This window comes from Pseudonaja textilis, chromosome 6 (genome assembly GCF_049901715.1).
Source record: "Pseudonaja textilis isolate UNSWEBS1 chromosome 6, rPseTex1.2, whole genome shotgun sequence".
NCBI lineage: Eukaryota > Metazoa > Chordata > Lepidosauria > Squamata > Elapidae > Pseudonaja > Pseudonaja textilis.
Window position 1 is genome coordinate 31974554 of NC_141995.1, and position 144179 is coordinate 32118732.

A 144179-nucleotide genomic window follows, 5' to 3' on the forward strand; every position below is an offset into this window, starting at 1 on the left:
TTTGGCTTTGTTACGGAGATGAGCACTGCCCCCTACAGTCAGGAATGACTAGCATGTATGTGCGAGGGAAAACTTTACCTTTACCTTTAGTCTGGTTATATTTGCAGAAGAAAATGAGGTACATAAACTAGAAACAGAAAATATAATCTCACTTTCCCATCATGGATTTCCCCCGCTATGCAGCCTAGTATCTATTCAATGAAGAAAGCCAGATGACCATATTCATTTTAAGTGTTTTAAACAAGTGTTGATTCGTGCAATGGAGCCTTAGCATTGTTGACAACAATATAAGCTTTCATAGATTCTCAAAGAGTATCACTTACATAATTTTAGCAATATTTAAATCAGATCTGCAATGTTTATGATTTAAATATTATTAAGATAATCTCCATCTTATTCATAAACAGTAGTGAAAAAAATTGGCATCTTTGCAAAGTGCAAAATGTTCCCAGAGTATCATATATCTACTCAGACAAAAGTGCATAGCTTAGCAGGGGGTGGAGAGGGAAAGTATCTGCAGAGACTTGACTCTTCCAAACATTACATTATACATTCAGGCTGTGCTGTGAATTTCTTTACTGGGTTGATTGAATTGTCTGATATTGTTGGCTGCTGGCTGGATGAAAAGAGCACCTGGAAATTTCCTTAATTTCTTTTCTCTGGTAAACAGAAACAAATAGATGGAAAAATTCCCTTATAGCCTGGAAAGAGGGATGTGCAGTAGACTAACACATATTAACTTAAAAGTTAAATTCCTTAGGTTCAGATGAGGCTAAACCTGGGGGCTGAAATAATTGGGTAAGCAAGTAAAATCTGACTCACTATCATTTTGCAGCTTGGGTGGCAGATGAAACTGTAGCTGAATTCATAAAATGCTACGCTATACTACACTTTGTTTTTTGTCTCAATGTGGTATAGTAAATAGCAGCCGTTGCAATTTGTAAGCCATTTCTTACATAATGAATGTTTGAATGAATGAAACATTCAAATATAAATGAATGACTGAACCAACGAGTGTCATTTATTCAGCAAACCATCTTTAAAACACAGCTTGGTTTAACATCCATTCTTTCAAGGGCTGTGTGGGGAGAGGTGAAGAGTGATGTTGCATGTGCCATGACATTATTGTAACTTGTACCAGATGCCTATGCTGGTTAGCATTAATACATTGAAGGCAATGTCTGTATATTATTGTTGCTGTGAATGTTCTATCATAACAAAATCCTTCTTGCCTAAATATCCCTGGGAACAATCACATAAGACTCAGAAGTTAGGTGCTACCATTGGATGTTTCAAAAATATCACAAAGAAAAAAATGCTCTTATTTTATTCAATTTTTCCTGATTATTTGATCAAAATTCCCAGCATGAATAACTGTAATAAAAAAGGTTAATGAAATGCATGAGCATGAAAAATTCATGCTGAATATTTACATATATTGGTCTTTAATCAAATGAAGATTTACAAAGTCACAGGCATGATTGTACATTTTCAAGACAATTTCATAGACAAAGTACATTTTTTTCTTCTTAATATATCTATCATGTCATGAAAAGATTTTAGAAATTAAGCCTTATTATTATAGTGCATTGCACAGTCAAGAGATTTTAGAAATTAAGCCTTATTATTATAGTGCATTGCACAGTCAACCAGATGTTCAAACTTTTTTGGCATTTTTATCCAACTATCAAGTCATTTCCAAGGACCTGGATTAGGCAGATGTATGTTTAATGGTATTAAAGATATCATCCCAGGATGTAAGCTGTTCCAAGTAAAGATACCTTTTACAATTGACCCATGGTGGTTTTGTCAATGCCAATGGTTTCAGGAGATACTTCTGTTGTTTTGCAATTGTACCCAAAGTGCTTATTACTATTTTTACTACCTTTGTTTTCTTTAGCCACAATCATTCTGTTTCTTTTTGTAGATCTTTGTATTTTTTATCTTGTACAATTCTTTGTCTTCTATTCTGCTATGTCCAGGTACTCTATTCAAATTTTCTGTCTTTCTTATCAACAATTGTTAAACCTGAGGTGTTATGCAGCAGGTACCTGTCTGTTTTTTAAAAAAATTTATTGGTTTTTAAAGCAGACATAAACAAACAAAACATAAAAACATCAAGCCATCTTCCATATGTATACATATAGTGTGCTGGTTGGTTTACAAATTGTTTTGTGCTTCCATTTCGTAGTCTTCAATTACAATTACATTGTATATAATCTCGTATTTTCAATCAAAAATTAAATACCTTAGTATCATTATTAATCAATCATTTGACTATGCTTTTATTCATTCATGTTTTACAAGATAATCATAGTTTACTTAGTTTGTTTTATAACAGTTCATATTATCATCCCAAATCTATCCTAAAATCATTTTGTAGATATAATAAGAAAAAAGTACTTCTTTATATATTTATTATTTTCTAAAAGTCTACATATTTCATTACTGTATTTTATTGTCCAACCATTGATAGAATAGATCCCAACTTTTATAAAATTGTTTATCCTCTTGTTCTCTAATTTCAGATGTCAATCTACTCATTTCAGCACATTCCAATATTTTCTTAATGATTTCCTCCTGCGATGGTGTTTTCTCATTTTTCTAATTTTTAACAAATACAATCCTAGCCACTGTTAATACATTTACAATCAGATATTTCAAGTCTTTACTATATATTTCAGGTAAAATTCCCAATAAAAATATCTCTGGTTTCAAGTCTATATGGTTTTTTTTGTCATTTTTTTCCAATTTTGATCCAGTGTTTTTTAGCATCCTCACAAGTCCACCACATATGGTAATATGAGCCAGGTGTCTGATGACATTTCCAACATTTTTTGGATTTATTCTTGCTATTCTTGTAAAACATCTTATACAAATTTTCTTTATATGCTGTTGACATTGTCATTTTATAATTTTGAGACCACAATTTTTGCCATTTCTCTAAATCAATCCCATATCCAAAATTCTTCCCCCAAGCAATCATTTCTTTAACTTGTTCTTCTTCTAATTTAGTTTCTAATAAAAATCCATACAAATTTTTAATCACCTTTTCATCAGTACCTGTCAAAATCTTATCTAAATCAGTCAATTTATCATAGAAACCTTCTATTTTAGAATCTTTATCATACCTTGAATGTATTTCCATGTATGAAAACCGATTCATCTTTATACCTTGTTCCTCTAGTTTTTGTATAGATTTGAGTTCACCCTTTTCATTCAATATTTCACCATATCTAACTGTTCGTTCCTTTTTGTATATTATAGGATAAGAAAATGCTTCAATAGTCAATAGCCAGACTGGAATTTTCAAATAACATTGTCTTTTAATCTTCTCCCAGTTTAACCATAGAGACTCCCGTATATAATGTCTTCTAAAATACCCCTGTGTTTTAGTTCCTTTATACCATAAAAAAGCATGCCACCCCAACAACAAATCATGTCTTTCTTTTCTAATGTCAACAATCTAGTATTTCTTAGTGTTATCCATTCCTTAACCCACATCAGATTCGTAGCTTGATAATACAACTCCCAATTAGGCAAACCAAATCCTCCTCTAATTCTAGCATCTTGCAAAAGTTTTAATTTTATTCTCTCTTTCTTTCCTTGCCATATATATGATAGACAAATTTATTTAAATCTTCAAAGTAATCTTTTCCAAGCCTAATTGGAATTGTTTGAAACAAATATAAAATTCTGGGTAATATATTCATCTTGATTGTTGAAATTCTCTCTATTAGTGACAGTTGTAAATTTTCCCATTTCGCCAGATCTATCGCTATCTGCTGTTTAAGTTTGATATAATCATTCTCTTTTAGTGTACTACATCTTGCTGTCATGTATATCCCCAAGTACTTGATCTTATTCATGACCTGAATTTTCAATAGGTCTGCCAGTTCTTCCTTTTGTCGTGACAGCATATTCTTTGTCAAGATCTTTGTCTTATCTTTATTTATTTTCAAACCAGCCACCTTTCCATATGTCTCTAACTTTTCTATCAATTTTGGTGCTGTTTCTAGAGGGTCTTCTAAGATGAAAACCAGACCATCTGCAAATGCTTGCAGCTTAAATTCTTCCTTTTTTATTTTCATTCCTTTTATATTCTTTTTATCTCTAATATTTCTGTTTAGCACTTCCAAAGTTAACACAAACAACAAAGGTGATAGTGGGCACCCTTGTCTTGTTCCTTTTCTTATATTGATAGAGTCTTTCAGTTCTCCCTCTATCATTACCTTTGCCGTTTGCTTATGATATATAGCTTCTATTGCTTGAATAAATTTTCTAGCAAAGCCCATCTGTTCCAGCAATAATAACATGAATCGCCAATTCACATTATCAAATGCCTTTTGTGCATCTAGAAATACCTGTCTGTTTGAACTTTAGACTTTAGTCCCAGAGCACTTTAGCTTCTTCATTTTCCATAACTTCTTCAATTGTATGGTCCCATTAGTTCCTACTTGCAGGGAAATATTATTTTTTGCAAATCTTACAATATCTTTGTTGCTACATTATCATGCAGTTATTTGTAGTGATGATGATGATCATGATGTTGATGATCACGATGATCATGATCACCATCATCATGATCATGATGATGGTGATCATGATTATGATGTTTGGTTACAGTAATCCAAATTGAAAAAAATCTGAAGTGATGTATCTTTGTCTGATTTTTTTCAAATCTCATAAATCTGGCATTTGAACAGTTGTTTATACTTGCTTTATCTGTGTTTATTTATGTGTGAGTGTGACTCTGTGTGTGTGTGTGTGAATATTTTGCCTTATCCTCATGTCTCTTTTTATACTTCAAATAATTAGGGTTCTTGTTAAATCTAAATGCAGACATTTGATTTAATTATCATGAGCTTATTAGTAGGCTCATTACCTTCTTCAAGCACAGTGTTCCTGGTGAAGGTTATTTATCTTTTTGAATCCAATAAATTTCCATTTTGAGTCAGATTATTATGATAAAATTCTAGCATTTCCAGTAACACTGGAAATTACTGAACCTAAAACTACTTTTGTGTAACTTTTTTAAAATAAATGTTTTAAATCAGCGGTTACATAACCAAATGTTATACAAGCAGTGCACAAAGTGCTCATTTTTTAAAACAACCATTTGAAATGCAAAGTAATCAGGAAGAGAAGCATATTCAGGGGTGGGCTGCTGGGGGTTCACAGGGGTCGAGGAGAGCCACTAGCTAAGATTCTGTGCAGTTCAGAGAACCCACAAATCCCACTCCTGGCTGGCCCAGCCCACCACACCACCTTCCCAGGAGTCCCCATGCGGCCTGTTTTGAATGCAAGTAAGTGCAGGGTGCACACGGAGGCTTGGGGAAGGTGAAAAACGAACCTCCCAGAAGTATAGGAAGGCCAGAAATGGGCCCTTTCCAGCTTCCAGAGAGTCTCCAGAACCCAGGGAGGCCGTTTTCACCCTCCCGGAGGCTCGAGAAAAGCCTCCAGAGCCCCCCCCCCCAGCATGGTGCAGGAGGCTGACTAGGCCATGCCCACATGACCATGCTCACCCAGCAACCAGGCAGAGAATACCTAACCATCATGCATTTTGGTGCAAACAAAAATAACAACATTAATCGTAACTCTTACATTCATCAAACTTATATAATTCTAATATTAATAGCCATATTTGTATTAAATTACAATCCTTCATTATTTAATTATTCAATATTCCAGAACTTTCTTCTAATGCCAATCACCATATTATTTAAACATACATAGTAATTTATTATTCAATTTCTTCTTTTGTTTTTATATTTTTTTAAAAAAACTATCTCTCTTGGCGATCAGGTTTTTACATTTCAATACAAACATGACCATAGTTATATATTCATCTTTCTTGTTCAATTTCATATGACATTATTACTTATTCTATTTTCTTTTAAATATTCTCAAATATTAAATTTATTAAACTTATTTTATCCAATTTCAGTTCATATCTTATTTCATTTTTCTTAAAATATTCTCATATCTTGCTTTACAATATTATCTAAGATTCTTATTTCATTTCTATATTCATTACACAAATTACTTTTATCTGTCACATTTGCAATTTTATCACATACTGTTATTCCATTTATTATTCAATAACTTCATCCTTATTCTATTAGTTCAAAAAATTCTATATCTAGTATAACAATAATCTTTAAAAAGGAAAAAGGAAAGAAAAAAAAAGAAAATATCAGTTCCAATCTTATCTATTTTCAGATCCTTATTTTTATATATCACAACACATTACCTTGCAAAATCTTCTTCCCTATCCTTCTTTTACCCATTGTCTCTCATCCTGCTAACTATGTAATTTCTTTTCATTCTTGTTTGCTTCCTGCTTCTCTTTATTTTCTGGTCTTAACTCCCCTTTTCCCCATTATTATTTCCCTCCATTTCTCATTCCAGTTATATATTTTATTCCCCTCCCTCTCTCAATCTTTCTTCTGTAATTCCCTCTTCTGCTTTTTCCCTTTCCTTTGTTTAATTTTCTGAACCATTCCCCCTTTCATTATCATATCAAACCACAATTTTTTGACTTTAATTCTTTTTTCCCCCTGTTTAAATGGTCATTGTTCCACTTGATCTTCTCTATATTTAATTCCTCCCACTCTGGTTCTCTTTGTTCTTCTTCAATCTGAATAGCCATTTCTAGTTTTTGTAGTATATTGCTGCACATTTCCAAGCTTACTTTCATCCTTTCCTTCATATCTTGTAGATCCAGTCTCATTTCCAGAAATAACTCTCCCATTTTGTATGCTGTTCCTTCCCCCCACCACTTCCTTGATAATTATATCCAATCCAAATGTCCAGTAAGCTGTTTCAACCAGTGTCTTTTATATTTTATTTAAACTATCAATGTCCGTAAGTCTTTGTTTTCAGGTTCCTTCTATTAGTTTCTTTTTCCCAAAGTCACTGGGTGATTCCAAAGCAATTTCTTCAAATATCTTTTCCCTTGTAATATTCTAGAATTTTACTTTTCAGAGTTTTTATTTTATTATGATGGAGTTCCTCTTCTTTTCTTTTAAGTTCCAAGTTCCAATTTTAAAAAGACCAAACACTTTTTAAAGAGTCACTGACATTTTCCCTGTACCATTAGGTGGTGCTCTCAGTTCTATTTTCACATTCCATTCTTTCTTTCACTTTACCCTTTTTAAAAATATTTTTAATTAATTTAAATTCCAATTATTAGCTATTATTTCTTTTCAACACGTTCAATTCCAGCATTTACTTATGCCTATTTAGTGCCAAAAGTCTCATAATTATTCAGGTTAATTTCCAAGCCTTTTGTGATCAAATATTTTCCTCTGAATTTTCACCTCCAAATTAATTTGTTTCAATATTCAAAGCCAGTTTTATAAGTTCCAATTTCCTTCTATCTCTCTCTGATCACCACTTCTACACACTTTCATCTACAATAGTTCTTTGTTTCTCCATTCCAGGGTACCTTAATGTCCATGTATTTTGCCTGATTCACATTTCGCTCACAACTTTACTGCTCCAGCGGTTAGTTTTCTGGGCTGCTTCCCATCTTCGTGGTGGCCATTTTTGACCACTGCTGCAACTTGTCTTTGGAGCGGATTTATCTTGTCAGGGAGAAGAGGCGTGGCTCCCCTCAACCCTCCAAGTGATTCTCCCTTTTCTTCACTACCCCTCCAGGGGGGTTCCAGTCCCAATTGGGACCCTCCAACAAGCGAGCACAAAGTGAAACTATGCACAATCACGGATTCCGCTCTGACACAATGGACAAGCAACCAGAAGATCCGTCCATTGCTAAAATTTTTGAAGCTCACCCCTGAGTATATCCATAGCATTAGTCTTCCATGTTATTCCACATTATTCTCACATATAAATCTTATCCAGTGACTAATGCCCTTCTGATACACAACAGAAACAGCAATAATGGAAATGAATAGAAGTTTCGTATTTCCCCTATTATTATATAATAAAGAAATCTAGGTCAGTTTACATCTTGGTTCAGAACAAGATGGATTCAGATACAGTTTTAAAGGCTTAAGTAATATTGATTCCACTGGAACACTGATGCGCCAGACTTTTCTCTTTCCAACTATACACCCTTTTATTTGGCTGATGTGACTATAAGCTTTGGGACTTTGGTGAGGAAGAGGCAAAACACTTCTCCCCACAATATATTCCAAAGTGTTATTGCCCATAATCTTGTTCAGGAGATCAAAATGAGCATATTGCTGTTAAAATGTTTCAATAGCATACTATCAATAGTTTCAGGTATAGGACTGTAGCCTTGAACATTTATTTGGGTCACTGTTGTGCTGGGAATTATATATAAAGACATTTGAAAGAATACATTATTTAGTTCTAAGGTATTTAGCTCCTCTGAGATAGTTCAGGAATGCGAGATCATGATTTCACTGAGTGAAATAAAACACAAACAAATGAGAATATAAATCCACAGTCTTATTAATGCTAGCTTGCCAAATGGACTCTTATTGATCTGGGATTTTACCTTGACAGAAGACAAGCTTTTTGTCCACCCCTTTATATCCTTTGTGCAGTTTACACAATTTTAGATTTTGTAAAACATACATCCCTTTTATAAACTGAAACAGACTAGCAATGAAAAATATTTTAGAATGCCTTTGTCTAACTCTCACCAGTCTAACTTTCCATTTTTATCCTTTATTCTATTAATTTATCTCTGGTTTGGGATATAAAGTATAGCTATTCAAATAGGATCCTTTTGTTCACAGCAAGAGCTTTAAAAATATAGAGAAAGAAACCACACTGTATTTCAGACTATTGCCTTTCAAATGTTATTATATAATAATGAGTTACTTTCATTTTTTTATCCCATATAAGTTTAAATGAACTGACAAGGACAACACTGTGCCTAAGAAATATTTTGACTATTCTAAAAACAATATAGTTTTTTTTCTTATCTTCCCGGTGGATTACGGTTTTTATCATCTGGTTCATTTTATGTTGTGTAATTTTATATATGTTTTCATTTCTAATGCCTGTCCGTAAAGCAGTATTACAAAAATAATGGTCAGGGGCATGAGTGAGTGACATGATAGATTAATTCAGAAATTTGGAAATAGTTGGCTTAAAATGGCAGAGGTTAAAGGAAAACTATGTGAATGGGGTTTTATGTTTCTTGAATTTGTACACAAAACCAAATTATCATGGGACACAGCATGAAGCCAGGTTAATCTGTCAGCCAAACTTGCATTGTCTTTATACAACTCCTGTGAATTGAGTTCTCCATTTCCTCTGAACAAAATATATTTTGCCTGAAAGCTTCACAGAGTGCAGGAGACATCAGGAAATAATTTGCAGTATGCATAGGTCTGCAACTAAATCTTTAAGCAAAATTCTGAAAGAATATGATTATTTTCTATGAACATTTTTTGTCTTTCTATCCATCCATTCATTCTTCCATATTTTGTCCCAGAATCCAAGGCATTATTACAAGTAAAAAAGCATTTGCTACTGAAAGGCTTCAGATATCAGACACTTAATTGTTCATAATTTCTGAAAATAAGTATTATGCAATCACTCAGCTGGCCAGAGGTTTTCTTTTTTTAAAAGAGGATATTTTTCTTCTTTTTTTTAAAAAAAAATCCCATATATTTACACTTTTCGGGGTAAATAGCAAAATAATGCCTTACTTGTATAAACTACAAGTATTGCAATTCATTATTGAAAGCAACAATAGAACCAAAAAATAAATGTCTCTGGACATTACAGCACCTAGCAATTCTTTCCTTAGCACTCACTTGTTTTCCTTTTCATTTGATGTTTTAAAAAGATGTCTTTGTTTATCCTATTGTGAGAAACAAGCAAACTAAAAAGCAAATAAAGGGCCTATGACAGTACTGACTAACCTTTTTGGGCTCTTGTGCTGAAAATTGCGTGCACACTTGCACCTGCCAGCACCCAGGAGACAATGCCCATGCCCCCCCCCATGCTCCCTGAGCATGTGCATTGGTGGTGGTATTCAGCCATTTTGCACCAGATTGGGCAAACCGGTAGCAAGAATTTGGCGTGGGTTGCCAAACCAGTAGTAAGTTCTGGCTGGCCACAACCCCCCACCCGGTCGCCCTTCTGCCCAATGCTCGCTCACCCCACCCACCTGCCTGACATTCGCCTAAGGTATTTCTTTCTTTTCTTTCCCTCCCAATAATCAGCTGTAGATAAGATCAGCTGTGCCGGGATTCCCCTTGCTGAGGCCCAGGGAGGCAAAAAATGGAGGGAGGAGCTCAGGCCCTCCATTTTTTTGCCTTCCAGAGCCCCAGAGGAGCCTTAGGGGAGCAAAAACCCCCCCCCCCCCGAGGGTTCTCTGAGGCTAGGAAGCTGCCAAACTGGAGCTTGGATGGGTGCTGTGTGCCCTCCCATGCTCTGTTCCTTTTTTCCAGAGCCCCAGAGGAGCCTTAGGGGAGCAAAACGCCTCCCCAAAGGCTCCTCTGTGGCTAAGAAGCTCCCCAAAATGGGTGGGGGCTGCAAAAAAAGCCAAGGCCATGCCTACCAAGCCATGCCCACAGAACTGGTAGTAAAAGTTTTTGAATCCCACTACTGATGCATGTGTGATCCCCCAGCGGCCCCCTTATCTGCACTGCACATGTGTGTGCCTCCCAGCTGATTTTCAGCCCTTTTGAGGCCTTTTTCAATGACTTTTTCACCTTCAACTGCAACAATACAATAGTATAAACTTAATGTATAACACTCCAAACTTTAATGCAGAAAGTACGACTTCAGCAACAGAATGGTCAATACCTGGAACACACTACCTGACTCTGTTGTCACATCCCCAAACCCACACTCCTTTTCCCTCAAACTAACCACTATTGATCACACCCACTTCCTATGAGGTATGTAAGGGATGTTCATAAGCACACAATTGTGCCTACTGTCCCTGTCCTATTGTCCCAATTATTCATACCCATTTCCTGTATTTATACTTATTATCTTGTAAGCTGTTGACAAATAAATAACATAAAAAATATGACTACAGAGTAGCAGCACTGCCTTACTTCAGTCTTTTTAACCTCTTGAAACTGTGGGATTTGTTTTTGTTCACCAAAAAAGGCTATCAGACTTATTAAATTTCCTTACTGTGGAAACGTTTACCCCACTTGCTGCCTTGTCATCAGTTTAATGATAACAGGCATACCAAAAGGAACATTAGATGAGAATTAGAGTTCCAGGGTTCTATTAGGTAAGGATTTGGAATGGTGAAATAGAACAAATTATTCCTGTCCTCCCCATTTGGGAAACATTTTTAATAGCAGCTCTGCCATGAATTCTCTACATCATGTGGGTGTCAGTCATGATTTTTAGAGGAAGGATAAGTTAATAAAAACAAAAATTCCATGCCTTCCAAATAAATAAATAATGTACAATAGTGCTGTGGTGGTTTAGATGTTAAGTCTTTTGTTACCTTTCAAGGTATAAAATGGCATGAAGCCAACGGCTAAGGTTCTAAAATTACTTTCTCCAAAGAAGACATTAAGTTATGCTATATGTTGTTGCTCTTTGACCAGTCTATAAGCTTAATCCCTTTGGGATTCTCAGTTACCTAATTTCTCATTGAGACCAATGGGAACTCATGGTGTTTACCACCTCCCACAACCATTCTCTAAACTTCTATAAATTCACAGGTTTTGCTTCGCTGCACTCCATGTGATTATCATCTCCTGTTTCAACCCATGTGTTGTTGAGATAAACTCTTTGATATAAATGCAGTGAAACATGAACATGGTAAAGTTCTAACATAGAGTCTAGTCAAAGTTCTTGTCCTCTTATTTCTTTTAATTATCCAAGAAATGTGAGCTTCACTGGGGATTTTTAACCTGAAGCTTGCTCCAAGAAGCGGTTTCCCCATTGAGCCAAATCAATACAAAGGATTTTCATAATAGGCACTTGTATTTACCTTTTTATTCCTGTTAAGGTTGCACCATGTAGTAATGTGTTCCCTACCAAGTGTTGAGATAATGCAAAAATTGACCTAGCTCACACATTATTTTCTGAAAAAAAGATCAAACATTTCTCAAAAGTACTGTATATTGTGACAGATCTTCTTTTGGCTTAGAGAAATTGAATGAATGAAAATCATAGGAGCATTTTATTGCAAATAAGGAAACATGAAATAGTTATTATATATTTTAATTTGGATATTTTTAAAATATCTCTTCACATAGTATTTAAATTTCAGAAGTGCAACTCATAAAAAAATCAATGAGCAATACATTAGTATAAAAAGGCAACAATTTTTCAAGTTGTTGCCAAAAGTTTGTTGTGTAGTGAACACTGTTTAAAATGACCCATTTAATTCAGTAATTAATTGAAACACTGTCCCTTTCTAGTGACAATGGTTGTGCCTGATTCAACATTTTAATTTATAATTTATACAAAGAGGTAGAGCAATGTTTAATAAATCTGTAAATTATTGGGTGGGATAGAAATAAAATTCTAAAAACTATTTTGAGTGATAGGAGAGGTGAGCTAAAATTATAATATAAAAGTTGAAATGCACAATTATGCATATAGGAAACCAAAATCCAATGCACAAGTAAAGGATATGGAGATATGGATATAAGCAACATGGTAATGTTGCTTATAAAATAGATCTGAATACAAGCAGTGTGTCATAGCTGCAAAGAAAGTGTATACAATTTTGCATCAGCTTTATTGTAATTTCCAGATCGTGGGAAGTAATAGAAGTAATACTTTATTCTGCATTTTTCTAATTCTGTCTTGTAAATTAAGATTTGTGCATCACACTTTCAAAATAATGTTGGCAATATAGAACAGATTCAGATAAATAACAATCATAATAAAATAAATCAAATGCTATGAAGAGAAGTTGAAGGAACTGACCCTTATCCTTATAACAAGGAATGAGGAAGAAACAAGAAAGTTTAAAAAAAATAGGCCAAATGTTGTAGCTGTGAAATCTGCAATTGTGACAGATAGAATGTACAGTAGCATTCAAAAGTAATGAAAATGGTTGGAGTTTTAAAAACTCCTACTGATTTTCCTACTCTGTCTTTGGTCTTTGGTAATTATCACAGGTTCTTATAATGCACAAAGCAATTAAATAAATAAATAAATAAATAAATAAATAAGCAAGCAAGCAAGCAAAAGTGCATTGTGATCAAAACATTCTCTTCATGGTGGGATTACTAGCAGATGTCTCTGGATATTGCAGTGGAGAAAATATTTGGAACATGTGATGGCAATGTGAAATCATGGATGGATATTCAAGCACTATTGCATAATTTTTTAGCTTATATAGAAAAAGGGTCTCAAGGCAATTCTGGTAAGTAAAATCTAACTTTTCAGAAATGGCAGCTTTCCCAGCTGTGCAGTAAGTCTCAGTTAGACATAAGAATAAGCAGTGGTGCATGGGAAAGAATTTGAAGCTTTTCTCAGTCAAAAAAAAAACTGACTCCAACTGAGCTTTCTGATCCAGCTTTTCTTGAAGGTGACTCTTATTTAAAATGGGATTGACACTTATCTGCTTTCTTCAAGCCAAAAAACAATTATCTTGGGAAAGAGGAAGAGATAAGCAGCAGGAAGAGCTTACAGACACACAGAGGAGACCTACAAATCATCTCTTGAGCTGGAAATTATTATTTATCTCTTAAATCTATTTCTATATTGCTGCAATTAAAATGGTAGATGTCATTTCTTTACAGAGGCCAGAGGTTTGTATTACTGCTATGAATATCCCTGATTGTTAACTTATTAATACTGAGAATTTTGAATGAATTCATTTACTGCATAATTATGCTATAGATTCAAAACTCTTTTATGAGGTTAAAATATATGGGCTGATATCCACACTCACATCATGCTTGTAAGAGTCTGTGGGGGAGGGCATGTGATGAAATACATGTCAAATGTCAAGATGCAAGACCCATAAAATCTCTGTACTTGCGCTTAAAGTTGGGATATAATGACACAATTTTTTATGATGCTGTGATATGCGCATGTTTGTGTATGTGTTTTCCATTATCTTGATTTTTAGGGGATACCTATGGTTGCACTCCAAAGCTAAGTAAAAGGAAGCCTCAATTTCTGTACCTCCTAGAATCTAGATTAATCTAAAGATCTAAAAAGTGTTCCATCTAATTTCATAGCTCTGCAAAACAAAGGACAAAAATAGCTTTAAAAAATAAAATACTTTCAAAAGTTACATTTTGAATTGAGAATGCATATTTTAAAAGAGAAAGAATGCCTATTTGTAATGCATAGTGGAATAAGAATATTTGTGGGAATGGAAATATAAATCAGGACACAATAGACTGAGGTGTAATGAAGGTAGCATAAACTGGAAGGTGGATTATTAATTTATGCCTAGAAATCCGAAAGGTCTCATGTTTTATTAAACATTTTCATAAGAAAGAAATGCTGCTTTTTCCCATTCATGATACATGACTGTGGCTCACAAAATAACTCTAACCAGGAGATGGGCTCTATCAGGGCCCCAGGGCCCAGGCTTTAGCACAGAACCAGTTCTTCAAAGCCTTACAAAAGACTATCAGGAGCCAACTGATTAGCCAGAGAGAAGGTGCACCAGGGAGCAGGCACGACAGCAGAAAAGGCATCATGGTCCTGCCAGCTGACACTCCTTGATTAACATTACCTGCAGCATTGCCATCCTGCTGAAATAGATTGGGTAGGTTAAAAAACAACTAGGGAGTGACAGTCCCATAAGTACCTTGGTTTTGAAGGTAACAACCACCACCTTGAATTGAATCTGGATCACTAATGCCACAGACCTTCTACTTGCATTCAAATGGATGAAAAAGTGATTGCAAATAAGGTTGATATTATATTTTTTCAAGTAAATAATCTTCAAGGAAATGGGGAGAAATTCAAATAAAGACAAGAGATGCCACTCAGATTTTCCTGCAAACATAAAAAGAAAGTGAGGGTTCAGTGGGAAGTGAGTTGAGATGTGATTTTTAAATGTACTTAAACCCCTCCTTACTCTTCCTCCTGGCATTAGAATGCCAACTGCAAAATGTATGCTGTTTAAACATATTCATTAAGATTAAATATAATTATAGAATCCTCGTCATGAGTAATTATTTTGTGTATGCCAATATACAATGAAGAATCATTCCTATTCTAAACACTTAGTGTTATTATTCATATGTAGGAAAAATATATAGCATGAAAAAACGTGCAGAATGGAAACACATTCATTCAAATCTTAGAATATTTGTCTATGTGATTGTGCAAATACGGTATAATGTGCTTATCTATGTGTAACAAAGAAAACACACGAATAAGCAATAATAATTGCAACATACTTTGCATTTTGCATTATCCTGCATTGTGTAGAAATTCATACTTTCATCCCTAGTTGGCATTTACCAGGCAACCAGAAAATTGCTGCAATAGTTCAAAAATGACTGAAATTTGAATGCTTAATCCTCATACAAATACAGCATGCTGTTATAACAGTTTTGTAGTTTTTTTCCATTATGAAGAAAGACATGAATCCTACATCATATTACAATAACACTGTTAAAAATACAGTTAGTTTTTAATGGTCTTCAAAACTGTCCTTTAGGAGATAAAGTAAGCTTCCTAACAGATGTTGAATTTAAAAGCCTGGGGTTAGCAAAATTAACTTTGTTGTCTTTTAAAATGTTTATTTTTATAAAGTTATCTTTTTTCCAATCACACTGTCAGCTAATTGCAAGCAAAGGATATTGTAGTATACTATTGCATGAAAACAGTTTTCAGTGTAATTCAGTGTGAGTACATTGCATATACTTTCTAGTTGGTAGCATGTAAACAATAGTAGGTTGTTTAGCATAGTAATCTTTAGATTAGAGATCCTAGCTCTCTACAGAATACTGGAGACATGCTTTGGATAAATCTGGGTTTTGTAGAACATGTAAGCATAGTATCAAAATATGTAAGGCAGCATAACGTCATCAGAATGCCTGAATTTCCCCTGCAAAACACATTAGTCCTACTTATGCTGTTAGTTCCCAGAATACATTCTCATTTAAATAAATTAGTTTGAAATTACAGGTACAAACATGGCTGAAGCCAAAGAGGTTTCCACAGACCTGGTTTTATATTTTCCTTACCTGCCTACTCAGTATTTTTAACCTTCATTATTTAGAATAAAGAAGTCTGTCTGTCTGTCTGTCTGTCTAGCTAGCTATCATATCTGTCTGTCTGTCTGTCTACCTAGCTACCTACCTTGATCCCCCCCCCAAAAAAATACAGTCTATCCTGAAAGTAAGTTCTAGCTTGATTTTTACACGTGTGCCCATTATAAGCCCTAATTAAGATCCCACCCAGTCCAGAGTGCATGGGTAAAAATTAAGCTAGGTTGGGGATGTGGGGGTTGGCCTACTACTTACCTTTGGACAGTCATAGTCAGGTCTCATACACCCGGACACCTCACCCAAATCTTCTGTAGCCCACAAGGCTGGCAAGGCTGTGGGGATGCTGCAACAGTCATAAGTGTGAAAAATGGTCATAAGTCACTTTTTTCAGTGCCATTGTAACTTTGAACAAGCAAAGTACCAGCAAAGGAGGGGGGGAAATCTCCAGAGATGTTCTTGAGACAGGAAGTGTAGTCGTGCCAAGAATGTAATAAGGGTTAACAGAGAGGCAGTTTCTGTAAGCAACACCAGAATGTTTCCTTCCTGCCTTCCTTACAGGATTAGGCCAGTAATTTCTTCTAACAACCGCTTCTCCGAACTGTTTAGAATGTTAACAACCGGCTCTAGTGAATAGGTGCGAACTGGTAGAATCCCATCCCTGCTTGCCTGCCACAAAAGAAGTTCCTCAAGACCTCTGACAGAAAAAAGGAGGCCAGGGACGATGCACGCAAGTGAGGTTAGTGAGTGGATGACTTCCCCTGAAAATAAGACCTGGTGCCTTTTTGGGTGGCAAAAAAAAAAAAAAGACAGGATCTGGTTTTTGGGGAAACACGGTATCTATCTATCTATCATCTATCTATCTATCTATCTATCTATCTATCTATCTATCTATCTATATCTTGGAGGGGAGGGGATTTCAAGTCAGATTTTTTTCTTCTTGGATTAATTCCTGGTAAGATTATGCTTATCCCAGAGTTGAATATGAGTAACAGTATATACAGCATGCATGCTTTTAAGTCAGTATGGCTCCTGGAGAATGCACAGACAAATACCTGCAGTTCCCTTGACAAGGTTTTTAAGAAGTAGTTAGCATTATCTTCTAGACTTGAGAGAGAATGATTGGGCAAAAGGCCATCCAGTTGGCTTGATGCCTATAGTGGAACTAGAACTGCTGGTTTCCTGTTCAGTGGTTATTTGCATACTCCAAGAAACATCTTTTAGTTGTGCATTTATTCCTTTTTCAATCCAAGAGAAAAAAAGTGTAATAATGTGAAAGTGGGTCATTGAGCATAAATATAACATTTTCCCAGTGCTTGATGAATTAATGAATTTTAAAAATAAGGCACCGTGTTATAATTAAGCACAGCAATGTTGACTTTAATTGATTAAGCTAGTAACATAATTGTTGTGACTCATATGAAGAAAAAAATGCATGTGTTAGAAAATGCTGCCTTAAAATTTAGTACAAACAATTTGTTCTTTTAAACCAGGATAGTGAAATTGCTTTGTCTTCATGCTACTGTGGTCAAATAAAATTTTGGGCATTTGCTGATTCTCATTGCTCACTCTCGCTGGCAAACAGAATAAATGAATAGATTTCTAGGGGAAAAAAATAAACTGTATTATGAATGAACCATTGAAAATAATGATGTGTTCACCAACCATAATTTATAATTCTGTCTTTCAAATAAAAGGAACAGAATAATATCTTTGTATAAACAAAAATGTTTATTACTTGGTACAAAAAATATAGAAAATATTTTTCATCAATATTCTTTGAGGTGTAATTATAAATAAAATATTTAAATGATTTCATGTAGATGTTAAATAAAATGGGATAAAGTCTAGGTCTAGGGATATTGCAAAGACTCAATTTTTCTTCCAAGTGGGACTTCTTAGTTTAGGAACAGAAAACATAAAACAGTGCTCAGTTCAATTCTCAACCTTCAAGAGCAGTCCAGGAGGATTCTATGAATGATTGGGAAGGTTGGTAGAAACAGCTAATAAGAAGTTCAATAGAATGACTGCACTTACCTCGTTCAGGCCTTACTAAGGATATTTCATAAAAGCAACAGCAAAGTTTGTTTTCCATATATATGAAACCTGAATGGCAAAGATTTAGACAACCACTTATTAAAGGATCCCTGAAACTGAATCCCAACCATTTTATTCAATGCTAAAAGGGAAAAGTCTCTGAAATAGAAAGATTGGAGATGAAGTGTAAATTTTGTAGTGCTATCAGAAATTGATTTTTCTTTAAGAGGGGGCCTATTGTCACCTCTTTCAACATAGCCAACCCTATGCTTTCCATCAAAAAACATCCATAAGTTTTCTGGACTGGCGTCTTATTCTCTTCTGAAAATTCATTGTCTTTGTCCGTTTATTCACTGTCCGCAGGATCAAATTAATTTCAGATAACCTTAGAAGATAATAAATAAAATCAAATTCTAATCGAGCCCTAATAAAATCATAAGATCAGCAAAAAAGGCCTAAAGCTCTGGGCAAATATGAGCAGTTTTATTTTGTAAATGTTTCACAAACATGTTAGAACAGCCCATGGTTTTGCCTGCTAATTTTCAAAAATGAAGGTTTTCCACTAACCTTCTTGCTTGCTAATCTTCAGAAGTGAAAAGGTTACCTTACTCAGACTACCAATTGGCATTCCAGACATTCAATAGAGGCAGACAAGTATTAATATTTCACGTCATTAATGTCACTATGTAGACTCATATATAAGCTCATTGCGATTCCTCTGATTAACCAGACTTTGTTCTTGTTTTTCATCATTGACAATCCAGTTTTCTTCTTGCCTCATGTCTAGAAAAACCAAAGAGGATACCTAGATTTGCAGACAGAGAGGTCTTATGTGACAATTGAATCTGAGACAGTACTCTGTAAATTATAGATTCTGAAATGATTTGTTAAGGGGAATCAGATGGCCTCTCTTTGGCCTACCTGGTTCTAGGAAAATCCATATTTAGTCTATGATGGGGTTGTGCTGCCCTGTGTGTAAATTGGAGGTCTTCTTCTCGTACAGATTCTCCTCCTTTTTCTGTGATTGGTTTCAATCCAGAAGACAGATGCCACCACCAAGATGGGACACTTCTTGAGTGCCATCAGATTACATTGTTTAATTGACCAGAAACAAAACTGTATTTCTTTAGATTGCATTCATTATAATGCCCCAGCACAAAATGTAGTTACCAAACCAGTAGTAACACCAGTTGAATCCCATTCCTGCTTGGAAGGGATTTTGTAGGTCATTTAGTCCACCCCCTACCCAAGCAGGAGACCCTACACCATTTCTGACAAATGGCAGTCCAATCAATTCTTGAAAGCCTCCAGTGATGAAGCTCCCACAATTTCTGAGGGCAAACTGTTCCATTGGTTGATTGTTCTCACCGTCAGAAAATTTCTCCTTATTTCTAGGTTGAATATCTCCTTTATCAGTTTCCATCCATTATTCTTTGTCTGGCCTTCAGGTGCTTTGGAAAATAGCTTGACCCCCACCTCTCTGTGGCAGCCCCTCAAACATTGGAACACTGCTGTCATGTCTTCCCTGGTCCTTCTCTTCACTAGACTAGCCATGCTCAGTTTCTGTAACCATTCTTCATATGTCTTAGTCTCCAGTCCTCTACTCAGCCTGGTTGTTCTTCTCTGCACCCTTTCTAGAGTCTCAACATCTTTTTTATGGTGTGGTGACCAAAACTGGATGCAGTATTCTAGGTGTGGTCTTACTAAGGCTTTGTAGAATGGTATTAATACCTCACTTGATCTTGATGGTATTCTTCTGTTAATGCAACTTAAGATTGCATTGGCTTTTTTGACTCCCACTGCACACTGCTAGTTCATATTTAACTTGCTGTCCATGAAGATATTATTGATGTATAGTCATCTAAAGATTAAAAATAAGGAAACAGAATGTGGCAGATACAGAAATTTCTTTACAGTTGATTTAGTGCTACTTTTTCATTTTGTATTTTATTAATATTATTACTATAAAGTTGTTAATAATCGTAAATAATCTTAGACCTACAATTAGACATTTTCACAGCCAAATAAATACTCTGATCTTTGTAATCTTTCAGATTATAACTGTTACTCAGTTTACATTTAACAACCATAGATTTTTTTAAAGCAACCATATGAACATTTAACAATGAAGTTAATTCACCCTTACAAAACAAAAGGCTATTTAAAAACCCTAAAATCTTCAAGCTACTCATGCTGACTATGAGATACATTGCTAAAAAATTGAAGTAATATGGAACTTCTTTACTTCAAGATTGAGACAAGATATTTTAGAATACTGGATAAATGTGCAAAATAGAACATGTGGATCACCTTAAATGGCTTCTCAAATGTTTAGTTGACCTTGGAATACTACAGTAGTTTCAAAGTACAGTGCTGCTTATATAATAGAAGATTTGTCAAATGAAAAGTTTTTCTGCAACTCACACAAAATTAATTGTCTAAATTATATGAACTAAATCTTGATAAGCCTGAAATTTGGGATAAGTATGAGCTTTGAGCTGATAAAGCACATTGTTCAGCAACAGCAACATCACATATGCTTGGAGAAAAAAATGATAGAGCATTGGAACATTGGAGCATCTTGCCAATAGTTAAACAAAGAAATGGTTCTATTATGCTTTGCAACCGCTTAGCAGCTAGTTCACAGGAAATACTGTGTGGGTGGAGGGAAGAATACATTCAGCTGAATATTAACAAACTGCAAAACATTACACAGAGACTGAAGGAAAATTGAACTGAATAGAAGTTGAGTATTTCAACAGACATCAATGCAAAATATATCCTGAGATCAACCATCATGTATCTACAGAGCAGGAAAAACATTTTTGACTGGCCTTAATAGTTGATTATTATTAAAAAAAACTGTTGAGAGGAATATTAAATACAGAGTGTATTGAAGGGGATCTAAGTATATTTTTATATGAGAAGAATTCTGCAAGGAAAGGGAAAGCAGGAATAGAAAACTCTTACAAGGTTATAGGGTGTGCTAGGAAGTATGCTAGTAATTTCTATCAAAGATGGAATTACTGACTCTAAGTGTATTGAAATTTCTCCAGATGCCATATTCACTGTTTTATTGTTTTCAGTCTATTAACAACTGTACAGAAATAATAACCTTGCATTCAGATTTTAAGAAAAAAAAATATTTTCCTTGTAGAGATCAGCTTCAGTTCACTTGTGACTCATTGAAATATATAATTTGTCAGAGACCGTAATCTATAGTAGGCAAATGTATTTTGAACTGAAATGTCATTTACTTTCTGTTTAAATTATTATTTTACACTTTCTTAAATGCAGGACCTTCTCTTTACAAAAGTTCACTTAAATTTATACTAGAATTTTAGGTTTAATTATACGTATATCTCCATTATAGCTAAATCATAAGAATATAAAAAATATATGAGAGCTGCATAAGCTGTATTAAATGAAGAATGATAAGCAACTGCTACATGGCCAAAACTGGAAAGGTGGGTGCAAATCAGAAAGTATCATTTCCAGACTGATTTCATTTTACAAATTAAGTACTGCTGCTTGGGACCAATGATATATTAGAGAATATTTTGTTAGCATATTGGAGCAATTAAATATCAGAAATCTTTTGGCAGTTTCTTGCTTGCATTTCTTTGATGTTTAGTCAAATGTGCATGTAATCACACATCTACTTTTTTATAATTTGGCTCAAGTCACATTTTCCAGACAGAGGTTCATATTTCATGACTACAATTCAAAGAAAGAGATACCTTTGATCGTGTTCATTAGGGAAGGCAAAACACAGCACTTATGAAACTCAAATTAATTTTGATTAATGCAATCAAAGCAATTTAAAAGTGAAACTATGTGCATTTAATAAAATAAAATGTATATGTATTAATTTGAAGCAATTAAATATTAACAGTAGAATCCTTTTGAGAACACCTATACAAAAATAAACATATATAGAGAAAATGTTTTTGCTATCTATATTTTGCTATGTGCATTCCCTCCCAAATACATTTCCACCCAAATACAGCTGGAGCTAATCACAACTGGACTCAATATTAGGACTACTGGGAAGTAATGACCAACTTCACAACAGACCATTCTTACTTTAGTAAACATAAGTACTCTTCTGTGTCCTGCCTTTTGGCTTAAAGGTTGCCGCCCAGACACATATCTTACTTAAAACGTATCTGTGTTTGGTCAAAGACTGTTGAGCCTAGAGCAGAGGAACTTGGTTCTCTGATATTGATTTGACTTATTGGAATCAAGCCAAACAGTTTCTTGCTTAGAAAATTATATATCATTATATAAAAGTAAATATTTAAGGTTTTATGTTACTAACCTATTCTACTGCACCAAAAGGAAACAGAAGTCAATGTCTTATTTCTCCCCACTTCTCCTTTTCCCTCATCTTGTGCCTCAACAAAATACCAAGTGAAGGGTCTGAATACTTATGCCAATATGGTATTTCAATTTTTTTCTTTTTAATAAATTTACAGACATCTTTAAACTTCTGTTTTCACCTTGTCATTATGGGGTACTGAGTGTAGATTCATGAGAAAAAGTGAATTTTAATAACTATAGAATCAGGATGCAGCATAACACAATTGACAAAAGTGAAGCCGCTCTGAATACTTTCTAAATACACTGTATATTGCTAACACTTATCTCCACTCATTCATCCCATACATATATTTGTGTGCATTGGTATTGTGATTTGAAAACAATCTCAGGGGGTAATACAGGTCTGCATAACATGTGTCCCATCAATCACCTTATGTGCCCTGCTGGCAATTTTTGAAAACTCATTATAATCACTACCTCCAAGCTCCAAATAAAACTGCCACCAGGAAGGATTCCTGATGCTGTCCCAAAAGATAGGCAGTTGCGCATTTCCAATACCCCTAGGCCTCACTAACATTGCCAAATTGATTGCTGCCAGCTGTGAGCTGCAAAGCAGCTGATGATTATGCCAGGTATTCCTTTGTGACCCACTGCTTTTATTTATGAATGAGGCCCTTTCTCCTCCACAAGCTGTGTATTATGAGAATTTATGCACAGTAGTATTAATTGTCATAAATAAAAATGATAAAATTGTTCAAAGATTTCCTGACTACTATTCTATTATGTTTTAAAACTGTCTGAAAATGAAGTAATAGCAATTCCCCAATACATTTGCTATGGCAATTAACTGACACAAAGGAACATAAGTTTCAAGCAATACATATAGGAAGATAGATAGTTTAGATCAGGATCTCCATGGGGCAAAGAAGACTAATAGTTGGTTTGAATTCAACAGCCAGCAGCGTGATTCAAAGCCAGCAAAATCTGAAGCGTTGCAACAGGGATTTTTTTAAGTACTAGTTCTGCAGTGGTTTTAAGTTGAAGTTAAGTTAAAGCATCATGGAATGAAATGAGATAGATCCAAATTTGTACCACAAAATATTGACATGGAAATTTTCATTGTAGGACAATAATTCCTATATTTATTTATGCAGATTGTGCCTGAAGGGAAAAGTGTTAGAAACATGGAAATATATGTAAGAGAGGGTATTGACACTTGTAATAGCAGTCTTTCCCAAAGTAAAGTAAACTGGAAAAAAAGCCCTTATCAAGCTCTGGAAGATAAGGAAGGAAATAAAATAGAAATGTTTTCGACAGATGAAACCATAGTTGTTGCTTTTCTAGTATAATCAGAACTGATTCCATGCTATCTGGAATATTATGAACATGAAATGAACATAGTGGAAATCACATGTTTGATCTAACATTAGAACATATATATGAAAAACAGTAGATTCCATTGTAGATGTATAAAGAAACTTATCTAAAAGAACAAAAAGCATTATATAAATCTTGTGAAATCAATTTAAAAATTTCCAATGACTTTCAAGTAACAATAGATATGCAAAGCTATCACGGTAAAATTAAAGAAAATGTTAAGATAAACAAAACAGTTATTATCTAGTTCCAGCAATGTGAACTCATAACTCCCAATTCTTTAATTGGTACACAAGTCCTTCCCAAGAATCTAGGATGTCATAATGCATTGGTGTAATATATGTGTGGATCCAAGCAATGTGGCCTTTTATAATTGACATATGGAAATATCGTCTAAGTGCTGTTTAACATTGTTGATATGGCTCAACAGTATGCTACTAACCACTGAGATGACCATGGCTAGTTTATACCATAATCTTCCATTTCAGATCTTGATACTTTTTCATCTTCTCCAATTCTTTCTCTTACTCTTCTATTTCACTGTCTCTTGGTATTGCCACATCAATTACCCACACTTTCTTCTTTTCAGCGACATTATTTCTGATGTATTATGATCAAGATATTATCAATCTGCATTCAGCATCCTACAATATTTTAAGTTGCTCATTTTAGACTACTTTTTCAATTATATATTCCCACCAATTTTTCATTACAGACACATAATATTTTTTCACGTGTTCAAGTGAATCATTTTGGCAACTATGTTATATCATTGTCTATAATCAGTTTGTGCAATTTTCCTGAACAAGCTGCTGATAGAGAATGACATAACACAGTTTCTGTAAACAAAGCTAATCCATTTGCTTCAATACTAATTGCTTGGCCATAATAGTGGCAATTGTAATTAAAGCAAACTGTAAAGTTTTAAAAAGAAAACCTTTTAGAAAATTCTTTTCCAAAAAGAATTTTTAAAAGAATATATTCAAAGACACATTTCTTTGCAAATTACTTAATATTTGTTGCCTACATAATGTTTAAAGAAAAATTGGTAAGTGTAAATATATTATCCTATAGTTTTGTCAAACAATATAATAGTTTTGTCAAAAACCTTGAACTTAATACCTATTGATAATTTGAAAATACTTTACAGACCAATTGTAGTTAAGAGGACTGAAGCCCTATTTCAAAGCCGAGATAATCCTTTACAAAATTAAATGCATACAATTTCAATTTAAATATTTTATTTTGACTAATTGTTTCTTTTCAATTAGATGCTTATGCAATAATATCACTTTGTTATACTAGCTATACCAAAGCAGTTTTAGGAAAAATAATTGCACTGAAATGAAATAATTCAACCATTTTCTTTATCTTCCTAATAAATTATTGATCACCCAAAAATATATATTCTAAGATTATTTTGAATATATTTCCTCTGTGATAAAAATAATAGAATTATAGACTAAGAAGGAATCATTTAGACCACTAAATGCAGTCTGTCACATAAAAATTGCTTCTTTCGAATAAGGTCTAAAATTATTCTAAAATTATGCTGTTTGGGTGGTAAGAAATGAGATACTACAAAAGAAAGCATGTATCTCTCAATAGTTATTACCAGTTGTATATTCCTTTTCTTCTTTATTTTTTAATTGTAATCCTGAAGGAAATGTAGTACACTACAGAGGTACACTATCATAGAACTGTATCCCTGTGCTCCCTCGGTTACCAAAAAGCTCATTAACTTATTTCTTAAATATAACAACTTGATATTTTCTCTGGTTATCCCATAAAACATGAAGAATCTATTTGATGCTATTGAAACTTAGTCATATTTCAGGTCTGTATGTCTTATTGTTTAGGTTGTGGTCTGCTTATTCTCCACTGAGCCGAAAGGAGAATCCAGGATGGGTAGTCTCTAGTCTCATAGTTCTGCAGACCGAGTTGAAAAAGTGAGGACACACCCCATGGTAACAGTCCCCAATTCTTCACTCGGTCTCAGCGTGTTCAGACCACTCTTTAAGGGCTCTGAATAGTTCAGATTGCAGAAGAATCTTCACCCCCTTGATTGAGGTTTTTTTCTTTCTTTCTTCAAGAGGCTTAGAGCAGGTTTGACAGCTAGCTGGCTTGCTGGTTAGCACTTTTGTTTTTAGCGTTGTTTTTTTTGACTGCCTTTAAAAAAAAATCTTTGCTGGTAGACTGGTTTTTGGAATTGTGATTGTAAATTTGGTTGGAGGTGCCCCTGAGAGCCCGTGTGGCCCGGGCTGGGGAGGGGACGGGAGTCAGTGTCTTATTCAACTCACTTTCTCCCGGTCCGTTCTTATTGATCTATGTTAGCCGCGAAAACCCCAAGGCACTTCTGCCCCTTTTCAGCGTCAGCAGCCATTTCAGATGTTTCAGGACAATTCTGCAGTTCATCTCCATGATTGTCCCTTGCGGGGGTGGGTACTGGCCATCTGGATTGAATCCTGACCCCCTGTCCAGTCACCAGAGCACCATGGCAGCTGTGAGATGCTTGAGACTGCCAAATTGATTGAGGTGCAGCCAGCACTGGCTTGAAAGCCTCTGATCTGTCAGGGCTTGTAGCAATTTGAAAGAGTCAGCCATTTTTAAAAGAATTCTGATTTAAAAGAAACAAAATCTAGGGAGAAAGTCTAGAATTTCTTTTGAGTGTCCAAACTAAGATAAATTTAATTAAGCTTTGTTGGCTAAACATGAAATTATGGATTTGTTTGAGTAATATACAATGTGCAGTCAATTGAAAGATAGCACTGTTTTGAGGAGATCATGGGCCAGAGATGTAGGAGTGGGCTTTGTCCTGCATCACTTCCATCTGGAATGCACTCTTTTGGAAGCTGCATTTGTTTCCTTTGGCCTTGACAAAGGAAGATAAAATAAAAATCTTCAGCTATTATTTAAATATTAACGACCAGTGGTATTTGTGTAAAGGACTGTGCAAAGCATTTGAAAGAGCTGCTTTGCAATGTGGTGGGGTGCAAACAAATTACCTTTCTTCAAATCAATAAAGCAATTTCAGGTAACAGATAGAGTTGGAATGGACCTTGTATGTCATCTAGTCCAACCCCCTGCCCAAGCAGGAGACCCTACACCATTTCTGACAGATGGCAATCCAATCTCTTCTTGAAAGTTTCAACTGATGATGCTTCCACAACTTCCGAGGGCAAGCTGTTCCATTGGTTAATTGTTCTCACAGTCAGAAAGTTTCTCCTTATTTCCAGGTTAAATCTCTAAATAATCTACTTCTGTAAAAATGCTAACATAAACAGGAAAACTATATGATTATTTTGTTTAGTTTTATTAGTAATAACAATAAAAACAATATCATAAAGTTTGTGTTAATTTTTGAGTGAAGTTTCATTTAACACTGTACATATCTCTTCCTTAGAATCACAGAGTAAGAGTTGGAAGTGACTTAGGTGTTCTTCTTGTCCAATACCCTGCTCAAACAGGAAACCTTATACCATTCCAGACAAATAGTTGTCCAATCTCTTCTTGAAAACTCCAGTGATGCATCACCTAACTTCTCCCACTGATTAATTATTCTCACTATCAGTACATTTCTCCTTATTCTAGATTGGATCTCTCTTTAATCATCTTCAATCCCTTACTTCTTTTCCTATTTTTCTATAATAGCCCTTCAAGTATTGGAATCTGCACTAGATTAGACACACCTAGTTCCTTCAATCATTCATCATACTGTTTAGCGTCAAGATTCCCTAATCAGATTTGTTCTTCTCTGCACTTAACATATTTTTTTCTCTTACGGTAACCAGAATTGGATGCAATATTTCAAGGGTAGTCTTACCAGTGCAGTATAAAGAAGTACTATCATTTCATGTGATGTTGATACTATCTCTCTATTGATACAGACTAGGACTGCCTTGGCTTTTTTTGCAAGCTGCAGCTGCTGCTTATACTTAAGTGGTTGTCCACTAGGACATCTAGATCCCCTCACAGTTACTGTTGTTGAGTCAGACGCTACCTATTCTATGTTTTGTTTTTCTGGCCTAAATATAAACACTTACTTTTGAGACCACTGAATTGCATTTTATTTCGATAGAGCCTAATGTACAAGTCTGTCAAGATCCTTCTTGATCTTGAATCTATTTTCTAAAGTGTTGGTTATTCCCACCACTTTAATATATCTGCAAATTTGATTTCCCCTTCTATTCCCTCATCTAAATCATTGATGAAGATATTGAAGAGTATTGGGCCTAAAACAGAATTTTGAGCTACCCCATTGCATGCTTCCTTCCTTGTAGATGCAGTTCCATTGAGGCCTATTTATTGAATGTAGTTGATCAGCCAACTGCAAATCCATCTGGTGGTGGATATTCATATTGTTCTATCTTGTGAAGAAGTAAGGTATGGTCTGCTTTGTCAGATGCCCTACTAAAGTCTAAGTAAACTATGTCCCAAGGCCACTAATTTCCCAGGTCCGCTAATTTAGTCATTTCATCAAAGAATGCAATTAAGTTTTTCTGGCATGATCTGTTTTAACAAACCCATGTTGGCTTTTAGTAATAGCTTTGCTTGTTTGTAGATGTGTGCAAGTTTACTTGACTACCTTTTCCAGAATTTTCTCAGATATTGATGTCAGGCTGATTGGCCTCTAGTTTTCTGGATCCTTTCTTTTCTACTTTTTTGAAGAGTGGATCTACATCAGCTCTTTGTAGTAATCTGGTAGATCCCTGTTGAAATGAGACATCTCGTTGTGGCCATCTCACCACAGACATCTCGCTGCGGCCAACTCACCAATGCACAATTCACTGCAGCCAACTCACAGTAGGACAATTCCACCATTTTTTCTTTGACATTATTTCCATTGACAAAAATGGAAATAATATCGAAGAAATTATGGCAGATAACATTTATTGTGTTTGGATTATCTCACATGTATTGTTCCATGATGAGTTGTATTGCAGCAAGTTGTCCAATGCTGAGTTGGCTGTGTCGAATTGGCCATGGTGAACTGGCCATAGTGAGTTGGTTGAGGCAAGTTGTCCTGGACACTTTCTTGTTGCTCCAGGATTTCGTTCATTGGTTCGGAAACAGAGAAGGCAGCTAGCAAAGTAATACAAATCTCCTTAGCAACTTCCAGGAAGATTAAGAAAGATTGAAATGAATTCCATTATAGATGAAAATTGCTTTCATCTGTAGGTGTGCACATTTACTTCAAGATTTTACAGTTACAGCTTCAGAAAGGTCTCTGTGGGGACTGGGCATCCTTCTACTGACTATAATCTCTGAAACAATAACACTTTAAAGAAAACACATGCTTCTCTATTTCTGGAGTGGCCTAAAAGTAGGATCTTTAACTGGAGAGGGTAAAGTGCATTTCTCTCCCACTATTAAATATAAATAGAAAAATTAAGTGTATAGAAATATTTAATAGTTAAATATTTTTCCACACTTGTCATTACTATTCTGAGCTATCAGTTCTTTGAAAGTGATGGATTACACCTCACTCACCTCACTTAGTGCTCTTTAATGACATAATCTCTCACAACAAGTGACTAAATCTTCTGTATCCCTTGGCTTGACTATATAGATTGCTGGCTATTCAAAGTTTATCCCACTGTGATGTGATCATCTATGGCTGCTCTTATTTTTCCTCCCATCATAGGAAATCTCTCCTTTTCAAATGGCATATAGCTTCCACAGCTATAAATGATTCTATGTGATCAGTAGAAAAGTGCCTCATTAACATCTCTAATACATGCTGCTTGCGGTGTACATTTCATGTAAGAACAAAGGTATATAAAGATTACTTTCCACAAAAATTAATAGGGCAAATTAATCCAGCAAGGGGTCCCTTGTATTCATGACTTTCTATACATCTAAGTATATCCATACTCATAATAACAATGAAGAGACTGATTTCGTTCTTAGAATATCAATGCCATTTAAATAAATTTCAGATATGAACTATTTTTCTATTTAATTGTCTATCCAAAATGATTTGCAGTTATTTTCATCTTAATGAGACCAAAACGTGTAATTTCAAAATCATTTTAGTCTGTCTGTTTCTGTCCCTCCCTCTCTTTCTCTTCCCATTACAGCTCTAGCAGGAAATAGGATAAATTTTGGGTAGAATCCAGAACATATTAGCCTGTCACTTCATGCTGACCTCATGCAATTTTAGTACAGGAGAGAAAGGAGTCCTCTGAAACAAAATTAATTAAGAATGCTATGAAAGAGTCTTTCTGAATGTTATCAGTCATTTAAATGTATTTTTCTAAATTCTGGGATAGATTAATCTCAAGAATTTATGGATAAATCAAACAACATAAAGTGCTGAAACAAATCTGCAAAAAAACACACAAGTTACTACTACGGCTTTGGAGTTCTTCCCAAGTGATGGATCCTGTCCATTGTATTACTTTTGCCTAGCAAGGGACAAAAAAACTCTGGGAGCACATAGGTAGCTATCACCCTGGGTCAAATATCCAATGGCTCATCATGTCAGAATTATGGTACCTATTGATCCTATTAATATAGCATTCATTTGCCTAATACACGCAAATACAAGATAAATCCTGCTTGGTACATAACTTAAGACAAGAAGACCAGTAATCAAATCTTATGACAACACCAATAACAGAGTAATGTTCACCAATATATTGAGAAAATAAGTCCAAAGATTTATTGACTCAGGAGATATTCTGTAATGGATACCACTTTTTTCAATAAATAAAATAATTCAGAGAACCTGCTGTCTGTATTGGCCATTTTACCATTTATCAATTCAGTCAGTCACTCAGACAGTCAATAATATAGGGTATGGTATATTAGAGGGCAAAATTACTGCATTATGCAAAAAGCCAGACAGGGAAGGATAATTGTGAAGGGAAGCTAGAATTATTTTAAGGATGTATTCAATCCAGAGATAAAAAGAAAGATTTTTTAAAGCTATAAAAGTAGCAAAAGACATACGTAAATCAATATTGTTATTAAAAAAATTAAATCCAATTGTATATAAACTAAATGTAATTTCATAGTAGACTGTAAAAAAGTAGATCATGAAATAATTATTGTAGAAATAGATCAGCAGATAAATAAGCACTCTAGCATCATGTTGTTCCATAGCTTGAAAATACATTATAAACACTATATCATGAACTTTCTGTAATTTCCATGAACGCAAAAGGTCAAAACTCATCTTCAAATAGCAAATCTGTCAGAAGAAAGAAAGCAAATTTGTTTTGCTTTCTTTCATGTTATTGTTGATTTGAAACTCAAATAATTTCCATTTCACTTATTAACATATTTGAAATTTTAATAAATTCTCATTTTTAGAAAAAGAATCAAATGAAGTTTTCACCCCTTAGCAAACTGAACTATGGTATGATGTAATTTCAACCTGTGGAATGACCTTGCCTCTATAAATACAGGATCATTTCCCTAGGCAAGAACTACGACAGATTCCCTAGGCAAGAACTATGACAGATAGATCATGGTGCTATTTTTAAAATTAACATTCTCTAGAATAACCATTCATCACAGTATAAATTCACACCTGCTCATCTTCACTTGTGCAAAATAAACGTACTTTATTCTAACTAAATTCCAGATCAGAGCATGAATCTAAATAGTTTAGTAGCTTTCCTATTTTTGTCATTATATATTTACAATATTTTCATATTATATTCTACATAGCCTCATGTCATTATAGCCATATAATGAAATTAAAATTAAATCTATTATAACAATGTTTTGACAATGTAAACAGATTGTTTAATTTATGGTAAGAATTCAAACTGACAACAGTTAATAAAGACTTTTGAAGATAATAATCTGCAAACAAATAATACTAAAATCATACACTTCAGGAAACATAGTTAAAAATAGTTGAAATGTTTGCACTGAATTCAAACATGTTAAATCTAAAGGTCATCAAAAAGTTTTTTCAAAGTATTTTTCCTAATTGTTTTTTAAAGCATTGAGAACATGTATTATCACTATTATCTCAGTTGATTGTATGCAGTGGTGGGATTCTAATTTTTTTTACTACTGCTTCTGTGGGCATGGCTTATTTGGTGAGCATGGCTTGGTGGTCATGTGACTGAGTGGGTGTGGCTTGGTGGTCACGTGACTGGATTGGTGTAGCCAATTAATGTCACTCACATCAAGGGTGCCTCACCTGGCCCCTCCCCTCCCAGCCATTCCTTGTTACACCCAGCCTCAACATATCTATAGTTCTGTAAAAATGTTGTGCACCTTTTTTTGACTTTATTATCTACATACTATAGCTGCACTTTCATGGACCACTGAAAGGACAAAATGGCTCACATGTTTTGCCCAAGAGTGTGATAGTTTGATCCATCTCTCTCCACCCCTCTCTCAGGAGAAACTACAGTACTACTGGCATTAATAGTCTTTCCAAGGACGTGTACAAGAGTCTAAACAGAAAATATAAGCAGGAGCCAGCAAATATTAACATATCACTCAAAAAATCCCTCCTGGAAAATCAGTATTGATTTAATCCCAAATGCAATCCTTTGTAGAGCAAAATGCTCTGGACTATAGACATTGAATGCATGTAAATCACACATACACATACAACACACACTCTCTCTCCCACATACACACCTGGTCTGACTGGAACAAAATAATCCGGTGAGCTCCAGAGCAACAAGCAGTGTGAGAAAGCAAAAGTGAGTGGTGGGTGTGGTGCATGGAGCAAGCGGCCACTGTGACCGCTCACTTTCTTCATTTTGTGGTCCCCTGGGGGAAGGCAGAAATCGGGTGACAGCGGTGGCAACAGCCAACCATACAGCTGCTGTGGCCGCTTGCTTTCTTCCTTTTGCCCCGGGAGAAAGAAGAAAGCGGGCAGTGATGGCAGCAACTGTGGTGGTGTCCAGACCATGCTGCAGCTGCTCCTTCTTCCTTTGGCTCCTCAGGAGGAAAAAAAAGTGAGCGGTGGCAGTCCTGGGGGACGAAAGAAAGAAAATGAACAGTGACGGCAGCAGTATTCTGGAAAGTTGGGGCAGGTGGAGGTACTGGGGCTGCTGCACATGGGCACCTCCGCTGTTCCTCTCAGTCCCTAGGGCCACCCACCCATGCACTGGCCAGGCCAGGTCAGAAGCCGTACACCCCTCAGTAGAAGGAAGAAAGCAAGTGGTGCTGCTGCTCTGGGGACTGGAAGGGCAGGTGGATGTCCCAGGGCTGCACTTGCAGTGCTTCCTTCCTTCTCCCAGGGGACAAAAGGAAGATAGCAAGCGGCCATTGTGCTGCTGCTCTGGGAGCCATGTCCCAGGACTGCTGCAACATGTACAGCCCCTGGACATCCACCCACCCTCCCAGTCCTGCCAGGTGAGCCTGGGGATGGGGGGAGCAGCTAGCTAGGCCACAGCCATTGCCACAACCTGGGATGGGGTGTGCCAACATGAAGCCAGCCAAGCAAGCCCAAGGATGGTGGGCTCTCAGCAAAATTGGGGGACAGTGGGGGAGAGAGTAGCGTGACTTGCAGGCTTATCTGTGAGCAAGCAGATCAAGACTGCTCAGTTGGGACACAGACACCATGTGGGAATGCAGGTTAAAAAGGCAAGCCATGAGGACCCAATGTGGAGTAGGGAGTGACTGGACAAGTGAGCATTGGGCAGGCAGGAAGCAAGCAAGGTGAGACCAGGCAACTGGGTCAGGGACGTGGCCAGCTACCGGTTCAGTGTTTGGTTCTCTAAAAATTGGAACTTGATACAAAGTAAGAGGAACTTTGATACAATAAGATAGAAACCCTGAAAAGTAAAATTAGCATATTATAAAGGAAGAAGAAAGAAGCTTGAACCCTGGGAATACTAGATGACTGAAAAAAATTTAAAACCCAACAAAAGGAACTTAATAATAAAAATATATAAACATTGGACTATTTTGACCCTGGAAAATTGAAACAGGATTTAACAGAAGTGGATGACTAGAAGCTGGTTTAAATAAACTACTGGACAACCAGACTGGACTTAAATATTGAAGAAAGAGACAAAAGAAAAACTAAAATTGAAAGAGGTGCACAAAAATGGCAGAATTTTGTTTGGAAATAAAATTGGACTTAAAAAGTATAAAAGAAATGATATGTAAAAGAGTGGATCTGTTCAGTATTGCCTTACAAATTTTAGAAATGGCGACGTTGGAGAACAAAGAACAAGGAGATCTAGAAGGGGAGGAATTGATTAGAGAAGAAGCCAGCCTCGATGAACAAATGGAGCAACGAACATTAAAACAAGGGGGGGAGACATGGAATTTAAAACTTGGAGGTTTGAGGGGACAATTAAAGAGGTAACTGTTTGGAAAGTCAAACAAGAAAAAGCAAAGAGCAGAAAAAGGAATTACAGGAGAAAGCTCATAAGAGGGAAGGGGATAAAAATTGGAGTCAGAAATGGAGGGAAAAAATAAAGGAAAAGGGGAATAATGTGAAGAACCAGAAAAGAAGGTGTTAAGTCTGGGCGGTGGGTCCCAAGGAGAGACGAGACTCGAAATAGTGACAACAGCTCTTTATCAGGAAACCAGATACTGAGACAAGACTCCCAGCTGAGGCAGCTCCTTTTTTTTTTTATATATATAAAAGTTTTTATTGTTTTTTAACATACAAACAAACAGACAAAACATAAAAACATCAGCTCCCCCATATTTATATACAAACAGTGAGTCGGTTGGTTCATCAGTTTTGTGCGTTCACTTCATAGTCACAATTACAATTACCTTATATAATAACTCTTATCGTCAATACAAACTTATAAATCATCATATCATTATTAAAAAAAAAGAAATTTGACTGTACTTTTGTTCGATCATGCCTTTGTGAGATAACTATATTTTAAGTAATTTATTCTAAAACAAATCATATAATCATGCCAGTTCTATCCTAAAGTAAAAGAAAAGAAAAAGAAAAAGAAAACCATTATATTAATATAATATCCAATACCAAAAATGAGAAAAGAAAAATAAATTCAATATTATTCCTTATAATCTAGCATTTCAAATATTCTATTTTTGTATTTCATCATTCAGCCATTGGTAGAAAAGATCCCAAATTATATAAAAAAAATTTTCTTCTTGCTCTCTAATTTCAAAAGTCAATCTACTCATCTCAGCACATTCCAATATTTTCTTTATAACTTCTTCCTGTAATGGAATTTTCTCATTTTTCCAATTCTTTGCAAATACAATCCTAGCCGCAGTCAATACATTTACAATCAAATATTTCAACTCTTTGCTATAAACATCTGGTAAGATTCCCAATAAAAAAAACTCCGGTTTCAAGTCTATGTGCTTCTTTGTCATTTTTTCCAGCCACATGTGGATTTTAGTCCAATATTTTCTAGCGTCCTCACAAGTCCACCACATATGGTAGTATGAACCAGGTTTCTGATGACATTTCCAGCATTTTTCGGATTTGTTCTTGAACATTCTTGCTATCCTTGTCGGAGGAAAATGCCACCTGTAAAACATCTTATATAAATTTTCTTTATAGGCTGTAGACATTGTCATTTTATAATTTTGCAACCATAAATTCTGCCATTTCTCTAAATCAATCCCATATCCAAAATTCCTCCCCCAAGCAATCATAGTTTCCTTAACTTGTTCTTCCTCCAGCTTAATTTCCAATAAGTAACCATATAATTTTTTAATCACCTTTTCATCAGTACCCATCAAAATCTTATCTAGATCAGTTTGTTTATCATAAAATCCCTCTGTTTTGGAATCCTCATGATACTTTGCATGTATTTGCAAATATGAAAACCAATTCATCTGTATACCTTGTTCCTCTAATTTTTGTATCGATTTAAGTTCACCCTTTTCATCTAGTAATTCCCCATAGCTAACTGTTTGTTCCTTTTTATAAATTATAGGGTAAGAAAACGCTTCTATCGTCGATAACCAAACTGGAATTTTCAAATAACATTGGTTTTTTGTCTTCTCCCAATTTAACCACAGAGACTCCCGTATAAAATGTCTTCTAAAATACCCCTGTGTTTTGGTTCCCTTATACCATAAAAAAGCATGCCAACCCAGCAACAAATCATGACCTTCTAATGTCAACAATCTAGTTTTCCTTAATGTTATCCATTCTTTAACCCACATCAAATTTGCAGCTTGGTAGTACAACTCCCAATTAGGCAGGCCAAACCCTCCTCTAGTTCTGGCATCCTATAAAAGCTTTAACTTTATCCTTGCTTTCTTGCCTTGCCATATATACTTCAAGACAATTTTATTTAAATCCTCAAAATAGTCTTTTCCAAGCCTAATTGGTATTGTTTGAAACAAAAATAAAATTCTGGGTAAAATATTCATCTTAATTGTTGAAATCCTTCCTATTAATGACAATTGTAGGTTTTCCCATTTCTTCAGATCTAGGGCTATCTGTTGTTTGAGTTTAATATAATTGTTCTCTTTTAATGTACTACATCTTGATGTCAAGTATATCCCCAAATACTTAACCTTATTTGTCACTTGAATTTTTAACAATTCTGCCAATTCTTCTCTTTGTCTTAGCAACATATTCTTTGTCAAAATCTTAGTTTTATCTTTATTTATTTTCAGACCGGCCACCTCCCCATATGCCTCTATCTTTTCCAACAGCTTCAAGGCTGTTTCTATAGGATCTTCCAAGATAAAGACTAGATCATCTGCAAAAGCTTGTAGTTTAAATTCTTCTTTTTTAATTTTCATTCCTTTTATAGTTTTATCTTCTCTAATATTTCTATTCAACACTTCCAAAGTCAATACAAATAGCAAGGGAGAAAGCGGACAACCTTGTCTTGTGCCTTTTCTTATGCTGATAGGATCTGTAAATTCTCCCTCCATCATTACCATAGCTGTTTGCTCATTGTAAATTGCTTCTATTGCCTGAATAAATCTTCTAGCAAAGCCCATCTGTTCCATTAAAAGTAACATAAATCTCCAATTCACGTTATCAAATGCCTTTTGGGCATCTAAAAATATCAAAGCCATTTGCTTTCCTGGATGCGCCTCATAGTATTCCAAGGTGTCCAAAATTATTCTCATATTGTCTCTGATTTGTCGCTTTGGCAAGAACCCATTTTGGTCTGGATGAATAAAGTTGTTCAGGTATTTTTTAAGTCTTTCTGCTAATATTGAAGCAAAGATTTTATAATCTGCATTTAATAAAGAAATCGGTCTATAATTCTTGATTTGAAGTAAATCCGCTTCCTCTTTTGGAATAAGTGTAATATAGGCCTCTGACCATGTTTTAGGTATCATCTTTTTTAACATAACTTCATTCATAACTTCTAACAATGGAATACACAGTAATTCTTGAAAGGTTTTATAAAATTCTACAGGAAACCCGTCTGGACCTGGTGCCTTTCCATTATTTTGTTTCTTAAGTGCTTGGCTTAACTCCATCATTGTTATATTACTTTCTAACATTTCTTCAATCTCTTTAGGTATCTTAGGTAGATTTGCATTCTGTAGGTACTGTTTAACTTTCTCCTCATCAATATCTTCTTTCTTATATAAATGTTTATAAAAATCATGAATAATTTCTTTTTTCTCTTTGCTGCCATGACAAATTTTACCTTGGTCATCTATTAACTGCGATATTTTCCTCGACTCTTTCTCCTTTCTCAACTTATATGCTAGCCATCTACCTGGCTTATTTGCATCTTCAAAATAATTCTGTTTAGCATTCCTAATTTTCTGTGCCAGTTCTTCTTTCTCTATTAGGTCCATTTTATGTTTAATTATATCCAGTTTCAATTTAACGTCTTTTTTCTGTGGCATTTTCTGCAGTTCTTTTTCGAGTCTTTTATATTCATCCTCCAAGGCTTTAAAAGCTTGCCTTTTCCTAATATTCTTTTTTCTTGTGTAGTCTATTATCAAGCCTCTAACATAAGCCTTCATTGTATCCCAAACATTCTGTATTGAAGTATCTTCTTTTCTGTTTTCTTTAAGAAAAAAAACCAATTCTTTCTCCATCCATTGTGTAAATTCTTTCTCCTTTAAAATGGTATTATTTAATGTCCATCTCGATCTTTTTTTTTGTCCCTTCCATTTGATTGTCAATGGATTATGATCAGCCCAAGTACTTGTTTCAATATTTACTTCTTGAACGCTAGATATTAAGTCTGTTGAGATCCAGATCATGTCAAGTCTGGACCATGATAAATGTCTATTTGAATAGAACGTATACTGCTTAAGTTTAACATTTCTTTCTCTCCATATATCTTTTAGAGTTAATTCATCTATCATTTAAAAAAAAGATTTAGGAAGAATTTTTCTATTATACTTAGCAGGCAGCTCCTTTTATAGAGCTGGCTACGGATAGGTAGCCTATGACATGCATTTGAGCTTGCCGCGCTTGGTTTTACCCAATCGCGGCAGCCGAATAAGAACCAATCAGAACACTTAGTTCTGTCCAATCACGGCCCGGCTTTTCCAGACCAATGGGAATGCAGGCCTGCAAGCCTGCTAGTATGGAACAGAAGGGGAGATAGAAAGTCCCAAAAAATGAAAAGAAGCTTCATGGCTAGAAGACCTGATATAATGGGTAGATAAAGAATAAGAAAGGGGATTCTGCATGGGAATGTATAGTGAGATATACAAACACAGATTTTTTAAAAATTCAGTGATTGGAACTCATATTTTTTTCTATCTGCTAATTTTTTAAAAAATGATGGTTAAACTATAATTGGAATAAATGTAAAAGTGGGAAACTATTATAAGAATGTTAATTAAACTAAATGAAATTAAAAATGTACCTAAAATGAACTATGAGAATTGTACTAAAAAGATTAATATCAGTTTCTACAATTAGCTGAATATATTAATCTATTTGAAATAATAAATGACTTAGAAGGTAAAGGAAAGTATACCATGTGGAATCTAACCTAAAATGTATATGTGATACGTAGTGTTTAGGCGATAACTAAAAATGATTATATTATGGTAATTTTTAATATGATTAAAGGGGAGTAAATTGAATGATGTATAAGACAAAAGGGTGGTGCACTCAAATGGGCAATTAAGGGGGAAATTTTTGAAATTATTAAAATTAAAATGTAATTTATTGAATAATGAAATAAGAATAGGTGATGAAATTGCAAATATTACAGTTAAAAGCATAATGAACATAAATTAAGAAACAAGAATTTTAAGATCTTATATAAAAAAGATATGAATATAATTAATAAAAATTGAAATAAGTTAAGATATGAATTGAAAATGGATAAAATAAGTGTGAAAAATATAAGAATATTTGTGAAAATTTACAGAAAATGGAAAATGTAATGATATGATAAGAAACTGAATATGAAAAATAAATGTGTAATTATGGTCATGTTTGCATGGAAATGTAAAAATCTGACACCACATTGTTCACCAAAAGAAACGTTTGTAAAAGATAAAAATAAAAAACTTTTTACAAAAAAAAGAGTCTGCTAAAATTCAGCTTTTCTTTGATTTAATCTATCATGATAATCATTTACTATTAAAAAAATAGTTTAAAAAAAGATTAGAAATGTGTGTTTTTCTGATTTCAGAGCAATGTGTTTTATGATAAATTTATATTGGAAAATTGATGTTTTACAGACTGAGACTTTCCAAACAAATATATCTGGACAGTAATACTTTCATGATAAGATGTAAGAAAAATATGACTAACGAAATGAGCTATTTGGTAGTATTATCTTGAATATGGATATTTTTTTCTTCAAAAAATACACTAGATACCTTACATTAAGCCTCAAGTTAAGCTTTTATTTGCTTAAGTTTCTAAATGAATAGTAATACACATAATTGCAAAAATAAAATGACAGAAGATTAAATGTATTCCTCTGGACTTCTTGAAGGTTGTGCCAAATGAAAACGGATATGATTAATTTCCAGTTGCACTAGTCTGGCACAAATCCATTCAAGAAATTGCACTCAGATGAAAGGATTTCAATGCCAGCTGAAAAACAAAATCATATGGTTCTTCTTAAGGAAGAAGGAAATAACCCTGAGTTAGTAATCAATACAGCGGACTACTAAACTAAGTCACCATTGGAATTCATTTCTGTGAAAAATGTGTCTGTGTAATTGTACTGAACAATTTTAATAAGGAAAATAAAAATTAATAGAAAAGAAGAAAAAGAAAAGAAAAAAGAGCAAGCTAGATAAAGTTAAATGTGCAATAAAGTAAAAAAAAGGAAAAGAAAAAAGAAAGAAAATAAAAAATGAAAAATAGCTTTTACCACTTACAATAACTTGGAATTATTGAAAGATAAAAATAATATAAAGAACAAAAACTATTAAGTATTAAGTACTTAAAATGAAACAACCAGAAAAAATCCTATTAATTTAAAATAGAAATCTCTCTAACATTATTAAACTTACAGAAAGCAATTACAACATACAGAATATTAATTCAGTATTAGTACTAGTAGCATTAAGAATGCTAATGTTACTCTTTTTAAAACATTTAAAGCATTTTATAATAAAATCAACATTCAGAATTAACTTGTAGTCATTTTAAGAGAGTTATTAGATTTGCAAATTTAATTAATTATCTATTATGTCAGGAATTCATTGAAATAATACACTGCTTTCATTTATAAGCGTATGGTTATTTTATATGACTTTCTCATCTATCTGATTAAATTACTCTTTATTTACTTACTTGGCATTCTCTTCTCGTATTTGGATACTGCTTGCAACATCAAATGCAATTTCTGTGGTTTCAAGTCTCTTAGCCCCAGAGAGTCTGTTGAATAAATCTAGTTTATAGTAGTCTAAGATGTCTATCATTATACTTAATTGTACAATTAAGTATAATTTCACTTTGAAATTAGTGGAATGCATGTGTGATTTCAAGCAGAGAGAAGCAGCTATTACAAAAGCAATCATATCACCAAGCGTGAAATATAGCCATGTATGCCTTCTGTGGAAACATACTAACAAATAACCTTTTCCAAATTTAAAATATTTTTATGCTTTCCTGTTTTGAAGACTCTCAGTGGCTAACAATCAAAAGTATCATACAAAAAAACCCATTTGAAAACTGATTTGAAGAAACAATGTCCCTAAATACCTCCGATAGAAGTAGGATCCATTAGACTTCTGGTGACGAGATGTGGACGAACGGAGATGCTGAAGCTTGCTCTGGGTTTCACGCTATTCTCTCTTGCTGTTGGAGTGACCCTTAGGGGTGCACGCATCTTGTAAAGAAGCATGTCAGTATGGGGAGACTCAAGTCGTGGTGTGGAAAAGGTGATTCTCATCACGACGCAGAGAGACCCTGTGGAGACTGACATCAAGAGACTGTCAGTAATGGCGGTCCTAAAGTCTCGATCATTACATACAAGAGGAAGCGGGTGAGTGACAGACTGTGGTGAACGAAGAGTGTGAGTGAAAGAATTTGCTATCATGGTTAATGCATAGAGTTTCACCTCACAGCATTTTACATAGACAGCACATATAATTATGATACAGAGTTTATTTTGATGAAGAGGAATGCTGTCCTTCAGGTCGCTGTGGCTTTGATGCAAACGCGTGTGTTGCGTAGTCACGACAGACTGTTTGAAGTATAACCCAATGAAAAAAGTGACTTATGACCATTTTTCACATTTATGACCATTGCCGCATCCCTATGGTCACGTGATCAAAATTCAGTTGCTTAGCAATTGACACTCATATTTATAATGGTTGTAGTGTCCCGGGGTCATGTGCAACCTTCTGACAAGCAAAGTCAATGGGAAAGTCAGATTCACTTAACGACTTGTTACTAACTTAACTGCAGTGATTCACTTAACAACTGTGGCAAGAAAAGTTGTAAAATGGAGCAAAACTCACTTAACAAATTGCTCACTTAGCAACAAAATTGTGATTATAAGTCAAGAACTACATGTATTTCATCTATTAGTTTGCCAGAGGTGCTCACAGTTGATGAACATACTTTGGTTTTAAATCATCCATGTTATGCTTTTGTACACTGAAGATTTGATGAGATGGTATAAAAGTTTCAGCTTGCATCTCATAAGATTTCAATCTTTCCCAATTCTGGCTATGTGAATATGTCTTTTCAAGCATATATTAGGTAAAACTATTTGTGTCAATGTAGTCTATCTTTCTGCTTCTATATAATGGAAGTTAATTAATGGAACATGTTGCTAATTTCTGACATTCAATCCTGTTGAATTTGCACCCTTCCATATATTTGATTGCAACAGTTGTTTAATGCTTCTCCAATGTACTATCAATTCCAATATTTAAAGTTTCTGCAGCAAGGTGACGTGATTTCTATCTCTCTCTGAGTAATGAAAATGTTGGTAGTTGCTGGCAGTTAGAAGTTGACAATCCTAAACATATTTTTGTAAGAGGCAACAAAATACCAGGATTTCAAAAACCGTTCTGCAATTCATGAATATTGGAGTTCAGAGTTATTGTATGCAGTTGAGACTGGTTTCTACTGAGCTATAGGAATCAAATTACTTGAGACAAAACCAGTTCTATTATCAAATAAAAGTACTAAAGCGATAGACATAGAGAAAGGTACAATTGACTATTAAAGATGCATTTGGCCATTATGTTATGAACACCTTTTCAAATGGAGAGATATATCAGGCATGTGAATAATTCAGCGAGAATATTTCTGCCTCCCAATACCATCCAAAATAAGAAAAGATATTTTCAGATGGTCAGTTGCATTAATCAAAATAGATTTTGTTTCAAACTCTTCCACAGAGTTATGTTTTTGTCGCTAGCAAGTTATAACATTTATTAACCAAATTGAGAATGGTCACTTTAGGAATTAATCTATATGAAGATTATTTAGTGACTGATTTTTCCAGCCTGTTATTGTTCCTATATTTAATGCCATGTGAATTCATTCTATTTTCTAGTACTTTTTTTTTATTGCTGACTAACCTATCAAGCCCTGACACCTGTTTTCCAGAGAATTAGCCTTTGTTATCAACTCTGACTTACCTCTATATTGCCAACTGAGATTACATGAAGCTGTAATTATACTCTTTGTCATTCTAACAACAACAAAAAATTGGCTCTAGTCGCAGGAGTAGGATCTAAAGTAAAGAAAGCCAACAACATATGCTCAAAAGAAGAAAATGCTGCATCACCCATTGTAGGAAAAACAACTGAAAATTTCCAGAGGTGCCTCTGTTTGAATTTTGTACCTAAACACCAAATTGCATCATATCTATTAATAGGCTGACAAAAGAATTTAGTGGACTTAAGATCTTCGCATTTAGTGCCTGATGTTATTACAGTACCAAAAATATTTCTGACCAGGGGATGTCCAGACAAGGGATCAAAAAAATTAAGATGGCAGCCATAAACAAAGTTTTTAATGTGTGTCATATTGCACACTCACAGACCACACTTTGAACTTTGATCTTTTTAACGCTATTCCCCCACCATGAATAAGCCTATTCCAGACTAACAAACACCTAAAATATCCAGGAAGAAATTATTTTTGGAATTCTGAACGAAAGCACTTTATGCTGTAAAGTTTTGTCAGGATATGAAAACATCTGCTATGAACCTGTGAATTTGAGAAGCCTAAATGCAATGAGGAGACATAAAACAAAGCATAGTATTGACTGTTGAATCATACCTTAGAGACAACACTTCCAGAATATTAGCCATGAACCCTTGTTCAATGCTCAGAGCTACAACACGCTGATAGAAAGTATAGATTTCCATTACCAGAAGGGAACAAAGCTAAAATTTGTAGCTGGCCACTTTAAAGGAGCTGGGATCTGAGACAGCAATGAAGCCCAAAGCAACATTAACTTTACCATCCCATAGCGTTCTGATAGGAATAATAGAACTCATTGACTGATTATTCATATCAATGTCAAAAAGCACATCATAAATATTCAACACTTCCTACCACCAGTATTTTCAGTTTTGAAAGATGCTTGCAACATTGTATATGATCTGTAATAATCCCAGAAGCAGCAGAAAATTCACTGAATCTGCAAAGCTCTTTACATCAAAGCAACTCTCCATTTAAATTCACATGTCCATTGTAGCAGATCACTGCTTCAATTCATAGATACTCCAGTGTAGATTCAACCAAACCTTTATCAGTTTGAAGTGTAATTTCAAAACTTTGTATATAGCTAGTTCTCAAACCAGCAACCAATCACATCATGCTCTTCCTCATCAATAGATAAACAGAAGGATCTCTAACAAATCAGTTTTCATCAGTTAGCCCAGAACTGAAGAGGGCCTTCCTTATGTCTCTATTCCACCCACAAAGTGAAAGATAATAAATTGTATGTGTGTTATCAGTCTGCTATAGTGATATTTCCCATGACATGGCTATGTATTAAAACCACTTGACCTATGTCAAATTCTTCCCATATTTGGATAACAAAGTTGGAAGGCAGAAATGAGACAGTTATTCACCCTATCAGATGACTCTATCAAAACAGCACTGCAAAATTCTTTCCTTCAAATATTGCATCTGCATTTGAAGGAAACCAAGATCAAGTATAAGAAATTCCCAGTGACATTTGTTGCTGCCTTGCGGGGTGAGCTCCCATCACTCGCTCCAGTTCCTGCCAACCCAACAGCTTGAGAGCAGACAACCGTTCGCATGTAGATGGTTACCAGTTCGGTAGCAATTTAATGTGGACATGAAAGGAGTCCCCAACTGGGTATCCCCTGGCAATAGTGTTATTACCATGGCTGTTCCTTTCACCATAGAAGTGCTTTGTACTTCTGACACAGAAGTATAGTAATATAGTGACAACATTGGCTGATCTTGGGATGGAAATGAAGAGCTCAGTTAGTTTTGAGACCAGATCTGAACCAATATTCAGTAATGCCCAGGGGCTGTTGCCATCATGCAGCTAGAAGACAAATATGATCATAGGAAGAAGTAGAATCAGCCCAAATCCCTTGACATTTAATTGCATTTGTATGTCCACAAAAGTATGAACTGCAAAAAGAGGGGAAAAGAAATTTATTAAATTTATATGCAGTTTGACAATAGCCCCCATGCAGGATTTCATTAATGTGCTCTAATAACTCCTCTGTATATATTTGATATTTTATTTATTTCATTAAATTTATTATAAGGGGGTGCAGTGGTTTATTGGTTAAATATTGAGCTTGTCAGCTGTTCCAAGGGCTGTGTGATGGGTGAGTTCCCATTACTTGTCCCAACTCCTGTTCAAAAGCATGCCAAATATGACTAGATCAATAGGTACCGTGTTTCTCATATAATAAGGCCGGGTCTTTTTTTTTTTTTTTTGAGCCCTCCAAAAATGGCTAGGTCGTCTTTTGAGGGATGACTTAATTCCCCCCCCCCACCGCATCTTTGGGCGGGCAGGCGGTGACAGCTTGGATGCTGACCTCAGCATTGATGGGGCACTTCGTATCAGGGTCAACGCAGGCAGCACCATATCCGGGTGTGCAACAAAAGTACTTCCTAACAGCAAGTCCCCCCACCATCCCCCCCCCCCACTTTGTATGTTTTAATATAGGCCTTAATTTGGGGGGAGGGGCTTAATTTCATTTCATGCCTATAAAACATGCTGGGACTTCCTATTGGGGAGAGGCTGTATTGTTGGAGAAACAGGGTATCACTTGGGTGGAAAGGTAACAGTGTTCCATTCAACCTGGTGTATTATAATGCTGGCCACAATGCTGGCTTCCTTGGCTAAGAAATAGGAATAAGCACTGCTTCCTAGAGTCAGACATGATTGGATATGGAAAACCTATACTTTTGAATTTATTATAGCTGCCCATTCTCTGGGCAGCTTACAAACATACTTCTGCAAAGTGTTTTTTTAAATTTAGTATAAAACATCTCTAGTAATATAGTCATTGGACTGAGTAAATACAAAAATTATATTTTGCATTAGATTAATAAATAGTTCAAATTTAGAAAAAACTGTATTTGGCTGATCATGCCAGTGTTTGACAACGCTTTTAGGACTAGCAAAAATGCTGCCAAACTATTTTACATGGCCAGTTCATTTCAAAGTTATTATACTCATTCAAATTCCATGTTCTTTCCAACATCATCGTCATCATCTGTGCAGAGCACATTGGCAGCAAGTGTTTTTCATTGGTTTCAATGATTTGCAGTATCTTTTGCATCATTCCAAGAGACATTAATAATTTTCCTTAAGTATTTTGCACTGAGTTTCCCAAGGCCAGCCTTGTTTTCTCTTTCCTACTCTTTCCTTCAGTACAATTTCTGGATGCTGGTTTTTAGGCATACATAAAATATGGCCAACAAGCCTCAATGTTCATTCACAGTTCTTGATATGTGTTCTAAATCTGATCTTTATAGTATCTTTTCATTAGTAATGTGGTCGCAATATGAGACAAAGAAGATTCTTCTCAAGCAGTGTTGTTGGAAAACATTTAACCATTTAATCATCTTCCATGTTTCACAAGCATATTATGTTGCAGTTGGTATAATAACACTCTTGGAAAGTTTTACCTTTGGGGCAATACCTATAGTTATCATAGACCAAAGTGGACACACACATTGAAACACAGCTGCTATCATTCCAATTCAATGGTTAATGTCCTTATCTGCATTTCCATCAATAAGCATAATGCTGCCAAGGTAAGCACATTGTTGGACTTGTTCTATAGCTTGGCCGTGGACTGCTATAAGCATATTATCCTGAGCATTTCTGACTTGCATAAACTTGGTCTTTTCAAAAATTTATGTGTAATCCAATCTTTTTGGCCTTAAACTGGTGATCATTTCTTGAAAGCATCCCTTTGTTTCACCGAGCAATGCAACATCATTTGCAAAATCTAAAACCACAACTGTTGGAAGTGGAGAAGATGACATAAGTGAAAAATATATATCACAGTGTGAACACCACTCTTAGCATTTAAATCAACTGTTGCCCTGCAAGTATAAAAGGACACAGCTTGAGTTGTCAAGATTAACTAAAGCCCTTACTGATAACAAATTAAATTTCAGTTTAGGTACATATAATATAGTTAAATGTTCATTTATACAAGAACAATATGCAGTACCTTCTCCTGATGCTTTAATCTTCCATCCATTTGCCAATGATACATGTTGTTTACCCATGGACATCTTTACACACCTGTTTCTATCTTTAGTAATGCATTGTGATGCTCCACTATCAACAACCCACAAATCATGCTTTACAGTTGAATTGCTAGACATAACTAAACTAACATTCTTCTTAGCCTTCTGGTGTTTACTAGTATTCTGTTGTTTTCTTTCCTTACAGAATCTAGCTCTATGTCTCTTAGCCCCACAAGAAAAACATTTCCTAACAGTATAGGCAGTTGAAGATAAATCCTCTTCTTGTGGTTGTTTCTTCCTCAGTTGGTGTCTATCCAGCCGTCTTCTTGTTTCTTCTAACAATCTTCCAGTTATGTCAGTCAATGTCAGTTTATCTCTGGGCAGGACTTCCAGTGAAGATACATAATCATCATAACTTTCTCAGTTCCTCCCATGTTTTCAGACTTGGAATAGAAACAGTGGGCCTCTGAAGCGGTGTACCCAGCCCCCACTGGATATGACAGGAAATATTTCAATTTGACTCCTGATTTCTCAAAATTATTGAATACTCCCAAGGTAGATGAACCTATAGTGGGATTAGCATCCTCCTCCATTCCCAGTGATGTGCTGGAAGCATTAAAGCTGGAGGAAAAATGGGCCGAGCTAGCCCTACACAGAGCCCATCAGTCTGACGCGTGGGCCGCCTCCTTCTTCACCCATTCTTCTCTCAGATGGTTCCACCTCTTACAGGAACATGTTCCTAATTCTAACCTTAGAGCACATCAAGATATTGCTAAACTTATAGCAGCTGCTGAATTCTCAGCTGACGCAACTTACCATGCAGTCAGGTTTTCAGCCAGGGCCATTAATTCACATGTCCCAGCACGATGCTTGCTATGGTTAAAACATTGGCAAGCGGACTTTAAACACAAATGCAAGCTGGCTTCATCCCCAATTGTGGGAGACAGACTGTTTGGCCCTTCCCTAGATCCGCTACTAATTGAAACCTGAAACAAAAAGAAAATTCTTCCTTCCCTTTTTCAGAAGTCACATTCTAGAAACCCTCAGCCCTTTCGGAGGGGATCCTTTCAGCCCTTTTACCAGGGATCTTTTTCACCCAGATATCAGAGATCCCCATCATTCAGACCAGGGGAGCAGCCAGACAGGTCCGACTTCGGGGATAGGAACAGAAGGGGTGGTCAATCCAAGAGATCCTTTCGGGGAGCAGGAAACAGGCACTTCCAGCATCCAAGATAACTCCCTGGACCTGACCCCCATTGGCGGGCACCTTAAATTATTCATGGACCAATGGACTCCTCAACCTCTGATTCCTGGGTCAGGGACACGATTAGATTTGGCCTTGCGCTGGAGTTTCAATCCACTCCCCTAGATTTTTTCATGTCATGCCCTCTCTCCAGAGACCCGGTTAAATGTAATCTCATGGAAACAGCTATCCAACACCTACTGGACATACGAGCCATCCAGCCAGTAGCCACCAACCAACAAGGGTGAGGTTTCTATTTACATCTTTTTGTTGTTCCCAAAAGTTCAGGGGGGTGGAGAGCAATATTGATCTGAAACGTCTCAACCGTTTCTTAGTATATTGCAAGTTTAAAATGTACACCCTGCAATCTATCTTACTTGGCATCAGAAAGGGTGATGTCCTCATGTCCATAGACCTGACGGAGGCGTACCTACATATTGCTATTCGGCCTTCCCACTATACATTTCTGAGATTCTGTTATAATAATCACCATTTTGAATATGTGGCCCTTCCTTTTGGACTAGCTTCTGCCCCCAGGACCTTCACAAAGGTTCTTGCAGTGCTAGCTGCTTATATCCGTGATATCCCTGTACAACTCCAGTGTTATCTTGATGACATCTTGATTTTGTCATCTTCCACTCATCAAGCAGTCAAAGATACTCCGAACACATTACAATCCTTACAACAACACGGATTCTCAATAAATTGGAAAACACCATCGACTCGGTTAACCCATCTGGGGGCAGTCATAGATACGATGGAAGGCAAAGTTTACCTGTCACCAGATAGACTAAATAGCATTCAGCAATTAATCAAGGAGATCAGGGGTCTTAAGAGGGTGTCCCTACCGGAACTATCAAAATTGTTAGGCAAGATGATCTCATGTATTTCTATCATCCCTTGGGCTCAGCTCCACACTAGATCCCTCCAGTGGCTCCTGCTCCCGTACCAGCGCTCTGGCCGAAGCAACTCCTAATACAAGGTCAGGGTACCATCAAAGGTCCTCATATCTCTCCTCTGGTGGACCAGACCAGTCATCAACAGAGGCTGCCTCTTCAAAGAGCCACACAGACTTACCATCACCACCAATGCCAGCCTGTTTGGATGGGGAGCGCACATTCAATCGCTCATAACCCAAGGCCTCTGGTCTGCCATAGAACAGTCGTGCAGCATAAACTGGCTGGAGCTTCGAGCAGTACACCTGGCTCTCCACAGCTTCCTTCCACAGGTACGCAATCAGCACATACTAATATTGACCGACAATGTAACAGCCAAAGCTCACATAAACAAACAGGGGGGCACACAGTCAAAACATCTCATGCAAGAAGCAGAGCGCTTGTGTTGTTGGGCAGAGAGCAACCTACTTTCCATCAGAGCAGAGCACATTTCGGGTCTGTTGAATACACAATCGGAGTGGCGCCTCCATCCGTCCCTGTTTCAAGAGGTGGTCAGGACATTTGGACAGCCAGTGGTGGACCTGTTCGCTTCCCCCCTCAACGCTCAGCTTCTGAGATTTTTTTCCAGGTACCCCTTGCAAGGAGCGGAGAACTTCAACTTGCTCCGCTGTCGTTGGCCCCTGGGACTCTGTATGCATTCCCGCCACTTCCACTGGTTCCCAAGGTCATCCAGAAACTACTAGATGAGAGGGCGGAACTACTTCTAGTAGCTCCTTACTGGCCCAGACGGCCATGGTTTGCAGACCTCCACAGTCTATCTGTATCAACACCATGGAGAATTCCGCCAGCCAGGGTTTCATTAACCCAGGGACCCCTTCAACATCCAGACCCTCAATGGTTGCACCTGACTGTCTGAATGTTGAGCGGAGTTGTCTGAAGAGCGAAAAGCTTTCCAACAGAGTTATCGCCACTATCCAAGCCACCAGATCCTCTCAACAACTCGCATTTACAATGCCACATGATCCAGTTTCTGCAAATGGTGTACCGAGTCTCAATTGATACCATCTCTCCATCTGTGGCTCAAATCCTAGAGTTCTTGCAAGAGGGACTTGACAAGGGATTATCACCCAATATGTTGAAAAGACAGGTGGCGGCCTTGGCGTCAGTTCTCACTTGTGAAGGTCTACTTTCTCTTTCCCATCATCCATGCATACGGAGTTTCCTTCAAGGAGCTACAAATTTATGCCCTCCAGTGGTACATCGTTATCCCACCTGGGACCTTAACAAGGTCCTTGTCACACTCACTAAGGGCCCCTTTGAACCCTTGAAATCATCAAGTCTCCAATTTCTGACGTATAAAGTAGTTTCTTTGTAGCGATCACTTCTGCTCGTCGTATTTCGGAGATTGCAGCTTTGTCTGTCAGACAAGATCTTTGTGTTTTTCATTCTGACCGGGTGGTCATTCGTCATCCTACATTTATACCCAAAATTAACTCAGTCTTTCATAGGGCACAAGAGCTGATACTTCCTAATTTTTGTCCCAGACCATCCCAAGGGTTGGAACTACAATAGCATAGGCTTGATGTGAGGCAAGCATTGCAAATATATATCAACCGCACAGAGGCTTTAAGAAAAATGGAGGCTTTATTTGTATCTTTTCAGCCCAACACTCAGGGATGCAAGGTCTCACCTTCTACAATAGGCCATTGGCTACAGGCCGCGATAGCGAAAACGTATCAGACTCAATCCCTCCAGGTGCCCAGGGACATAACAGCTCATTCAACAAGGAGCGCTGCAACATCGCCAGCGTGGGCCACACAGGCACCACTAACTGAAATTTGTCAAGCCTCAACCTGGGCCTCTCCAGTGCCATTCATTAGGCATTATAAAATAGATGTGCTTGCATCCGCTGAGGCCTCCTTTGGCAGAAGAGTTCTGCAATGGGTCCACAGGGACCAGGAGGAGATTCCAGGCCAGACAGAGTCCCTCCTGTAGGACAGGCCAAGCTTTGGTATGTCCCACTACTGGATGCTCTGAACAGTTCATGGGAGAAAGGGCATTGGTACTTACCTGACATGCCTGTTCTCTTTGAGCTGTGAAGAGCATCCAGCCCCTCCCCTTTTTTCCCCATGTGGTGGGGTCCTGTTTTGGCCAACAAGTTGTTAGGGCATTGAGGATGAAGGCGGTTATTTCTCTCATCTTCGCTGAAACTGGGGAACGCTGGGGAGGAGTACCATGGAGGAGGAGTAGCATTCCACAAATTAAGCCCAGCCTAGACATGCAGAGACTGAAGCACCTCCCACTACTGGATGCTCTTCACAGCTCAAAGAGAACGGGCGTGTCAGATAAGTACCAACACCCTTTCAAGCTCAAGCTGGATAATCAAGTTAGCCAAAAGTTCTTACCACTGGGGAAATGTTTCAAGTGAAGCCCCGCATAATACATGCAATTGCTTGTGTTAGCTTGTGGCTGGGCCAGAAGAAATCAGTTTGGCTCTCAAGGAAGCAACGCCATGTACGTGGAAGCATATAATGCCAATACTGAAGTGGTGCAAATCCCTGGGTGTCAGTATTCTAATTCCTAAATGGCAGTTTTACAACATGCTTCATAGTTGCTGTGAATAACTGTAATCGTAGGGGCATGGGGTTGGTGACAAAATAGTGCCAAAGTCCTATGTAGAAATATCCTTAACCCTATGGCATTATAACTCTAACTGGCAGGAATTAGAGTCCTGAAGAATTAATGCTTGGCAGAAGGATGGAGCCACCTGCTTCAAAATGTATCTGAAACAGCTGGATTTTCTTTGAATATTATGAAAGACTGTGATGCTCCTGAAAGAGAAAGATCATTAAGAATAAAAAAGAAAGCAAGTGTCTTTATCTAATAGGATCAGAGGCAGAAAAGGATTAATTTATGAAAGAAGAATTGCTAGAGACCCAAGTATTCCACTGTATGCTAAGCTATTTTGGGAAGAGGGAGACTTGCAACATTGCAACAGGATAGCAATATTTTTAAAGGCCATTCTTTCAAGACTCATCTATGGCCAATATCCCTATGCACACACAAAATTAATAAATCTTGAAAAGCAACAAACTGCACTGTTATTTATTGAATCCAGCAATTAGAGTTTGCAATTGCTGCACTATACAGTAGGTGGTAAAGCATCACTGCCTTTTACATGTCTCCTTGTTTCAGCAGATAATATAGTGCCTGTCTGATCTTGCCTGGGCTTGAGAGCTGAAAGTTGGACGTAGTAGCTAATATTAAGCAGTGCATTTAGATGTAAGACTTCTAAAGAATACTAAGACTATAGGCTAGATGTTGGAATAAAAATGGGATTTCCATAGTGTTCTCAAAGGACATTGCATAGATATATCCACAAACACAACAAGGCTACAAGGAATGTATCAAGAAATACATTCGTTTTTTGGTGGATTTTTAAACACACATTTTATATTTCTCATTCAACATACACTAGTTTTGAATGACACAAATGGAATAAAATATATATTAGGACATCAACATTACAACCAGAGTTAAAATTTGTTGAAGCAAAGAAGAAGACAAGTGAGATAAGGCTCCCGTGATCAGCTGAGAGGATAAAATATGATTAACAATTGGCCAAATTCACAGACTGATAGGGAAAGGAAAAAGGAAGCAAGAAAGAACGCATGTGGACCTTTTGCTCTTTTTATCATCTTCTTCAAAGCAGGAGGTTCAGCCATGAAACCCTTCTTCTTTGCAAACAAGGGATTCTGACAAAAGGGATTCTGTTCACTGTATTAAATATAAAATAAGGCTGAGAAACTTGACTTTAAACAATTTATTTTTACCTGTGCAGACTATAATAGGAAAAAAATACATTATATTTGTGAATTGAAACATTAAACTTCAGAGCACAATTTAAATATCTGTTATTAAAATATAATTATATAAAGATATGGACTCATACTGACTTAAGTGAGTGTTCATTTGATGTATATGCCGATATTTGTTTCTGTAAGCTCAGCATTTAAAGAATTATGTTAGTATCTCAGGTGCCTTTATTTATTATTTAATTTGTTTAAATCTGAGGCAACATTGCTGAAAATTGAGAGTACAAGAATTCATGATGCTACTGCATTAATTTAAAATAGATCCATAATAAAGTTAACCTTTGACTTACAACAGTTCCTTTAGAGAACTGTTCATGTTTACAATGACACTCAAAAAAGTAACATGATAATTTTTTCAGAATTATGACTGTTGTAGGATCCCCAGGGTCCTGTGATTTATATTCGGATGCTTGGGAAAAAAAGACATAATATCATGGTTTGTCACATAGTCATCCAGATGTTTAGATTGGATTTGGCATTTTATTCAACCCATCAAGTCCTTTGTAATGACCGGGGATAGCACAATATTGTTGCATGATGTTAAATGTAATATCACAAGATGTTCCGAATAAAGCTGCCTTTTGCAATTGACTAGTAGTGATTTTGTCAATGCTGGTGGTGTTCAAATAGTGATCCAGATGTTTTGGGATTGCACAAAATTGTATTGCTACTAATTTTGCTTTCTTTTGTCACAGTCATTTTACATCCATTTGTTGAACTTTGTATTTGGTTAACTTCCAAGGTTCTTTCTCTTCTTTTCTGTTGTCCCCAGGTTTTTTTTTTTTTTGCCTTTCTTATTACCTGGATGCATAGATTAAGCATTATTGATAATGATGCTTATTAATAGTCAGCATTGCTTATTTAATATTATTATTATTAACAATAAAAAATCAACAATATTATTGTCATTATTATTTGAAATAACACAATTATTATTTTAAGTAACAAATTTGATAACTATATTAATCTGATGAAGTAAAAGCAAATAAGAACCTTATTACATCTTAAGAACTAAAACACGTATCTTGGCATAAGCTTTCATGCATCCCTTTTAGTCCAAAAAAATTCAAACTGTAATAATACCTTTATTAATATTTAAGATATTACATATTTTAGAAAAAATAATCAAACTTAAATGTGTTTAGGATTACAATGTCAATTTTATTGGAAAACTATATGCATGTTTTCCTGGAATGACCTACAATCATTAATTCAGCCTATTCAACAATAAAGATTTTTGGGATTGTAATAATATTTATTAGCAGTATAATTAATGAGAATTATGCCATTCTCTAAGCCTTACTTGTTGACAAAGTTTTGCCCTATGATGCATTTTACTCAACTGAAAGTTACAAAGTATCAACAGGCACAAGAGCTTAGCAGTGAAGAGATTCCAGCATGATGTAATATCAGAAGATACCATAGTATGATTAAAATTCTTTTCAAAATAGTTGTTCACTGAAGTGTCTTTCTCGCTTTTCAAGTTTTATCGTTGACGTGGAATCCCACCATTAGGTGATTTTTTTTTTTTATTGCAAGCCTTAAGGTAACTGAGGTAATTTCTAAAAATAATCTCTAAAAACTATTTTACATTGCTTCCTCATCTTGAAAAAAAAATTGGATGTTATTCTGAATTTTTAACATAACATATAAATTTGAAGCTAGTTCTGGACTTACCTTCTTTTCTCTACTAGTACATTCATGACTGCAATCAGTGTAGCAATTTATAAATTTCCAGGCTGGAAGGGAAAACAAGATAAGATCAAATATATTTTTTCATAAACCAAATTTTAGAACTACTTTTTATCAGAACACTTTAACATCTCTAGAATTATAAACTGAATGAAAAGGCAAGCTTTGATTCCCAGAAGTACCTGCTATGGCTGAGTAAGAATTTACTCACTTCCCAAAGGGCAAATTTGAAAATAGCATGGTAACCGACAAAGCAGTTGCTGTGTAAAGAATACATAATAAGTCTGACTGTTCTCTTTTAAGTATAACTTGATTATACCATCCACTAAGGGGTCTGCTATTTCCTGAGTAATATTTACTTGCCAATACAGGTAGTCCTTGACTTACGACCACAATTGAGGCCAACATTTAAGTTGCTAAGTGAGAAATCTGTTAAGTGAGTTTTGCCCCATTTACAAATTTTCTTGCCACATTTGTGGCAAGTAAATCATTGCAATTGTTATATTAGTGACACCATTGTTAACTGAAACTGGCTTTCCAATTGACTTTGCTTGTCAGAAGGTCACAAAAGGTCAACATATGATTCTGGGACACTGCAACCATGATAAATAAGAACCAGTTGTAAAGCATCCGAATATAAATCACATGGCCATGGAGATGCTGCAATGGTCATAAGTCTGAAAAATGGTCATAACTCACTTTTTCCAGTGCTGTTGTAACTTTAAACAGTCACTAAATGAACTGTTGTAGGTTGAGCACTATCTGTATAAGCTAAAGCATTTGGACTTGTGAAGCAAGTAATGACTTTGGTGCAGAGGTGGTATTCAACCGGTTGGCACCGGCTCAGGCGAACTGGTTGTGGTCCTTTGGCATGGGTCACCAAACTGGTGGCAACCCCTGGCTGGCCACGCCCCCAACCCGGTCGCTCAGTCGCTCTCCTAGCTTTCCCTACCACATGGTGGCTGTGGTGCAGCTCAGGTGGATGTTTCACGGCTATTGCACATGTGCACTGCCCCATCCTCCCAGAGCACACTTTCTTCCTTCTCCCAGCGGACACGCCTCTTCCAGCCTGGCCCAGCCTGGCAAACCAGCAGGTGGCCACATGCCCAGCCACCCCTTTTTCAGCGCAAGAAGCCTCCCCCAACTGGACAGCTGCTCCCTTCCTTCTCTGCCTGTTTGTTCTGTATAGCCTAGGAGGAGGAGAGCGGTCAGCCAGCTGGGGGAGGGTTCTTGCACTGCAAAAGAGGTGGCTGGAGACCGAAAAAGAGTCGCCTCCAGCTGCCTCTTTCACAGTGCAAAAAGCCTACTCCAACCGCTGACTGTTCTCCTCCTCCCCAGCCATACACAATAAACAGGCAGAGAAGGAGGGAAGCAGCAGCCAGCTGGTTGCGCTGAAAAAGGGACAGCTGGAGGCGACTCTTTTTTGGTCTCCGGCCACCTCTTTCAGAGTGCTGCACCACTCTGCTCGGACTTGCTTGGGCAAGTCCTTCCTGTGCAGCGGGCTCAATGGGGTGGACCTGCATGGCCAGCGCCTAGAATGCGGCTGCGGCAGTGCACTGGAAAAGTGAAGCAAAGTGGCTACAAGAAGCCTATGGGCTGACCCATTTTCCTTTTGGTGCGGGAGGAAGGAAGGTAAGGTTTCAGGCAGTCGGGAAAGCCAAACCGAAGCTATCTAGCCCAAAACTGCCAGAAGGGGGAGGGGGGGGGGGCAAGGCTGAAGGCACATGCCTCACTTGAATTTCCCAGCCCCAAAAGTGGAAAGGGAGGAAGCCCCTTTGTTGCAACATGAAGCCTTGCCTGCCAGCTTTTTCGGGCAATGCGAGACCAGAGACTGGCTGGGAAAAACCCTCATAACGAGTGACGCTGCTGGGTGCTTGGAAGTGTGTGTGTGTTTGTTTCAGGTGGGCAATTGGAAGTGTGTGTGTATGTGTTTCAGGTGGGTCTCCTCTCCTAACTTTAGAAGGAGAAAGTGAAGGAGGAAGGGAAGGGATAGAAAGATAAAGAGAGGGAGAGATAGAAGGAAACAGGGAGAGACAGGGAAAGAGAGAGGGAGAGAAGAGAGAGAGAGAGAGAAGAGAAAAGAAAGAAAAGGGAAAGAAAGAAAAAGAGAGAGAAAGGAAGAAAGGGGATAGACAAAGAAAGACGGGATGGAAGGAAGGGAGAGAAAGAAAGAAAGAGGGAGGAAGTGAGGGAGGAGAAAGTAAATGAGATATATGAATGAGTGGATGGATAGATATATGGAAGGAGGGAGGGAGGGAGAGAGAAAAAAAGGAGAGGAAGGAAGGACACAAAGCCTGGCTTCAGAAGACTCTTTGAAATAGCACAGCAATCTAGGACTGGAAGGGATCTCAGAGTTCATCTTCTAATCCAAAGTCTTCAAACTTGACAGCTTTAAGACTTGTGGACTTCAATTTCCAGAATTCCTGAGCTAACATGACTGGAGGAAAAAAGTCTTAAAGCTGTCAAGTTTGAAGACCCCTGTTCTAGCCCAACCCCCTGCTCCAGCTGGAGATCCTTACAGAACCATAGAATAGCAGCGTTAGAAGGAACCTTGGAAGCCATCTAATCCAACCCCCTGCTCCAGCAGGAGACCTTATATCATCTGGAATCTGGATTATTTGGGTGCCTTTAACAGAGAGGAAAATTGGCAGAGGAGTTTACTAGGAACAAGGCTGCCATGCAGAGAAAGGCAGAGATAGTTCTTCACTTATGACCACAATTAAGCCCAAAATTTTGATTGCTAAGCAAGAGCGCTGTTAAGTGAGTTTCACCACATTTTAGTCAATTCATGATATCTCCCGGGTCTAACGGTCATGTGCAGGCTAGGGAAGTAAATCTGAAGGCATGTGCAATGTTCTAATGTACAGAAGTTATAATTAAATGTGTGGCAGAAAGTGGACTATGGGTGTTTTTTTCCAATCGCAGTGAGGCTGAATGTGTATAGTTTTAGAAGAGCTGTCTGTGTGTTTGTGTGTGTGTGTGTGTGTGTGTGTGTGTGTACATACAATAGAGTATATATAGTAGATAATGTATCTTTTGTGTGCCTTTACACACACTATACTATGTAATATGTATGTACACATATGACATATATACATAGGATTAAATAGTGTATTTTGGATGTTCAGTAATAGTAAATAAATAGACAAGTAAATTGTATATCTTTGAGGCCAGACAAGGCACCCCTTGACGTGAGTGACGTCAAGTTGGCCACGCCCACCCTAAAGTAGGACATAAAAATATATTAATTTTAGAGAAATAATGATACAAGTTTTATAGATAGTGAAATATGTGGTATTAGCAAGAGAAAGAACAAGGAAGTGTGAAAAGCCAAACCACAAGAAGCATCTATCGGTCACAAAGTCATATTTGCCAAGATACCTTGTCTCGCTTATAACAAAACCACAAGCTAGGGAGTTTAGCAAGATGGGTTTGTGACATCCAGCCATCCTAGCCTAGCAATAAGAGAGCGGGAAAGCTGTGTTTCAAGTAAACAATGAATAACCGACAAGTTATATTTCTGTGTTTTGCCCCTTCTGAACAAGTATATAGGTATGTGCTGTTCAATAAGAAAATTGTTCAGAAGTGACTCTCACTAAAATACTCTGAACCTGTTTGCGCAGCTAAAACCAACTTATTTTTGGATTCCAAGGTCTGAGTCTCGTAATTTCCTGCAACAACTAGTCACATGACCACCAAGCCATGCCCACCCAATCACATGACCACTAAGCCACGCCCACCAAATAAACCATGCCAACAAAACCGGTAGTAAAAAAATTTGAATCCCACCACTGCTTTGGTGATAGCTCACGGTTTAAATTTCATATATTCTCAGACAGTGCTATAAAATTTTCAACCTGAAGCTACTGCTTCATTGTTAAGGCCAGCCATATTGACTTTGGCATTCTCCCCAAATACTTTTCACCTCAAATATAATTAGTATTTTATTACCTAATAAAATATAATGATTCATTCACTTACCATATAAAAAACTGGGGAAATTCCCTACTCCACGTGCTTTCAACACTTTAAATGGAATGAAGGCTGAGACTAGATTACTTCCAATGTGCTTTTTAAATCCAATCTGGTTGTAATGATCAAAAAAAGGCAATTTTTCATTTTATACCTTAACTCTGTTATTCAAAGTTTCATTGAAGATAACAGAGCAAATCAAATCATACATATGGTATATTCAATACTACTAACACATAATCACACAAATGATACAAAGGAAGGAACTATGGCACTTATAAATACACATAGGTTTTGGTATTTGCTTTGTTTCTAATTTAGGAATTATAGATTCGTTATGGGAAGGATATACACGTAGATCCAAAGAAAACTTAATTCTTTGACAAACAACAACTTTGAATTTAGTTTAACAATATCAACATAGAGTTGCTGGTATCTCCCGCAGCAAAAAGGTTTGTGTAGTTCACTTTTTTTTTAATTTAGTAAAATGTCTTTTGTAAACTTTGACCTATTCCCATAGTCTGCAGCTGCTTTTTGTGAAATATAAAAAAATGCAAGGAAGTTGTAAAATATTTACAAATCTCCTTCCATCCCAAGAAGTCCAAAATAAATGTATTTTTAACAACTACTGTGATTCGGTTAACCGTATCAGAAAAGTCATAAAATCAGGCATGGCTCACTTAACAACAAAACTTCTGGTTGCAAATTTATGTATTTATTTATCTCTGTTATGTTTATAATACCTCAAAGAAGTGAATGCATACAATACCTCTTTCTCCTTCTATTTTCCCCACAACAACCTTGTAAGGTGGATTGGGCTGTCTGAAAGTAACTGACCCAAAGTGACCCAGCTGACTTTCATGCCTAAAGTGAGACCAAAAGTCAGTTTCTTGGCTTTTAGTCTAGTCTCTTAACCAGTAGCTCATGCATTTCCATCATTTTGGTATTAGGAATGCAACTTTATTGCTATGTGAAAAAGAACTTCTAGAAAAATTAATTAAGTAAGCCTCAATCTTATTCTTCCCCATTTTCCCTCCCACTCTCCCCTCCCTCACTTGTGGGATTTATTTTTTTTTAATGTTCCAGTATAAGGAACCATTTCTATGTTACAATGCCGATTGTTTTGTTGATTTTTACTTCAGAGCAAGTCGGGTAGTAAAACAAAAGTCCTGCTGTAAATGCACAAACAAGTAAAAAAAATGGCACAGAGAATGAAAGAGGGGCCGATGCTTAGAGAACACAAACGAGCAAGGCAACATGCCAGCCAGACGGGTTACTCAGCTGGTAGCTTTCTGACCTGGCCACGAGCCTCCCTCCCTCCCCAGGTGATCTGAAGCAGCATCTCCGAGGCCTAGCCACGCCCCTTCCCCGCCCCAGGACAGACACAAAACAGCTTCCACCCGGAACGAAAGAGGAGTGGTCAAGGGCGGAAGGCGTGGCTTCGGAGCCGAGCAGGAGGCGGACCAACGAGGCAGGTTAAAAGAGGGACAGAAGAGAAAAGGGGCGGAGGGGTTTTGGAGTCGGAACCGTTGGGCTCGGGCAGGCCAGCGCTGCGGGCCACCGGTAGGCTTGCGGCGAAGGAAGAGCGGCGGCCACGCCTGTCTAAGCCTTCGTCCGCCTTGGGGGAGCGGCTTGAGCGCGGGAGGGGAAGAGCCAGCAGCTGCCGCCGCTAGTGCCGCCTTGTCCAAAGAAGAGGAAGCGGGGGAGGTAATGGAACAGCGGGCGCCGCTGCCAGGATAAAAGCTTCTTTGCCAATCTCCCTCGGCCAGGCTGGGTGTGGAGGGAAGGGGCCGCATTCAGCCGGCCAGCCCGCCAGCCAGCCAGCCGGCCTGTTCCGCTCTTGCGGTTGGGATCCCGGATAAGGGCTGAAGATAGCGCTGCGCCTTCGGGTTCTGCAAAGACCCCGTTTCGAGCCCGAGCTACGAAAGCAGGCTCTGCAAAGGCAGCGTCGGGAAGGAACAAGATTGAAGTGACGCCGGAGATTTCCCTTCTTGGGTTGTCTCGCCCCGAAGTGGGGCGCTTTTTTTTTTTTTTTTGCTACTTGGGATTTTGGAAAACTCTCCGGCGCCCTTCCTGTCATCTTCCTGCCCGGACGCCAGAGAACCTTGCAGAGCGCCGAAGGCACCGCCGTCCGCGCCTTTGGCTGGCTTGGCTTCTGCGCGGAGCCTGCGTTGCGCCTGAGCTTTGTCTTGCGCGAGGCTCCCGCTTGTCCCCTCAGCCTCGGTCCCTTCGCTCGCTCTCTGAGGCGTCTTCAGCGGCGAGCGAATCTGAACGACGTGGGCGTAGCTTCCTCTCGGTTTAGCCCCGGTGTTAAAACGGAGGGGGGGCGAGAATCAAGCATGGGGACCCGGAAGGGAGACATCGAGTCAGTGGCGGGGCGTGTTTGCGATTGGAATCTCGCCAGCTAGAAAGAAGGGAGAGCGTGTGATCCAAGTTGGGGAGGGGAATAGAGGAGGACAACGAGGAAGCCGGGCTCGGGGCTGCCCCTTCCACCTCCCTCCCTTGCCTCAGCCGAGAGCCAAGGGTATCGATCGGAGCGAGGCGGAACAGAGCGGTCCGCCCGTCCGGCTCGCTCTCTGCTGCCGAGCCCTGTGTGCATGCTCCCCCCGGTAGGGTCTCCGTTGTGCTGGCACTGCGGGGGAGGAGGAGGAGGCGGCAGGCGAGGTGGGGGGGGGGATGGGGACAGGGCGTGTGCCTGTGTCGAGCGGTGGATCCGACAAGCAGGCGGGCCGCGCTTTCGGTCGCCCGACTGAGTCCACTTTTTCCCTTGGCCGCCGCCGCCGCCGCCGCCGTCTCCTCCGCCCTTGCGCCTTGTTCTTATCCGTTGGCCAAAACGCGCTGAAGGGTCTCTCGATAGAAGCGGGGAGGGGAGCGGGATGAAAAGGGGCTTGTTGCATCCTGCCAGTTGGATCAGCTGAAAGGCGAAGCCTGGTCGGGTGGGAGACAAAAGCCTGCGGGACGAAACGGGGGAAAAGAAAAAGAAAAAAAAAAGCGTTTGCTGTAGGGAAGCAGCCGAAGAGATGACAGAAACGGCACGCTGCAGAGCGACAATGCGAAGGGAGCGGGAGGGGGAGCCGGACGGTAAGTTCAAACGTGGCTTTGGGAAGCGTCGGTGTTTCCTAAGGCTTCCAGGCTAGGAACAAAGGCGGCTAAGAAAAACTGTAAGGGAAGTCCCGAGGTATAAAAGGGGCGAAGCGGGTACGGTGAGGGTTCGGATGGCGAGTCGAAGCTGGAGGTCTGTTTTCCGAATAAGATGGGGGCTTTTAATGGTTTCAAGGTCACTGGCATTGGGAATAGAAGACAGGAATGTAATTCTAGGTGGTATCTGCAAAGCTTTAATGCTTCTTTGTTTGGGAGAGAGAGACAGAAACACTGCCTGTTTATTTCTTAATTTATAAAATATATTGGCCGTCTACAGGATGATATATTATCTATCATTCATTCCAGTGTCTAGTCTGAATGCAGGGAATGGGTTTGGGGGCTCCTCCTGTTCGTACATTATACAGATGAGTGGCTCTATTATGCAAAACGAAGTTCACTGTTTATGTATAAGCTAACAAATGTTTGGTACTTTTATTCTCAGGCCAGGACAGAAATCCTGTGGTTTGATGGTTGCAGTTGGAAACGAGCAGAGGTTTACTGAAACACAGGATGACAAAGAAAGCAGTGGGAAGAAAAGTTCTTCTATTTCTACTTTACTGCGTTCATGAAGCACCATGATTTGAAGGACGGATTTGGACTTCTGAGCTTGTATGGACTTTGGAAATGAATATATTAAATGAGGCGTATACATTTGTTTGCAATATATGCTGCGTTTGCTGGTGGAAAAAAATGGTCTGTTTTTAGAAGTCGCTACTCTGGGGAACCTAAAAGCCATGTATATTTGGAAATGACTGGAATTTAGAGAAGAAATGGAATTCTTCATGCATGTTATCTCTACTTTAGATGCATTAATCTCATATAATAGTATGCAGCATTGTAAGGAGCAACTGTAGTCATGGCATTGTGCAACCTTTTAAACGACGTGTTCATTGAGCTTTGCTACAAACATAGGTATACCTCTAAAGAGGATTTCCAGCAAAACAGTATCATAGATATTTGGATTGAAAGATGCTTCTTGCCCAAAGATGCCAGTGATTATTATGTGAAGGCATGAACAGATTTGTGGACTGCAGTCTGTCCTGTGGTATAATTCCATGCAACAGGCACTTTGGCTTGGATTTAAGAATCTATTGTCTTCAGTGAAACCTAAGATGTGCTCTTGATTTGGACCTGTCTCAGAAGGTAGTCTGTAAAATGGCTCAGACCAGCTTGCTTCAGGGGAAACAGTTTTATTGCAGAGAATGGGTTTTTCACAAACTACAGCACTGCCTCCAGGAAAAGACAAGCTTCAGCAATAGCTCTGCCAACAAACCATCCATTGTGCTGAATTCTGGGTCTAATGCCTGTGTTGTCCCTGGCAAGGGAACATCCTGGGGTGTATTATTAGTAGGAGGTCCTGGTAGTGGCAAGACAGCAGTTTGTACTGAATTACTATGGCCAAGCTCACCTGCAAACTTACAAAGAGGTTTACACCACCAAGCACTAGCCTTCCATTTTTGTAGGGCACAGGACTCTGATACTCTCTGTGTGGGGAGGTTTATTAGAGGCTTAGCTGACCAGATCTGTCAGAGTGGACTGATTCAGGGTTATGAAGACAAAGTGAGAGATCCAGCTGTTCAAAGTCTCCTGCAACCTGGGGAATGTGAGAGAAACCCTGCTGAAGCTTTTAAAAGGTAATAAATGACACTTGAGTATCTTTCATACTGCTTGAGCAAATAAGGTGCTTTCATAAAAACAGAAAATCCTGTTCATGTGGGTGGTATTTTCTGCTTACAGGAGTTGCTCAAATAAGGCCTGTGGAAAAAGGTTCACATGGAAAGATAAACATTGGAATGGTATCCTGAGAAATTGGTGTGAATCATATTCTACATTGGCATTTTCTGATAACTCTGGGATTGGGAGTTGGGAGGGAAGAAGAAACATGAAAGGTAGTTAAAGATTAGAATGTCTCCATGGTTATATTGATAGAAGCCCTTGCTTTTAAAGATAAATATCTGTTCAAAGTTTTCGCAGTGGCTTTCTGGAAACTACAGTTAGAGGAAAAAAAAAATCTGAGTGAGGTCATGTTGATCAAAGCATGCGCTCTAGTGCTATCTTGTTGATAGTTCATTTTCAATTATAGTTTATGTTCAAGTATAATTTGATGTTTATTCAAGATGGGAAAGTGTTACAAAGTGTTGATATTGCTGCCAAAAATATGATACATCTTTTTTCAGCTATAGTGTGAAAAAATGAAAAGCTGATGGGAGCATTTTATTCCTGAATAAAGGTGCTTCTTCTTAAAAACCTGAACTTCTTCCTTCATGGAAATGGAAAAATACATAGGAAAAAAAATAAGTAGTATCTTGAGCACATGTCATTCAATAAAAGATGCTCTGAAGCTCCAATATTTGAAGACTTAGTCTGTTATATTGTTTGCAAAATAACCATAGTTTATGAAGTAGTTTTGGGGCTATTTGATTGCAGTTGGATTTGCTGAATCCTTGACAATGGTATACCTGTAAAGAACTTGCATTTAAATGAAATGCATAATTAATAATTGTAATATATTAGGCTTCATAAATATATAAGTAACTTCAGTGATCACATTCTTAATCTGAAGGCCTGCGGAAATACTTTATGACAGTGTGAATGAATGCAGAATCATTATTGACCATGAAGCATGTTGAATTACTTGATGGTCTAACTGTGTAAGTCTTATTGTTAAACTTTTATCTTGATATGCACTGGATGTGGACCAATGGTGGATATTAAAAGCTTACTATAATTTGCCAAGTTAGAGAAGGACTATAAAGAATTTTATCTTTTGTGAAATTTTAGATGTAACCAGGGGAAGAAAATCTCCATTGATAGTTTATAATTCTTTAATGTTCTAGATCAGAGCTGACTCCAGATCTTTTATGTTATGCATCTCATTAGTACTCCTCTGTTTATTCACTGGTGAGGAATTGGGAATCTATAATCCAAAGCCCTTGGGAGGTGCCATGGACCTTATTTTCTGCGATAATGAAAATATTAGTGACAGAGGCCTGCATCCTTATATAGTGCTTTCACAGTACTGTATGTGACAAATCATTTTGCACTTCCCAATGAAGAGAATTTCCCCCTCCAAATTGGAAGGTAAAAGAATAATAAATAGAAGAACCATAATACTTTCATTGTTGATAAGGAATAAATAGTATTTTCCCTACTTTTAGTTAGTTCCATTCATCCAGAATTTGATGGGAGTTCTTTTTGCTTTCCAATTGATTTTGGTTGACAGGCCTTTCCTGGTGTGGGCTGTTAAAATTTCTTATATGTAATCTTTTATCTACATAAATGTTTCTCAACCTTGGTAGCTTAAAGATGGGTGGATATCAACTCCCAGAATTCCATGCATCTTCAAGCTTCCAAGGTTGACAAACACTGATCTATATGGAATGCTTGTGCAGCAATCTTCCAAACGTTTGTATATGGAACTGGTAAGTCTCAGGTGAAAGAACAACCCCCAGTGGTGATGAGCATCATAGGTGTATTTGTGAAATGCTCTACAAAATTTCTGTTTGATAGATTGCCTTAATGATTGTACATTTCTGTCTGTTCAGTTACTCCTAACACCTTCTGTTCCTAAAAGCAGTATTTTATTATTTATAGGCTAAATTATTTACTTTTATTATTTACTTCTTTTTGGAGCCATTGTGACATCAACTTGATAAAAATCCTCTTGGAAAGGCTGTGCTACTTTTATGATTCTACAGCACTTATCACAATAATGCTAAGGAAGTACTGAATAATAGCTATTTGTTTCTCTAATATAATCCTGTTTAGGTAATATTTGGATCAAGAATATGTAGGAAACTGGTTTTCCACCTGAAATCTCAGTAGAAGTATGGTGAGGGATGAGGGATATTGAAAGTTGCTAGTCAAGCCATACACTAGGTTATTCATCCCCAGTTGAGTAGTAACACTGGAAAAGAAATGGCATCTGCATTTGATTTCTCAATCAATGCCAATTTTCTAACTTTTGCAATCAGAAGAGATAATCAAGAAGAGATTCTCATCTTCATAATAAAAATGCATGACACTTACAAATATTAAAAGCACCAATAGTTATTATGGCTAGCAACATTGATGATGGACAAAGTCAGGAGAATATCTGTGTTGATCTCGTACTGTATTTCAGAAACTGCTTGTTTCTCCAAAACTTAAGATTGATTTTATTCTGCTCCATGCTAAAGTCTTGATTGCAGGTTACTACAGCTTTAAAAACCTGTAAACAAAGCTGCAGCTTGAAGTTCTGTTTTTGGAATGGCTATAAAGGAAGGCAGTCAGTTCTCTCTTTAATAAAATCACAAACTAGAAATGGAGTTTGAATTTTCAGTTGTGGCACAACAAAAATGAGAGTAATTTCTGTTTTACACAGGCATGTTAGAAATGTGAAATTTGTGTGCTTTAACATGTAAATAGGAATGCTTCCTAGAGATATATTTTAAGATCTTAAGGCAATGTGTAACTTTATACAAGGGAGATAACAAAGGTTTGCATGTTAAAAGGGCTGAGAAAGTAATATTCATAATTGCTAATTTTCATAGTCCTTCATGGAACATGTTAATCTGAAAGTCCCAGTGATTTCATTTAATGCCTTAAAGCACATAATACCAATGCACATTATCAAGTACCATAATATGTAACCAGATAATAATTTGAGCAGTTGTCATTCTCCAATTTAGGACCTTTTAAGTACATTTGTTATATAATTCCCAACCAACCTCCAGTACTGGCTGAGTTGAAGTCCTACTTCATATAAGAGCATCAGGTTGGGTCTTTGCTTATTTGGGAATTTCCAAATGTTTGGTATTGATGCAGAGATGTTCAAATTGTCCAGGCTAGTCCAAACATAGTAAGTCTTGCACCTGTGTGAGATGGGGATCTTCACACAGTGTTTATATTCTGAAAGCAACTCTTAATACCTTCCTACAGATAATAAAATGGGTTTACATGCAGTAGGTGTTCTGATGACATTTAGGAAAGTGTGTAAGACCTTAAAAGCCCTTCAACTTGCTGAGAAAATATTGTTATCCAACTCCAATTTACAGGTAGCTTTAGAGCTGCTGGTAGTGGATGTTCTTTGAACTGGACAATTACTGGAATCCTGGGCAGCATTTCTAAGCACATTCAAAATGCAGGATTATGCGTCTACTCAGCTACTTGAATATAGTGGAATTCAGAATAGTAAACTTAAATTGAAAGAAAATATATAGATGTGCCATATATAACTTTTACAATTATTTAATTTTATTTTTATCTTATCTTTATTACTTTTCTAAATAATCAAGGTAGCCAACCAATGCTCTTTCTTCCTCCTATTTTCCCTTCAACAATAACTTGTGTGAAGTGAGTTGGACTGAAAGAGAGTGACTGACTCAAAATCACTCATCCAGCTTTCATGTCCAATGAAGGCCTAAAACTCAACAGTTTCCTGGTTTCTAGCCAGATGCCTTAAACACTAGACCGAACTGGCTCTTCTCTGGTTCTGATTGCTATCAGAGGAAAAGGTTGTATAAAATACATTATTATTACAGGACAACTGAGATTCCTAAGATGATTCTACGTATTTGTCATTGTTGTTGCATTATAAGATTCATTGGCATGATTTAGGTTGTAGCTTGAAAAGAAATTCTATAAATAGCAAGTCATGTATTTTAAAGACATGTCTATACCAGAGCAATTCATACATTATGTGGTTTTCTGAAGAGAAGTTTCTTGACTAAACTACAATTTTCTGGGTGTGCACAATATGTTGCTATCAAACTAATCATATTATAGAGGAGTTTGATATTACGGTGGTGATTTCTTAATATTCTTTAAATATTGAACTGGAAGGCTTAAGTCTCAGCCTGTTTGTGGGCTGCATACATTGAAAGTGATCTAGTCTTTAAAAGTGAGCAAAACTTCTAGAAATAATATTTTTGTATCTTATTAAAAATCATTAAGTAGATGACTGACTGATAACTAATATTAACAATACTTAATTGTACACTGAGTGTAAATGTAGTGAAATTTTAACTTTTCTATTACTTTTTTAGAGTACAGCTATCAGCCTAGATTACAAGTCCACAGTGGACTTAACTAAATATGTCAACCTAGCCAGTAGCTCACAATTTTCTGTGGCGATTTGTTTCTTAGCTTGTATTAGCAAGCTGTAGTAGCTTCAAAATTAGCAGAATGTAACCATAAGATTGAAGTTTGTGTACATTTACACAACGATATCAATAAGTTGAAAAAGTATTACATTCATACTGCAGCTTTTCATTTTCTGATAGAGCTGTCCGAAATGTGATAACTTCATCTCTACTGGCAGGAAGATGGCCCAGTTTTTGCTGTCAAGTGCCAACTAAATCTCTTAGTTTGCCTTCTACAGAAAAGGAGCTTCCTTCAATTCCATCTTAAACCATGTTTTTTTTTTTAAAAAAAAGTTAAAACCTTCAGAGTGAAGGAAAAGGAAGATTTGCACCAAGATGAAAATCATTTTAGCCAATTCCAGGGTGTCCACTGAGGAGTTTTCCAGGTATAATCTTAGGAAGACTGTTTAGGAACAGAATGGAGAAGAGAAACAAAAATGATCCCTTCCAGGCCAGTTACTATTGATTTGACTGGTTCCTTTCAATCCACAGGGCTAAGAACAAAGTCTTGAGCTCTTTGTTCTTATTCTGTGCTCATATCAGCCTCTCTTTTGGCAATTATTCCTTTTTCTTCTCCCTCCAGATTTTCTTTCCTTGTTAACCTGTGGCCTAAGACAGTTGAGGGAAACCTTACTGTTTTACATATAAATCATATGGCTAGCCAAAGTTTTTTGATCATCATTTCTTGTAAAGCTAGTCTGATACCAAAGTCACTTTCTTAAAAAGCGCCATTTTTTTTAGGCAGAATGTTAATTACATCTGAGATTGCCTGCAACATTTATTTGGTTCTGTGAAGAGACTACATTTCAGAGAAAGTGACTGAATTCAAAGGAATTTTTTTTTATGAACAAGAAATGCATAGAATTGGCCTGCACTCCTCAATAAAAGGAGCGGCCCTTGAATCTTTTCCAGAGCATATTTAGGGCATACAAGCAATATAGGAAGTCTCGTATGATATGAAAAAACATCTAGAAAGATATAGGTTCCATTCTAAAGGTTATGTTATAACATTTCAGCATTCTGATTAGTTCATAAATACTTTCTCATTTATAACAGAATAATGCAGAATAATGCAAACTGCATGACAGCAGTATATGAAACATTACTACCATTCCATTTTTCCTTTTTATTACATCTCCGTAATTGCTTTTGTCTACAGGTTTATTCTTAATGCTTTTCTGATCGGTAATGGGACAATTCTTGAAAGAGCTTCTAAATGTCACCCATAGGGATTAAATAAATAAGACACATAGTTGGATTTGTAGTTGTGCAAAACATTCAATGCACAAATTGTTTTATGCTATAATCATTTTCAGGTGATGAATAGTTCCAAAACATTTTGTATATGAAGCAGTAGTATAAGCAAAGTATACAAAATATATGGCTGTTTTCTTCATTTCCTTTTTCAGTGATAAAGTGCAAACCTTATGGGCTGTGAAACCTTATGATGCTTTGTGCAAACCTTAAAATGGGCTGTGAAACTTTATGATGCTTTGATATCTTAAGATAATGAAATTGTGTGGAACCTCCCTACAAACTATCAGATTGAACTCAAGCAGCACACCTGTTCGGCACAAAGCAGCTGGGCTCTCAGTTGTGGAGATGCTTCTTCAACAACTTTGTGCTTGCAGTTTCAGGCTTTAGAGCTTCTTGAAACCATTCCTCATCATCATTGAAGTCAATTTGGCCAGAATCAAAGAAGTTTTCCCAGATTTTTGCATTGGGAGTTTTTTCATGCAAAATGTAGAAGAAACATACTACTCCACTGTCTGGAACAGTTACTCAGCTTTGGAAGAAGATATTTCAAAATTGCTTTGGAAGAAGAGATTCACGAAAATGGGTGCTTTGTGCACCCAATATTGCCTTGGGTGGTGCTTTGAAATAGATTAGGGATTTTGCAGGAAATATTGTGCAAACACTGCAACAGAAACTCTACCATGTTGCTCTTATGCCACCCCAAGAGGCCGTTCTTATCTATGTATTTTCTTGTGATGCACAGTTTGAGTCCCCTTGCTTAAAATCCCTTTAATTGCAGACTGAAATATACATGTGGAGGAGAAATGTTCTAATTACTATCTAATAAGGTTGAGTTTGTCTATAACTTACCTAAAACCTGTATCCTTGGAGGAGTCCATTTTAACTAGGGAGCTCAGAATGAAGTATACATTTGTGGTGCTAACTTGGTGATGGAGTATATTACACATGAAAGACAATACATACCTTTGACAAAGACTAATATATTTTGGCTGAAATCTTATATAAGCACTTGGAGGCAAGTTACATTAAATATACAGAAACTATAGGTAAGTAAATGTACAGATAAAATTATGATTGCCCAAGATGACTTTAATTTTTAAAGTAAGCATGAATTTAAAAGGTTGGTTAACATAAAGAGGTAATCAATACATTAGTATGCTAAGTGCAGTTTTTTTCTTTGCTACCATATTTATTTCTAATATGTATTGTACAAAATAAATTCAGTGGAGCTTTCTGTGTGGCGGGGGGGGGGAGAGAGAGAGAAATATGGTTCACTTCTATAGCTTCTATAACAACTATTGCAAAATAGTATTTGGTATAAGATAATTGGAACAGTGATATGCCTCAAGTTGATAAGATATTTTGGGTTCAGATTTTTTTTAAGGCAAAGGCTTTTTGTGTGCTGTTTTTACAGTTTCAATGTCTTTGCACAAACCAATCATACATACATATAGTCACACAATATTATTAAAGCTTGTAAACTCAACATGACTATGTTACCTTCTGGCTTCAGGGTTTGGGCAAAGTTCTGGAAAAAATCTTAATGCAAAAGTGTACTTTTTGAAAATAGCAGCTTTTTGAAGACTAGCAAGTAACTTCCACAGGTCTACTTGTGATTTCACACAAACCACTCACATTTTCTCTACATTAGTAACATTTAAATACTGCTTAGTTATTAGTTTTACACCAACTAGATTAGTTGAAAATTGCAATAAAACACCTTACAGCAGCATAATTTAAGTTTTGATAGTCTGCAGTTGCAATATCATTCTAATGTTATTGAACCATTGCAGTTTTGAATCGGTATAGCTATGTCAGTGAAGACTTAATGCAGTGGCTCCCAACCTTTTGGGCACCAGGGACCAGTTCCGTGGAGAGAGTTTTTTCCACAAACTGGAGAAGGCATGGTTTTGCACACTGCCTGCATACTGCGGATGGGTCTTCATTTGTTTGCATGGCCTGGTTTCTGGCCTGCTCTGTCTGTGGACTGGGTTGGGGGACCCTTGCTTTAAAGTGTGCAGGGAAAGATTTTGAATCCTTTGATTCTTAGTTGCTCTTTTGCAAATCTTTACATTCCCAATGAAACCTAAACTTAGTAGTGGTAATAAACAGAAATCCATATGAGTTAACATTCCTTTTACCTTCTTGTCTTTTTGTTTGTTCGCTTGCTTGCTTCTCTCTGCAAATGCAACAGAGGTTAACTGTAAGTCAAACAGTATTAACAAAAAGTTACATCTAACTTCAGCTTCATATAATAATTGGCCAGTAAAGGAACAGCTGTAAACTTCTGGATTCTGTGTGTTGCTCTGGGATTGCCAAAGTGTGGGAAGACATTTTTTGAATTAACACTGAGTCAACAGATGTGGATTTCTGGGTTAAAAGGTCTCTTGAGTAATTGTAAGCAAAATGCTCTAAGCAGAAAACAGCTATTTGCTTTCTACAATATTTCATGTTTTGACATACTTGGATTGTCTTATTTTTGTTTTTAATTCTTTTTATTTTTAATTTATGGAGGTACACTGGAAAATAAAATAGCAAATCTTTTTTCCCTCTGGCTGTTAACTTGAGCTGGTTAAGGGAATGAAGAGAAGCAGAGAAACTTATGTAAATTTATGTTCTCTGCATGTTATAAAGTGATTTCATTTTCAGGAGAATTCTAGATATGGTTGTATATAAGGCAGAGACATTAAAGAAAAGTTACAATGTACTTTCAAGCTGCAATTGCAAAAACAAAAACATCAAAGCCACTCCTCGGCTTCAGCTTTGTGGGAAAAGAGGTATAGTCTAATCTTAGTTTATTGCATGTTTTGGTTTCAGATCATCAGTTCAGTTTGGCTTTTGAAAAGACTGGATAAGCAAACCACTCCTCCTCCTCATATTCTTGAAAGGTGTCCAGGGCAATCTTCCTTCATCTTTTTAGTTAACCCAATTTTTCAGCATGTCATTCTTCCGACAATGTTTGGCATGAAGAATAACTTGGAGAATTAGGAATGAGCCATTCTACTTTGTGTTCTCTGCTTTTATTTTAATGCTAGCATGAAACGTAATTTGACAAAAATAAATAAGAATTGTATAGAATTGTACATTACATACATTATAATGCCTATAATTCTAAAGCAGTTTTATTACTATTTGTATCCAGGAGACATTTTGATGCCTGTTCTAACACATGTGAAGAAATAGCATTCAATCAACTAGATTAAGTTGATATAGAAAAAATTAAAAGTTAACTTTAAACTTTAAAACTTTACTTTAAATGTACCTTTTACCTAGGAATTAACCAGACTGACCCATATCCCTATATAATTAGTGTTGAATTTTGCTTGTTTACTAAATTAAGACCTTAAGCATTGTATCTCAGTGATTTATCCCAAAATTGAGATTGATTGCTTTAGTTGAGAATGGATTCTGACTATCAATATCTAGCAATTACAGCCCTATATCACTGATCAGTTATAATTGTGGAACATCAGAAATTATTACACTGTAACATCATGATGATTTTGCTATTTTAAACTCATTTTTTCAAAACTCTTACAAATATGTTTTATTTAAGAGCCTGAAATTGTAGTAGAATTTAATTATCAGTATTATTGTTATTTATGCTGCATTTGATTATTTGCAGTGCTTTCTTAATTTTTTTATTAATAATTAAATTATTAGAGGAAGAGTGAATAACTAGTTTAGGGGCAAAAGTTAAAAGCTAAATCGTGCCTGTATGTAATTTGAATAATCTGTAGAAAATAACAAATTTTAAAGTGTAGCATTAGAAGTTATTGTAAACAATAGCGAGAAAGTCACTGCAAACTATCAGTAAAAATTAAGATTATATTTGCAGACACTATTAAATCAGAAGATGGTCTTAATGAACCAGTTTAATGCCTATAGTTGGCTTATTTCTTCATATGATGATGTAAATCAGAGGTTCCCAACCTGGGGTGCTCGCACCCCCTGGGGGTGCGAGACGATATTCCAGGGGATGTGAGAAAAGTCCAGGTAAATAATAGGATATTGGCTATAAGTTGGTATTTTTATTTATTATGCAATGGGTTAACCTTGTTTTCATTTTAGAGTTAAGTATCGTTATTTAGTGGCTGTCACATACATAACTGAAAAGATTCAATCCTACCATATATTTAACGCGTTCAGTAGTTCCTAAAGTCTAAATTTCAGGGGATGCGAGGTTTGAGTGAAATTTCTTTAGGGGTGCGGGGCGAAAAAAGGTTGGGAACCACTGCTGTAAATAAACCTAAACTTCTTTGTTAAATTTTCATATTAGATTTAATAGTCTATTGTAATAATTCAGGTTTCTAAAATTTTATTTTGTTTGGATTTATGTAATATAAGTCTAAGCTTTCATTTTCTATTTTGCAAATAGAAAAGTGAGGGAAAATAAATGGTGAGTATGATTATTTTACAAAGCAATTTAGGAAACCGGGGTTCTAATTCAATATATACAAATTTGGATATAGTACTTTTTTTTCTATTCCACATCCATGTATGTGGGCATAAACAGTGCACAATGTTAAATCGTGAAAAGCTAGGGAGATAAAAATAGGTGTACAACACAAAAAGAGATAAAAGGATTTCATTTTCTATTTCTGTATATTCAAATGGCCTTAAAACCTAAATATTCAGAGCTAGGTGTCATAGAATTAAGAACAATATAATTATCTTTCTGTCTTGACCACTTTAATGTCATTCAAAGGCAAAAGAAACTATTTAGGTGTTAATTTAAAGAATGCCCATAGGCATAATTGTAACCATAGTAGAATGGACTATTTTACAACATTGACAAAAATAGTTTATTTCTGTTAATTGTTACAATTAGACAATATTAACATTAGATAATCTGGACAGAATATCAGAGTAAAAGAAAAGTTGAATTAAAATGGTGTAGGAGAGGGTGATATAGCTAAGATAGGAAATAATAACTAAATAATATTCTGTCTAATATTCTGGGTAAGAGCCAATAGCCTTCAGCTCTAGGGTATCATCAACTGAACTAGCACCTTCTGCACACAAATATTCTGATTTAGTATGAAGCCAAGTCCCTTTTGATTAATGATTAAGACATAGTTTCTTCCACAAATTTACTAAATGAGAACTTAGGCTGATCAAAATCTTTCCACCTAATGCATTTTAGACTAAGTTGAAAGAGTAGAAGTGGTGCAATCATAACGTTATCAGGGGTTGAGTTAGGGGTGTGAATATAGAAATTTTGTAATTGCAAATATTTCATCCGTGGAAAAACATTGTATAGTTTATGATTGCTGCAAACTATAGTTTCTATTAAGTTTTTGTTTCAGACCGATGTGCTGAGAAATTTGAATTAATGGATTTCTCTGCTAAATCTCTCCTCCCATTCTATGTATCCATTAAGAGAGAAGTGTCTTAATTGCCATACATGGTAGTACTAAATACTGGTATGGATATAAATCAAAATGGTATAGACAAAGAAGTTGGCTTGCTTTATTATGATACAGAGAAGTACTTTTGACTGGAAGAGGTCAAATTAGAGATTTTGAATTGCATGTTACCATAAATGGAAAGATGTTGTATCTACTATAATGTTCCATTTTTAAAGCATGTCATAATAAACTTGTATTTCTCTATTGTTACTGACTGTTTTAGTATAAATTACAGGACTACAGATGACTTATGTTTAACATCTTAAATGAATTGTAAAGGGATAAAACAGGTATATTTAAAATAGCCTATGGCTAAAGCAAACGTATATAAGGATATATCGCTGCTAGACTAATACATTTACTAATACTAATACACTGAATTTGTTAACTGTTGTGACTATATTAGTTTTCAAAATGAATTTAAGGTGATATAGTTTTACATGTGATCTTATTACCTTGACTATATCAGCTATAAGTATTCAGAAGAAAAAAAACTCAAAACTGAGCAGACTCTTGTGCAATCTGTAAGAAGTTACTCTAAGAAATACCTCCTTCTTCTAGGCTCTGCATCCTCAATTCAACAAGTAGATTATTTTTTATCTTTCAGAAGGACATTTTCTGTTGTCAGAACAGTTGTGCATAATTCTGTGGAATATACTGTAGATGAAAATAGATTTTGCCTGTTAAATTAAATAAAAGAGGTCTCCACGATCATTCAAGTTTCAAGTATTGCAAATCCGAAGTAGCTCTTGAAAGATGGTCCGTAAACGAAGAGGACCCAGAATGTGGAGGCATGCATCGTGAATTTTTAGTTTTGGAAGTATTGTGCCATTTCCATGTGGAACAGCTAACCTCGTTGTCCTTTGCAGACCAAGTGAAGCTGCTGTTTTGGATGAACAAATCTGTGTATGACTTCCACACAAGCTAGCACGAGAACAAAGTCCTCTCTAGTCATTAGAAAGTCACCTTTTAGATATGTATAAAATCAACAATAATTTTAGTTCTCCCCCCCACCCCACTTTGAAATCTTTTGTGAGTGGAGAATAAAGTTTTGGATATGTTCCTTTCTTGTGATAGTTTAGGAACGTGCTTAAAGCAAATTTATTCATCTGTTACATGTATGCTTGATTGTAACTTTCCTATTTTGTTTTTAATCTGTGACACATTAATCTGTGACTTTTGAAAATTCTACATTTGTAAAATTGGCATTGTAAAGTAGTAAATGACATATACAAAGGGAGAGAGTAAGCTAAAGACAACATATTCTGGTCCCTGGGTGGGTGAGACTGGAGCAAATGAGAGAAAATTTAGTTCTTTAAAGACAGAAAAAGAAAATTTGTCTACTGAACAAATTTGTAGCCTTTCCCAGAAATAGACACTATACTGTGTTAATATTGATCTGTCAAGTTCCACCAGTATCTCCCTTTCCCAGAATACGGAGGAAATGTAGGACAGTTTGGAAGCTAATATTCATAGGTTTTCCTCTAATTTTAGTCAGTTGAAAGGAAAATTTAATATTAATAGGAAACAGAAAATGAAGTAGGAAAACCTTAGTTATTTATCCCCTACTAATGTAACTATTGAATAATGCACCTCTTCCCCTTTGGAATATCTTTTTCCCAAATGTTCAGATTATTTTCCATCAATTAAGGGAACATAAAGTTGCAAGAACTACAGCTAAAAACTTTCTAATCATGTTCAGCTTTAAAAAAAAAATGCCTCTGACAAGTTTAAATCACAGATGGAATACAGTAAACGAAGACAGTTCGCACATAAAACATTTTTATAAGTTTTTTTTATTTTTTATTTTTTTTAATTTATGTTTTTTCCAATTAATTTGTAAAAGTAATTTTTAAAAGTGCAATAGATGAAGCCAGTTGATAGTTACGAAGCATTTGAGGGGGAAAAAAGGACACTTTCTAGGAGTTGCATGGTGCTGTTATTTCACAGCTATGCTGTAATGCAATTATTTTATTTGTATTCTTCAATGTTACACATTGCACGTAACATTCTACAGCTTTCTTGAAAATCAAAATCAGAAACTGGCAAGCATTAGTTTTGGATGAAAGCTGTTTTTGGGACACAAACAACATCTAATAGGTTAAGCCATGATTCCATGGTTTATTCCTGGAAAAAAAAAATCTTGAGGATTAAAAAGCTGCAGTAACAGCATTTAGAAGGGATTCTCCTCTCCCTTTTTTTTTCTATACACTTTTATTCTGCTTTATGTGTATGTTTCATTGTAACATGATTCAAACAAATCGTTAAAACCAAAAACGTATCTAGTGATATACACTGAGTGGTGTTTGTGGGTAAAGAACTCTAGAAATAGCAACTTCTGGCAAGATGTGTCTTGGAAAGGATTGCTTGGATTCTTATGCATTCGTGACAAGCACACCAAAATTTGTCACATGTAATTTTTTTCAATCTCAATGTTTTAAAATGTTTCAATTATGGTAAAAGTAATAAACATCTATCTTGGAAAAATGGTGTAAGAAGTACAGGTAGTTCTCGACTTACAACAGTTCATTTAGTGACCATTCAAAGATTCAACAGCACTGACTTACGACTATTTTTCACAGTAAACTTTATAGCATCCTCATGATCATGTGATCAAAATTCAGATGCTTGGCAACTGGTTTATACTTATGAACGTTGCTGTGTTCCAGGGTCATGTGATTTTGCAACCTTTGATAAGTAAAGTCAATGGGGAAACCAGATTCACTTAACAACTGTGTTACTAACTTATCAAATGCCGGGATTCACTGAACAACTGTGGCAAGAAAGGTAATAAAATGGTACAAAACTCAACAAATGTCTCACTTAACCACAGAAATGTTGGGCTCAATTGTGGTTGTAATTTGATGACTATGTTTAGTTCATTTTGATTTGAAACTAACTTCATATGAATTTATAGGAAGAATAGTTGTCCTATTGAATAACTTGTGAAATACATGAACACAGTTCAAATCAGATGACAGTTAGAAACTACAAAAATTACTTTCTAAATATGCTGAAACACATCTTTTATTTTAGGATCTCTGGTTTGGGGGAACTGATGGCAGCTACAATCTTGATTTTTGATTATGTAACACTAAGTTGTTGTCAACGTTTAGCAATCAGATAGACTTATCTTCTCCAGAACGTTCTCATCCTAACCCTTCATGTCACTTAATGTGTTCCCATTGTCTCTAGAATCAAGTTCATCTTCCTTGTTGCCTATTTTTCCTTTTCTTTTTTTCCTCATTGTTCTAAACGGCGCCATGACATAATGTGTTCAAAACATGATAATTTGTGCTATGATTAATTTATTTGTTTACCTATCTATCCATACTATTCTCAAGAATTTCTAAACTATCAAAATTTATAAGCATCAATACTTTTTCTATCCTGCATAATATATATGTTGCTTTTTTTTAATCACTTAAGCAAAAATAATAACTTTCTGTGTGGAACTGAGGATCTAATATTGATGAATGCTTAAAACATCAAAATTAGTTAATTAAATGTACCATTATGCTATTAAAAGAGTCACTTATATAGACTGGTCATCTTTTTGGCTGATAAGTTGCGGAAACAAAATGGTGATGCCAATGTTCATATCTGAGCAAAATTATCCTGAGCGTGACAGCAGTGGAACCTTTTAGCTTTGTTTGGTTAATTATATTCAACCATAGTTGAGTTTGCTAAAGGTGGTAATTTCCTAATCAATTTATCATTGGAGAGGCTTGAAACAGCTTGCCTTCTGGCTTATGTTCAACTGATTTTTCCTTGGCTCTTTGCTAAGATTGGCAAATTTAACTAATTTCACTTAAAAGAATCTGTAGACTACAGTGTACTTTCAGTCCCGATTCCTTTCTATGTTCAAGAAGTGAGATTAGATAGTATGATACAACAGTGCAATTTCAAATAATGTTCACAAAGCAACAGCAGGCAATTATACATAAACAGAATAATCCAATGTCAGAAAGCAGTTCAGGAATCAGGTCATATAGAATACAGTGAACATTGGTGCTTATCAGATATTGACATATAGTCCTAGAAGAACATTATTTTCCAGACTGAAGGATAATGAAAAAAAGTATTTAAATATTATTTGGAAACTCATTAAATAGTATGTTTTTCTTCTCTAATCTGCCATAGTGGGTTGTGATCTAGTAATTTCTTCAGAGCCAGTTTGGTGCAATGGTTAAGGTATCAAACTAGAAGCCAGGAGACAGTGAGTTCTAGTTACAGCTTGGGCACAAAGCCAATGGTTCTCTTGGGTCAGTTGCAGACTCATAGCCCTAGGAAGAACCACTTCTGAAAAACCTTGCCAAGAAAACTGTAGGAACTGGTCCAGGCAGTTGCGAGGAGTTAAAACTGATTCAAAGTCACACATAAACACAAAAAATGTTTCCCCATGTTTCCAATAATGTGAAGCAGAAAATAGCTTTTTAGTGGGTCCTGATCTGGTATTACATTATTTAGAAGGCATTCCATCCACCTGGTTAACTTTAGTAGTAGTCTAAAAATGTTAACTTTGTTTTTTTTTTTACTTTTAACCTGTATATTTTAACTCATTCTTAATCCTGTTTTTTACTGGGCTTCTAGTCATGGGTTTATATTAGCCAGATTTTGACATAAGATGTGGTATATAAATGTTTTAAATAAATACTGTGAAAAAGTGTACCATCCCTGCTACTGAAATTTGATAGTTTGTCATGTTTTCATACTGCATATGGCTTTTAATATCTTTCTTTTCTCCTTGAATGAAGGTATTTTCAGAGCATAAAGTTATTTACAACAGGTATTATTAATTTTGCAGATTACTAACAATTGTGCATTTGCCACATTGTACACTGACTGCATTTTCTATAATGTACTGCACTGACTTTGAAGACGATCTAATGTAGATAATTACTAGAAGCCAATTATTCCTGCCTAGGAATGGTCATAGTTCATGTGGTAGGTAGGGCATTTGAAGCTGGTCAAAATCAATATAGGATCACTGTTGCTGTTATTATTATATCTTGTTAGAAAGGATGCTGGAACTTTTATTTTTTGAAAGACTATAATCTAGTTCTTATAATTGTAAGTTATTATGCACAAGCAAACTGCACTTGATTATCTTCAAGATTTCAATGTTGTTTTCTCAATCTCCTGGTTTCTGACTATATTAGGAATACAGTTTACAGAAGTCTAAGTTAATGTGGATAATACCTGCTTCGAGTTATGAAGAATTCTAGTGCCAGCCTATCACACTTGCATAATAAACAAAATTATAAAAGATTAAGAGTTCTCAATAATATCAAGAAAATTTTTAATGTGTTTAGCAAGGATAATTTTTGTCTACATACATACAAGCTCCACTGTCACATAATTTCTAATAATGTGACAGAATGTATTTATATAATGTAATTCCAAAGAGGTTCTTTGTGTACTGTGTGTGAATATTGAACTCCTTTCAAAGTTTAAAATAGTTTTTTTTCAATCTATTTGATTGATTTAGAAACTCGAAGTTTCTCTGAATAAGGAGAAAAGGTGTAAAAATGCAGACATAGCTGGGAAAGAATAGCTTTTGAAGCAGCTATAAAAGCGTGGAAAAATTGCAGATTATTTGATTTTTTTTGAAAATAAATGGTTTTCACATATTTATCCATGTTCTTTTTAATCCATTGCTTAACCCTAGTATTATGTGTGCGCACATGATTTTTATATTTCTTCCTTTTTTTGTTTCAGGTGCATTTTGCTTCCACTTCTGGGAGCTAAGAGCCCCCAACAAAGTTACTTTCTCTTGGTGGATTCAGTAGATGAGGGGTGCAATATTGCTGAAGGTGACCAGATATCTACATGCTTATCTGGAACTATAGCTGAGCTTCTAGCTACTCACTATGAATTTTTCCCCCCATGGTTGCTGCTTCTCTGTTCTGCTCGAAAGCAAAATAAAACTGTCACAAAATTGTTTACAGGTAAGTACATGTTTTAATGACATAATAGTTATTTCTCATTTGTACAGTGTTTTAAGAGGATTATATAAGAAGAAATATACAGAAAATATGAAGTATATATATACAAATTTGAAACTATACCATTAACTTATATGAACAATATATGTTCTTGGAATATGTACATGTTGTTTTAGATTTATATACTCCAGATGTTACAACAGATAGCACACCTGACCAACCTTATTGTTTGTTGACAAAAAGTACTTAAAGGGGATCAGACTTGGTTACAACAACTGCATTGCTTAGGAACCAAAATTATGGTCCTAACTAGGACCATAATTTACAAGTCATTAATTAAGGACTACCTACATTTGGAAGGTACTAGGTTTAAGAATGGTGGTGCATACATTTGTGTCTATTTCTCTTCCCTTACCCCTGTAAAAATTCTAGATGTACTATTTTACATTTTAAGAATAGAAATTGTATTTTACAAGTTTATTGAATGGGTGTAACTGCATTTGATTATGGGAGTGCCGTTGGTAAAAGCTATTGAAAGTCTTCTACAGATTCTTGTTCCAGTCTTGGCTGACTTGTAAGCTCATTTTGTCACTCTGCTGCATTTTGTTCCTGAGATTTTTCTTAAATGCAAAGAAACGTAAGCAGTGGATTTCCAGCTTGCCTACAAAGCTGCTTGTTTTAAGAAAAGGACTTCAGGAAAAACCTCTTTTTTAATAAAAGAAAAAGCAAATTAGTAAGGCAAGCGATATATTTATTTTCCTATATTAATGACACATCTAATGCCCAAATTCACAAATGAAATGAATGAATCATAATAAAATTTCTAAAACAATAAAATGTATGGGTCCAGATATCAGATAGGTTGATTTAGCTAGTAAAATAAGACAGGGAGGCAGCATTTGGTCATCTAACTACTTGAATTGCTTTACATCACGTAGTAGAAATCATGGAATCTAAACAAACATTTTGCATAATCATGTCTTGGTGTATGTGTATATATGTATATGGTTAAACAAGATTTTCCCTAAAACTACCTGCAGCTATTTTAGCTTTTCCTTGATGATGAAGTGTAAGAGTTGATTTTTGTTTTACCTTTCCTATTTGTCTCTATTGCATAACTTTCTTACCTTACTCTACTTCACCATTATGCAGAAAAATACTTATACATATATGCATCTTTTCTCAAATATGAAGCAAAATCTTCAATTTTATAGAAATCTAGAATAAGCCAATTTATTTGCAGAAGATGACAAGAAAGAAAGTCTAATGGCTTAATGACCCCAACTGAAACTTTTCTGTTGTAGAAATGTACAATCAAAGCTTTCAAGATTATCTCCCCAAATTATGTCTGTATTCAAATGTTAATATAACTGATCATGTCAATCAATGTGTTAGGATAAGCCATGACATACCAGGAGATCTGTGATTATCTGTTGAACTATTAAAGGCCATAGGAGCTCCTGAATATCATTTATATGTTTAATAGAACAATCTTGTGGTGAGGAGGAAGTAGGACAATGGGAAAATAGTGTTAACTGTTGGACAGAATTAAGAATTAATGCGTTTTTCAAATGGCCTGGTAATTGTGGAATATATCCACTGATTTTGGGAAAGGCTCTCTGGTCATGTGTTTTCTGGGCAGATAATATGTGATTGCTAAGCACATAGTCTGAGATCTGTTTCTGTGAGGGCAAGGAAAATAAGAGCATCAATAGAAAAGGACACTAACAACTGTCCAGCAGTAGAAGAGATGGGGTGGGCTGCCCTTCAGAAGATAAGAAAAACTCTATTTGTTAATAATCATACAAACATTAATGGAAGGTTTAAAATAATGCAGTGATTCAGTGCAGAATGCTGGACATTAAGAAAAAGGCTGTATACCATAATGGTGGGAGGAACTAGTCAGAAAGCGGTACTTAACATCCAATACAGAATTGCTGACTATATAGATTTGTAAACAGCAAACTTTCTAGTCTTGGGTGTCTATAGCAATAGTAGTTATATACTGCTTTATAGTGCCTTACAACCCTCTCTAAGCGGTTTTACAGAGTCAGCATATTGCCCCCAATAATCTGGCTCCTCATTTTACCCACTTCGGGAGGATGGAAGGCTGAGTCAACCTTGAGCCTGGTGGGATTTGAACTGCCAAATTGCAGGCAGCCAATAGTCAGCAGAAGTGGCCTGCAGTACTGCACACTTACCACTGTGCCACTGCGGCTCTATATACACTGCTGCCATAACAAGCAGATAGAAGTAGATGCTAAGCTGGGAAATCAAATATTGCTTGGTTGAAAAAAATCTTATGGGATCAGAATCAAGATTAGATAACATTACTGAAAAGATATGGTCTGTTCAAAATATATACATATACCTTATAAAGAAGGAGGCAAAATGGCTCTGTATGTATAATAGCAATAGGCTTGTGAACAAATGTATGCCCCCAAATATGAAAGCTTGTTGAAAACATCCGCTTAAAATTAAAAAGAAAAAGGAATAAAGCTGACACTATTGTAGAAATTTGCTGTTGGCTGCTTATCAAGCAAAGGAAGAGGACATTCAACGTTGATTTAGGCAATAGTAGTAAATGACATACTCAAATGATTCTGATATCTTCCGATACACTAACTAGTCTTAAGAAAGTCCAATTTAATTCTTCTTCTACCAATTTCTTTTTTTCAAAATATGGAAAAAGAAATTATGGTGCCAATTATTTTAGATTTAATACCAATAAGCAGAAAATTACCACTGGATAGATGGAAGGAATTCAGCACCCTGTGAGAAAACAATATCAGTGCATCACAGAATGGCTTGAAATCCAGAAGGAGAAATAAATTGGTAAATGAGCTTCCAAAACCAGATTCTAAAAGCATATGTACAAACATTTCCTATTATAAGAAAACATGACAAAAGTTTTTAAGAGATGAACCATATATTACATGTCATAATTAGAACCAGTTTAGTCCAGTGATGAAGTGAAATAAAATTTAAGTCCTGGTTCTGTCCAGACAGTGATGATCTTGGGCCAAACACATATACTCAGTCCTAGGAAGGAGATAACAGTAAGCTATTTCTGAAATCCTGCTAAGCAAACTGCAGGCAGTAGTTCAAGTGATCACCAGGAGTTAAACACACACACACACACATGCACGCACACACACACACACACACACACACACACACACACACACACACACACACACACAGAGAGAGAGAGAGAGAGAGAGAGAGAGAGAGAGAGAGATAAGTAGGTCACAGATAAGTTGAGAAACAACACAAAAATAAATAAATTGACTCAAGATGTGATACAAAAGGAAAAATAAAAATTGGCAGTTTATTGTTATAGTAAAGGAGCCAGAAAATCCAAACCTCAGAATGAGATGAGGCTAATAAACACTAAAGTACTGAAACAACAAAGGTCACCAAACTGAGATTAAAAGACAAAAAAATAATAGCTGATTTTGAGAAAGAATTAGAACAAGCTGTGAACCATTGTTATGTAGAACAGATGTGGACTTGCTCTCCTTGGAAGATTAGTGATAATAGACTTTATTAAAGAACCAAACTTTAGGAACATATTTTCACTTTTGAAATTCTTACATACAACTCAATTTTTTAAAAAAAACCTGTGCTATGAAGCATTCACTTTGTGGAATAGCATAGCATTCCACAAAGTGAATGCTTCATAGCACAGTAGCATCGTATATTTAAACTTTATTAAATGAAAAAAACCCACAATTTTGAGGTAATAAATGTTTGTAGACAACCATACGGTCCAACTTTACATTGGAAAATTCCAAGTGACTTTCCTTACTTTAGTCTTGTATTCTAAATTCAATACCATTCTAAATTCAATACCATACTTGTCAGATTAAATTAGCTTTAGATCTGACATTTCTTCAGTAAGATTATTTGGACATAGTCTGTTCTCATCCATGCTGCAGCCGAGAGTCCAGGATGGGTTTGACTCCTCCCTGTGATGTCATAGAGCTGAGTCTGCCTCTATATAAAAAGCTAGCCCCAAACTGGCTCCCTAGCTTTGACTCAGCTCCTTTGTCTTTGAGCTTGTGTCTTTGGAAGCAGTCAGAGTGTTTTACCTTGCAAAGTAGCTATGAAGGAAGAAGGAAGGAAAGCAGGGACCGTAGCGACTCAGAATGGTTTCTTTCGACACCTCCCAGCTGTGTTTGCCTGACACAGCCATTTTAGCCTTATTTCTTGGCTCAGGGCTTGCAGAAGCCTAAAGAGCAATCAAAACTAAGTGGACCATTCTCCTGGGACCAGCGCATGTGCAAGTGGCCATTTTAAGAACATTTGGCCATAACGCACATGGAGGTCGGCCATCTTTAATTGGCCGAATTTCAGGAACACCATTCCTGGAGTAATCTATGGGCTGTTCCAGATCACCTGGCCCAGATAATATGTGGCACATACACAAGGGTTGTTCCTAGCACTTCTTGTGCCGTTCCTATTTCCAGCATAGAAGGAGACAGGGCTCAGGCAGAACTCTTGGGCCTAGAAGACCATGGCCCTCAGGCCCCAAAGAAATAGAGAAAGAGACAACGAGCTCATACCACGCACAGAGAGGCTGCAGCAAAGATCAGGGCAAGGCGCCTGCACCCAGGAAAACCTGGAAGGCTGAACTCGGAGCTGAGAAGAGAAGGCACGCTGCTTTGGAAGACAATTTGCCAAGAGCCTGGAGCAGATGAGAGGGCAATTACAACAGGCTTCCCATTCAGGGAAATTACAAGTTTGCCCAGAGGTTGTCTCCAGGGAAGCTGGCACCTCCAGTCATCTCCAAACTTGGTCCCCTGAAAAAGTAGAGGAATAATTCTGTCCCCAAGGCAGAACTGGGCCCAACTTTAGACAGCCTCTTTGGAGTCCCCTTCAAGGGCAGATTATTCAGGGTGGCCACAGGCCTAGGCCTGAGGCAACCTTTACCCCTATTGCTGCAGGCCTGCACCCAGATAACCCTCCTTCTGGCAGCAGGCCTAATGATATTAGAGACATGGTCTCTGTGGCTATTAGGTAAGGCCTAGGAGAAGGGTTTCAGCAGCTTCTTCTTCTTTGGAGGTGGGGGAGGCTTTCTTTCCGGCCTACTCCCAAGGCATTCCTCCTCAACAGAGGGGGTATCCCAGACATCAAGAGTTTAGAGGCCCTTCTACCCAATCTGATTGGGGAGATTATGATGAGGGGGATTATATCAACCCCTCTGAGCACAGTCATTCCTCAGGGTCTGAAGAAGAAGAGATCAGGGACACTAATTTATCAGACAAGGGATTTCATTCTGAAATACCTGAATAGTATTACATTTAGTTTTGTTGAGGGGGTATTGATCTTAACTTGAAATCAAATTAAGCGTCAGGGAAATGAAAGAATTATTCAAAAGGATAACATTGAAACTTCGTTGTCCAGAGCTCACAAAAGTCCACAACCAGTAGAATCTCTGAGATATTGTGCCTTGAGAAAAATAAAACATATTTTTAAAATATGTAGTAGAAAACTGTAAGATCCCATTTTCTTTTATATTGTTAAATATAAAGGATGACAGATGTGCCTCATGATGTCCTTGTCAGAATGTTTTGAGGAAAACCTATATGTATTTCAACCTAAACAGCTTAAGGAAAAAATGGTCCAAATCTACAGTCTACAGTTATATAATTGCTGAGGCGGATCTTCTAGAGGCCACAAGAGCAAGTGTGTCACAGAGTACAGGCTTATTTTGCAAAGAAGATAGTGATTGAACACTACGTACAGATTCTCAAACATTCCTATGGAAATGGAAATGCTTCCTATCAAAAATCTGCCAGGTTTCCACATACTCTCTTATCTTGAAGTAAATACTAAAATCAATTAAGATCCTTTGATTTTTTTTTCTTGTTGATCTCTCCTTTGAACTTTTATTATTTCAGGTTAGTGACTGCATCCCAGGTTTAAATTAGACTGAATTAGACTAAAATATGTTATCAGTAAATATGTTTGCTTGAAGAGCAAGGAATGCTGCTTAAATACACGTATTCAAGTTACACTAATGGATTCCATGGCATCTTGCTTCACTTAATTACTATTTGGGCAAGTTGTACTTATTATTACAGATTATAGCAAATCTGTAGCACCGAGTTAATATATACAAATAAAAGGAAGCACTTCCCCAGAGAACTTTTCAAAATTTATCCTGTATTGTTACAGACTTCAACATTTAGGATTCCAAAGTATACAGAGAGTCTGTATCAGATATTTGCATTTCTCCCAAGTCTGATGGGCAGATATGCAGGTTTTAAAGAACTGAATGTTTTCGTTTTCTGTTTCCACTGGAAATATTACTTAACAGTATCTGGATCAAGACTTCTATTAGTATCATGTTTTTATCATGAATTATTTATTTTTTAGAAAACAGGAAACTAAACTTGTGCAACTAAGGCAAATTCAATACTCCTAATTGAATTTTTAGCTCCTTTCACAAATGTGATATACATTCCACAAGAAAGCTACGTCTTGTATGTTTCCCTGTATCTACTTGTCTTAAGTTTTCTTGGAATACACTCTGTTAGCAAAATCTCTCCATATTCTTAATTTACAATGAATATGTATTTAGTAGGGGAAAAAAAATCACATATAGAGTATAATTGTGCAATAAAACATAGCGTGCCATAACATGTTTATATGTGAGCTAGGGCTATGCTACACATACTGACAGGAAAAGAGTTTGAAGCAGACTTATTAAGCCTTCTGGATGATGCTTTAGCATAGCGGTACCCAACCTTTACGCTTTGGTGGACAGTGTGTGGGATAGGGCCTATGCCAAGCTGAGAGCCGGTGCTTGTGCAAGTTAAGCTGTACATGTGTATGTACCAGCAGCCGCTTATGCAGACTGGTTTCAAACAGGCCATGGACCAATAGTGGGACAGGGGTTGGGGATCCCTGCTTTAGCACTTAAAGGACAGGTGTTTCGTTCATGCCAATATATTTTGTGAAGAACTTCACACAAATTCATTTAAAATTATGAACTAAATTGAATATAAATTTATACAAATTCAGTTTACAGATCTCATGGAAATTTTAGCAGTGGCCTTTAACTTGTTGTTTAAGCGCTGCAATTACATGTAGCATTTTAAAATACAAAAATAATTAATTTCTCAATTATAGTGTATATAGATACTCTTATGTTTGGGCTCTGATTACATTAGTACTGCAGAAAAAAATCTATATTCAAGTCTCTTCCATATACTTACTTGCAAGTTTGTGCATGTATATATGAGGAAGGGAGTTAAATATATACACAGACTTGAAATGTACAATTAAACCAGTTTTAACAAATAACAGATTTATTATTTACAAGGACTTGTACAACTGTGAGTAGTTTGGGGTTTAGCTTTTGTCCAATTAATGTTAGTGATTATTACTTCTTTTTGAAAAGATAAATACAAAAAGCTAATATACCTAATACTATTAAAATCAACTTAGCTTGATGGTGAAAATTACTCATATTTATAACACTGGAACATTGTTCATCATTTAGATTACAAGTGTAAAATTGCACTGAGTGAAGGACAAATATGAAGTATGTTAATGATGGAAAAGGCAAACACATTGAAGATAATAAAATGCATTGTTATAGCATAGTCTTGCTAATTTAATAGGAACAGCTGTGTTTTTGTGTGGTCAGATCTGTTATACCCTAAAAGCTTTATGCCACAGTGAATTGTTAACCTCCAAGATACCAATTCTTGATATTAACATTTCTATCAGGTTAACAACCAAAATATCAGAGACCAAATGTTACTTTCAATATTCACAAGATACCATAATCTACATTTGGCATGGATTTGTTGATATAATCAACAAATATATAATGAGCCCTGGTGGCGCAGTGGTTAGTGCAGTATTGCAGGAGAATTCTGCACACAGCCTGAACTTCAATCCTGACGGGCATCAAGGTTGACTCAGCCTTGCAAGCCTGTAAAATTACCCAGATTTGAGGGGGTAGGAGTGGCAATATGCAAATAATGCTTTTACATTGTAAACTGCCCAGATAGTGCTGTAAAATGCTATGGTGCAGTATATAATTTTCTATAATGGAACTGAATAATAAATTAAAGAAATCAGTTTTGGAGCTTCTATTTGGAAGAAGTTGATGCACTATAAGAAAAATCTGAACAATGCAAAGTTTGCATTGTCAAATAGATTTTTTTTTGTCAAGCATTAATAAGCTACATCTTGCAATAGATTATCTTTTCTCATGTTGTTTTGATCATCATTGTTAAAAAGATAATGTTATTTATCTCTTGTATGTGAATGTAGTTAATAAGTGGATATATTAAATAGAAATTGTCAGAACACTTCAAAAAGTAATGCTAAATTCAAAGCCATCATTTGAATGATACAAGAAAAAGAAAGAAAAGGTATGTATCCCTCTATGAGACTGAGCTGATAAAACAATTCTCTAGTAATATAAATAAACTTTATTTTAAGAAAGTTTTCAGACTGGTATCTTTCAAGGTGATGTGTGCTGAATTAGAATCCCTATATTGTACCAATTGATGACACTTATTAAGCATACTGTCAAATCTAAAGTATCATTAAATCCAAAGTATTATTAAAAAAGAAGAAATAATTTATAGTAAATATACAGGGAAATTTACAAAAATAAAATAAAAATATAGAACTACAAATCAACAAAATGTTAAAAACACTAGTTTTTAAAACATTTCTCAGTTAATAGTGCTCAGTTAATAGTGCTTGAAACTGAAATCTCCACCACTGAACAATGTGCTCATAAAGCACAACATCCTATGGCCATACCACTTTGTGGGTTTCAGTTGCTGTTGTTAACTGAATTCTATAATGTCATTAAGTGTAACATCACATGATTATGTTCGCAATCTCTTGCCTGCTACCCCATTGAATTTGCTAGTAGGAAGTCAGCATTGAAAGTCACAAATGGAAATCATGTGACTTCAAGATGCTGCAGTATCGTAATTGCAAAGACTACTTGTTCTAGTTGTTCAGTGCCATCACTAATTTTAATAGTAACTGAATGAGTGGTCATTAACTGAGAACAATCTGCAGCATAATTATATACATTTAGAACAATCTCAGACAATGCATCAAAGTGATCTAAAAGCCTTTTGAGGAACTGTGGCTTCAGCCAAAGTGAAGCTAATTGTTCAAACCCAAGGCAGCTAATGCAACATACTAGAGTGTTAAAATTGAGAAGGTTCTTGTACCCATCAAAAGCAGTTTCCTGTTGGTCATGCTGCAATAATTTCAATACAAATTTATTACATGAGAAATGATTTCACCCAATATAATGTTCACTAACTTATATTATTTTTCTGTTCTACTTTTAGCTACATCCAACTATCTATGGCAGATTTAAATTAAGCGTATGATTATACTGTGGTCTTGCAAAGCATTTCCTGAATACAGGCTGGTCAGGGCTTAGCCAAAGTTAAAACAATAGTGCTACATTGAACAAATATTACTATTTCACAAATATAATGTATATTTGAAAGATGGAGTTGAGGGACATTTTATGAACTGAAAAAAATGCATTCTCTTTTGATACAACTTTTATGTGACAGTCACTCTTATGATCTGATCTAAATCTGATTCAGATTTTGCTCATACATTCTTAAGAATTTATCAGTGACCATAAACCAAGCAATTTAACAAATTAGCATGTACTAGATGATCCATGGATGATTGTTCTATTTGCTAATTTCTTCTTTGACATTTTCGAAATGTTGAAGCTTTTGTGAAATAATAAATCATCAAACAGCTGTTTTATCAGCACCTGGTCTTAATTATTTTAACATCATTATGTTATACTAAAGGGCTATTGCTTTTACATAAATATCTGTAATTATGATTTTAATTACTCCCTACATCTATAACTTCTGATGAATGATCAGAATTAAGAATAAAATGCTACAAGCAATTTTTTGTGTATATGCAAAATAATTTTAACTACAATCATATGAATTTCATAATATAAAATAAACTAGAGATTTTAGCCTGAATAAAAGACAAATATAAAGATGGCAAAGGTTGAACAATGCATCATTAAAGTTGGGAATAATTTAAATCAAACCTTCATTTCCAGGTTTACAAGCTTTATTTTTTAGTATTCACAAGTTGTTCATTTCTAAAAAAACCCTAACTATTACATAGATGCTCTTATGTCTTTGTAGTTGCATGACAATGAGGTGGTTATATTAGCAGTTCTGTCTCAGCAGCTGCCTTTGAATTGATTAATTGAAATGTATTTTTGTTCCTATTAAATGAATAAAGGAGATTAAGTTCTCTGGACAGGACAGGAAAAAAATCATGTGGTCCTTAGCAGTTCTTAAAAGTAGGTAACTACAACCTCAGATGAACAGCAACTTATAACATATTACGCTATGTCATTATTTATTTTACAAAGAAAGCCAAATTAGAAAAGCCATATGTGAAAAATTAAGCACACCTTATGATTCAATAGTTTGTAGAACCACTTTTAGCAGCAAAACCGTGAAGTAAGCATTTTCTTTTTCAGCCATTCTGTTGTATATTTGCTTGTGTCTTAGGATTATTGTCTTTTTGTATGACCCATTAGCTTTCAGACAGATGGTCTCACATTTGACTCTAGAATATAGAGAAGTTCGTATATAGAGGAGTTCAAGGTCAACTTAATGACTGCAAACTGCAAAAGTCCTGTGGTTGCAAAACAAGCCCAAATTATTAGCCCTCACCACCATGCTTGATGGTTGGTATGAAATGTTTTTGCTGATATACTGTGTTTGATTTTTGCCAAACATGGCACTATCAGGGATGGGATTCTACCAGTTCGCACCTATTCGCTAGAACCGGTTGTTAACATTCTAAACAGTTCAGAGAACCGGTTGTTAGAAGAAATTACTGACCTAATCCTGTAAGGAAGGCAGGAAGGAAACATTCTGGTGTTGCTTACAGAAACTGCCTCTTATTACATTCTTGGCAGGACTAGACTTCCTGTCTCAGGAACTTCTCTGGATTTTTTTTCCCCTCCTTTGCTGTGTGGAGTGATCATTCATAATTACAATGGCACTGAAAAAAGTGACTTATGACCATTTTTCACACTTACGACTGTTGCAGCATCCCCACAGTTGTGAGAGGCCAGGCGAGGAGATGCATGCCTCAATGTGATAACATGACCACCAAGCCACGTCCACTCAGTCACATGATCAAGCCACACCCACCAACTAAGCCACGCCCACAGAACCGGTTGTTAAAAAATTTGAATCCTGCTCCTGGGCACTATGCATTATGGCCAAACATACCCACTTTGGAGATGTCTATCCAAAGGACAGTGTTCCAGAAATCTTGTGATTTTGTTCATATAGCTTTGTAAACCTGACCTGAACTGCCATGTTTTTAGAAGGGGCTTTCTCCTGGCAACCATTCCAAAACAAACTATAATTGTTCAGTCTTTTTCTAGTTATTCTGTCATGAATTTCAACATTTAATATGCTAACTGAAGCATCTAGAAAGATGTAACTGTTGGATTGATTATTTATTTCAATTGCTCTGAGCATTGCATGATCTGACCTTGGGGTGAATTTGCTAGGCTATCAATGGGTTTAATAAATGAATAAATAAATATAAAATAAAATCAAAAGAACAATTGGTGGCAGAGGACATAATTATCAATGGATTTATTATTTATTGTTATCTGAAAAATATAAAACAGTAACAAAATTTACAGTATTGAACATTATTAGACTTATTTGAAACACAATTGTGTACATATAATGAATGTGTGATTGTTAAAATGTATACAGTTTTTTGAAATGTGGAACAGAAAAAGAACAAATTAGGAATGTATGATAAAATGGTTAAAAAGTTTGGCTATAGTAAAGCAGGTGGAGCAATGGAAAATACATGGTTGAAAGGCATGAAATTACACTATGTTACAATCTTAAATACAATTTTTAAATGATATATCATTAGTATATATCAGTTCAAATTCCTGTTGTAAATGTGAATAGGACACATTTAATCATATCTGGTGGACATGGAAAAAGCTAGAAAATTTTGTGTCCAAATACATACGTATAATGATTCAGAGAATGTTAATTATTATAATTTAACTGAAGCCAGAACATCTTCATTTGGGATAATGGATAAAGCAGTTAGAAATTAAGTTATAGAAAATTGTTTTTATATATGTTAACTGAAATAAGATTATTGTTATGGACAAAGATGGAAAGATTTGGCAATACTTATGATAGAGGAATGATTGGTAAAGTGAAATAATTTGTTTGATTACAATGTTTATTCATGACTGAAAACCTTTATAGAGTCAATATGTAAAAAAATGAATGTGATTTTGATTAGATAGGATAGATTATAGAAAGAAAAGAGTCATGATATAACTTTAGATAGGGAGATCGAGTTAAAATTGTACCTAATAATTGATAAAGCAAGATTGAAAGCTATTTTTTATATCTTTTTTCTTTCTTTTCTATCTTTTACTGGTATTTTTCTTTTTGCATCTTTAGTTATTTTTCTTCCATTTTTCATTTTTCTCTTTTTTCCCCTATTTTACTTCGTATTAGTCTTATTCTTGTGTTTAATATTTTCCAATTAATAAATTAATTCATGTATTAATAAACATTTTCAAGGGGAAACAGAATGCTCACTTTGCATTCTCAAAATCCTTATTTATTTCTGCTTCATCCTTTTGACTAGTTAGAGCTAATGACATTTTCATCTGAATTTCCCCATTTTTTCATATTCCTAATGAAATGGAGTTGTCTGTTCTCTTAAGAAAAGTAAAAGACTTTAAATTACATTTTGATAGTTACAAAATTAATTTTGTGAATATCTGACTTGAAAAAAGTCATAATACTATAGAAATGGAAATGGCAAATCATGGTTAATAATCTTGCAAATGGAATAAACAATTTATTTGTGATACAGCAAATTTCAAAACTCAGTTTGTGAATTAGTTATCATATTGCAAGTTTATAGATTGTGAATATGTAATCTTGCTTTAAAATATTAAAAATTGGAGGTTTAAACAAGAAACATGTCCTGTGTTAAAGAAACCTTCATTGTGCAGTTAAGTAGTTTATGAAATATTAGATACATCTGAACTAGTGTCGCATGTAAGTAGCAATAGCAATACCAATTTATATAAACTTATATACCACTTTACAGTGCTTTACAGTCTCTAAGCGGTTTACAGAGTCCGCATATTGCCCCCAACAATTTGGGTCCTCATTTTACCCCACCTCAGAAGGATGGAAGGCTGGGTCAACCTTGAGCCTGGTGAGATTTGAACTACCAAATTGCAGGCAGCCTGCAGGCAGCAGAAGTAGCCTGCAGTATTGTACTCTAACCATTACGCTACCATGGCTCATAAGTAAATTGAACATTTCTAACAGAATAAATAAAATTTGTTTGAAATTAATCTTATGAAATGCTTACCTTTTTGTCTCTCTTATTTTTGTCTAGGCTTTCGAAAAATAAGTCTTGATGACCTCAGGAAGGCATACATTGTGAAAGATGTCCAACAATATATTCTCCATCGCTTGGATCAAGAAGAAGCCCTAAGACAACATCTCACAAAAGAAACTGCAGAAATGTTGAATCAGCTGCACATTAAAAGCAGTGGTTGCTTTCTGTACCTTGAGCGTGTCCTAGATGGAGTAGTAGAAAATTTCATTATGCTAAGAGAAATTCGTGATATCCCTGGAACATTAAATGGACTCTATCTTTGGCTTTGTCAGAGACTTTTTGTGAGAAAACAGTTTGCAAAAGTCCAACCTATTCTGAATGTAATCCTTGCTGCTTGCAGACCACTCACAACAACTGAATTGTTCCATGCAGTGTGGACCAAAAATATGGCATTGTCTATAGAGGATTTCCAGCGCAAACTAGATGTTCTATCAAAAGTTCTTGTTGATGGTCTAGGAAACACAAAGATCCTTTTTCACTATAGTTTTGCAGAATGGTTGCTGGATGTAAAACATTGTACGCAAAAATATTTATGCAATGCAGCAGAGGGACACCGAATGCTAGCAATGAGTTACACATGTCGAGCCAAGGATTTAGCACCATTAGAAGCACAAGAATTTGCTTTGCATTTAATAGATTCAAATTTACAACTGGAAACTTCTGAGTTAGCTCTATGGATGATCTGGAATGGTACTCCTGTTAAAGATTCTTTGTTGACGTTGATCCCCAAAGAGCAGGAAGTTTTACAATTGCTAGTAAAAGCTGGTGCTCATGTTAATAGTGAAGATGATCGGACATCTTGCATTGTGCGACAAGCATTAGAAAGAGAAGATTCTATTAGAACTTTATTGGATAATGGTGCTTCAATAAATCAGTGTGATTCAAATGGAAGAACATTGCTAGCCAATGCTGCCTACAGTGGTAATCTTGATGTAGTGAATTTATTAGTTTCTAGAGGAGCAGATTTTGAAATTGAAGATACTCTTGGGCAGACAGCACTTACTTTAGCTGCTCGGCAAGGACACACCAAAGTTGTAAATTGTCTGATTGGATGTGGCGCTAATATAAATCATACTGACCATGATGGATGGACAGCATTGCGATCTGCAGCTTGGGGTGGACATACTGAGGTTGTTTCTGCACTTCTGTATGCTGGTGTAAAAGTGGACTGCGCAGATGCTGACAGCCGAACAGCTTTGAGAGCAGCAGCCTGGGGAGGACATGAAGATATTGTACTGAATCTGTTACAACATGGAGCTGAGGTGAACAAAGCAGATAATGAAGGGAGAACTGCTTTAATTGCTGCAGCATACATGGGGCATAGAGAAATTGTAGAGCATCTTCTAGACCATGGTGCAGAGGTAAATCATGAGGATGTGGATGGGAGGACTGCTCTCTCAGTTGCTGCTCTTTGTGTTCCTGCTAGTAAGGGACATGCTTCCGTTGTGAGCCTTTTAATAGACAGGGGAGCTGAGGTGGATCATTGTGACAAAGATGGAATGACTCCCCTGCTGGTAGCAGCCTATGAAGGGCATGTAGATGTTGTTGATTTGCTTCTGGAAGGTGGAGCAGATGTAGATCATACTGACAACAATGGCCGCACCCCTCTTCTTGCTGCAGCGTCAATGGGTCATGCTTCAGTTGTAAATACTTTATTATTTTGGGGAGCAGCTGTGGATAGCATTGATAGTGAAGGACGGACAGTTCTTAGCATAGCATCTGCTCAAGGTAATGTTGAAGTAGTACGGACTCTTCTAGATAGAGGATTAGATGAAAACCATAGGGATGATGCAGGATGGACACCTTTGCATATGGCTGCTTTTGAAGGTCACAGATTAATATGTGAAGCACTTATAGAACAAGGTGCTCGGACTAATGAAATTGATAATGATGGACGTATACCATTCATATTAGCAGCCCAGGAGGGCCACTATGACTGTGTGCAGACTTTACTGGAAAATAAATCTAATATTGATCATAGAGGCTATGATGGGAGAAATGCACTTCGTGTTGCTGCTTTAGAAGGGCACAGAGATATAGTTGAACTACTTTTCAGTCATGGAACTGATGTGAATTATAAAGATGCTGATGGCCGACCAACACTTTACATCCTGGCCTTAGAGAACCAGCTATCAATGGCTGAGTATTTCTTAGAAAATGGTGCAAATGTAGAAGCAAGTGATGCTGAAGGAAGGACGGCACTTCACGTTTCCTGCTGGCAGGGCCACTTGGAGATGGTACAGATGCTGATAACATACCATGCTGATGTAAATGCATCAGATAATGAGAAACGGTCAGCTTTACAGTCAGCAGCATGGCAGGGTCATGTCAAAGTAGTTCAGCTTTTGATTGAGCATGGGTCCTTAGTTGATCATACATGCAATCAAGGTGCTACTGCCCTCTGCATTGCGGCCCAAGAAGGACATATTGATGTGGTGCAGATATTGCTGGAAAATAGTGCTGATCCAAATCATGCAGATCAGTTTGGGCGTACAGCGATGCGTGTTGCTGCAAAGAACGGGCACACACCAATAATTAAACTACTGGAAAAATATGGTGCTTCTAGTTTAAATGGATGCACTCCTTCCCCAATCCATACGATGGAACAAAAACCTTTGCAATCAGTACCTTCAAAAATGCAATCCTTAACTATAAAATCAAACAGTTCAGGGAGCACTGGTGGAGGTGATGTACAAGCTGCTTTCCGTGGTTTGTCAAATGGCCCAACTCATGCTTTTAGTTCTCCCTCTGAATCCCCTGATTCAACAGTTGACCGACAGAAGTCCTCTTTATCTAATAATTCACTGAAAAGTTCAAAAAACTCTTCTCTTCGTACAACGTCATCGACAGCAACTGCCCAAACAGTACCTATTGATAGTTTCCACAATATGTCCTTTACAGAACAAATACAGCAGCATTCCCTGCCCCGCAGTAGAAGTAGGCAGTCCATTGTTTCACCTTCCTCCACCACTCATTCCTTAAGCCAGAATCATAGTTCGCCAAATAGTGAATTTGAATGGAGCCAAGTGAAACCCAACCTAAAATCAACAAAACCAAATAAAACAGGGAAAACTGAAAACTCCAACAAATCCGGGTCTGCTGGGAAAAAAGTAAAGCAAACCACTTCCTCACAACCAAAAGTTTTAGAATATGAAATGACTCAGTTTGATAAGCAGATATCCGTTGCCAAATGTGGCACTACTGTGCCTCTTAAAAATATGCCTACTGACACACAGTGCAAAATTTTAGTCCCTTCAGCCCAGCAAGAAGTTTGCCGGTCCCAACAACAGTTCCTGATCCATCAACAAAGTGGAGAGCAAAAAAAGAGAAATGGAATAATGACAAATCCAAACTACCATCTTCAAAGCAATCAGGTTTTTCTTGGTAGAGTATCTGTTCCACGAACAGTCCAGGATCGAGGGCATCAGGAAGTTTTAGAAGGCTATCCATCTGCAGAAACAGAATTTAGCCTTAAACAAGCCTTAAAGCTTCAAATTGAGGGAAATGACCCAAGCTTCAGTTACAAGAAAGAAACACCATTGTAAAAGGTGAGCAACTTTTAGAATTGTGCTATTCAAAAACTTCTTAGGCATAGTTAGGCATTATGGCAAAAATGAGAACTTGTGACTTTCCATTGAACAATAGCTTATATACCATATAACTGTTAAATGGCCAGAGGCATTTTTATGGCATCTTGAGACAATTTCTGCTTGCCACAGCCCTTCAAAACCAAAAATGGTGAATTTATCTACCTATCAAAATAACTCTAATGCTTTGACAAAAATTAAACTCAAAACTTTAAATGAGATGATTTTGCTTGTTTAAATGAGATCATGTTGCTTCTTTAGATTAAGTGTGTTTATAACTGTCAGATGCTTTGATTTTTTAAATTAATTTTCCTCTAATTATTTAGAAAGTAGCTTCATGATTACATTAATATGAGATACCCAATTTTCTTTTGTTTTAAATGTCACTGAATTATTTTTCAGATTTTGGTCCTAAAATAAATTATAAAATAATTAGTTGAAACCATGCAAGTAGCAAAAAGTAGTACAAATTAGCATGGATTTATTATAACATTTCCCAAACTAATCTCTCTCTTTTTTTTAAGTAGCCATTAATCCAGAGTTGAATGAAATGCTATGAACTTTGATACCAGTATGATAGTTTTCATGGTCTCTTATTGTTTGGTTAGGAAATTAATTAAAAAAAGACTAAAGGATATATTTTGGTGAAGGTCCAGATAATTGAAAGGATTGCATTATAGTAGAATAGCCATGCATTTTTCTGTAACAAAAAATTCAAATAAGATAGCCTTAGTTCTGATAATACTGATTATAGTATTTAGTACTGATAATACTGATTATCTCAGTATTATGCTGATAATACTGATAATGATTTATTGAAGAGATGGGGGAAACTGCAAAAACATTGCAATAGTTTTTTAATGCAATTTTGTGGCCACAGTATTATCTGACATACGAAGCTGGATAGAATCACAGAACCAGGGGAGACATTGAAGGTCCCATAGTATAAGTTTTGTGCATAACTTGTGCTCATATATGATGTCTCTGATTCTACATTTCATCGTGCATTTGAGAAGTTACCAATGTTGATCTTTAGGAAAACCAATCGTCTAAATATATATGTATAAAATGAAGCCTATTAAAAGATCATTTTATAAACATCATTTGCTAATATGAGAAATCGATAATCTTATACATGCTTACTATACGAAAGGAATTCTCTAATTAATATTTTTTCCATACATATTGTTTTTAAAATATTGTAAATTGGCCTTGTGTGTAGCCCATGCAATCTTGTCTCATACCTGAAATATTACAAAACCATAAGAATTCAGTGACCTAATTAAATTCAAGAAGTAGAAAGTATGCCATTTTAAGTTACAAAAGCTTTCAATTTTGTTAGAAGTAATGCCAAGTCACAAGTTACATGTTAAATATTAATATGATTGTCAAAATAGAATTGCCATATTATCTTATCACCAGTACCATAATATTTGTATCATGTACCTATATCACCATATTCTGTTTCTTAGTTTCTATGAGTAGCATTCAGTGCTTGGGGGAGGGGGTTAAACCCCAATGCCACTAAAATAGGAGAAAGATGATCCTAAGTGTTCACAACAAGTTTGACATGACAATGTTAGAGATAGTAGACCTCACTATAATTTATTGATCAAAATATGGATTTGATTTCAGACAGGCCATTTTAAATATACTCAAAATTCAATGATAAACTGTAAGATTTTTAGTCATTGCATTTGTAGATCATTGAAGACATTGTAAATAGTTCGGTTATTAATAGAATTGAGATTTTTGAGGCAGAATGTAAATTTTCATTTTATTTTTTTGGTTTTTTAGGCAGTTTTCATAACACCAGGAACAAAAAGAAGAGGTTATCAAGAATGGTTTGTCAGTAGACTGGATAAAAGCATTTCTTGCTCATTAAACTACATTGAAAATTCTGAATGTGATCACTACAGCACAGTTACCTTGATTACTGTAATGTGCCTAAAAGTTAAGGCTGCCTTCTTAATGTAACTTTCTGTGCTTTAGAAATTGTATTTTGTGTACTTTATACTTAATACATAGAATAAGCACTTTCTTCTTAATAAACGGAACAAGATAATGCCATATATTCCATACACAACTGAAAAGTTTTAAGAATTAGAAATGTAAGCTCCTTTGCACGAAGGCATCATCAGAGCCATGGTGGCTTGTGCTGAAAGGCATTGCCTTATGTATTTTATTTTAATGTGGCAAAAAATCTGCTTGCTTTCTGTTGGAAAGATAAGCAGTATCTTTGGCTACCTAAAAAAAAGAAACAACCTCACTTCACAAATATATACATAAATTTGGTTTTTTTCAATAAGCCTTTTAAACACCAGTTGAATATCATTTTTTTCTGTTTTATGCTTGCACCAACAGCTTTGCAGCATGTGATTCCTAGTTAGATTTTATGCTTTCATAAGACCTCTTATATTTTTTACCGCAGGTTCATATATACTCATACAAAAGACTGCAATTATCTCAAAGGGTGCAACCTTTGCACCTAGAAGAGAATTATGTGAACTATCACAGCCACAATGCTAATTGCCTTTGAGGGTTCTTTGCTTTCCAAGGACTGGGCACATCACAGCATAGTAAATCTGTACGCAATGCTTTATTATAGCACCTACTTTCTTCAACAAGTCTATTGCTGTGGGACAATTCTGCCCCTCTCGGATTTGGAAGTTGCTGTTGCCATGTAAATACATCTTTAATATTCAATATTTTGTTTTCAAAATCTTTCCATTTTCAATTCAGACAAAGTCTCCAAGTCTTTAAAGTGGCACTCAATCTTATCCTTCTTCCAAAAGTTTTTACATTGGTTGGGATGAAGTGCTACTTCAATGCAATTGTTCCTTTTCTGGTTGCTACCATACTTCCAGAAAAGCGTTAGGCTGGATTCCCACCAGCACAATGCTGGTCACTTTAGCTTGTGGCCCTGGCGGTTGAATGATAATCCTCTTGCCTGCTTGTAATAGCTGCCAGTCTCCAGATATCCTCCATTTTTCTATCTTTATATCACCTTCCTAAACATTCTGTCTTAGCATTTGCTTTTGTAAACTAAGATTGGTGTGAGGCTGCCTCTGGACATTGCCATATCCTTGAAAATGCCTGGGTGTGGCTATATTAGCCAGGAAGCCGAAACACTGGTGTGGAGGCTTGTGAGCAAATTTGTGAGTGAATGAATAAATGCTTTCAGGTTTCAAACCTTTTACAGCCCTGAGAAAAAACATTAGCTTGTGCTGAGCCTCGAGGAAATGGGGTGGGAAGTATATTTGCCTGATTGCAGCTACTTTTCCTCAAGCACAGACAACAGCTTCACTTCCTCACAATATTGTAGCCATAATAATAGTGATGATTTCCCTCCAAAAACACTACAATTTCAAGTGTTACTGTTTGGTCATGTGGCTATATCTGGGTATGGCTGGTTCACATTTAATTTTCTCAAAAAAACTGTACATACATAGTAAAGTCATCATAAATACATAATACCAAGCAATATGAGGTAGTTTTCTGTTCATCTTAAATTGTATTTCCATGGGTATATTTCCCTATAATCAGATGCTTCTCACAAATTGTCAAAAAAACAACAATGCTAAATTGTCGTAGTAGATACAAGTCATTAATCTTGTTCTTGTCACTTGTTTTGAACAGCATTGGTGTTTGAAACCAGGCCTCATTTAATTGACTTAAGTCAGGTTATATCTGTGTTCACGTTGCCTTTTTTCTCTTTGAAAGGCTAACAGAAGTCCGTCAGCTCAACTTGCTGCTTCAGATTTTTCTGTGGAAGAGGCACAGTCTTGTGGTAGTGCAGCTGTTATAATATATGAAGGCTCTTGTTCAATCCTTCAATCCCAGTTAAATCATGTGGAACAAACAAGACATCTCTATTGCACTGAACTATATTGCATTGACAATTTAGTGATCTCCATTTGTCTCCCTGAAACAAATGGATAACATATTCCAAAAATAAATGAAAATGTCTGGTGTCTATTTTGATGTTAAGTAGACATCAAATGTTAACCCACATAAAGCAATTTAATATACTGAAAAATGAAATGATTAGAAGAGTTGACAATCCTAACCCTAGATACCTGCCTGCATATATTTAAAACAGTAAGAATGGCTTATTTGTTTCGCTTTTTGTTTTGTGTGTGGCCCCAATATAAATTTCTCTTTTCAGGTTTTAGTTTTGACACCTATTTTTTATTATTAGATTGGGGGTAAATGGTAAACTTCAACAATATTTTTCCTGTAAGTAGCTGGATTGTACCACTTGATTCACACTTTCAGATATATTTTAAAAACTCTATAGCTCTAAATATCAGAGAAAAAATTATTAAGTTGCCTTGTAGCAGTCTTTATCTTTTGATATAAAATCCTGTCCATGCTACTCTGTCCATCTCTTGTGTGACCAAAAAGCAACTCAGGATAGAAAGAACGAGCTTCATTCTTCATGGTAACTTATGGCAAGAAATTCATGTTTTTCCCATTGGTATGTTACCAAGTGTCACTGCTTTATTTATCCCAACATGACTGCTTATGGAATAAATTATAGGTCAACTATGGGGATTTGTGCCATAAGATCAAAATTTATGGCAAAGGCTTGTCAGTAGGAAGTCTCTCCTGGCTAATGAGAATATTGCAATGAAAAAGATGCATGGTTGTATGTATTGAGAGCATAAAAGATACATGTGATGTAAACAGAAATTCATACTCATGAAAATCTCCTCTAGTACTTCTAGTACTGGTTATTTGCAAAATAGTTCAAAACTGCAGCCCTTATTTCTTATTAACATTTTACTCTAAAAATATTCTTAAAGATTGTTGTCTTTCTTATCTCAGTTAGTGCTGAGATTGTATTTATTGGACTTGTTTTATCCTAGTATGTATTTGTGACTTGATAATTACATTTATGGCCATACTCACAACAAGGCTACATGTTGCAGAAGCCTTTGGATTTTCACCAGAATAATGTAAACATTTGAAGGAGCTGGGATAAGGCAAAGAATATCTCCTAAGCATGCTAATCAATTAAAAAGTTAAGAAGGAAAGTGCTTTCTGATAATACATTGGGATAAAAGTTCCTGCGTATTTTCAGAACTTTGTTGGAATACAGCATGCCTTCCCTTATTATAAATCTATCCATTTGACAAGAGTGTGAGACTCTTTCACATTGCTTTAATATATGATTTTAATATATTGACTTTTGTGGCCTCTTTCCAATAAAGGTAAACATTGTTTATCTGAAAAAAACAATTCTATGCTTTATTACCATTGTTAAGTTCTTGGGTGTGTTCAGTTCTGTTAAGCCATGATTTGATGGGGCTGATCAGCTATAATTTAATATAATTCAAGATTCCTGGGTTCTGTATCCCCATCAACAAAACACTGCCTCATTTTACAATCTTTTCCACCCCTACAATTCACTGGCTAAAGTCATTCCCAGATGAACTAAATTTTCACCCTTTGGGGTTTTAGAAAGTGAATTTTAATATCTGCAGCACAAGTGACCTCAGTAGGTGTTCTTAAGAGGAAGCAAATAGTTAATTTATCTTTCAAAATGTTGACATGTTAAGGTAAATCAGTGCCATATAGGTCTTGTTATAATCAGTATTGGAAATGGCTTTGCTTTTACTTAAAGCATCCTTTCCTCTTGTCACCTGTGCTGCTATGCAAATGTCTATTAATGCTTGATATCCTCCATTGGAACTGTTCAAATAACATGGTGCAGTTGAAACTTTTTTTTCCTGGACTGTTTGTAAATAGCCTAAAATGTACATTGAATTTCACATTGTAAAATTTTTATTTTATTTCTTGTATTATATTAAGCGAAAGTCCTTATGTATATGAAAGTGCATAATAAATATATTTGCTTTTCAGCAGATAGTTGTTTTATATTTGTTTGCTATTGTCCCTTTTCTGAAAAATCAAAGCCTAACTATATTAATACAATGTTGGATGTGACTATATTAAATGTTTCATTTCTTCTTGTTTTTTATCCTAATTTTGTAATACAGTACTAAGCCTGATTTTGGATATGCATGATGGCTTGGAATGCAATATGTGATAAAAGATAAAGCATTAGGTTGGAAGGTTTCCAAATGTGGTGAAATAGCTAAAACTATGAACGTTTAGCCACAAGAAACTATATAGAAAATATAGTATCAGAAATAATTGCACTAATATGGTGGGAACATGTGTAACATTACTTTAAAAGAGAAAAATACTGGTAATTGGAGCTAATTTGAAACAGTGATCCTTACTAGAGGAATGTTTGTCCAAACAGCAGCCATCTTCCAGCTTTAAGTTAGACTAAATTAAATCCATTTGGTTTGACTCAAACTAGCTTATCCTTGGAATGGACCTATCAAAAATCAGAAAAAGTTTTGAAGTGTATTTCACACAAATCATGATACTAATAACTGTGCAGTATTATGTCTAATATTTTGAATGACCTGTCATTATTGATTAAAACCAGGAAATGAAATAATATGGGAAGTGGATAGGCATTTGACCTCAAATTATTTTCCTTCGTGATAGTTCAACTTGTGGATTGTACTACAACTAATTGGCATAGTAAAAGATGGGAAATTTTATAACTCCTGTAGAAATGTCAGTAAATATTTGATGTGTGTGTATGTGTTGTAACCCTTCAATACTGGAAAGCAGATGCAGGAATAATATACATTCTAAAATAATTTGTTTCTGTCCCTATATTTTTATCAGTTTCTGATGGGATTTGTAGAATGCAAGTATATCTTGATATTTTACACTGATACCATTTGGTCTAGTTTTGTCAAATCTGTCCATTATTTGTATATATCTGTGCAGTTATATGAAACATTTTAAACATCTTTAATCTTATGTTTCAGTCAATCCCTAAAGGAACAGTTCAAAGAAATTTTACATTGTACAAAATTAGATATATCTTTTTACAAATTAGAATCCATGTGTAATATGTAGGTACAATTGTTTACAGATTCAAAATAATAAAATAGTAAATATGTCAGATGTGGAAACTAAGATCAGTACTTCCAGTCAGTACTTTTTAACACTGCTACGGTAGCAAAAATAACAGCTTAAAAATTTCTGTGGCCAACTAAATAGCCAACCTCTTTCATTCACTTGAAAACTAAAGAAACACTTTAGAATGCATTAAATCTATTTAGATCTGCAAAACTGAACTCATTGATTACAAATGACCTGCTGAAAAGTTTAGCTGACAGTGAAGTTGTTTGCAGACCACCGTACAATGTGCCCAGCACAGAGAAGATGCCAGGAAAAAAACCTTTCCTGTTCTCATCCCCCTCCATCAAAGAAACTTGATAAGACTGAAACATCTGAGAACAAAACAAAGTACTTTAGACTAATGAAACAAAATGCAACTATTTAGCAGCAACCACATACTACAGTTTTAGGGGGAGGAAAGTATTGAAAAAATTCCAACCATTAATTACAAGAGTGGGGTTATCAGGGCTTGGACTGAGTAATATCCAGAGAGAAAATGTTGCGTGAGTCTAAAGAATAATAGATTCAAATATTAACTTACTTTAGCAGTTAAGAAACCAAAGCTAACAAAAGATTGGGATGTCAGCAAGATAACAATCTGAAACATACATCCCAATTAACTATAAAATACTTAATAGAATTCCTTGAAAAAATTATATTTAAAACCTGGAAGAAATCTAAAATATGCAATATATATTTAAAGCACCCAAGAATGGTTCTGAGGTAGAATAATTTAAAAGAGAAAGGGAGGGATAAGATCGAAAAGTAAGAATAGAAAGACTCCTGAGAAGAATACTAAAAATCTACAGGAAAATTTGAAAACACTTTATTTCTGCCAAAAGGTGTCTCCCACAGTGGATGTGTTTCATTTTATTGGAAGTGTCCAAACTTCAATATATTTCATGTTCACTGTTTTTTTTTTATTCTCTAAACATTTGAACAACGTTAATATGTTAGCATTCAAATTTGCAAGAAAATGTCATTTATCTTTGGACCATCAAGGTCATGTCCTTTTCAGTTAGGAATTCATTGAAATATACAGTTTGACTAGAGGTGACTAAACCTTTTCTATATAATTATGTTATAGTTTATGGTATTTAATTAAATTGTGAATGAGAGAGAGTGCATGCCTAGACAGATAAAATATATTTATACAAAGAAATAAAATGTGATAACTATTTTCTTCCTTCTGTCCATCCATCAGTTTATCCATAGTATAAACAGCTGCTGAATGCTATTCTCTTGGATTTGGGGGGAATGGAATTTGCAACTATTATTACAAAAAAGCTGTTTATAAATACAAGAGTAGGAGTTTGACGTTAATCTTGGGTTTGATCATTCTAATAATTTTGGGTGTTAAAATTATGAACAGCTTTCAAAACACTTATTGCTATAGAGCATGCAATAAATATTCTAAATATATTAATGAATAAATAATCCTGTTACTTGTCACAGAACTTCTAAAATGCTATCAGTTATCTATAATTACTGATATGTTATTATCCCTTTTTTTCTATAAAACCATATCCAAATTTCTTAAATTATGACTCTAGTGAAATGCATAGCAGTCAATAGAAAAAAAATATGAAAATCAGATTTTATGGTATTTATTTTCTATTATACAAATGGAAGAAATGCAGACTGAAATGTAGAATAATCAATTTAATCTAACTTTATCTTCTGGGATCAACTTAATACTAAAAGACAATGCAAATTGAATACATGAATTACATATATCAAAAAATTAGGAAAGGTCCCCAAGTTACATGTTGAATGTCAAGATTGATATACTTTTTAGGTTTGGGGTATTCAAAAATATTGGCAGTTGGTGATTCAAACCCTAGCAGTTATGTTACCACCTTTGGCATTAGTAAATCTTTCATTACTTCTGTTGTAAAGTTTGGGCAGATCAAGCTTAACAGTTTAGACCAGGGATGTCAAACTTGTGGCATCACATGACATGTTGGGACTTTTTCTGAACCAGGAATGGGTGTGGTAAGTGCGTGATGCATCCAGCCTGCGAATTTAGACTGAATGTGATATTACATATTTAGAAAAGAAATGATATTCAAGTCATTAATTTCATGATTTCTACTTTGGAACTTGGGGTTGTATCCTAAGTTTTATATTGCATTCCCTTTTATTAGCATTAATATCTATTATATCCTGAATTAGTCATCCCTTTGACTTTTATTTTAGATACATGGTTTATGCTTCATGAAATCTTATAGAAAGAAATGCAGGGTCAATGTCAATCAAAAAGAGTTTCACATGTATTTATATGCAAATACAGAATAGATATTGCATATCAAATCTCAACTGTACCAGAGGTGGAATTCAGCAGGCTCTGACCAGTTCTGGAGAACTGGTAGCGGAAATTTTGAGTACTTCAGAGAACCGGTGGTAACCATCCCCCAGGAGTGGGGAGGGAATGGAGATTTTACAGTATTTTTCCCTGCCCTGTCCACCAAGCCACACCCACAAAGTCATGCCACACCCACCAAGCCAAGCCCACACAACCGGTAGTAAAAAAATTTGAATCCCACCACTGAACTGTACATACTAGAATTATTGGACGTTCAGTAAACTCTGACTGTTATTACAAGTATATGTTTCCACTACTTCAATAGCAGAAAAAACTTGATTACTGATTGGAAAGCAAAAAGTTGCTGAAACCAGGATCACTTGAAGAATTGGATTAGGTAAGTACAGTAAGAATTATATTAATATAATTTTACAAAGAAAACTTTATTGCTAATACATCAAACAATATCAAAATAAACACTTTATACTTGGATTACATTGGATGAACTACCTTGCAGTCAAATTGGCTACATAATAGGAAAAAATATGAAATAGGTCTGGGAATTTTCTGGTGCAGATTGTGAAACAAATCAAACAATTGCAATAAAATGTAAGGATTTAATAATTCAACTCTTTAAAATAGCCGTACTGTTTATTTCATGGTCACTGGGAAACTTGAAAAATGCTTTAATGAATAACAGAGGTGCTGCAAAAGTTCTGAAATACATATTTCAACTTCTGTCTGAAGAATGCTGGTCCTAATTTATATCTTCATATATTGGTGGGAGGGTTAAGTAAGGGTCAAAACTAATAAAGGTTGAAGAACGATTAAATTGCAATATAGAGACTTCAAAGTATTCAGGAAGCCTTTCTGTGCCTTTGTTAGTACAGAAATAAGGAAAAGGATGATTACACATCACTCGAGAAAAATATCTCCTGTTCACTAATAAAAGATCAAGATTCTTCATTGTTCCAGTCATAGCTTATTTTCATGTTTAAGGCAACATAGATGTGATCTTAGATTCCAGACATCAACTCTGATTTTATGAACAAATATCTCATATGTAATCACGTAAGTATAAAACTTTATACTACATTTCCATTACAACTAATCGAATAAACAACCATGTAGGAATAGAAAAATTGTATTACTTTTTGGTTCTTCTGAAGTTTGTTCTAAGTATACATGTGCATGTTTATTCAGACTTGGGAAAAGTCATCAGTAAAATCTCTTGGGGAAAGATCTTAGATTTTAGGAAGTGAAAAATTATTATAGTGAATGCCCTTCACTATAAAAAACAAATCAAACAATAAGGAATGTGTGCACATATGAAAATGAAGAGCTGGGAGCTTCACACATTTGTCCATGGCTCTTTACTACTTTATTTCTAAAATAAAGATTAAAAATTTAATTGTTCATTACTTACTATACAAAATTATTTAGCGGCACCCCCAAAATCATCTATAAAATCCTTTTGAATGGCTTCTCTTACCTATAAGAAATTCAAGTTTGTACTATGTTTTAATAACATTGGAAAAATTCACATGGGATTGAACTTTTTTGATGTATGCTTGCATCTCACGTTATTGGTAGATCAGAGTAATTTCCTCTTGTGGGTATGTATTTTTATACATACAGAACAAAATATAACAAAGCAAACAATCATCAATCATATCAGAAAAGGTTCACCCAGTCCTAATCAAATGTTCTTTGTTACAGCAAATTAAAACAACTACTGTACTTTTTATAATTTAATTAAACGTAACAATTAGAACAATAAAATACAAACTAAAAGAATAAAAATCAAAAAATGCAGAAAAAAGGTAAAAAAGAAAAGGAATATAGAAAGAAATGATTTGCCCTTCATCACAAGTATAAATAATTTTAGTAATCTAGCTCTTTTCAAAATACAACAAATGATGTCTTCTTTCCATTTCCCATCTCTGTTCTATAAACAAATCCTTAAAAGAGCTGATGTCCTGTTCCAGCATTGAGAGCCTCTGCTCATAGTGATCTTTGAAATGGAGTACTGTAGCAATTTAAGACTTCCATCGGGTCCATTAATGGCACAGGTAGTCCATCAGGCATCCTGATCTTAAATTCTTTAGTGCTTTATATCTCATAGGCAAAACCTTTAATACAGCTAACTGAAAGCCTGTGCAGCTGATTCTATAAAGTAACAAATTCCACTAAGCAACCTGAGACTGTACCAACTGCCGCTGCTGAATCAAATACAAGGATAAATCCGAATTCACTAAAGTATGTATCAACAGATGGACAACTTTAATATTTTTATTTTATTAAAAATGTTCATATAGCCCGCCATCTTATAACAGACTGTTAACACACAAACAGACACACATGCACGCCCACTATATATTAATTTGTCTGCGCCTTCCCAGGAAAGCATATAGATATATATATTGACTAATGCTTGTAATCGATATTCTTAGCCACAAGACCCTTAAAAGATAGTGATGATTGTACTAATATTCTTAGATAATATGCCTTTTCTTTTTTTTTCTTTGCCTCTTCCCCCCATCTCTCTCTCTCCCTCCCTTCCTCCCTCTCCCTCTCTTCTATACCAACAAACCCAATCCAGGAGGGATAAATTGGTTAAAAAGAAAAAAACTGGAAAATGATTAAGCAAGATCAATAGAATTTCACTCAAACATAAATGAAATTAATCTATCAGTGAAGTCAAGTCTGAGTCTATCTTTAATCAGGGCTAGAATGCAGACTGAAAAGAGGTAAAATCCATTTTCTCCAAATATTTCTGTTCTACAGGTACCACCCAATTAAGTAAATAGTGCATTGGACTCTTTTAAATTTATGTTGTTTTTTTAAATGCTTTCCAAATTTGTGGAAACTCCAAGAAAACTCAGCAAGGGTCCCGGGCAAGGAGGAAATTATTCGTTCATTCATTTGTTCTGGGAGATTGTTCATGCATCAGGAATTTCGCCAGATTGCAGAATACTTCTGTAAACTATTCAAGGACTAGCCATTAGTTAGTAGAGACAAAAATAAATTGAAGAGTCCTTGATGATTGTTTTCCAATGTAAAATCTTTGTTTTGCAATTCATATAACTGCAATTCATATCACCTTACTAACCAGCTGCTCTACATATAGTGATTTAACATGATAGTTAAAAGACCTTGTCTGAAACCAAATTTATATCTGGATATTTAAAAGAGCCTTCATAAAATAAGGGGCCTCTCTGAGGAATATTCTCAGCATCTTGCCTATAAAGTGGCTTCATCTGGACTCTGGCTGGGAAGATCCTTCACTTGGACTCTGGCTGGGTAGATCCTTTGAAGGTGTCTGAAACATGTCTGAGTCCTGTTATCTGGCAGAGCCAATTTATCTTGAGGAAGTGGACTAGCCACCTGTGTTTTGGACCCCTGCTCCTTTGGTTTGATTAAGGCATCCCAAGAAGTATCATGTGGCTGGGTTCAAGTGATAGTTAATGCCTCTTTGCAGGTAGGGCCTGCAAAGCCACCAGCCTTGAAGGTCATCCTCTCCTTCAAGAGATTATCTTTGGACCTGGTTGTGTTACATAACTTTTATCCAAAAATTATCCAATTTGGAAGAAGATTGTTGAAAGGATGGTCAGCCTTTAGCTTCGGAAGATCCTGGACAAATCTATATCCTTTTCAGTCTGGGTTCAGGCTGGGGTATATCAGAGATGCATTGATCACATTTGCTGTCCATTTAGAAGGCCCAGGATTGGGATAATCAAACAGTCCTGGATCTCTTAGGTCTCTCTATGGCATTCGATACCATTGACAATGATATCCTTCTGGATCAGTTCCAGGGGTTGGAACCTGGTTAATTGTGGGAGTGCTTCTCCCTAAAAATATTGGTCTTCCACAAAATACAATACTGTGCACACTCCCAAGTTCCTTCTGAAATCTTCCCATTTGGTGGGACATCAGATGTGTGCCTTTTCTGTGACCGCCCCTCTCTTGAGCAACATTGTCCCTCTGGCAATTCTAAGCATAGTTCACAAAATTGTCTGCTATAACATCTTGTCTGTCAACAACTTCTTTAGCGTCAATCATAATAACATACAGGCAAATAACTGATACAAACTCAAGGTAAACCACTCCAAACTCAATTGCAGAAAATACAACTTCAGCAACAGGAGTGGTCAACTCCTGGAATGCCCTACCTTGACTCCATTGTTACAGCCTCAAATCCTCACAGCTTCAACCTCAAACTGTCTATCATGGACTTCACCCCATTCCTAAGAGGTCCTTAAAGGGGGCGTGCATAAGCGCACCGGCGTGCCTACTTTCCCTGTCTTACTGTCCCCATTTATCTGTATTTACTTCCTATCTTATTTATGTTCATACTTATACTTGTTATCTTGTACATGTTTGATAAACATATAAATTCAGCAGACACCTTTCTAACCCTTTAGGGAGCTGTTAAAACTGCTTTTTTATTGAGACTTTGGGATTGCATTCTATAGATAGATAGTATATGTAAGATGACAACTAAGCCGCCTGGGGGGCATCTCAAGAGCATGATTCAGCAGTGGGATTTTTTTTATGATGTACTGTTTTTACAGTTTTTACTGTTTTATGATTGTTTTATTTTATTTGGGGTTTTTTAATGATTATTTTATTCTTGTGAGAGTGACTGAGGACTACTTATGATGGGTGGCTATATAAATCTTTTAAATAAATAAAGAGGATAGACATGACACCCAATTAGTCATGGGTGTTCCAACTGTTATACCATCCATATTTTACTGTATTTAAAGATGAATCACAATAGAAAATGATCAAAAGTATTTACTGACATAATCACGGCTGTTCAGTATCATAGTAGAAAGGGAGCACTAAGCTTTCGCTCCTATTTTTTCATATTTATACTGCATTTCTTTATATGCTATTCCCCATTAAAATGCATTGTGTTCTCTATTAAATATATTGCATTGTTACACACCTTTGATAAGGAAACTGTCCTATTTTTATAGCTGAATAATTACAGCGATTTGTTTCATTATTCTTGCTCACAAAATTGCTGTCCAACTACTGGATTGCATAAGAAGAGTGATATTTTTCTACCTATTCAAAATGAATAATCACCAAATTAAAATCCATTTGCAAGAATATGTTAGCACTGTGACAGGTTACTTTCCATAGTTAATAAATCATTCCCTTAGGAAATTTTAAACATTGGCAATAGCTTTCCTGCTTTTATTTCACCAAAATTAAAATTCAGTGCGTATGGGTGTGGGTGTGGGTGTAGCCTGATCTGAGGGTATATAATTTCATCCCAATTTGTGTTCATCACAATGGTTTTAATTTGAGAAAACCAGTTTGCTGTCCCTATCTCAAAATACGTATTGGGATAACGGTATGGGTGACCTCTCTACATAAAATTTGAGTGGATCATGTTCAATATATCACTTGCCCCTATGAAAATGACTGCTACAGCAAACCATGATAAATATGATAAAATTCATGTTAGGAATACTGAGTTATATTTTGATCCTATATATTTCTCTTGATTTATTGTACAAAGATTACTAGTCTTCAACTCGGTATCCCTGACTCGAAATAAGTAAGCACAAGGTAAACATCATCTGTTAACTGGTAGTTGTCAGTTAATGAAGTGGTAGTTGGGATGGACAGCTCTATTACTAAGTAATTAGGTTGTATTTATGTCACTTGACTTATGACTTAATGCTTACTGCAGTTGTGGCCGGTTTGGGTTTCTGTCATTAGTCAACATCCATGGTCAGATGATTGCCATTTCTGACTTCCTGGCAGCTTCCCTATTGACTTTGCTTGTCAGAAGATGGCAATGATGATTGTAAATGGTGATTACATGACCAGAGGACACTACAATGTGGTAAATTATAAGCCATTTGTCAAAATCCCAAATCATTATCATGTGTTCATGCAGATATTGTAAAGGTGGAAACTACAAGGACCCACTATAAGGTCTTATAGTTCTTATAAGCTTATTCAGCACCATTGTAACTTTGAATTTTGAGCGATGGTGCTAAATGAGTAGTTGTGCAATACAAACTATATTTGCATATGTGCCACAATTTAGACTGAATCCATTACAGTATTAACATTATTTCACAACCTAGGGTCTAAAATTAAGGTCAACAGTCCTCTCCCATTTTCACATTCCTATTCTTCAGATATTATTAGTTTGATTAAAATCCATAAAATTGGGTATTGTCTGATCTTCAACAATTGGATGAGAATGAAAAAGCACATTAAGCAAACTTTCTTCTATGCATGAACTATTTCTATTTGTAGAAGTGACTATGCTGCAGGTATTTTGCAGTTTATTGGCACTATTTAGCAGTTGTCCATTTAGCATCCCTGCTGGGATTACAGAAGTAGCTTACAGCCATTAATGCAGAGGAGAGCTATATAAGAGCCTTTACAACTCTCCCAAGCAATTTGCTTGTGCAACTGGAAACCATTGGGTCTAATCAAATCTGATCAGAGAGAAGCTTAATTTAATTTTCAGTATTTCTATTTGCAAAATGAATAAAAAAGTGTCAAACTCGCAACGACACACTATTGTCACATGATGTATCATAACCTTTTTCCCCTTTGCTAAACTGGGGGTGGGCATGGACAGCATGTGATGCATCCAGCCCACGGCCCGCAAGTTTAACACCCCTGCTATAGAGGCATCTTGATTGCAGTGACAATAAATGTTTCAGACCTTAAAATTAGAATATACAACATAGAAACTAATCATTCTGTAATTTAGTCTAAAGTGTAGATCTTGGTTCTGAATATGTATGTGTGTAGCTAATAAAGCTAATCTGATATATACATTGCTTTTTTAACAATTCACTAAAGTTTTGCATGATTCTAAGAAAAACTCACAACAAAATGAAAACTTTCCACTTATTTTAGAGTGAAATATGTATTACAATATATATATATATATATTACTCTTCAATTTATGACTTGTAGAATCAAAATAAGCTGTGTAAACAGTGAGAGGCATAATTCAACTGGAGCAGTAAAGGGACTGGTCATTGTTGTCGGTGGTGGTAGCTGGTGGTATCTGAAATTGATATAAGACACTAAGAAGACTTCACATTGAAAACCAGAAAAAATGGTCAACATATTTAAGCATACAAGCCTCCAATGAAAGTCCAGCTTTTCAAGGATATAAACATTGATATAAACAAGGGTCTGCAATGGGAAGGAAACTGTCAGCCCTGTTCGCCTTCCTGGCACAGGGCTGCCATTCTGGGGGCCATGCATAGTCGCTACTTGCCTGATCGAAAACCGTGGTGGTAGAAGAGTGCCTACAAACTGATCGGCACTGACAGGTGGAAGAATGAAGAAAGCACATGCCGATCAGTGGTGGGATTCATTTTTTTTATTACCAGTTCTGTGGGCGTGGCTTGGTAGGTGTGGCAGGGGAAGGATACTGTAAAATCTCCAGTCAGAGGTGGTATTTGCCAGTTCTCCAAACTACTCAAAATTTCCACTACTGGTTCTCAGGAACTGGTCAGAACCTGCTGAATACCACCTCTGATGCCGATGCTTAAGCCTTGATTATGCTATAGCCAGTGTTTCCCTTCTTCAGAAGTCTAATCACCAGGTTTGGTGGAGGTTACATTTAACAAGGCTGCGCTAGGGCAGGGGAGCGGCGCTGTTTGCCTTTTGGGGAGTTAATTAGCGGATGTGGGGGAGGTGGAGAAGTAGGCAGCCTTTATTAGTCGCTGGCAAAGTTCAGTGAGTAGAGCTGACTTAAATTGCATTTTTGTTTGTGCTGGTCAGTTAGTGCCATTCCTGCGGAGAAGATAAAAGCATTAAGGAAAACCCAAAGTGTGCTGGTCTTTATTTACGGCAAAGTGGAACCTGACAAAGTTACCTGTGAGTTCATTAGCCCTGCAACAGAATGGTACCCATACAGGGCCAAAACTCATTTTTCACTGAATGCAATAAAACTATTAATCTGCCCAACTGTAATGAACACTAAGCATAGGAGGGGAAATAGCACCCACCTAATAATTATATATAATAAATATAATTATATTAACCTCTTTCTCTATAAGTTATGCATTTTTAATTGGAACTCATTTGACCATACAACAGGTCAGTTGTATTTGCAACATTTGGATTCCATGTGGCCAGACAGTTCAATGACAATTGAAATGCATGCCAGACAAGTTCAGTTTCCTTCCCATTCATGTTTTTAATAACTACATAACACAGTACTATCTTTAAATATCATTGGAGCAAAATAAAAAGTAGCAAAGTGTTAACTTCTAATTATATATTAAGGATAAATGAAGATGATTTAGTAAAAGAAAAGATTTTGCTAGGTAGGATAAAAGCACATACCTCAATCTGCTATTTATTAATGGACTTGAAAGGACTATGTACTGATTTCATTAGGTTAAACTTTGCAAGATGAGAAAAATGCTAATATAAATGCCAAAAAATAAAAGTAGATAACATTATGTATTTCTATTTTAGATAAGGTTAATATCAATCATTAATATCATGAATTTTATAGAATCAGCAAAGATTCATAGTTATGAATCAGATTAATTCACAACAGCATTTATATTGGCTTTGTGACTGGATTCTAGCCATGAACCCATTTCTGACCTTATTGGAAATGGAACCAAAAAGATTCCTCCCCATATGATTGTTTTTCCTGGAGGCACATCACTGCATTAAAAATACAGACGTTTTACAGTATTAGTTCACTGTCATAACCTAAGAGATAAAATGAAAATAATTTCTTCCTTGGAAGAAAAAATCTTGTAAATGAAACTGAACTGCCAAGAAAAAGCACTTTAAAAAGAAGAAACAATTCACTTGACCATTATATGAATCAATCAATTTTATGAATTATATTTATGATTGAAAATGTACTAACTGCTTGGAGTATCATAAATGTGCTCTATATGTTGGAAGGAAATTTTCATAATTCTCAGTCAGATATAGTTTAAATCCATGTGGACATAGAATGATGCCAATACAATTCAATACAACTGAAATTCAAATGTATTGTTAAAGATTCTTGTATTACAAATACCATTATTTTAGCCATTGTCTATTCAGTACAGGATGAACGCCTCTTCCACATATTTATTTTTGCCAATTGGGCCCATAATACTTGCTGATGTCATTGATCCATCTTGTTTTAGGTCTCTTCCGTGGATTACAAGCATATAGCTGTCAAAACTGGTATGTATATATATATATATATATATTTGTATTTTTTATTATTATTTCTATAAATAACTGAAGGCAGAAAACATACCTAATACTCATTCCTTCTAATTTCTCTACATTAAACTCCTGTGAGGTGGGTTAGGCTGACAGAAAGTAGTAGAAAGTCACCTAGCTGATTTTCTTAAATAAGTCGGAACATGAACTTCCAGTCTACTAATTTCTAGCCTGGTGCATCAATGCCTAGACCAATTTGCTAGGTATATTTGTGAACTTTATCAAAATAGCTCCAGTTCTGGTTCTACTGGAGCTACATTTGGAATAAGTGATGACTTAAGAAGAATCTGAATCAGAAATCAGTGCTTGAGAAGCAATCCAATCAATGCTACAGTTCAAAACTACAACATTTCAGTGCTAAGGTTATGATCTGCTAAGAAAAAGTTGCACTGAAACAGAAAATAGTCCATTCTTCTTTTCTTCACTGCTATTACAATAATGTTCAGTTATTTTACAAGAACATGCCATGCCAACTCAAATCTTATCTCTTGTTACCACTATGTAGTTCTTTCCCTTCCCAAATTCAAATCTAACTACTTTGATCCTAGCTTCATCCTCTCAATATGTTAGGTAGTTTCTATGAAAACAAGGACAGGAGGCATGTGGGCATCATATTTGACCTTCCACAAATTCCTCCAGATTGTAAGAAGGTCTTTTCAGGATTTATTGAAGGAAAAAATAACAGCAGAAATTTTGCACTAAAACACTTTTTTTCAGGAAAGGAATATCAAAGATTGCACAGTGTTTGCTTTGTAAAACAATAAATTCAGTGAAATGTCATCTGATCCAGAAGAGTTTTAGATTTAAAACTGAACCTATGAAAAATGACAGACCTTGAAAGCATGTATTTGAGATTGTAGAATAGAATAGGATTTGAAAATTGAATTCCTACATTTGTAGATGTAATTTGTGTAGATGCAAATCACACAAGGCTGTAGTTCAACATCAGAATCAACTGTCAAGGTTCCAACTTCTTGATGCAAACCATCCAATCTCTTCTCTAACATTTGGGTAAGTTAGTGCAGTTCAAGTGTATTGGCAATAATTGATTGCCTTTCAAGTATAGATGTATGATCTTGAAATTGTGACAATACAACTAAGACCCAGTTCCTCGAGTTTTAAATATAACTTGATTCTCCTTGATTCTACAAACTGTAGAAGTTACCACTGATTGGACTTGTATGATAAGTGATGTATATTGAGGGGGCAACGCTTGTCAAAATGTCAATGCATGTCTTTCAATGAAGCCTCTCAAGCTCTAAATAGGTCAACAAAGCACACTTGAGAAGCAAAAAAGGTCAGAACAATAAAGAATCAACTTTAGTCCCAGCTGAATGGTCAACATGACCTAATCAATTAGATTTGTGATTGGTGGCAAAATTACTAAGTTCCAAGTGTATAATACTTTCCTGAAGTTACAAGTCACTTAACAATCTTCTAATAGTATTGCTACTGTTTTGAACTCGAATTCAGAATATCTGATGCATAGGTCATTTAACTGTCATTAGATAAGCATGTGTAGTTTTAAAACAAAAAATAACCTTATTTTTCATTTTATTTATTGACTATAATTTATTGGACAGCAATATGACTCTTTCCTTTAAAAAGTAACATTTAATACTTTATCTAAAAATATAGCAGGTTTTATTATTATTATGGATTGTGGTTACACAGTCAGTCAGCAATAATGGTTGCAGGAACTGGGCTTGGCTAGTCTAGTAAAGAGAAGGACCAGGGGAGACCTGATAGCAGTCTTCCAATATTTGAGGGGCTGCCACAGGGAGGAAGGGGTCAAGTTATTTTCTAAAGCTCCTGTAGGCCAGACAAGGAATAATGGATGGAAACTGAACAATGAGAGATTTAAGCTGGAAACAAGGAGAAACTTTCTGACAGTGAGAACAATCAACCAATGGAACAGTGCAATGCAACCCTTGGAAGTTGTGGGAGCGCCATCACTTGAGACCTTCAAGAAGAGATTGGAATGCCATTTGTCAGAAATGGTGTAGGGTCTCCCGCTTGGGCAGGGGGTTGGACTAGATGACCTACAAGGTCCCTTCCAACTCTGATAGATACTGTATAGATACAGATTATCTGTATCTATAAATAGATCATCTGATTTAACACTTCAAAGCTCCTTCAACCTGAATAAAATTGCAATTCAAAGGTTAGGTGGCTTTTTTATATATACCCTTGTTTTTCCTTCCTTCAGAAATCATACTAGCTCCTTATTAGCAATTTGGAAGTTTAAAAGGTTAATCTATATTTTGATAATAATAATTGCTACTTGTTTTGGATGATGATAAGTCAGTCAAGATTCTTATTATAGTGATTGGTTTTATATATTGTTATATATATTGCAATGGGCATTTTAAAGTGTTCGGTATTAATTACAATGAATTTTTGAAGTTTTGTTGTAAATTATTAGAAATCCCTGGAAGATTGCATAGAATCCTAATGTATTTATACTGTATATAAAATAAATAAATGTATGAGAATGAATGCAGCGCTTAGTAAACATTGTTCACTTACATTGGTCCTTTTTATTTGGAACTGATAAAAAGCCAAGACCACAAAAATGGATTGCACATCCATCATCTTGCAGACTTTCAAATTATTCAAGGTGACTTTGTGTTCATTGCTGATCTGCAAGTAAATACATGTAACACACTTTCAGGCTTGGAGATCTGCAATTCACTATACATGGCATGTAAGAAAGACCTATCATGTGACACAATCCACTGAAGTTGACAAAAATGGCAATTAACTGATTTGATATATAAATATGTCATGCTTGTAACACTTCAAGTTTTAGAAAATATGTTTTGTATATTATTTTAAAATCAAGATGTACTCTTTTTTAATTCAAAGCAAGAGATAATTTTAGAAAAGAATGACTGATAATACTTTATCTGCAAAGAACAATGCACCCAACTTTAGGGTTGACAACAGAACCGGCCCATATTGATTAAAATGTGAAAAAGCAATGACCTTGTCATAGTAGGTAGAGATGGCATGTGCCAAAGCAGTTGGTGTGTGTGTGTGTGTGTGTGTGTGTGTGTGTGTGTGTGTGTGAGAGAGAGAGAGAGAGAGAGATGCACATTACAAACTTTTTAAAACAAAAGTAAGAATAATAGAATATTTAGAACTTGACAAACACTACAAAGAGCATGTATCCTATAGCAATCAATTTCTAATTATAAAAGCTATACAATTAAGTAAAAGTAAAGTATGTAACATTCAGCAGGACAATAGAATGTTTTCTGATCTGCCTCTGAAATTCTAACTCAAGCATGTTAACAACATTACTTGTTAACTTAATTTTCCCTCTGGTATTTGAGCCTGACTGTACTTACTATAGGTATAGGTGTTAATATAGGTGATTCAAGAAGATTACTATCTCTATCTAGTTCTGGGATGCAGGTTAATTTATAATGACATTAGAGATAGATGGTAATTTACCCTTTGGATTTATTATTTCGCATTGTGGCATTGAATGCTTCACTTTAAGGTTAAAATTGAGGCCAACAAACCATCTATCGAAGGCTGAATAGCCTGCGGTCACAAAGCTTCAGGCAGCCTCTGACACTCTTTGTTGCATAAGCTGTTCCAATCAAAATTTGCCAAAACTTAGCAATATGAAAAAAGACACCACCATCTCTAGTCATTGTACAAGGAGTTGTGTTAATCTATGGACACAAAAACCAGAAGAAATCTGGTAGCATCTATTTTCAACTAACAAATTTTATTTAAATGCAGCAGCTATGTGAATTGCAGCTCACATTAATTGATATATATGATCTGTTGAACATGAAAGCTTTTGCCTTTTAATAACATTTGTTAGTGGAAAAGTGTTACAAATTCCCCTTAAATTTCCATGTCTATAAGTGTATACTTTCTAAAAAAAGATGTAGCATTAACCCTGTTCAACTATTTAGCACAGAGTGCAAAAAACAGAGAGAGGACATAGCTACCCAATCCTGGCTGTCTCCAGTCTCACTTATACATTGACTATTAATTCTGTAGGAGATATCTGAAAATCTTGAACCATTTCCTGAGAGGATGTGGAGATCCAAACATAATCCACAATACCTAGATGTTTTGTTTCAATTCTACTACACCTTTTCCTGCATCTTACACAACATTGTTATCAATAGCTCCAGGCTATTTCCCATACAGCATGCAATAATTTGTTTTGTGGAGTAGTACATTGATGTTCTAGTTTTTTTTAATTAATATGCAAGTTGTGTAATCTCTGAATTGCCTATAGAAAACGTTCCTCTTCATCCATTCCCAGAACTGCCAAAATTAACTTCGTGTTTCTCTAACCTTGCATTAAAATTTCCAAGAACAGGTAGTCCTCGACTTATGGCCACAGTTGAGCACAAAATTTATGTTGCTAAGTGAGACATTTGTTAAGTGAGTTTTTTACAACCTTTCTTGCCACAATTGTTAAATCAGTCATTGCAGTTGTTCAGTTAGTAACGCAATTATTAAGTGGATCTGGTTTTCCCATTGCCTTTGCTTGTCAGAAGGTCACAAAAGTTGTTCACTTGCAGTACACTGCAACTGTCATAAATATGAATTAGTTGCCAAGCATTCAAATTTTGATCACATGACCATGGAGATTTTGCAACGGTTGGTCTGGTGAAAAACTGCCACTTTTTCAGCGCTGTTGTAATTTTGAACAATCACTAAAAGAACTGTTATAAATCAAGGACTACCTGTTGTATTACTACTGCATAACAATAACTTCGATTAAGTTTATTTTATTTAAAAACATGTCCAATAACTGACCTTCCTGTAAGATAGGAAATTATGGACCAGGTATGGCAGCAGTCTATTCTCATGAACAAAACCAGAATTTCTTCATAAGTGTCACATATATATTTGCCAAATTATAGTTTAAGAACATTAGTATAACTTTACCTTCAGAAAGCCTTTCCTTTACACACTTATGGACTGCACAGAAAGCCCATACATTGTATCGTGGGACAATAATCTAGCAGGAATCCACCTTTCACATCATGGTTTTTATATTCCCAGAATGACTTGTCCAATCTCAGATTTTTTTTTTTCAGGCAAATGTAACTAATTCAAATGTACGTATCATACAATAAATTGTCAGTTGCAATTGAACTTAAACTTTTATGAAGTTTTTTCTTTCAGTTTTTTTCTTTGTTAAATATAGGAAAAACAATTTATATTTGATGTATTATTATTATTGATTAACTGGGAAAATCCCACCTATTTTACTTCCTAAAGTACAATTTAGCATCAACATAGCTTTATTGCTTCATTTCATGCTGAGTTGTTATGTGACTATTCCAAATAATTGTCCATATAGAAAAAACAACAACCAACAAAACCGCCTTTGAAAGAAAACAGCTACCTACTAAAATCTTAATTCTTTAACCTGCAAAATCTCTTACAGCTATCGGCTCCTGGTCTGTTATCAAGCAGCTGCAGCTTGTCTTTTACTGTTCTATTCTTGAAAACATCTATCTTGATCTACCGCTATTTTCTTTGATCTTTGTGGTTTATCATTCAATGCTCAACTTTTCAAACAAGCAGTTGGTGGGCAGAAATTGCACTTAATATTTTGGGCCACAAGAGACATATTAAATATGTATATTGCAATTCTTTTGATGACTTTAAAATTATATATCAATGAAGGTAATTCTGTCAGGCTCAGACATTGTTAGGTTATAGTTCCCATAATTCCTGATGACTGAGCGTATGTCTGAAGTCTCAGATGTTCAGGCACATCTGAGCAGGGGTGGGATACAACAGGGTTAACTACCGGTTTGGGATTTACGATGTTTGGTGATTTATGATGCGCTTCCTGCATGCTGCGAGCCGCGCGCCTGTAAATCATCATCAGCACGCTGCCTGCAGAGAAGCAGCCTTTGAAACAGCCCTCTTTTCCTGCTTTTTTAACTGCAGCTATGCCTCGTTCGGCAGCTGGAGTTGAAAAATCAGGTAAGAGCCCAGGTGGGCATATAGGCAAAAACATCAGCAGACATAGAACTGATTCTATGTCTGCTGCTCTTCAGAGCTACCGGTTCTACAGAGGTGGACAGAACTGGTAGAAACCCACTCCTTTACCTGAGACTTGAGAATCCCACCAATTTTGTACATAGAATAGTTATTCTATGTAGTTATTTCTAGTTATAAAAATAGAAAGAATTCATCAACACAGTACTTTTACATCAAGGAAAGACTGACTATTAATTCAATTGTATTTTAATTTTTATAATAACTATTTTCTCTTTTCAGATGTGCATGCATGCATGCATATAGTGATTTGTTCCAAAATCTGTTTTATATCTTTAGAATTCTGCTAAGCTGAAGTGAACATATGCCACAGATCTAAAAATTCAGATAGTCTTCAACTTGAGACCACAAACTGAGCACAAAATCTCTGTTGCTAATTGAGACATTTGTTAAGTAAGTCTTGTCCCATTTTATGGCCTTTCTTGCCACAGGTATTAAGTGAAACTCTGCAGCTGTTAAGTTGCTAATACAATTGTTACACTTAGAGCTTCTTCAGCTCTAAGACCATAGACTCTCCAATTGTATTTGAATCCACAGTATTAATAATATAGGTTTAAATCTCTACTATATAGTATAATTCCTGTTGATTTCAACAGGATATACTTAGGAAAGTTTTAATTTTCAAAAAAAGTCTATGTTTATGGGATTTATAGTAGGTGCAAGATATACAGTCACTCAATATACAGAGAAAATTGTGTATCTAATTATTTATTTTCTAAAAACCAGTTACTTCCTATACCGGAATTTCCTACCTTCTAGGCTAAAGACTGCTCCCTCCCTCCTATTGTTCTGCAGGAGGTGGAAGACCTGGCTCTGCCAATTTGCCTGGGGCTAAATAAAGGGTTCCATGCTGAGGTGGCTGCTGGATTGGTGGCAGAGTCCATCTCCCCCACCTGGCTCTCTGCTCTCCACCACCCATCCTTTTGTTATTATATTTATGTGTTTTCTTTTTCAGTATTTATTTTATTCTGCCACTTTGCTTCTGTTTTATTTACACTTTTTTCATTTCTTCCTTTTTATTGTTATAAGCCACTGAGAGTAGCCTCATGGCGAGATAGGCAACAAATAAATTTAACAACTAAATAAATAAATATGCAACTATATTATAGCACTTGGATTTGACATATACTCCCTTGCTTATTTTGTAAATAGTTTATGGATATATTAAAGCAACCTAAAAGAAGAAAACTTCATTAGCCCCTTCTAGAAATTTAGGTTAATGCCCTTAGAGTCCAAAACATCAGGAATCACACTGGTAAAATCAATTTGAAAGATATGTACATATATCTTCCCCTATAAAAAATATGTGAAGTCCATACAAAATGTTTTAGAAAAATATACTTGGCAGTTGAAAGTATTTTGGATTCCTTTTCAAATATTTGAACATTGTTCTTTTCTATGTTTACTTCATACACAACTGAAAACATTGCTAATTTTATGGTTTCCAGACATTTGTTCTTGATTCTTTCTAAATGAGGAAGCCGAATTATAAATATAGCTTGCATGGCATTGCTTCTGCCTTCTGCTTTTACAGTATAAAGCGCCAGTCCGTAAAACATTCCTGCCTTTCTCCCATTTAACTCTAAACCATGACCATAGATATTAGTAGTTTTCCTCTTGCTTCAATATGAGTCACTTAGATGAGATGGGCAGTGCAGAAATTTGATAAATAAATAAGACAATCCTCCAGCACTCTGGATATAAATGTAAAGCAAGTGAAATGACTCATTGTAGCTAGGGATACAGCTGAACCTGACAAATTGCAGAGTCTAAATGCAAACTCAGATAGCTGAAAGTGCTCATCTTTATATAGAAACATATTTTAATCTAAAATGAATCCCTTTTCAAAGCCTTTATTGTCATTGTACATTATGTATACAACAAAATTGGTTTAGCCTCCACTGGTGCAGTCCATATAAGAATACAAGACAATATGAATAATATAAAGAATAATCCTTTTACAAGTAGTTAGGGGAAAGAAACTAGTCATATGTTTCCATATGCACATCATATTCTGTGCAACATGTTTATTACTCTTGTGTATAATCTTATATCATGGTATATGGTGGTTTTGTATGGTGGTTAAACATTTTTGTATATTTAAGTGTTAGAAATAATAACCTTTCAGAAGCTACACACACACACACACAAACATACACACAGAGTTTTCTCTTACAGAAGGGCAAAGTAGAAATGGTATTGATTTATGGTAATTTCAGAGTACAAGACGGTATAAACAAAATGCTGCTGACTTTGACCATTGAATTTTCTTGCAGACTCATGCTGCTTAAAGGAACTGCATTTGTTTCATTATGTCCTCAATCAGCTATGCAAACACAATGCCAGGATTTTATACCAAGAAGAAATGGCAAGCTAATCAACTATGAAATTGGATTTTTTTCTGATGATGATGGTTTAATTTAGGTAGCTCTAACAAAAGTAGAAAATATGTGAACACACACACACATACACACACACAGCTCCTTTTCAATTTCAAATTATTTAATCCCTTACTAGTGTATTGGATTTAGGGATGCATTCACATACTTTTCATTCACACAGTGCTTTGTGGGTCCTATGTGGAGAATTGCCCATAAGAATCTGCCTCTGGACTTCCCATGTTTAACAACCTGAAGTCTTAAGCCATCTACTCTCAAGGCATCTTTCTTCTTCTCTTTCAAGAATCCATTCAAGGAAGGTCAAGGATACTTTTATCAAACTTTCATCCACAGAGTGGTAACTTTTTCTGAAAATGTGACCCTATGATAGTCTACTTTGTCTGGAATTTCCCACCAAATTTAATTCTAAGATAATGACAGAGGCATCTCTATAAGTTTGGGTCCCAGTGACTCATGCATAGCTAATCCACTCATCTATTGCATTTCATCTCAGTATGACCATGCCACCCAGTTGATCCACACATACATTAGTTCTGTAAACAGGCAATAGAAGGTCTAGGGAGATTCTCAGTTATCCAGGTCATGGTTGTCTCAAAGATTCTTTTTCAAGAGGCAAGTGGACTTTATGGTTTTTCATTGAAGACATTTCACTTCTCATCCAAGAAGCTTCTTCAGAGCAGAAAGTCCAGTTGCCTCTTGAAAAAGAACCTTTGGGACAAGCAATAGAAGGGGTTTAAAAATCAAAATATGCTCAGCTTTTTAGCGGGCTATTGCTATTGTTTTTACTTAAAGCATAAATGATTATAAAATTGAATATCTGTTTAGTAAAAAAAAAAGATAAATAATTGTTGTGCTTGATGTCCTAATCTAAAGGAAAGAGAAAAGAAAAGCAGATGGGGAAATAGAAGCGGACCAGAGGAAAATGTTCTAAAAATGTTTCTAACAGGAAGTGTGTTTTTGCATTTCTGATGTTCTCACAATTTGTTGTACTTCATATAGCTTTCTGTGACAGAATGAGATGAGGAAGGATGCTATAAGAAAAGTAGGAACCAGGACACTATTTGTCTGATGAGGCCAATTGTCTGTCCCTTTAAATGCATTATATAATATTAATTCAGCCCAGTTTTCCAATCTGTTCTTGATCATATTTCTCTCTATAAAATATGGTAGTTCCTGTTATTATGCTTTGCTTTCATTTTTTAATTTTCTTCAGCTACATTCACATTTAATTATAGCTACCTGACTGTTCAGACATCTTGGATATGCTTAATAAAATCTGCTTTACCTCTTTTAGTTTGTTACAAGTTTCTGTACCAACCTTTCTTTAAAAGTCATTATTTTTTCTTGTAAAATCTACACCAGACCTACTTATAGAGGAAAAATGACCATGTTGATACATTAAAAATAACTGCAGGTTGCAAAGGAATGTCAAGCACATTGATTTGATTTTTAGTGACTAGGTGAGAAATAAGGCATTTTTCCATACTTACAGTTCAATATTATCTTCAATCATTGGGTCCCTCTTTTGAAGTAACACACAATATTGTTTGATATTGACTTAGCATGCTAACTCAGGCATTTTACACTGTAAACCATGGTTTATGGCAGTGGTGGGATTCAAAACTGGTTCTGTGGGCTTGGCTTGGTGGGTGTGGCAAGGGAAGGATACTGTAAAATATCCAGTCAGAGGTGGTATTTGCGGGATTTCTGAACTACTCAAAATTTCCATTACCAGTTCTCCAGAACTGATCAGAATCTGCTGAATACCACCTCTGGTTTATAGCATAGGATTGATGTTTTAAGTAAGATACTGGAATTAAACCATGGCTAAGCAGTATGTGTAAACCTAGCCATATGAAAATTACTAGATACAATCTCCTTTCTGGTGTTCATTCACTGAATGGACATATAAACAATGAAAAGGAATGGAAAACTGTTTTAACCTAATAGTTGCACTTTCTCATAGAAAGCCTTTTAAAGGAATCACATTCCAGTGATGGGTGGGACCATTGTCTTAATACTTATCTTGACTCTGCCAGTCAAGGCAGGAAAGGGAATTTCACGAAGGCAGTAGTGTCACAAAAAACAGGAAAAGCCCAAGGGGAACATCAGGTCAGCCAGAAAACAAACTTACATATGAAAAGGAATCAAATAAAAAGTATTAAAGAATCCCTATAGACAAAAGCCTAAGTAATTAAGAAAACTAGACAAATAGGAAAAGGAAACAAAAGATAATTTAGAAAACCCTTACAAATACAGGACATAACAAATAAGCAAAACTAACAGACAAAAGACACAAAATATAAATTACAAAAGGGACAGACAGGAGATTGCCATAGAACAAATATGAAAAACTATCTTAAAGCTAAAAGAGATTACAGAAAACCAATAATACAATCTGGCATCCCCGTGGAGTTTGCCCTCCGATGGAAATAAAGACAAACTCAAACAGGATTTGAAACATTAGGCACAAATACAAACACTCACACAAAATCAACTTACAAAGGGAGAAAAGGGTATAAAAAAAACCAGGAGCTTACCATAAGAAGCTAGCTAGCCCAGAAACGCAGACTTCTCGCTGTTCTCTGCCTTCCTGAAAAATAAAAAGATCCAGCTTTCAAGCAGTTGTCCGTATCCTTGCGCCGGAGCTCTCCCAGTGGGAAAATCGAATCCTCGAAAGAAAGGCATTTTGACACCTTTCAACATTCCCTTACAATTATTCCTATTTTCCTGTCAGACTCTGTTTTGTAGTGTAACAACTGATCATTATCCCTTTTAGTATGTCTTGCATTTTCTTATGGCAATAACATTAATGTTGGTACTCACAACTGATTTTCTATTCTCTTATCTGTTAATATGGAACAAAAATAATTCTTTGACAGAGAAATCACTGCATGTCTTCTCAAGACCAGAAACTCTTCAGTAATAAATAAGTCAGTAGAATTTAAGAACAGTTAGACTGTTGTAGTTAGTTTTGAGTGCACCAACTGCTTTGCAATTCTATGATTTAAGTAATTTATTTATTTTATGGACTACTTCAACTGAGCAATAGGACAAAAATATATATCCTAATTTTTAAAAATCCCACATAAATGATGGAAAGTAATAATAAATTATGAAGGGCCTAAGGAAGCAAGAGGTGTGGGGGGAGGGGTTTTATCAGCTGATTTATATCTTCTCATAAACTGTCAATTGACTTCTTACTCTAAATGCCATTTTCAAAGGCACCTATATATCCCCTATTATTCAATCTTAATAAAGTAGATTGAATGAAGCAAAATTGATGCTACAGCTGCTGTAAATCACAAGAGTTAAAGGTCTTGTCGTGAATGAAACATAGAATGAAGCAACAAATGGATAAAGAGGTTGCAGGACTATATCTTTATCTCAGCTGCTAAGTTAAATGATTCTTGATTCCTGAAGCAATTGATTCAGAATAAATTTAAGAATATCTGTGGAAAAATCATTAGTGTATGATAAAGACAGCCGTATGCTCTACTATTCTACTATGTAAACCATGATACATGGACTATGTTACATAATATGTGACTGAAGAAGGTTACCATCAGTCCTTTAAGATAGATCAGACCAGCTATGAAAGTCATGCATGCTAATTATACTTTTATTAGAAGGTTATTAATAGAATCTTGTAAGTCTGGATATCTTTCCTTCTAGCTTCTCTCCTCCCTCCCATCTTCATAAGGAGGAAGGTTTTGTCTAAGATGCTTTCTTAGATTATAATTCTGACCCAGAATCAGATTTTTAAATCTGACTGTTATCTTGATTGTGACTGTCATATAAATTATAGTACTGAGAAGGTAAATAAGATATGTCCATCTATTTCCCCCCCCCTCTAATCAGTTTCAGTTTATGGAAAATATAGTGGTGCCTGCTGCTATCCATTTAAGTCTGTTGATTATGATCCTTATGTGCAAATATGCTTCTCTGTTGCTTTTGATATGATCACAGCAATAAATAATCAGCCTTATAATGAACTGATTTTCCATATGAAAGAATCTTGATGTAATTTTATACATGGCAACTGCTTAGTAGTATTTTCAAGTTATATTGATAATTTTATCAAACTGCATGATACACATTGACAATGCTGTCTCAATCATATTTTCTTTCAAATCTCACTGAATTCCAGGATTCATGTTTCTTCCTATAAGATGCTCTTTTTTAAAAAAAACAGAAGCAAAAACATTAGTAGAACATAAACCCTGAATACAGTAACTCTTGTTCAGATGAATGTTACAGGACAGGATAAATTGAAAATTTTTTTAAAAAAGTTTTGTCAGATGGAATATCCAGATTAAAAGTGACAGCTAGTTGTAGGGAAGAGAATGCAAGAAAAAGTTTTCAGAATTGTTTGAGGAAAGTTCTAATCAGAAGAGTATCTGTTTATTACATTTAAATTTCATGTTTGAATATGTAGTAGTCACAACATTGACTAAAACTGCTTAATCCTGCCTTTGCTTAAAAAAAAAACCAAGAACATTAATCATAAGCCTGTTCAGAAGTTGATACTTAGGACATTTGTTGGTGTCGCCTCTGCAATTCTGATGATCAATAACCCTCCGCAATGAACTGTTCCATTTCATCTTCATTTGTGGAAGCCAGCCAATTACATTTCTATGTGCCACAATCTATCTTTATTACTTAAATGCATGCCATTCCAGCAATATGGCCTCCTTTCATATAAGTCACTTTCTTTCAGCAGCCAGTGAATGGTGCTGTGCTTTGTTAATTACTGACTTGTTCCTTTCTCTTCAAACAAGAGCAGCTTCCTACTGAATCATAGAAAAGAGTTTCTATAAAAGCACCAGCAACAAATACTAATATATGCCACACAAAATATATTCAGAGGCTGCGTTATTCCATTTCCAAATCAATGCCAAGTATCTCTAAAGACAATCTGCATTTCTTAACTCTGTCCTTGCCAAGACTAAAGTCACTGGGGAATCCTGTAACATTTTCCTGTGCTTGCTTCTAGTTTTCTGAATTGCGTTGGCTGTTTTCATGCTGTTCATTCTTTTAGGGCTAAGTTGAGCACATGAATTAGGAGACAGGAATTATGGCAATGTACCAGAACATGTGCTATAACTGTGCCTGAAGTGAAAGGAAAAGAAAAACCTGTTTCTCCAAGGATGGGGAGAACTAGATTGTTAGCAAATTTGCAGAGTGATTTATATACTAAACAAAGTAAGGGCAGACCATTTACTAAATAGCCATTTAATTATATATAATTTGAAAATTATGTTTATCAAAAGAAAGAGGACATTTTAATCCAAATGATTTACTGTTAAAGTAGAATTATGTTTTTTTATAAAAATAAAACAAAATTTATTTATAAAATAAAATTGTTATTTTACATGTCTCATACATCATCATCATTATTATTATTATTATTATTATTATTATTATTATTATTATTATTATTATTGTAGTAGTAGAAGTAGCAATCAGAAAGTACAGTAATGGAAGCAGAGCAAGTCTTTTTCTGTCTGCTCTTGTAGAAGGCAGGTCTTCTAAAATTCAGTGCTGTTTTCCATTTTTAAGTAAAATGACATTTCCTTCTCTGTTTTCCCTAAATTGCTTAGTGTTTCCAAGCAGTGTGTATTTCATTTATTAATTTTGAAAAAGAATACCAAAGAAAGCAGATTAAAGTGAAGCAGTTTAAAGACAATCCATTTCAAACAAACATGCTTACATCATAAAAGAAACCTGTATATATTTCTAATGCTGTATGTATTTCTAACTATAGTTATGAGTATTTTGGGAAACCATATCAGAGTTTAATATTATGCTAAATAGTCATCATAACTAGGTGTCTTCAAAGCAGAATCTCAAAAAAAAGAAAATTATTTGACAAGTTCCTATAAAGTGTGCTTTACCTGCCAAAAAAGCCAACACAGTTCTAGGCTGCATAAATACCTTGGTATTTATGACCACATTTGGAATACTGCATCCAGTTTTGGTTGCCACAATGTAAAAAAGCTATTGAAACTTTAGAAAGAGTGCAGAGAAGAACAATAAAGATGATTAGGGGACTGGAGGATAAAGCATATAAAGAACAGTTGCTGGAAATGGGTATGCCTATTTTGATGAAAAGGACTAGGGGTGACATGATAGCAGTGTTCCAATATTTCAGGGGCTGCCACAAAGAAGAGGGACTTAAGCTGTTCTCCAAAGCACCTGAGGGCAGGGCAAGAAGTAATGGATGGAAACTAATCAAGGAGAGAAGCAACCTAGAACTAAGGAGAAATTTCCTGACAGAACAATTAATCAGTGGAACAACTTGCCTCCAAAAGTTGTGAATGCTCCAACACTGGAACTTTTTAAGAAGAGATTAAATAACCATTTATCTGAAATGGCATAGAGCTTCCTGCCGGAGCAAGGGCTTGGACTAGAAGACCTCCAAGTTCCCTTCCAACTCTGTTATAAAAGAAAAGAAAACACTTTGATAATATTGGGGCTCACTAAACATGATACAGTATTAATATTGCACCTCGACCCTGACTCTATATTTTCTTTATGAATATCTTTCTGCTCCTTTCCCTCATTTTCCCCTGACCCCTCCTTGCTCTCATTCCACATGTAAATTCTTATAGAAGATCACTTGCAGGGATCTTTTAAAATTAAAAAATTATGTGGTTTAGAATATGAATGATTGACCTGGTTTCTAGTTTTATACAGCTTTTATTCATTTTAATAGGGCTAAAACTGAAAATGAGAAACTATTATTGATTCAAAAATATTCTCAACTCACCCATGGTAAGTTCAGATCAGAATCCAACATAAATTAGAATAGAATAGAATAAAATTCTTTATTGGCCAAGTGTGAATGGATACACAAGGAATTTGTCTTTGGTGCATATGCTTTCAGTGTGCATGAAAAATACATTCATCAAGAATAATAAGATACAACACTTAGTGATAGTCATAGGATACTAAACAGTGGTGGGCTGCTGGGGATTTGAAGAATATCTGGAATGATGGTATTGAATGCTGAGCAGAAGTCTACAAAGAAGACCCTTGCATAGGTCTTTGGTTATTCAAGGTGTTGTAGGCTGTAGTACAGAGCAGATGTGGTATTCAGCAGGTTCTGGCCAGTTCTGGAGAACTGGTAGTGGAAATTTTGAGTAATTCAGAGGATTGGCAAATACCTCAATGACTGGAGATTTTACGGTATCTTTCCTCTGTCACGCCCACCAACCGGTAGTAAAAAAGTTTGAATCCCACCACTGGTGCAGAACCATATTAACAGCATTATCTGTCAATCTATTTGCTCAGTAGGCAAATAGCAAGGGGTCTAACAGCAGATACATGATGGTTTTCAGGTGGGCCAGCACTAGCCTTTCAAAGGTTTTCATAACTACAGATGTTAGAACAATCAGTCTGAAGTAATTTAGTTCCCTGATGAAGGGTTTCTTCAGCACTGGGATGATAGTAGAGCATCTGAAGCAAGAAGGAACATAGCACATCTCTAGTGATTTATTAAAGATGCAGGTGAAGATGTGGGCCAATTGGTCAGCACAAGCTTTTAAACAAGAAGGAGTTATCTTGTCTGGGCAGTTTTACTATACTAGGAAGCTGGGACACGTAATGGGAGCTTACTCTGTTATGCGGCGCTAGGGATTCGAACTGCTGAACTGCTGACCTTTCTGATTGACAAACTCAGCATTTTAGCCCCTGAGCCACCACATCCCTTTTCAGTAAGTATCTGTTTTTAAATTGGTAATAGTACTTACCAATAAAATCAACTAACATCTGTAGAATGACATGTGTTCATTCCTCATATTTAGTAAGCAAGTCACTTGTTCTATATTTAATAAGATATAAAGCCCTCTAGGTTACAAATACTAAGGTATTTGTATCTAGATAGCTTCAGGTTCCTTTCCCTATTTATGATGAAAACTAGAGAGCATGCTGAGTTTCCATCTGGCAGAGGATAAAATAGACAATTGCTCTCTCTAAGGGGAGCAAAGTTATCTGTTTCAGAATTAACTCTTCCAAGTTCTTGCACTCAAAATAAAATGCAAAAGTGATGCATCCTCAGAGATTTTGCTCATCCTGACTTTGTAGTGGATAGAACCATTTTGTTTTTAAAAGAGGAAATTAAAAGACTATTGTCATCTCAATTTGAATGACTTTCAGAAATAATTCCTCAGTGCTGTGTGTTCAACTGTCCTTTGTAAAAACCTGACTCTCCATTGTAGTTGTATTATGGGCTTTCTAATTATACTTATGTCACATGTGTCCTAAACTGTGTGTTTAATCCCCCTCTGGACATGTTCTATGGATTAGGATTTTCCAAAATAAGCAGATTTTAAAAACATAGTGTGCTATGTGAGGATTTAATTGAAAGATCCAATCCTCTTTAAAACATGAAACTCTATACTAGATGACACTTATTCCAACTTGTAACAAAATCATGAGAAAAGAGGGAAACTCCAGTGGTTATGCATAAGTCCCAGTGAGAGCCAGACAACTTAATAACACCACTTATTAGAATAGTCTTAAAGGTAATCCCATTAAAGCTACCCAACAGAGTAAGGATATATTTCTGAAATCTGCTTTGAAAGCAGACAGGATTACTAAAATAGAATTTGAATAATAAACCTCATATCTGCATTTTTGCCTAAAATTTGTGCCTAGTGAAAATGCTTGATAGATTAAACAAAATTATCATTTGGACTCCAAGTGGGCTCTGAGAATCATTAGAACTGTTTTCATATTGATTAAAGTTAACAGAAAGCCCATTCATATTGGCCCATGCTCTTTTTATAGCCATATGAAATAACCGTATGAAAAAGTAACTTTTCTAGAATATCTGATGAATTGGTGAAATTCCCTAAGCAATTAGTAAAAAGATGTTAGTGCTTGATTATACACTTCAGAACAATAAAAGCAAGTGTTGAAACTGGAATAATTTCAGCATGAGTTAAAAAAACATATTCTATAAATTAGCACTTGGCTCTGCTCAACTAGAGTTATCTCTACATTAATTCTGCAGAGACCCAGAATTTACCAAGAAAATAAAAACAAAAGTTATGAAGGCATTTTCTGTCTGTTCACAGAACTAATCAAAACCAGCTGCTAAGTCAGAACCAAAACAAGCAGTTAAAAGCAAAGAAATAATAAAATAAAGGCTCATCGGGCTTTAAAAATGATGTACTGATGTAATTCTTATTCCAAGGCCTTCATCTATTTATAGTATGTAAAAATATATGGCTACTTTGTTAGGAGATCCTTATAACCACTACAACTCAATTAAATCTTGTATACATTCTGATATAAAATGTCTGCATTGCTCAAATTTGCTTATGTGGTGACCTACTGTATTCTTATTAATAAGCTCAATTTAAATTTAGCAATCCTGGTACTATCTAAAATATTCTATGCATACAGTAACTATATCACACATAAAGAGATACACATATTACTGGGAGAGTAAATCAATGGAAGTTCAGGCGCAAATCAACCACAAAGCTTATCACTTACACTGACAATCAAACAGTCGTCAGAGACTGTCCTATTTAGCTACTGGAGCCAATTTGAGTTGGTCACTGAAACCAGAGGTTTAGTCTTATGAGCTTTCAGACTTGTGCTAGAGTCCATCTTTAGGGAACTTCTTTCTATAAGATTGTAAGCTTTGGGCTATGCTGTCTTTGGTGTTTATGTCATGCCTGTTGTATGCGGCTGTGATGACCCAGGGCATGGCACAAAGGCAACATAGTCCCATAAGTAAGAAGAGTGCCTTTAATACTTCCAACTTTGCCCCAAATGTCCAGTTACCTTCTCTGGAGAAAAAACTTTCCCCAAAACAGTCTTTAAGTAGAGGGAATTCAGTCTGAAAACAAAGTACATACAAACTGTAAATAAAAATCCACACAAACTAAACTGCAGCAATTAACTGGACAGGGCAGGAAAAGGAATTGCAGACTTCAAAGGCTAACAAAACACACACAGTTGGGAAGAGGCCAGGAACCCAGATAAGCCTCATCAATAAAAGATAACTCACAATTTGCTTCCAACAAGTTGCTATGTGCAATCTCCCTTTTTAAACACTGTGTTCCAGCTGCAGCTAATGAAGGGAATCAGGGCCCTTTCCTCCACCACAAGCCACACAACTCATGTTGCTCCCTTGTCCATTCCTCCCTGCCCTAGGATGAAGAGGGGTGGGCCTGGATCTTCCTCTGAATTTCCTCTGCCTTTCTCTACCTTTCTCCTGCTCTGCTTTGGCAGACTTTTCCCTTCCCTGGTTTCTTCCACAGCCACTGGGGCCACACTCCCACTCTCTGTCAGTAGCTCGGCTTCCCCCTCAGAATCAGATTCTGACAGGGGCATGACAGTGGCTTTTTGGATGTCAGTTGGGGTGGGGATGGCTGGTCATGAAATTGTTGGATGTTGTTTTTTTGACTACCAAGCCATCGCTTCCTAAGTACTTGATAAGATGGTGGTAAGTGAGCACTCCTGTTGGCTGATGAGGATCATGTTTCCCAGGATTCAATCACTTCCCTGGGTGTTTTTGTGCCTGCTTGTCCAAGAATCTTAGCTGCAAAATTGAATGAATGTCCTTGTTCATTGCAATGAGAGGCTACCAATGAGTTCTGGTCTCGTCATCTAATTGATCACTTAGCTTCCTCCCCGTCTGTCTTACATAGTCTCAGGAGCAATCCATACAGGGAATCCAGTAATTACTTTGGAGGTATCTCCCATCTCCACACAATCTTTACAATGTATAATTTGTTCTCATTTGGTAACCTTTGGGCAGTATGTGATGCCCACTTGCAGATCAAATGTTTTTGATCTATAGCAGAATGTGCCATGTGGTTGGTCTTGTACCTTGTTTCTTCCTTTCTCTTCCCACTATGTTACACAGAGATCTTGTAACAAATGATTGTGGATACCCATTCTGCCTTTATTTAGTTACAGATAGCCAGATATTATTCTATGAAGGTTCAGACTTGTACACATTTGATATCTATGTAAGATAAGTTACAGTGCTCTACCTTAAGAAACCATCCAGAGTCTGGTATTCAGTTGCAGAATGGGATATGTAGAGTCTATCAGAAAAGTATATATTGTCCATCTTTCCTTAAACTCTCATAGCTGAAAGATATGAAAGTTACATTATGTCATGCTGTACATCCTATGAGATGTTTTTTAGTTACGTGGACCAAAGTGAAATCCTGTACTCAGGAGCACAACATAATGTATGTCTCACAGGAAGCATATCGATCATTACTCTTTCTCATTTCTTCTTCACACCTACTTGGATACTCCCTTATGCCCAAGCTTTTCTTTATCTTTGTAAATCGACACATTTCCAAATAAAGCACTGAAATACTGATTCTTGTCATTCTTATTCTTTCCTTGTAAAATAAATTGTGTAAAGGAAATCCAGCTGTATATGTTTGCCTGTCTCTTAGTAAGATAGTTCTCCAAAAACAACACACATTTGATATGGCAGGAAAAGAGTTCAAAAATGGGCTAGATCCAGCCTGAGGCCACGGGGAAATATTCCAATTCATCACTGTAGAAGAAGTAGATGGACAGTGGTTCAAAATATTGCCCATTGCTAAGTTCTTAGTCTTTCTGTCAGAACATAATACTTAAGGGAACATATGTAGCTCAGTCTAATGTTACATGTACACATAACATAGATGTTATTTCATTACACAAAACAAAATACAAATGCATTCCATGAATGATTAAAAAAATGAGAATTAAAAAGATTTTGAGACACCATGCTTTGCATGATTTCCCTACCATGCAATTTTCAAATAATTTTTATGGAACCTAGGTGCTCCATAAAATGAATGAATTCATTTGAAGATGTTCTAAGCATCTACAACCAAATTACAAGCCCTATTCATCTCTGGAAATGTAAGTTGTGCTTCCTGTCAAAAATGGACTCCTTTGCACTCCTGTATGAGCAATTATACAAAAACTTTGTAGAAATGGAATCATTCTCTATATGTATTACTTGTAATAGGCTTTACAATAAAATTTAGAATACAGGTAATCCTGACTTATGACTACAATTGAGCCCAAAATTTATGTTGTTAAGTGAGACATTTGTTAAGTGAGTTTTGCCCCATTTGATGAACTTTCTTGCTACAGTTGTTAAGTGAATCACTGTAGTTGATAAATTAGTAACGTAATTATTAAGTAAATTTGACTTTGCTTGTCGGAAGTTCTCAGAAGGTGATCGTGTGACCTTGGGACACAGCAATGGTCATACATCTGAACCAGTTGCCAAGCATCTGAAATTTGATCACGTGATCATGGGGATGCTACAAAGGTCATAACTGTGAAAAATGGTTATGTCACAATTGTCAGTGCCACTGTAACTTTAAACAGTCACTAAATGAACTGTTGTAAGTCAAGAACTACTGTAAACAGCAAGTAAGAATAAAATAACACCAACATGACATCTACTGACATATAGAAGATATTGTGCTGGAAAATGATTGTCTCCTAAACAGGTAGAAAAAATAGCTTTCAGTAAACTTAATCCTATAGACTGTTATTCAGTAACTCCAGGTTAAATGAGATTACACTTTATAAACTAATTGTAGAGCTTAATTAATGTGGTGATTGAAGTTGTTATATTATACAATATTTGGTCACACAGTCAGTCAGACGTTTGTACTGGATTTGGCATTTTTGTCTACCTATCATATCCTTCCAAAAGCCCTGAAATAGCTAGATGTTTAATAATATCAAAGGTATTGTTGCATGATGTAAACTGTTCCAAATAAAGCTACCTTTTCCAATTAACTGATAGTGTTTTTGTCAATGTCGTTGGTATTCAAGTATTCTCCAAATGTTTTGGAATTGTACCCAATACTGCTGTTACTATTGGTATTATTCTTATGTTTTTGTTACATCCATTCTACATATATTTTCAGATTTTGATATTTTATTATTTTCTCTAGTTCTTTCTTTTCTCTCATGTTGCCTCCAGATATTGTAATGTCCACTAGCCACCCTTTTGTGTTTTTTCATCAACAACTGTTATCTGAGATGTTATGTGGAAGATACTTGCGTGTTTAAATTCCAAAGTCCCAGAGCACTTTAGCTTCTTCGCTTTCTGTTCCTGTTTTGTGATTGTTATGGTTAGTCATACCAGTCAGCCAAAGGTTTAGACTAGAGTTGGCATTTTTATCCACTTATCAAGTTCTTTCCAAGGACCTGGGATAGGCAGATGTTACTGTCTGATGGTGTAGGAGGTTTTGTTGCAGGATGTAAGTTTTTGCAAGACTGGAAAAAAGCCATTGGCATCATTATGAAGGGAAAGTACACAAGGATGAAAGAAGACAAAATAATATTTTTTTAAAAAGTATATATATAGAAATTTAATTTGCTGTGTAAAAAGGGCAGACCATACATCCAATTGACTATTATGAAAACAGAAGTTAGATGAGTTTTTTCTAAGTTTCAGCCTGGTCCTTATGTTGTTACCTTTATTTTTCTCATTTGGAATATTTTTCATTTCATGGATAGATTTAACACAAAATAGTGTCACTTTTATGTAGGTGGCATATGAGTGTACATATGGAGGCACAAACATTATGGCTATGGCTACTTACGGAGGAGAATGTGACAAAAATACAGAAACAAGAGCCAATATAGTAGATACCATATAAGTAGAAACAACAACAGAAAAGAACGCAGGAGATAGATGCGTTTCTCTGGCATCTTAGTACAATTAGTGCTGAATGCTAATCCCTATACACAGACAAATGTCTCTAGGGTGCAGGACTGAAAATCAAAGCCTCATGGACAAAGTTCTTGGAATAAAAATCTCTGATTGGTTCAATGGCAAATGACTTTTACAAATCGTCTTTGCAAGACAAAAGCGATTTGTGAAACAATTTGAGCTTTAGGCTTGTAACTTTTCACCCCTTTTGATGGAACAGATGCAGTAACAACTAGAAATGTCAAATTCTTGGCAATGTGGAAAGAATCTAGTCTGAAAAACTCTTTTCTAACATTTACACATACGAGAAACAGAATCTTGACATTAATTCACACTTCATAAAATCCATTTCAAGCAACACTATTAACTTTTGCTGCATATTTTTAAATAAAAAATCTATATTAGTCATTCTGAATTTACATTTATTAACACTGCAATAGGAATAGCTACAGAATTTGAAATGAAGCCAATTTTTCTACTGGGTTCTTAATATATAAACTGCCTTGACAGGACTGTGTGTTCAAAGATAACTAAAAATACTTTAAAGTGTTAATGTAAATTAAACACATTTGGCCTAGAATCTGGAAGTACAATTATGACCCAAATGCACAAAAGAAGAAACTGGCAAACTTGCAGAGAAATACGTACCCCTCTCATCTAACTTTAAATATTTATCTTTTAGAAGATGAGCTCAGCTTGAGGGACTCTTTACCTTTTACAGTAAATATAATTGCCTGAAACTATTCTTAGGTAATGTGTAGAACTAAAGTCATTTTGTGGGTACGACAGCAATTCTTTCCCTGAAGAATTCCACAGAAGAGAAGCTGTATACTCAGACCCAGTATCCTTGTGTCTTTTCCAACAAGGACTCTAATATCGCCATGCAAATGTTTTCCTTTGATTGATCACTATTCAGTTTTACCAACTGTTTCATTCAGTGGATATGTTAACCCCTAGTTCAAACGCAAATATCATCCATGGTTATCAAAGCATGAGAATACAGTTTCTGATATTTCAGATATTGATAAACCACAAATGTCAACTTTCCAGAGAAGCATATTCTAAAATTCAATAAGTGAACCCAGTGATTACTTATCACTGAAACAACTTTCTCTAGACTTTCATAAAAGATAAGATAAACTGTAGTCCAATGTATCTGTAAAATAAATGTGTGGATTTATATTAGGCTACCATATATTGTTTACAAAGAATTGAATTACCACCAGATGTTAACAAAATTATGCATAAAATTCTAAATTGTTGTTGCCATTTAGTGATCCTCTGGATTTGCAGAGCAGATACAGTATTGCAGCCCAGATATGGTAGCATTACAACAAATGAAGCATTGCAACAATATCTTTAAAAAGATGAGACAACCAGAGTATCCTGAAATGATAAGCCTGGCTATTTGGTCTTTGTTTTAAGACACATGAACTCATAGGTGGTATTTTTCACAATGTTCTGGTATTTATGAATAAAATAGAGTTCAAAGAATAGCTAGGTTACTGATGGTCAATTTGGGCTTTCCAAAATGTCTAACCACAGATCTTGCTCTTGCTACAATACTTATAGAAGATTAATGGAAACTAGATAGCACCTCATTTGTTTGTAAGTGCATCTTAAAAGGATTCATCAAAGGATTTAGCACCATGATGCATTCTACAAATAATCTACAGCAGCTGCACTTTTAGATAACTGATATCATGTGCTTCGTTATTGAGACTATCTATTTGTCTTCTCATTTTTGTGGTTTCTTTAGATCCTAAGAAATTCTTGAGTATATACCATTTGGTTATTTTTTTTCCCTTGAACAACAAAGATTGCCTATATGCTATATCAAACTATTACATTCTTGATTTTTTTATGACTATTGATCACTTTTTATCCCTGCTGCACATTTCTAAATTATCTTTGGCATAATATAACTATTCTAAATATGATAGTATTTAAAAATGATTTGATTGTCATTGTTCTCATTATTTCTAAATGTGGAAAATATATGTGCCATTTCTTGTCAAGGCATGCCTCAAAACTCTTTTCATCATAACCTAGAATAAGATAAACTCATCAGGTTACACCTATTATTTCATAACAATTTGATTAATTTGTCTTCATGTTGATATGTTAATTTTTTTAAAAAAATTGTATAGTTAGTGATGTAGTATGTACATTATCTTATCAATTGTGATCAACATCAATAAAGTTGCTAAACAGAGATTAACAGAATTGCCAAATATAGTAACTTGGGATGATTTTGACTATCCTTAATTCATATAGTATAGAAATAGAATAGAATAGTTTATTGGCCAAGTGCGACCAAATTTCATTGTGTTATTTCTGTGCTTTAAAAATGTTCTTCCAGAATCTCTGAATATTCAGTATATACATATTTGATTGCTTAAATTCAGGGTAGACCGAGATGGCTATTTAAAGTGAGATTCTGGAAGGTAGCATAAAGTTTTTAGGGGGTAAATTAAAAATAAGAAGACTCTTTTAAATTAATCTGAATTGTATATCCATAAAAAAGGAATTCATATAAATCCCATGTACTTTAAGAAAACATAAATGGATATTCTTCCTTCTTTCTGAAAGATCAGTTGGATGAAAATAATATGACTACCGTCCTGAGTCAGGTATTCTAGATAATGTAATGGCAAACACATTTATTTCTTTTCTGAATAGCTTACATTCATTCACTTTTTTTGGAAGGAATGGATATAACCCTGTTTAATATAATTTAAGGTACTTTACAAATTAAAAAAAATGACATTATACTAAAAATCTATTCAGACACACCAAGTGGGGTGATATTGTTTTGTAAATTAATTGGCTCAAGCAGACATCATGTTAACATGCTTTTCTACAGATCATGATTGGAAGTAAAGTAGGCCAACAAAAACTGCATTGCCCTCCTTAATGATCTTTTCCAGTAAGAAAACTGATTGATGTTTCCCTTACTGTTTTAATGTGAGACTTGCTAAGGAATGCAATAGATAGAAAGGATACCTCTATTGAGTATCATCTTGCTGGCAGGGAACACAGCCACAGTCACTCTCTATAATGCATATTTGGGCAGACTCTGTATCTGGCATGGGATGTTAACAGTCAGGTGTTTAATCCCTCCTGCAGGCCAAACAAAGTTTTCTAGGCAGTAGAACTTAGAAGTACAAGAGTACTTATAGCACTCTGAAATGGCCATTAAGGATTTAGTACACTCCAGTCTTTAACGGTCAATAAAATATGCTAGATGAGGTCCCTGGAAAAAATGTGATGGAGAAAGAAGGAAGAATACAACTTTAGAAGAACAAAAACTAAATATGATTTTAAATTGATCAGCTGAGAACTAGGACTAAGACAAAAGCAACATCATGAGGATGCCATATAACACCATTTTATGTGACTCATATACATCATGGTTTGGAGAATGAGCCTCATGATATGAAATCCTATACCTTTTTCCAGATACAGGATTGGCTCCACCTTAGGTACTCTCTGTATGTTTTCATACCCTTTTTATAAATGTCTTCTTCGTTGTTTTAGTGTTTTACATTCTCTTGATTATTGCTATGTAAACCACCTGGAGTCACTATTTGAAATGGCGTTCTATACAAATGTGATAAATATTTCAAGTCTAGTGTACTTACAATTTGCAGTATATCACATTGGCATTCACTTGTACACTGAACTTATTAAAATCCACAGATAACTGCTAGTGCAGCCTGTATAGTTGAAAGACTTCTAATAAAATTATCTCATCTGAAAAGCATATTGCTAAGCAACACACCTAGGTGATTATTTTTGTTTGTTTTGTTGTTCCTAAACACCACAATTTTCCAAACGTTTTCAAGAAGGAACACTACTCAATTGACCAATGTAACCATAATCTGTTCACTGTCATGCTTTGAAATTCACTCGAAAGATATCTGCTTAGGTGATACTATACAAAAAAAGATCTGGAAAATGTCAAATTGAAGTTTCCCAGAAGAAACTTCAGACAACAGACCTTCAGCATGAATCCAAAGAACCAAAACAAATAAAAAACAGAGTAATTAACACACAATATTAGAGCGAGGATACAGAACAGACATTAGGTACCGTTATCTGTTTCACTTAATTACCACTAAGATGAGGTTTTTTATTTTTGGAAATAAAAGCCCAAAGATCAGTACATGCTTACACTATATATTCTAATCCTATTTTTCAGGATTTTAAGTTTATAGGATCAACACTGCACATCAAATAAAAATCATGTAATTTTTACATAGTTCTTCTGTCCACTGTGACAGTATGATCAAGAAAGCTGCTGCAAGAATGTAATCTAAAATGGAGTTCATTCTACAAGCCTTTTTAGACACTGTGAGATCTCCACAAAATGGAAGTTTAAGTTGAACATAGTACATACACGAAGACAAGTATTCCCTACTTGTGCACAATAATTGAATATTATAATATACAATATTATATTGTAATATAAATTATCAATATAATACTTGCAATAAGATAATTATTATAATATATAGAATTAAAATATTAGATTATAATCAACTCAGGAAGTACTACAAATAATAAACAAAAATTATAGGCATGCACCAAGAACTCAGGAAAATCTTAAGCAAAAATTAACTGATCAACAGGATGCTTTTATTCTTTCTTCTGCATTAGAAACCATTGACTACCTTAATGAGCAAAGTTTATCCCATTTTGTTAGTAAGAAATTATCACCTGCCTATCAGTTGTTCACAGTGTAAGAATAGGAGCAGATTTAATAACTACTTGATCAATTCAGTACCTAGTTGTATGAGAATAATGCTATGTTAAAGGAACTTGCTTACCAAGCCCTTTGGAATCCAGCAATGGTACTAAGATCATTACTGAAATACTTTTGCAGAAGGACCCTGCTAAATCTGGCTGAAGGTGGCATACATAATGTGTTATATGATAGCTGGATTATATTTTAGATGGACAGTTGGATTATATCACGTAGGTATTTCTTGTATGTATGTTTCCTTAAAAAGTGTCATAAAATGGATAAATATTTCTTGTTTTGAAATTTAAATCTTTTTACTTACAGTGCTATTTTAATGTAGAATAAATATTTACATGATTTGTGAAATCTAAGTTGCAAAAAAGTATTAAATTCCAACATGGTGAAAATGCTGATTCTCCATAGAAAAATGAAGAAACATTTTAACTTACATTGTAAAAGGAAGATTAAATAGACATAAATGGTGAAAAGTGATCTGGATGAATGAATGATTTGATGAAAAATAAAATGCAAATGCTAGTTTGCTATTACAGCCTCATATTACATCCTTGAAATACATATGGAGTTTCACCCAATCCCCTAAAATCTTTCCATTAAATTTACTGTAGTTTGATATTTGTTTCTTACTGACAAATAAATGAAAGCCAGTTTAACAAAAAAATAATTTTATAAAATTTAGATGGTTGGATGTCACAGCAGAAAAATGCAATGGAACATTAAAGACTATAGCTCTTTCATCAAATTAATATCTCTGGTCACCAGGATAAACTTTGAAAAAGAAGAAGCAGAGGATAACCAATGACAATAATTTCATCAATCATAATTTAATATTGTAGATTAAGTAGAAATGGATAATATTTATTTCTCCAATGTTTCTGATATTTACTATTATTTAATAGTTTCTTACACTTTTCTCCCATCTAGGTTTTCTTTTTTTTTCTTTGTTTCAGTTTTTAATTAATTTATTTCCATTCTAATTAGAAACTGTAAATATTTTTGGCTTAGGTTGACAGAGATGGTTTCCCTATCCTTTTCTCTCAGGAAGTATTTGGCATCTGCTGAGATTAGTTTGGTATGAGAACTCCCAACTAATCAAAGAATGAAACTATTCATGATTGTTAGGCTCTTACCAGCTCTTTGGTCTATTGCTGTTATCTGAAAAGTTGAGAAGATTTTAGTTGCCTGCTTGTTTGGTAACTGTTTTTCAGAGAATAAGG

The 144179-nt window shown here is 35.6% G+C and overlaps 2 protein-coding genes and 1 long non-coding RNA gene across 4 annotated transcripts in view; 1 reads left to right on the plus strand and 2 right to left on the minus strand.

The window, feature by feature from the left end:
- Window positions 1–52090: 52090 nt before the first annotated feature.
- LOC148125439 (uncharacterized) lies at window positions 52091–59407 on the minus strand. The gene is made up of 3 exons (XR_015744116.1): window positions 59311–59407; window positions 54555–54616; window positions 52091–53678 (listed from the first exon to the last, which is right to left on the minus strand). It is a non-coding gene; the product is annotated as an uncharacterized LOC148125439 (long non-coding RNA).
- Window positions 59408–60023: 616 nt separating this feature from the next.
- Window positions 60024–103366, plus strand: ANKRD50 (ankyrin repeat domain 50). Of its 2 annotated transcripts, none has more exons than XM_026698015.2 (5): window positions 60024–60248; window positions 62125–63316; window positions 80194–80423; window positions 93894–97444; window positions 99281–103366. In XM_026698015.2, the coding sequence occupies exons 2-4, from the start codon at window positions 62838–62840 to the stop codon at window positions 97439–97441; spliced, it is 4257 nt and encodes a 1418-aa protein (XP_026553800.2). In that variant the 5' UTR covers window positions 60024–60248; window positions 62125–62837; the 3' UTR covers window positions 97442–97444; window positions 99281–103366. The 2 variants fall into 2 exon arrangements, with proteins under 2 accessions (XP_026553800.2, XP_026553801.2); XM_026698016.2 differs by lacking the exon at window positions 60024–60248 and adding an exon at window positions 61239–61622.
- A 16309-nt stretch (window positions 103367–119675) lies between these two features.
- Window positions 119676–144179, minus strand: part of LOC148125440 (uncharacterized) — a 192972-nt gene continuing 168468 nt past the window's right edge. The window contains exons 4-5 of the transcript XR_015744126.1: window positions 127024–127076; window positions 119676–119716 (exon numbers count right to left, since the gene is read on the minus strand). The gene's annotated coding sequence lies outside the window, so the exon portion shown is untranslated. The remainder of the gene's footprint in view (window positions 119717–127023; window positions 127077–144179) is intronic.

What these genes read in the sequence shown, in the direction of transcription:
- ANKRD50 (XM_026698015.2), top strand. Translation starts at nt 62,838, where the DNA reads ATGGCTCAGACCAGCTTGCTTCAGGGGAAACAGTTTTATTGCAGAGAA. An exon ending in CCTGCTGAAGCTTTTAAAAG is followed by an intron (nt 63,317 to 80,193) that starts GTAATAAATGAC and finishes TTTTTGTTTCAG; the next exon opens with GTGCATTTTGCTTCCACTTC. An exon ending in TGTCACAAAATTGTTTACAG is followed by an intron (nt 80,424 to 93,893) that starts GTAAGTACATGT and finishes ATTTTTGTCTAG; the next exon opens with GCTTTCGAAAAATAAGTCTT.